The sequence below is a fragment of the Pithys albifrons genome, chromosome 12, assembly GCF_047495875.1.
Source record: "Pithys albifrons albifrons isolate INPA30051 chromosome 12, PitAlb_v1, whole genome shotgun sequence".
Lineage (NCBI taxonomy): Eukaryota > Metazoa > Chordata > Aves > Passeriformes > Thamnophilidae > Pithys > Pithys albifrons.
Genome location: NC_092469.1, coordinates 3,574,549 through 3,718,727, shown reverse-complemented (window position 1 = coordinate 3,718,727; position 144,179 = coordinate 3,574,549). Strand labels below are relative to the sequence as shown.

Sequence of the window (144,179 nt, the reverse complement as noted above, 5' to 3'; positions counted from 1 at the left end):
CTTTAAGTCTGACACCCAGCTCCTGGCCTCTGTCCTTCTGGGTTCTGCTGATCTGAGCCACTGTCCTTCGACAAGCAAATACAAAGAGTTCTTAGCTTTGCTGATGCTATGCCTACTTCATCCCCAGCAGAGTGAGGGTGAGAAGTTTTGCTCAGTCACAAAGAGGAAGATGAGATTGGAGAGGAGAAAAGAAAAAGAAAGTAGGAGGCAGAAGGCTGGTTTATATTTGCTAATTAGAATAGTAGACTGTTCCCATTTTAAAAGAACTACTTTACAAGACCATGTTTTTGTTGTGTTTAGACTCTGTAGGATGGGGCATGGGCTTCCTCAGGCTTTTTGAATTAAAGTGTTTGTATGTTGACTGAAGCTTTAGAAGTTCCTCTTCATCTTCACTTTCAGGTCATACTTGTTGATCACACTAGTACCAAGGCTCCTTGCTCAAAATAGAGCACAAAATCCGTGCCGTTTTCTCTCACCCTAAAAAGTACCTGAATATACAGAAACTGAGTCCTGAATCAATGCTCTGCTGGAGCCTGGCATCATACCAAAAGAATTCCTCTGCCAACCGCTGGCTACAGTTTCCAACCATCCCCCCACTGCCTTTTATTTTTTTCTTTTCATGTGTCTCTGCTTTCTTAGATAATAACACAAGCCTTAGCCTGTGCTCTAAGAATAGTCTGATATTCAAGATCTTCCTCTGTTGCAGGACCTGCTGGTTTCTGCCATTTCTGTCACACACTTATCTAGGTCATCTGAATTTCTTTTGGCTTTTCAAAGAGCAGGTGCTTCTGAGACTACAGCCTGAAGCTCTGATGGAGCAGGTGAGTCAGAAGTTGGCTTCCTATTTACTCTGTGGGGAAAGGATGCTAAAGGTTTCATTACAGATTTGCTGTAGTTTTTTTCTGAATTTTCTCATAGAGGCATGACTCAAAAAAAATTTTTATGCCATCAGCTTCTGTTAACCTAAAATTCTGCTGCTCCCAAACTTGCAGTTCACAGGGCACCCAACAACTGCCTGGTGTTGAGTACTTGTGGTGGTGGATGCCTTCCCAGTAGTCTTTTTATATATCTACTTCTGTCTGTTTCTGAACATGTATTAAATAATGCTCCATCATCAGAAATGCATTAAATGTTCCCTGACTGACCATCCACAAATCATTTAAATAGGGTTCTCCTGATTTATTGAATGTCTTTTGAGATCTGTTATTCTCTGCTTAATAAACCATGCAGGATCTTAAATTGTGGCAAATCTGCTTGATCTCCAAGGATGGCACGTATTTTAAAATTATATTTACCCATGGACTCATTAAATCATGAGACATTTTCTGCTTCACTGCTAGGAAATAAATAGAAGTTTGTGTCAGGTAATAAAAAACCCAACAGACCAAAAATGGGGCTCTTGAAAGACACAATAGATCAACAGGATCCCCTCATGTGAACCAAATGCCTGCAAACTGGAAGCCATCTGAAAAAAAATGTGCACAATGGTTTAAATCTCTGGACACAGCTGTGAAATCCCTGCAGGCGTATTGTTCCCTGTTCTCAGTAATTCAGGTGACTTCTGTAAGGCTAATGCTTGGAGAGCTCCCATGGAAACAAAAATAATGACGGGTAGAGGAAGAGCTGGGGAGAAGCATTTTACAAAGACTTCATAAAAACTCATAATCCATGAAATCTGGCATATACTATTGAGGATATTGAATAGTGGATTTGCTCACTGTACAAATAGAAAGATTGTTACAGGCTCCTTTCATTAACTGGTGCTCAAAAACTGCTCATCCAGGCTCCAATGTCCACCCTTTTTGGTACTGAGTTATGGTACTAGGATATATTATGAAACTGAAATACTGACTGCTTCACTCTTTCTGTTTCTGTGGTTTGTCAGAGCTTCTGCATTTCTGAAAAGAAGTGTACTTTTAAGGGAAGAAAACGATAGCTTTGAACTGGGTGTTTACCCACAGGGTAGCCGTTCATGGTCCTTTTGTTTATGTGAGTAATCAGTCTGGTCCTGGGCACTCAGTATCTAACATTTTGCATGCAGTGAGTGGCTGAACAACTTATATCCATGACAGTGATGCCCGCGGGATGATAGAAAAACTGGGAAATTCGGTTCTTATAAATCTATAAAAATAGCTGAGAGGTGTAATGTACTGTAAAGCTGCCACATTAACACACACTGGGCTGTCTTTACATTGTTTTGATATGCAGCAACAGTTTTATGGCTGTTTCAGAAGGTATTGTAAAGCTTTCTTTCAACAGGGATAATATTCCAAATCCAAATTTTGTTTCATTTTTATGTGGTTTCAAAAAACTAAAATTACCTGGAGTATATTTGCATTTACCCTGCTTGTCACAATTACAAGGCAGGTGCAGAAATAATGAGAGTTGGTTTCATTTAATAGGAAAGATTCAGCAATGTTTGCCCCATCCAACTGTCTTTTCTTTTTTCCTTGTATATGAATTAAGAAGCAGAACTTGTGATGCACAATCACTGTCTGTAGTTGCCCGGCCTTTCTTCCCTCTGTTTCCCCGTGTCTCCACAGGGTCTCTCAGAAGAGCTAGTGTGAGTCAGCTAACACTGAGTGCACACATGCAACAGGGAGCCAATGCCTGAAGCAAGGTGGTCAGCTGTGTGTTGAAAGGTGACATTGACTCTGGAGACAGCATCTCAGGAGGCATTTGATGGTCAGTGGTGTCTTGGCTCTGACTCTTCCCATTTAAGATAGCCCTTCTTCCCTGCAAACAAGCCCTGGACTGCTCCTTCCAACCCCAGGCTGTCCTCCCTCCTCCTCCACCCCTTTCAATGGAAAAGCCTCTCTTGTTGTCTTTGTGACTTACATTTATTATTCTTTTCTTCCTGGTTTCCATCCTCTTCCTGACAAGGAAAGGAGGATGAGTTGGAAAAATCCTGAGGGAACTAAAGCCATGATAAACCAGGTTCTATGTGAAAACACACACAGCATTTCCCCTCTTAACGGTGACAGTCAGACAACTGTCAGGGCCTCTCTTGTGTTACTCCACCATCCTCTTGTAAAGCAACAAGCACAGTTTTGCAACAGTTCCCAGGGAAGAGGTAGCTCAGAACCCAGTGGAGAAGCCCTGTGGTGTGATAGGCTCTTACTCAAACCTGTTCCCTGTGTGCATGATGCCTCAACGAGGGGGAAAAGCAGTTCTAAAGGGGGGCAAGAGCAGAACAGTGTCTAACATTCTCTAATAATATTTTATTTTCAGTGATAAACTTACTCCATTTTGTTTCCCTGAGAAAGCACTGTGAGCTCTCCTCCTGTGGAGGAGAGAAAAGCGAATTTCTGTTCTGTGACCCAGAAAGCTTGACTAGAGCAGCAGTGCCTGTCTGGCTTTTGTGCCAGTGTGTGAAGTTGCTCAGCTTAGGCCGATGTCTCTCCCATCTCCATGCTAGCACCTACCTGCCATCCTCAGCGTATCACAAGTGCTGTCACTTAGAGGGATGGGATTTCCAGGGTGGGATGTCAGTCCTGTCTTGATTTTTCAGTTGCTTAGTTCACATCAGCAAAGAGGAGGTTTGGTTTGTTTTAGTCTCTGTAACTGGAAGCTGGTGAGGAGATCCATCTCATGCTCTTTACGAAGCAGTCAAGGGAGGGCAGCTAGAATAGATGTTTCCACTTACAATTGCTGCTATGCATTCTGGAGGTATCATATACATCTCTTTCCTTAGTGGTTTAGGCTTGTGTCTGCCCAGCTGATACTGCCTGATCCTATCCTGGGGCTCAGACCTGCAAAGCTATGAATGGTCAGGTTATTGTGGAGAGCTCAAACTCCCTAACATAGAGATGAAGAAAATAAAGGTGACAACAGACAGTTGACTTAATGTTGTGCATATATTTTCTGTCTTCATGTCCTCTGTTTGCTGTGAAACATATTTCTGGTGTTTAAAATAATCTTAAGTTTACTTTCCAGGTAAGAAATCCCTATTGACCGTGGAGTTTTCTTGTGACTGAGGTTGTATGAGAACCAAACAATTTCAATGTCCGAAGCAAATCATGCTTAGTGCTTTAGTTCCAAAGATGGAAGATACTTACATGCATTTAGCCTGTACTTCACCTTCTTGGAGAAATAAAATTGAGGAGGTTTAGATCTACATTTGGAACTGTTTTAGTCATAGTAATGGAGTCCAGGAACTTGGCCCAATTTCTGTTTGTTCTCTTTGTCATCACTGGAAATCTGTTCAGGTCTTTCTCAGAATTAAAATGGGGATCAAGTATTGTTATTTTCTTGTGGGGAATATGATGTCTCTGTCAAGGTGATTCTGGAAAGGCAGCTGAAAAATGAGCAAGCCACCTTGGAAATGATGACCTGCAGGAGATGCAGGCTGCTGTGGTGTCAGTAATGGCTATTTTGTTACATTAGAAATATCAAAATACTTCTGAGGTTGACAGAGGAGACAGAGGATCTTCTAACTGACTCTGCTCTGTGTTGGTACAGTGTATATATAGCTGATAATTTTTCTTTTACATTATAACAGCAGACAGCAACTCTAGCTGAGAAGTATTATCAAAACAGTTTTGATGAGGAGTAAAGGTATGAGTTCTGAACAGAAATTTTAAGTGATGGGCATTAGAAATTAGTCTTAAGTTCTTTACAGTATGGGTAGTCCTAATTAATATCCATGTTTCAATTTTAGTAGATAACAACAAGTAGATCACTCTGATTATCTTGCATAAGTAATAACAAATAGATCACTCTCATTATCTCACATAAGAATGCACAAATTGGAGTTTTTTGCCAGAACTCTGAAATTGTGATGGTAGGAACCATCAAAGATGGGGTGATTTTGAGCTGTATGTTGGGTTCTAGTGCTCACAATGTTTCTGCGTGTCTCCTCCTGTGCTGGTAAGAGAAGGGCTGGCCAATTCCTCTCTTCTGACAGAGAGACATTGCACACATTCTTTTCTCTCTACTCAGAAGTGAGCTGGGGTCAGTGCTTTGCTGTGTCAGACAGCTTACATTCTTTTCCTGAACTCTTCCATGCATGTCTTTCAAACAAACCAACCAACCCAAAACAAGAATCCATCCCTTCCCCCAGCAAACCCCCACATTTGCCTAAAGCAGGGTTATTTCTGTGTTCTTTCTGCATGAAACAGTGATTTCACTGTTGATAATGCAGCTGACTAAAGTTTACCTTCTTCCCATTATGGTAATAAAGTATTTATTCCTTCCTGGTAACCCAGACTCCTAGTGGGATTTCATCTGCTCTTGCACCACTCTTCACCAGAATCAACTTCTGTCCTGTATTTTCCTTGGAAAGGGGATAATATGGGGAAATCACATTTAAGGTTAGTATTTTCTCTTTTTATTTTTCTTCAAACATTGTTTTTAATCTGATTCTCATACAGGAGCACACAGTAGTCAGGAAATCTGCTTTATGTAGAGGCAAATTTAAATAAAGTTTGCTTATAGGAGAGCCATTTGAACTTTCCCAGCACTGGCTCCATTGCGCCTTAATTTTTCAAAGTTTTAGTGTTGTAAGAGTTGCAAAAGTTTTCACCTCAGTTTGTTTGAATTTACTTTCAGTTTTGGGATTCCTCAGTTACTGTGAATCACGTGTACTGAGGAAGGTTTTTGGGTTTGTCCTTTCCTTGTCAGAATCACCTCTGAAGGAAAGTTCAACACATAATAAGTTTTAAATATTAGAAGAAGTACCAATGGAGAATTGAAAGGGGAATGTAAACATGAATGGAAAAGTTATTGTCAAGAATTTTGGAGTATAATCCCTTCCCTGATGTGATTAACTTGAAACTTTTTTGAGACCAACGGATGCCACTGAAGGACCTAATTCAGTAAACGGTGCTTAATGCCATGCCATGCTGGCAAACCAAGTGTTAAACTCCATAAGATGCATTTGAAGGATTAGGCCCCAAATGTGGTTCTCTGGTTTCATCTTGAGCTGTGGGTGAGTAGGTGTGTGCTGTAAGACAGCAAGGTTGCTGTAGTAATTATTCATTAGCTTTAAATAACAGGGTAATTATGAAGTTAAAATTCATATACCCCAACACACCCTTTTTTTGCTAACTTTTCAGTTTCTGAAGAATGCCTACAGCTGTCTGCTTTTTGTTGTAGAACAGGGCACTGCCCCTAGTTGTACATGGTTGTTTCTTTGATTTTTGCATGCTCCTTGCAAGAATGTTAACTGGGGTGAAAAGGTAACATGAATCAGGGAGGCAGACACTGGGAGGGAATAAAAACTCCATTTCTCCTTTGCCTCCAAGGACAAAGAGCATCACTCTGGTGCTCATAAACACACGTATACCACACACAGGACTGATATCTCCCCCAAAATTTTCAAATTATCTGCTTTTTAATTTCAGTTCTCTTCTATTCTGGGGCAAAAAACAACTACCAGAACAGAGATGAAGAAGACAAGTGGCAGTATTTTGGAATGACAGGACCCTGCCTGGTAGTCTATATATTAGATATTTAGCCTTCAGCTGCTTTTGGGTGGCAAGGCCTGACCAATGAACTTATGTTACCAGGCAGAACAGGCAGAGTTGGAGTGCTTCTGAACAGAAGTCAAGATCCAGGAATCAGTTTATCTCACATGGACTGAACCTAATTCACTGTAATCAGAATCATGGAATGAAGTCCACAAGAATGACCCTGTCCTTCTGTGTGTAACTGGGCGCTGTTGCCCATGACATGCTGTGGTCCTGCTCCACAGGTTCTGGGGGACCTGCCCACCAGTGCTCTCCTAGTTACCTTGTCAAGGAAAGGCTGCCACTGCCAGGTTCTTTAGGTCTCTTAAGCTGTTCAGTTTTACTGTCCTTGACAGCTGAGTGCTGCAACCACTGGCCAAGGGTTCATTCTGTTTGTTGCACTATGAGCATCATGTGGTGAATGCCCAGTGGAATGTAATGGACCTTATGCCTTGAATGTTATACATAGTTCAGGCCCTCACACAACCTATGGTGCACATGCCAGATGTCTTACATTGCAGATAGAGTTTCAGTGCACTGGACTGGTGGGATAAAAGGGTCACCAACACCCCTGTATTTGTCTTCAGATGTGCCTTCTCCAAGGTCAACCGGTAGGTCTGCTGTAGGATCTGAGAATGATCTTTCTGAAAGAGATCAACAAGAGGTTTCTGAGTTTGATTCGAGATACATCTTAAATGTGAGACTAACCTAATGCTTAATGCTCTTGTAATTTTGCTTTTTGGCCACTTGATAACGTTCACAATTTGGTAGCAGTTAAGTGCCAATAAATTTTGAGTGAGTCTTCTGATGAGTTGGGCAAGGACTTATGATCTTGTGTGGAAATTGCTTATAATATTTTTCTCGTCTAGTGAAGAGGATGTAAGCAAAGGTTGTTGTCTGAAAAGACCCACGTGGACCAGGACTTGAACTCCAGAGCTGGAATAGTTCTAGTGTGGTAACAATCTGGTGCATTTTCTGAGATGAAATGCTGGTGAGACTCCAGAGGTGGACAGACTTGTGGTAAGGGAAGAAATAAATTGTCAGAAACTTGAACTTTTGGAAGAAAACTGTTGCTATGTTGTGAAGTATGGAGAGCAGATCTGTGAGACCAACCATTTGAACACAAAATGGTAATATTAGATGACTAATTCTGTGAGTCTAATGGATGCTTTTCAACCACGAGTGTTTTGTTGCTGAAGTGTCCGAGTGCTCTAGACCAGATCTAGGAGTCACTTTATTCATTCTGAGATATCACATTATGTTCCAAAATCTGGTTTTAAGAAAAGTTGAAACAAGTGATAGGTAAACTGTTGGATATCTTCATGGGCAACCAATAGTTTTTGTGTTAAAAAACTCCAAAACAAATCTACCCCTGCTAAATCAACCTCAGCAAAAAGTCCTTTTGCATTGTCACTGAATTAAAAAATTAATAGTAAGAGTCTAGGCTTGAAAAGAAAGGAAGAGCTCTGATCTAAGCAGCCTGGTCAGGGTGACTTTTTTCAAATCCTGAGGATTTTGTTAGTGGAGCTTTGTCCTTGCCTGCCCATTTATGCCCTTGTTTTTTGCCCTCGAATCAGCACTGTTATTTTCAAACACTCTGTCAGCTTGGAAAAAAAATCTTATGAGACTCTTCCAGTAACTTTCCCACTCCAACAACCTGCTCAGCTGTGTCCTCCAGCAGAAATGGGGCACGCTTGACCCTGCAGTGGGAGGTGCAGCTCTGTGGAGGGAGCGCTGGGCAACAACTCAGGGTTTGGTACTGCAAGTGTGTTGGAGACCTTATTGAAAAAAAGTATCTCTGTAAGAAATACACTAAATAAAGTGTTTTACTCAATAGGAAAATGGAAATGGACACAGAAGCAATTATTAACAGATAATCCGCGGTAGTATAGTTGTTTACATTAGACCAAATACAGTAGCTAAGCTGTATACAAAATGCCATGAGGAAAAATAGAAGGTTGTCAGGGTCTAGCCTCAGCCAGCAACCAAACCCCTCAGTCATTCACTCACTCCCCCATGAGCAGGATCTGAGAAATGGGAACAGCAGAAGCTGGAAAACTCATGGGTTGGGATAAGGGCAGTATAACAGGGAAAGCAAAATCTGCCCACAAAACCAAAGGAAAACAAGGAATTAACTCCCTGCTTCCCATGGGCAGCAGGTGTTCAGCCATCTCCAGGTGAGCAGGGCCTCACCACACACAATGGTGACTTGGGAAAACAAGAACCAGCATTCCAAACATCCCTCCCTTCTCTTTCTTCCTCCCACTTTAGATACTCAGCATGATGCCATGTGGTCTGGAATATCCCTGTGATCAGTTTGGGATCACCTGTCCCAGCCATGTCTCCTCCCCACCTCCCATGCACCCCCAGCTTCCTTCTGAATGTGGCAGTAGGTGAAGCAGAAACAGACTTGGCTCTGTACAAGCCCCACTCAGCAGCAACAAAAGCATGTCTGTATTATCAACCCTGTGTTCAGCACAAATCTAAGACATAGCCCATACTGGCCACTGTGAAGAAAATTAACTCTACCCCAGCCAAAACCACCACAAAGATCAAAACCACAGATACCCTTTTCTTGCACAATATTGTAAGTTGCACTTGTGTGATATATATATATATATATATATATATAAAAATATATACCTTGCTCTCTTGTGTGTATTCCTTGGACCTCACACTGTATGGTTTCATAAACAGAATCTGCAAGTGCCTCTTGCAGTAAACCTTTGCTTCTTTTAATTTCAAAATACTATCACAGGTCTTTTTGAACAGTTTTCATCTGAAAGCATCTGAGAGACAGATCTTCATGGGAAGCAGGTTATCTGTGTTAGTGGATTACTTATCCAATGGCCTGGGATCCCATCACAGCTTCTGCATCCCAGTATCACAGAAACAGTAAATCAAGAGGCCTGTGAATGTGTCAAACACAACTTCTGAGTCCTGAAGACTGAGGCCTTTACACTTGCACAGTAAATCTTGAAAATTTGGATGCCTGGTTTTGGATGATGATGATGACAAAGTGGGCAACTAAGAACACAGTCTTTTGCACAGGAACTATTAGTGCTCTGAAAGACTGAGAGTTTAGGTGTCTTGGGCAGGATACCATGAACCAACCCTCCTGTGGATCACTGGTCAATTTTAGCCCTGATTCACACAGAGTGTTGATGTGTCAGGCACGAACAGGAACCTGTTCTCGTTGCCTTTCAGTGCTCTGTGCTAACCACAGAGTCATTCTTCTTCTTGTGCTCTAATGAAATGGTTGACATGCCAATCCATTACCTCAGAGGTTAATGGCTACATGGAGAGTAATATAGCAGGCCCTTGTGGCAAAACACAAACCCTATCACACTACTTCCTTTCTGATCCCCTCAGTTTTGACAGCTGCTATTGAGAAGGCAAAAAAAGCTTTTTGCATCTTGATTTCTCTCAGTGACATTGGTCAGCAAAACTAGGATTTCTCCAGTGGAATGAATCCTATTTTTATGCTCTTTTTTCCTTGTCTCTTCATTAAAAACCAAAAAAAACCCCAAACAAAAACCCCCCCAGTGTATGGAATTTTCCATTATTTTGTAGATGGAAGTGAATAAAATTGGATTATAGACTCTGTGAAACTGAGGGTTGTAAAAGCAGAACTCTCATAAAACGAGTGTTTGCTTATTAAAGAGGATTAGCTCTGTCATGCAAGTGTTCAGGTGTAGCAAGCACAAGTAGAAAACAAGCAATTTGCTCACCTTTGAAGAATGGTATCCTGTTCTTATGATGCCCTGTACCAGCATAACACTTCAGTTTCAGGTAAAATCTCTATACTTAAAAATAAAAAAATACCCCTCCCCTGTGAAGGTCAAAAAACTACATGATCCCAGTATGGGGAACAAAGCTGGAATACTTCATTGAACACTTGACCACTTTTTAAGGTTTCAGGGAGACATATGCTAATAGGTAGGAAGGGTTATGGTAATTTCAGGAATTTATGGAGGGAAGACTGCAGGGGATTACAACACAATCTGATAACATTCATTCTAGACTCTTTTCTTATGTTAAGGCAGGAGACAGCTTATCTTCAAGTTTAGCATTACCAAGCCTCCTCTGTTCTTGGTGGTGGAATTTCTCTCACCCTTTGTTGACCAAGGCTTGCTGTTTAAGATTTCTAGCTCTTTTTTGCTCTAAGCTGGATTTCAGATTCCTACACTCCCCCACTTAATGTAAAGACTGGACAAAATTGCAAAATGTATTTTAAATAGCTGCTGCTAGAGTTAAAAAAAAAAAGAGGAAGGTTTTATTGCTAAATTAGGAAGTAGAAGTTCATATGAAAGACGTTTTCCTCAGGAAAAGGTTGGTAAATGTGAGGCAAGGTGATGTGCTATTGCAATATTGCAGCTTTCACCTCTCACCTCCTCCCCAGCCCCCAACCCAACACAGAGTTCTTCCAGAATCACAGTTTTTCTGTGTACCTTGTGGGCCCAAACGATAACAGGAAAAAATGACATTCTGTATGATGGTCTGGGTAGTAAGTGAGGGTTCTGTAGCAGGAACGTCTTTGCCATTAGTGACAGCTTATTGTTACAGTAGTTTTTCATCTGGTTTGGGGTTTTTGTTTTTGTTTTTGTTTTGTGCATTAGTTTACTTGTTGGTTCTGGAATGCATGCTAGGGTTTTTCTGTTGATGGTTCCAGCTACTTGGTTTAATTAATTACAGTTTGCTCATAAGCCACATGAAATAGCAGGTCTTCAGCTCAAAAAAACTAGGAAGAAAGAAAAAACCAAACATCCTTATGCTTGTGGGTTGTGTGGGCAAGATCCAGGAGTTCAGATACCAAACACCAGTCATTTCTCTGTGGAAAAGGAGGCTCAGTAAGGAACTATTTAAGGTCTCTTCCAGCCTCAGCTCTTCTGTCATCTATATCTGGTTCTGCATATCTTAGTTCCATAAATGACTTATTATAGATCAGATTTTTCAATACTGTGACACAAAATTAGGTGATGTTTTTCTACTCACTAGGATAAGTAATTTTTCTATGAAAAACTGGGTGATTTCAGCATACACACTTATAAATAGACTTAATCCTGTGTTGTGTATTTTAATTATTTTATGCACAAAGACTTGTCCTGTCTATTGTTGCTCCCTTGATCTTGTCCTTTTATGGATGGTTTCCCTCAAATTTGTAATTTTCTGTCCTGCTTTCCTTCATATAGAATGGACAAAAAGTGTTAAGCTGCATGTAAACTGCCCCTTGGCCAGTAAGATTTATACAGGGTATGGGACTGTGAAACTGGAATTTTCTTGGTGAATTAGTAATAATTTTCTCCCCATTTCCCAAATGTCCATGTTATGTATCACATTTTTAATGAAAATCAATTACATTTTGAACGACAGTTTTGAAACTTAGGTTTCAGCATTAAGAATGCTTTGTTCTTTTACATGAGGTCTTTTTCTTGATGAACTAAAAATAATTGCTGTGATTATTAAGTTTGTTGATATTTTTCAAATAATAGATCTGAGGGACATTTAACAAGTTTCACTCCTTGAAAAAGGCTTTTCTTCTACATTATAGTTTAAATAACTAAGGTAAGAAACAAGACTGGAAAAAAATCTGCTCTTTTACAGATGTTTCATCTCTTGTAATGTGAAACTTTAGAAAGTGTTTATCTTTAGTCTTAGCAATTATCTGATCGGCACCTTCTTTCTTTTTCATCCCCCACTATCTTTTCTCTTGTCTGGATTCCTCAATTTCTGTCTTTTTTTTTCTCTCCTGAGAAATGAACAATAATTAAAAGGCCTCATTAAAATGCAGTTAGTTAAATATGTATGTTTTAGCAATTATTTGTAATGGAAAACACTGCTTGTGATGGCTGCTGCTTTTGTATGTGTTTTGAAATCATTCTAGATTTGGAAAATGCATCTTGTGTGGACAGACAAAACCTTTCCCTTTCAGAGGTAATTTCGATCCTCTTGGTGCTTGATTCAACATGCTTAGACTACATATGAGATGAAAAACTGGGGAATGGAGAAGCGTATGCAGAGCCTGAAGAAAACAGTCAGTCATTAAAACAATTTAGCTCGTTATTAAATCTCACAGTTTTTGAATATAAATAGGTTGCTCTTTCCTTTGCCTCATCTGTCATTTTATTACAGCTGGACCAAAGGAGCAGGGGAGCCCAGCAGTTAAACAGAAGTGGAACCAGGATGCTGATTTTTGCTCTGCCTCCACCAGTGACAAGCTGTATCACCCTGTGCCACTTACCAAACTCTGAGTCTCACTTACCGTTCTCTATATGTCATATAACTACATAGGATGCTGAGAGGTTTAATTAGAATTAATTTTAGTCTTTCAAGTACCTTGTGTTTCTCAGATGAAACGTGCTGTGCAAGTGCGAAGGATAATTATTATGTTGCGTCTGTGTTTTTCTGATACATTATTACTATTCTTTTATTAACCGTGTTTTGAAAAAAAAAAACCAAACCACGGTACTTGCTGCTTTTCAGTTTTGTTTGTGTGGTTTAAAGTTGGTCCCTCTGAGCACAGTAACTAATTAAACTAATATTGGCGTTCAGATGTGAGTTTAATTTGCAAGTGTTAATGGGTATTAGCAGATTGTCACAAAATGTGTGGCTGTTTTGATACTTTGAGCACTTTGAATGATGCACTTAGGTGTCAGGTGGTCCTATTGCTTCGAAATGTAGTGAAGTGGCCCAGCAATATCAGCCTGCAAAGTCTCTGCTGCTGGTTTCCTGGTCAGGCCTGACCCAGACAGCATTATGGAGAAATCGCTCAGAAAATTGTCCTGGCAATCAGTGCCTGGTGCCTCCTTAACTGTTTGCCAGTCCTGTCGGGAGCTGAGCACACCTTATGCAACAGGCCACTCCCTGTTACCCCGTTTGTCTTCAGCTGAAGCACTGAAGCCCGGGGACTGCTGAGGTCCCGGGGATGACACGTAGCACATGGAAGCACACTGGTTGGAGAGCAGATAACTGTCTTGTTTCCAGATGGAATCACTGCTACACGAGAAATAAAAATAACTGACTGTAGCAGTAACTCCATATCCCAAGGACAGCATAATTCAGAAAGTGTTGAGTTATAAACTGTGCTAGTACTTTAACATGGATTTGAGCATGTGATTGGGCTTTTCTTGTAGCTGAGCGTTCAGGAGCCTGAAATAGAAAGGCAGTATTAACAAATAAGATCAGATCATTTTGGGATAATGAACTTCTTTCAATAAGGTTATTGTTTTATAGGCAGGTCACACTTTTTGTCCTCACTTGCCATGTACTGTAAAGTGTGACTGTACAATTACCCTAACACACTGGACTCCTGTGTTAATTGCAGTGAGATAAATGAGTCAGGAGACACAGGCTCTTCCACTCAAGGCCACAGATGTAATGAAACCAACTTACCTTGCTGTTAGACATACTTCTTTGGTAAACTGCTTGGGTTGCTTTGGTGCCATCCTATTCTAAAGCAGGCTAGAACATAAAAATACAAAGGACATGACCATGTTTATGCTATTCTTACATTTTCTAGGTACAGCATGCAGATGCATTCCACAATGCTACCTAAGTAAAACACAGACCCAGCTCATCCACTGAGGCAGAGTTTTTGTCCTACTCTCATAAAACCACTCTTAAATAAAACCCTTTGGAGTGCCAGTCTTACTGGTGTAGTTGTCCCCACTGTCTCTGTCCTAAGTATAAAGTACTATATGATAATCCTGACAGATGTAGGAAAGGGTTGGCCAAAGTGAACTTGAGTTCTTTGCCAGCATAGACTAGATAGTAACTTTAGGCTTCCAAACTTACACAAAAAGTGTTTCTTAAATGCTAATCCAGCCCTGCTTGAGGTCTGTTAGCATGGGAACTCCAGGCTGATAGCTAAGTGCCACATCTAGCTGGCTGTTCTTCTGCAAGTAGGCTTCTTGTCTTTGGCTTACTTGGCAACTTGCATATTTGTAGGATAGGATACCACAGGAAAAGGCAAATGCATTTCGTAAGACTTGTTAGGCAAAAAAATGTTACTTGATGTACTTTGCTGTTCTCAGGAGTGCTGTGGTACTGGGGCATTCTCAGAACAGGGATTAGGCACAGAAACGTGATGACCCTGTGATAACCATGTTAACATGTAGGATTTGAAACCTGAAGTCACGTCACAACCCAAATGGTGTAATGCCCAATGCCCATTTGGATGCCTGGGCTCTGATGGGTCTGGCACCACACTGGGCAGACAGCAGTTGGCTACATGGCACATCTCTGCTGTCCTTTGTGGAATAACTGATCATGGACATGAATTTAGCTGAGCCACTAGCAAAGAGACTACCAGCTCTGTGAAGAGACTGACAGACTGAAAGGAAATGCAGATGAGTATTACACATTTGCAAGAGTTTATTACTCAGTCTGTTACTAGGAAATACATACAATGAAAGGGTCAGAGTAAGACATTGTGACTTGTTGGCTTTGCCTTTTAGATCTTAGGATCAAAAAGAAAAAAAGGAGGAATATGTCACATTGCAGGTAATTAAGGATTCATCAGGAAATAGGGAACACTTGGTCTCTCTCATAGCTTTGAGGACAAAAGGTGAAGGGTATCTGGTATAATATCTTCCATATGTGGCATGCTAATTGGAGGAATAGAAATGAGGTATTTGGAAAGCTGAATCTAAGCTCTTATAAATGGAAATTGCTTTTGCTTAATGAGTTCACTATTAGGCTCAGTGCTTTACACTTGGAAAATAAGAAAAGATTTTCGATTATATGTTTGCGAATCAGGGCTGGTCTACTTGTTGAGCAAAGATTTAATAACCTATAAATGAAAAATTACGGGTTTTCTTTCTCTATAAATATTTGAGATTTGATGATCATTCCTAAGCATTGCAGTATCTTCTTCTTACCAATCCTTATGAGTTGCTGTAAATTTAGTTCAGCCTCTTGGCATTTTATTTTAAGTCTTTCCAGAGTTTTGAAACCCTCACACTGGGAATGGCATCCAGGAATAATTTGTTTCTCAGACCTCAAAACAGTGTGAGACTGATTCTTATTAGGTATAGCTTTGTCTTTGAGGTCAAAAGGACATTACCAGGTCTTCGTTTTGATAGACATTCCCTGTCCCAGAAAATTTGAGTCACTGTCCGGGTGAGTTGAGCCACTAAAAACACCTTCTGGGTAGTTACGTCCTGCAAATATACAAGTTCTCCTGGGGTGGAGAGGACAGGACTTCTCTGGGAAGGGCTGGAACGTGAGAAAGGTCGAGAGACGGAGTTGCGCGTTATTCCCGCTAGATGGCAATTAAAACCCATCAGATAAACCGGCTGGCAATGCTCGCCAGTGCCTTCGACTCTTGTAGTTTACTTCCAAGTGTTAAAAGCTGGACTTCGGAGTAAGATTTTGGGATATCTGTGTTTTCCTTGGAGTGGAGCGTGCAATAATTTCCATATGACAAAGGAAATATTGTTAAAACTGAACCTAGTTTTGGATTGCACGTTTGGATTCGTGCATGTTTTGGCAGTTTAGTAAAGGATGTATTTGGTTTCTGTGCTGGAGAACCCCCACCTCCTTGGGGAGGGGGAGTAGTAGAGTCAGCAGCAAGTAGGAGAGCTCTTGGCAGGGTGGCCAATTGGAAATGCACTGCCAGGAAGTCAGGAGAGCCCTAATTAGGGAGGCAAGTAGAGCCTGATTCAAAGCCTGCTGAAGTTAATGGGAGTATCCTGGATTAGTGCATTTTTTCCTATTTCCAGGTAAACCTACCAAATGAGTCTGCCCTCTTCAGCAGTCTGCTTAATATGCATTACATCATCTACTGCAATTGCTAGTGTGCTAGGAATAAATGTGTGTCTGTATTATTTGTAACGAAGATACAGCATTCACCTGCTCTCTATGAGTAACTTACAGGAACACATGTGAGGTAATTGAATTGTTTTTCTATTTTTTTCCTAATTAGAGTTTGCAACAATATAATTTTCTCCCATGTGTGTTGGAGAGTATAATTTCTTTTGAATTAAGGGAATGGGCACCTTTTATCCTGACTATTGTCTCAATATATTTCAGCTAAAGTTCTAATTAAATGCAGAATGTCAAAAGTTAGGCTGCCCTAGAATACACCCAGGGACCCTAATGACAGCTGGTTCTGCACTCATAAAATGTCCTAGCTAGCAGAATTCAGGCAAGAGCTACTATGGAGTTAGTCCTGCTTCTCTGTTTAAAGTTGTTCCAGTACTGGCAATACTCATCTCAGAGATAACCAATATAAAGTACTGGAAATGACTGTGCTCTATAATCAGGAAAAAATTCCCCGTAGATTGAGTGGGAATTCTGCCTGGGTAAACCCACAGGTATTGTGAACATTGTGAGATTGCGTGCAAAGAAAGATCATCCCTATAAACTAACTTTATGGTCTGATTAAAAAAAATCTAAATAAAGATTAATGGAAATAGCTTCTCTGATTACACCACTGCTTTATGCTTATTTGAGCAACTTTAAATAGATAAGAAAATATGAGTTTCAATCTGTGCCTGGTGCCCCAGAGTAATTGAAACTCCCCTTTGTTGCAGAAGTGCTGGCTATAACCACTGTAAAGCAGTACAACGTCTGTCAGATATTCTTGCAGAATTCTGGTTTTGTCTGTCAAAGTTTATTCTCCCTGTTCACAGAGTGTTACTGTAAATTTTTATACTTATTTTAAAAGATAGACTTAATCTTTTCATTACAGAAGCACAGCATATGAAAAAATGAAAGAGAGAACTGTCAGGTTTTCATATTTGGTAAGTCACAATTGGATTCAGGTAGCTTTGCACTGGGTTTTATACAGAGTTGAGACACCTGTGATTGCAAAAGGACACTGGTTTCCTAATGGCTGACAGTGGCTGCCCCACAACGTACATGGAGAAAGGTTTTCGTGTTTTTCAGTTTGAGTTGATGTTGCCTCCCTGAAAGGCTCAGTTTACTTCTACAAGATGTTGCACTGCAACTCTGGAGAAGTCAAGAAGTTCCCTGTTTGTATGGACTGGTTGTTGTAGCTGTCTTTTACCTTAAAGAAGGATGAGTTTTTCTGTCCCCATCTCCTCTCAGCCAACTCTTGATATGCTCCAGGAAGACAATTTCATACTCTGGGCTCAGAGTTCCTTCTCATCCTCTCACTGAAATTCTGCCATGACAGCTTATTAAGTATAGAGAACAGGATCAAGGAATGGATCAGTTCACAAAGGATCATAGGTGGACCAGTTTGGAGGGAAAATGCAAGATTTGGTGTTCATGTGGGTACTAGTGAGATGGGAGAAACTTTTGATTGGAGTCCTTTGTGTAGAGCTTTCAGACTTGGAGGGTAGATCCAGGTATGAATGTAGTTCTTAGGCAGTTTTGGCTTAATGTCCTGTGTGGAGCAGTGCAGGGCTGTACAGAGGTACCCAGACAACTGCTGCACAGGCTGGTTTGGATGGGCAACAGCATAATTGTGTTGGTGCATTGCTCCTCTGGGGCAACCTGCCCTTCTTTTGATGAGGACAAACCAGCCTGTGCAGAGCATGAAGTGAACACATTTGTATTGTGTCTGGTACCTAAAATCAGTCACTGAGAGCTCATTTCTGTCTCTCCAAATGGCCTTACACTGTACCTTGTAGAGCTATCATCCAGTACATGACCCACAGAGAGAGTGGAGGGCACTGGTTCTACAGCAGGGATAGACAGGCAAGTGGCTCAGTGGACACATGTAGAGCAGGAGCTGTGGATTCATAGCTCAAACCACCTTCCCAAGGACAGATGCTGGTTCCCATTCTTCCAAAGAATGGAAATAATTTGGTTTCAAGGATAATTTTAGCCACTTTTGTATATGATACTCCAGCAGTTTAATGAGGAAGCTAATATTCAGAGCCTCCTCAGGTAGGAGAATCTTCAGCCTGCACCTTTCTCCTCCCAGGAGAGCCGAGTCAGCTGCCTCTAAGAGGGAATACAAGACAGTATGACAGTGCAAGGAAGGGAACGGATCTCTCACTTAGTAACTACAGAATTCACCAGAAATCAGGGTCCAGTCCCAATTCAAAGCAGTTCCCAGGTGAGCTCTCTGAGCATCCGCCTAGGGAGGTAAGTTTCTGTTGGCTTCTCTCTCTTCTCTGGTCCAGTGAATTCTGAATTCCTTCTTGCAGATGGGCACTTCAACAGAGAGGGTTGCTCTCTGTCTGTATTTTGAAAGAATGAAGTCTTCTGGTGGCTGCAAAATTCCTGCGTCTTTCATGAGAGTTAATCCTCAGATCCCTACATATTTCTATGAACTAAAGTGACATGTTATTCAGAATGCTTGTACCTAGTGCTTTAATTTACTTCAGTTACAGTAGAATATGCCCAGGACACAAAATACCCACTTTCAACTTAGTTACTGCAAAGCCTTGAGTGACAGGCCCTTGGTAATGCTGTACTGTGTCAAAAAGGAAGTGTGAAAAATTACAAGACGATGACAGTGCAGTCCCTGAACATTGGCTGTCAGACGCTGAGAGAAGCGTGTGTTCAATTATGGTACATGACAGCATGTTAACTTTGTTCCACTGGTGCTTAAGGATAAATTTTATAGGGTTTCTTGTAGTGTCTGAACTAATTTGAGACTCTACAGAACTGAAATATGTAGAATAAGTTAATATGAGACTTCTTTACCCTCAATGAGGTGCTATGACAGATCCTACAAATAAAACACGGAAGGTTTCATTTTGCTGGCAGTGGGAGATCTGAGCAGAGCAAAGGCCTTAGAGAATAGTGTGATAACTGCTGGAGAATCCTTGGGCAGAGGGGACCAATGTGCTGATTCATGCTCTGGCACTCGGAGTGATTGTGCTGCTTGTTGGGAATCACTTCATTGTATCAGTGGAACTGAGGTGGAAAAAGACTAGGAATTCGTTCTGGCTCTTCATTAGACTTCATGGCTCCTGGCTGTATTTTGCATTTCAGTATCTTTCTGCTGCCAGAGAAGGTTTGAAAGAACCGTGTGGCAACATTCCCTGCCAGGAGTGAGCCTGATATTAGATTGCTGGTGGGCTTCTAGCCCATCTCCTCAAAAACACAGATGACCTTCGGTTCCCCTTTCTTTAGTAATTCCGGCCAAGTTAATGGTTGCTACTGGAGGTTAATGAGAAGGTGGAAAGATGCCCAGAGAATGGAAGGAATGTAATCCCAGTGAGTAAGTCATGGAACAGGAAATGTGAGAAGGCCTGGGTTTCAGTACCAGCTCTTCTGCAGAGTTGGTACCTGTCTGCTGCCTTGTCCCTTGGCTGTGAAATAAAGCTAAAAGATTTGCCCCTGCTTTGGAGTATTTGATGTTTGTGGATGAAAAGGTCTATGTAACTGCTCTTTATATAGTGGGACCAGCTCACTTCAGATATAAGCTCTGAAAATAGATAAAAAATAACTTCACAATTCAGATGAATTTATTTCAGATGCAATGGAGTTACAACAATATTTCAGTGCTGCAGTATTTCAGTTTCTCAATCATGGTATGAAGAGAGGACCTAATTTTGAAAATTGCCAGAGGTTGCCAGACAGCAGAAACAAATGAAAACATTATTACAAATAATGGAGGTTAAATTATTAAAAGTAATGGGCAATATGATTGTACAACTAGTACTTATGTATTTATCCTAAATTGAGTTGCTTTTTTGCTGAGGGGTGGTAAGGGAAGGTGTAATGGCTGGGCAACTAGTTAGAGAGGTGCTTCTCAGAGTGTTTGGTCTGATAGTGGAAGGTAAAAACACATTCTGTGTGTGAGAGAATGTGTTCCAAGCTGCTCTGCTGTATTGCTGTGTTCCAGCAGCAGTTTCAATGGTTATCTGCTGTAGTTCCGATAGGAAAAGGTTCCATCCCTGTTCAAATTATATATATAGCATGGAGATGTATTTCACTAAGCTCATCTGTTGATTTAACCACAAAATATGGGTTGCTTGTGTTTGACACTCAGCTGTTAGCTATCTTTGCTAACATGGATTATCCCATTTGAGATGTTTCAGGTTTTTTATGGCTTAGTTTGTTAGCTTTGCTATCTTTTATTCCCCAGTTACCTTAAGGAAGCCTTAAGACAGCAAGCAAATAAATCCCAAGTGATATGAATTCTGTGATGTATCCTCCAAATCCCAGATGGGTATGTGTGAGGAGCAAAGAGTTCAGCCACGAGTGTCTGAGCATTCAAACACAGAAATTCATGTCTTCTTCCTGTCAACTGTTTTGTCTTTCAGTTACAGTTTTTCTGGTTCATATGCTGGAGAAGATGAAGGGCTAAGTATGCCAAGGAGAGCAGGTAATCCTTTCTCAGCAGCTTGGAGCTGCTGTGTCACATCAGTCCTGTGGCTGCTGGGATCAGGGAGGTTCTTCAGCTTTGGTGTTGGCATGTCTGATACCATCGGAGTGCTGTTTTATCTTCCTCTGTCCATGATGATTTTCCATCACATCCAGCAGGGCATGGGCCTGTTGGAGTTACAGCTGAGGACTAATGGAGACAAGTGTCCTTTGAAAACCAAGCTACTAGACCCCTATTTATCTCAACCTGTACTGCTGATTATCCTTTGCTGCACTGAAAAGAATCCACACCAAATCAGTCTGACTTGTCTTGAACAGTTTCCTAGAGCAGCTGCAATGGGTACTACTTTTTTGCATCCTTCAACTTGAAGAGTGTTTCAGTGTGTAGAGTTGGGGTTTTTATTTGTTTGTTGTTGGTTTTAGGTTTTTTGGTTTTGTTTGTTTTTACTTTTGTTTTAAGCTTTCCATACTTGCCTAGGTTGAACAATGATAATCAGTAAGTGTTGTTAAGGCAATTTCCATGGTTTTAAATGCTCATTTTCCTCACAACAGATCCCTGGAAGTTCAGTTTAATATCAGAGTGAAGGAACACATTCAAAATTCAGTAGTTTAATATGGGATTCAATAAATAAATAAATTAAAGGAGACATACCTCTGAATTTCTTGTGAGAACATTATGTGACAGAATGTGAATTGGATACTTTATATATCTTTGTATGCTTGTCTATGCAAGTACGTTTATGGTACCTGTCCCTGCAAGTAATCTTATCCATACAGAGTATTTGCATATGCCAGTTTGTTCTGTGCACAGAAAGCATTCTTCACTGTCTGGAAATTTTGCCCACATTGTGCTCTCATTTTTAATGCTTTCATTGAAGATTGTAGAAGAATGAAAGGTAAAGAAATGCTCCAGGAATTCATATTCATAAAAGGCATTAAGATACAGACAAAACTTGACTTTCTGTGCATGTGTGAGGAGAAAAGAAAATCTCAGCAAAGTCTGAAGGCAAGAAGCATGTGTGTTCAGGAAGATAATGCTGGTTTGTTGGGGAAGATACACATCTAGCCAGCTGGAGAGTGAAACTGCAGCCAGTGCCAGCAGTGTGAGGACAGGGGACAGATCTCAGCTAGCAGAGCTGTGCTGTTCCAACATGTTCAGCATGTCTGCAGCTCCTCCAGTAACACAGCACTTGCCTTTGCTGGCTTCCCTCTCAGCTTGTCCGATACCCTCCAGGCCAGGCCCTGACAGACATGCAGCCAGGCTGGACTGGACTCTCAGCTGCAAAAAGCACCAACAAAAAGGCTCTGATTCTGCAGAGCACACAACAGCAGTTGTTATGTTGCAGAAGGTGACCCACATGTGTTTCATGACTTCAGTGCTCCTGAGATTTATCTACCGTAGCAATAAGATCTCAAAAGGGAGCATGACAGAAGTCAGAGGACTGGTGTTCCTGCAGAGGTGATGGATGGCCTGACCTACTTGTATAGAACAAGTATTGCTTATGCCAGCATGATGACTGATTTCAGTGGTACAGGCAAGAAGGGTTAGAATGTCACCCTTTGACCATAGTGTGATTCTAAAATCCCACATAAGGTCCATTTAGAGTTTCAGTGAGGCTTCAGGAGTGTGTGAGACCTGCCAAAATTTTTGTGCTGGAGGAGTACGGGTTGGCAGGATCAGCCCTAACACGTTAAGTGCTGTTTATGATATTATTATTGCTCTGTGAATTCATTTCCCATAGAGACAGACTGAAGATGCAATGTTCAGATTCAAACCTCTTTTCTGCTCTGGGGTATCAGCTTCATGGTTTAGATTTGGGCCCATGTCAAACTTGTAGTTATTAACAGCAGTACTCAGCATTGTGATTACAGCCTATAAACTGTATGAAGAATGCAAACAATAGATTTTCATGAAAAGGCTAGGAAGATATTATTTTCAAGAATAAAGGGAACATAATCACCCTTCATAGGTAAGATATGTTATTTACACTATGGGGATTCATGTCAGTACATTTTAAGTGAGTTGCTTGGCTGAACTTGTTATCTTACTGCCAAGAACGGAAGTGAGAGAGAAGAGCCAGTGAGAATTATTGGACTCTCTGCTCCAAACTTACATCATGTAAACATTTATAACATGACTTTTATTTTCAGCATTGGCCATTCCGGTGGGGGCCTCTTTGTTGCTTTATTGCTGGCAGGCTGCTTTTGATGGCACTTTTTGGCTTATTTGTGAGGCTGCAGCAAGCCAAAGACCTGGAACTGCATGATATTTGCAATATGTGCAGTGAAAGCTTCTAGTCATCCCTTTCTCTCTCCAGGTTCCCAGCCACAGTCAGCTGCTTGGGTTAAGCATTTCCTTATGCCCCTGCTGTTAATGCTCCCTTGCAGTGACCAAGGGTCCCACCCTGCTTTCTCAGCTCACACTGGTGAAATCAATAATCATGCATGGGAGAGAGAGAGAAAGCGGCTGACTTATCCATTTTGCCTCATTCTCAGAATTACAAAAATAAAAAGGATATAAATTTGAAATATGTTCTTTTCCACTGAAAAATATCCAGTGTACCTGGTGGCATTTACCTTGGCACAGGAAACAACCTTTCATTGCAGTCCAGTCTTCCTGCTAGTACCAATAGTGCTTTTTTCTTTCATGGTATCAAGGTACGTTCTTCACTTCAGTTCATGTTAAGAATGAAGTGCATGAGTGCATGAGTCAGGCATGTTACTTGTGTTTTTTGAGATGTATCTTGTCTGTAAAACAACACAGAGCAGAACAGTGGGGAAGAGGAGTAGATTTCCTTCATGTAGGTTTTTCCTTCATGCAGATTTCAGATTTCTGATGATGCTACAAGTATCTGACCCAGTGCAATTATGAGAGTGAACTCCTTAAGTTTTTCTTAGCATTTATTGCAGTTCATCAGTTTGTACCATTTAGCTGCAAGCACAGCTCAGTTTATACATGAGTTTTGTTTGTTGTTGTTGTTTTCAGAACCCCTTAATGCTCCTCACTGACCCTTTTATAAGCTATAACTTTTGCTCACACTCCATAAGTCAGGGAGTCTTTAGTAAAAGCCTATCAAGAAAAAAATCTGGGATTCTTTCCAGGGAAATGCATGTATAATAGAGACTTCTGGCAGTTTTTCATCTGGCACTAATTTATTATTTCAAGCTGGCTTGCTTTTTAGACTATAATAAACAGTATTTTACATCTAACAAATCACTTTTAATATCCCTGACCTTGACAATGGGTATCTAGTGTGGGTTTAAAAGAAAAAAAATCTAACCAGAAATGCAGTGTATCACAAACTGATGTAATCGTGGTTCTTCATGAAGTTTCAGAGTTTATGGTGAAATGGAAGATAAATGCAAGAATAGGTTGTTTTAAGAGAGACATCTACTATTTCCAGCTATGCCATATATGCTAAATTTTGGACAGTACAGTCTTTATGTTTAGTCTAAAAGGATTTAAATGATGTAATCATGGAAGAAAATATTGGATGCAATGAAGTAAAGGCAGTGTTTTGCTGAAGTCAGGAGGCTGCTCTTCATCTACTCTTAGGAATTCAAAGAAATACAGCATCAATACACATGTTGCTATGTTTAGATGGAAGTTGCATTCATTCATAAGTTCTTATTATCTCAAAGAGAAAAGGATTGCTTTTACTTTTATTAAAAATTGCATGTGAACTCCCAAAAGAGAACAGTGTCAAAAGGTTCTCTGCACCACCAGGACATGCTTTCTCCTTTGAGACAACTGGTAGTTTGAGAGTTGCTTGTCAAGTCCCCAGATGAGACAATTAATGAGAAATTGAGAAATGCCTTGACTAAAGAGCAGCAGAAGGCTCCTTGCTTCCTGATCCCAGCAAGAGTTTGACTCTTTCCTGTTCCTCAGTAGTAAGTGTACCCCTTGAATATAAACATTTATTGAAATACTGATCAGTAGGTAGGGGTTTTTCATCTTTTCCCACCTCATCTGCATTTTTAAGTTCTAAACCAATTAGGGTAAATGTAACACAAGCATAAGCAGTTGCTACCCATGCACAGACACACATACAGAGTCACTCACAAAGTGTGTCCTTTGTGTTGTGGTTGGGATTGTCTTAACCACTTTATTGATAAAAGAAAGCTGTAAACCCTAGTTGGTTATGACCATTCAAGATGTAAAAAGATTGCTTCTCAATTTGTGTAATACTATTAGTAAATCTGCTTCCAGGAATGCTAACCCACTGTTTTTCTTAATAGCCTGCATCTGACTTCAAAGCTCACTGAAATTAAGCTTGTTAGTTCTAGTCATGTTGTTATTATGCAGACACCTGTTCAATGATAGCTCTTGTATTCTGCTCTCTCACACCCTGTTTTTTTTTTTCCCTTCCTTCTCTTCTTCAACTCTTAAGGTGAAACTTGGCTCTGGTGTGCACTTTTTCATTTCAAAAGTTAGGAATTGCTAGTTCTCTTTCTGTCTTGATTTGCTCTTTCTCTTTCTGTCCTGAATTGCTATTATTTTTCTAGGGCATGCAAATGGGAATTGGCTCCCATAATAAATAGTAAATGTTTCAATGCAAAATATTAGGCAGTCCTTTTTATGATGTTAATGTTTTAGTGATGAGATTAGTTTGGTATTGCTTCTCCTTAGCATTTCCTTCCAACAAATTAAATGTGTGTGTGTGTTTATTTAAAGTATATGTTTGCAAGATGGTTTTGATGCAAAATCTGAATGACATAAAGTATCCTGAGTTTGTTATTCTGGAGGTTAAATAGAGCTTTCTAACAGTGTAAATTTAAGGTTTTCTGGATATGCTAATATGAGTTTTTAAGAAGACAAGAAAAATAAGTTGTGGCAGTTGGTAAAAGCTTTCCAGCTATTAACCATTTTCTATTTAACCTGTGTAATAGAGGGAACTAGCTGGTTTTTCCAAGACCTGATCACAGGGGCCCCAAAAGTTTTTCTCTACCAACTCTGTGGCTGGAGATGTTTGCACAATGGGAACACTCAAAGAATTTAAAGAGCAATCTATTATGATTTTTAAAGGGGTTATTGGATAAATCCTGTGTATCTTATTCGAGCCCACACCCCTTTGAAGCCAGGAGATTGATTGTATGAGCAGAAAATGGTTGAATATATACAAAATGTCACGTAAATGTACAGTACTAAATAGAGGAATTAGAATAACTGTAAAATATGCAGACCTCCAGCCATTTTGGGGAGCCCCTCTCTGGTCATGGCAGCACAGAAATTAGCTTTCATCTCAAATGTTGAGCTAAAGTTAGTGAAACCCTTGTAGTGTGTAAATGCACAGAAAAAAAAGGAATAAAGTAGCTTTTTAAAGAAACAGTTTAGCTAAAAATATGCCAGATGTTCAGGCTAAAATACCAGTTATCCAATTTTCTTGTGAAAAGTTAATCTCCTCTTACATTCAAACCATGCTGTGTTATGTGATTCATACTGGAATGCAAGATGAAGGGATGGAGAATGCCATATTGTCAGCAACACAATGGAATAACTTATATTGGAATGGAGAAACCCATCTTCAGATTTGTGCCAGGAAGATTTGCACATTTTATATTCCATTGGGAAAGTCAACCAGATTTCACAAGCCACGCTGTTGAAGAACAAATTAACACTGACTGGGGCCAATGCCATAATATCTTTCCTCAAAGTACAGCCTACATATTAATTAACACTTGTGAAGCACTTTGAGGTGCTGGATGAAAGGTAGCACAGAGTACAAAGTTGTTGCTATGATTAATTAGTTATCACATTGGACATATGAAGGGCTATATTAGAGTGTTGCAAACTATTATTTATTAATTGTTGCTGTTGCCTGTGGCCGCCTTTGTACCATCCTGTGCTACTGCCCTTATTAATCATATTCTTTGGGCTGGAAGGGAATGCTTTGACCTGTATGGCAAAGGTCAAGACTTTCATCAAGCAATACCTGCAGGAAACCAGTATCCTCTAGTTAGGTGCTAAGACATCTGACCTCGATGTAAGGAATTCAGCACCACATCCCTAACGACTTGGTTAATCACCCATGCTATTAAAAATGCATGGCATGTATTTTGCCTGCCTAAAACTTCTGCTTCCTCTGGGTCCATTTATGTGTTTGTCTGTAGTGCTTACTATAATATCCAGTTAAAATATAAGGACCAAATTTTTAAAGTGGATCCCCATGTGACTTGACTGGTCATCGAGGGCGTAATAATCTACTTTGTGTGTAGAGGTTGGACCTCATTGCTAACAGGGAGCATATTCATTGAAATATGGCCCATTCCCATGACCTTTCATCTCCATACCAGAAAACATCTCAGTAGCTCAGTTCAGCATGTTTTTTTTTAGCTTTTCAGGAAACCAGATTATAGTGAGAAAAGCCCAGTCTATGCTCCCATTAGGCCTATAGCTTTTCTGAAATGAGCTTTGGCAGAAACCAAATCCAGAGTGTGCCTTGGTGCTTTCAGGGCTAGGAAGCAAATAGTGCTACTTGTTTTGTCCAGGGTCATTGGAAGCTGAGAGTGGGTCCTTTCTCACTTATTTCTGCTGTATGAACAAATGTAGAAAACTTTGTGTACTACCAAAGATCATTAAGACACAGGGAGGGGGGAAAGGGGTCTGGAAAGGGCCTTTTGTTACTATTTCTCCTCCTTTCAGACAGACACTTCTGTAGATTGTTCCAAAAGAGTTCCAGAGCCTGCAGATTACTCCATTCCTCTCCTATTCTGTGTTAAAAAGTACTGTCTAATAGTGAACTGCAGCAGTGCTAGATACTTCTCCAAGCAGAAACTTTTTATGGTCCTGAAAATTCCTTACCTAATGCTTGATTTTCTGTTGTTCAGAGACTTTAGTTCTTTGATATGGTCTGCACAAATCACAATTCCCAGCTCCCTGAATATTATGGTTTCTGAATTCTCTGTTGCTCCACATCTGCACAGAGAGCTCTAGCACAGGGTACAGTAGCCCAGGGGGAGGAGGTAGCTCTCTATTCTTTGCTAATGTTTCTCACTTCTCAACCTGAGGATTGCTCACTTTACAACAATAGACCAATGTTCAGACCCTCCTTCAGCCTGCCACTCACCAGGCTTTCCCTTCTGTGTCTGACAGTCACAGTCACATGTCACCCAGCTTGTCCTTCTGGAGCTCATGCCAATTGCAAAATAATAATTAAAGATGCTGTGTGGCAGTAAGACTCTCTTTTCAATAACAGCTTCATTTTTTAATGTATTTGTCCAACAGAAACCTAGATACAAAGAATTTTCTTGTGGTAGTGAGTGTTTGGCAGACTGTGGTAGCAAAGGGGCTAAAAAATTTACACAACATTTTTTGTCTTAAGCAATGAATTATTGCTATTACTTACTTGGCTCATTTGACTTCTGCATTTATTTAGACTTTAAAAGAGCAATTTTAACAGTATTATTTCTATAAGAAGGGGATTCATAAACTAGATTTCTGTAAGAATGGCCATCTCATTACCTTTGACTGTGCCAGTTGCTGATAGTTGACAGAAAAGATATCGTTTTTATTTTCTTCCATTGATAAATTAATGTTACCAGTTTGCCTGGGAGACTGAAAACTTCAGAGGTTTTTTACATGGCACTAACCTTTGCCTAACTGCTGAAAGAACCTTTTCTGATCCATTCTGGAAGTACAGTTGTCTCTTTAATTTTGGCATTGTGTTATTGCTCCAAAGTCATTCCATGGGCCAGGTCTAATCTTTGTTGTTCCAAACTGATGAGCTTATAATTTATTGCAGTTCTTTGTTTGGTAACCCATGGGCTGGTAACCATGGCTGGCCCTTCTTTGACTTCCAGACACAGAATTTTTAGAGAAGCTGTTCTGTGACTTGAGGAAGTAAAATGGAAAAATGGATTCTACCAGCTCCCAATGTGACTTGTCTGAGGCATGAATGCCCTGTCACTTCTTATGCTCCATGTTCCTAGACATGACCAGAATACACCTTTTTGTCTTACATGTGCCAAGCAGAAAATACACCATGCTGAATATTTGACAATATTTCTTTAAAAATGATTTTTTTCTTATTGTTTCCAGATTACTGTGGCCTCTTTTGAATACATTGATCTTCATAGGTGAAAGCTATTTATCTAACCTGTAAGTCCTGGACAAACCATGCCCATGCCTTGTGTGTGTATAGGGGAGAGCCACATGGAATACACATTTATGCACAGAGTATCAGTAGGGAGAGTGGAGGGGAGGGGTGGAGGGGAGTACTACAAAGATTGTGATTGGCATCTCCTTGAGACCACTGGTATTTCTCACCACCATTTCTGAGACTGTGTGGGTCCCCCAGCCTCATGCTGATAAAGCAGTCACATGTCTACACCAGATATTATAAATACAGACAGAGGAGAGAAGAGACAAAAACAAGGCAGTGCTAAAAGATTAAACAATGGTATAATTCATTAGTTGCAATTGATGAATTTGATCATGCCTACAAACACCTTTAATTCCCTAGAAGCTGTTACAGAGACAGATGTAAAAGCTCAACCTGTGGAAAGGGAGAAAATTCTTGGATGGCCTCACCCTTGCATGTATCTTCAAAAGCTATTTCTAATCTTGCACAGGCTGTTAATGTGGAGATAGTAGCAGTTATGAAACCTGGGCTAGATTCCAGATATGTAGTATCAAAGTGTAGAATGAAAAGGAAATCAATAGTCACTCCTCAAGGAAAGTTATGCCAGAATTGCCCAGTACGGTCTAAATGAATCAAATCCATAACAGCTTTTTTTCATTAGTAGAGCATTAACAAGTAAACAACATTCCTGTTTTGTTATTTAGTTATACTAACCTTTTTCAACAGCTAGGCCTAGTGATAAGTTTGGATTTTCTCTGTTTATAGAAAATTGGTACATCAGCAGATTATAGTACAACTCAATATTTATGGAGTGCTGCCTTGCTGGAAATGGAGGAAACTGTTATTGCTAGAAGAGTTCATTAAAATGTAAACAAGAGTGAGGAGACAGCACGGACAATATTTATTTATGTATATATGTTTATTTTTGCTATTGTCTGATTAACTACAATGTCATGGCTATGGCATGAAAGTGGGAGCTGTTTGGGGCAGAAGCTTTTCTGCTGACTGCCCGAAAGGCGGTGAATGCCAACAGTGTAATATCTCTGATTCACAGACACATCAGTGTACAGAAGTGCTTGAGCATGACCTATTTTCTGGTTAGGATATATCTCTGTATTAAAATTAGAACTGTTCTATTCTTGTGGTATCTATTGTGGTATTTTAAAGAAGTTATTACAATGGAGAGGCTGAAGGATGTGTTTTGTAAATGACTGGAAGAGTCCCTACCAAGTCGAGTGCTTGATTTAATTGACTAATCGCTGATGTTTTCTGAATATCAAATAGATATGTATATTTTAGATGTTACATAAGCCTAAAAACACATATATGAGAATATGACAAAGTACTTGGCCCATTGCAGTAAAAAAAAAAAAAAAGGAAGACAACTTGTTCTACAGAATTTATCATCTGGATAAGTGAGCGAGTTCTTATTCATAATTAGATAGTGAGCCACATGTGTTTTGTCTATTGTTTTTAGTGTTGCTCAAGCCTTTGTGAGGAAGGATTTGAACAAGTAGAAGTTGGCAGAACAGCACAGATAAGCAAGGCGTGGAAAGTGAAGCTGCTCCTGGCAAGAGGGGGCAGCATGGAAGTGACATGGCAAAGACTGGAAAAGGTGTGCAAGTAATTTAGTTGATTCAGAAGTTTGTGTGTTCTTAAACTCAACTGAGGCATGAAATATCTGTTGTTCTGTATGAAAATACCAGTAAGATATCTCAATATTACATTCTTCCAAGTAAGATAAATGCAAAAGTTTCAGCTTTCCTGACGGTGAAGTAGAGCTCCCCTCCACTTCTGCAAGAATTTCAGAAGTCCTGTGGTACTTTCCTTCTGTGTCAGGGTTTGTCTCGGTGCAAGAGGCTGAGGGCTTTTATCCCCATGTGCTGCCTGGGACAGGGAGCTCCTGCCTCAGGATTCTAGAACTTTCAGCACTTCTTTGGATTTCTTTGTGTATAGCTTTCAAAGTGCTTATGGCTGAAAAGTACTGTGCAAGTACAGAAGATTAATAATTAAGATCGTGTTAATGGGTTGTAATTGTGCATAATGCTGTGGACCACAGGAATCCCTCTTTTCAGCTGTCTGACTGGTCTATCTGTTTTTTAAAATTACAGGTTAATTACGCGATCCGTGAGCATAACTGTGCAATTATTACAGGCCAGGCGATCTTATTGACGTGCATAATGGATTTAATTTCATTTTTTAATTTAGTCAGGATGACTTTTGGCGTATTTAACCTATCCTTGGAACTCAACACAAATCCCAGGGATCACCATGAATATGGTGTAGTGCAGAGGGCTCAAAGCGGCCCTGAGTGTGTGCTTGTTACTGATCATGCCAATAATGTGCTGTTAGACCATTTTGTGTTATGTTTCAAGAGGGGACGTTAAAACACATTAAGGATTAACTAGAAAAGTCCTGATTTTCTACTGGTGATGTCAAAGAAGCAAGAGATGACTTAAAGCAATACATGAGCTATACAGTTTGTATTTGCTGTATTCTGTAACAGCACTATCTTTAAGGCCTGAAGACATTTTATGTTGCACACAGAAGCTTCTCTGTGGATCTTTGGATCCACACTCTCACACATCTGGACCTCTTGAATTACCTGGGCTGCTCACGTGCTGAATGGATTTGGGTCCTCAGCATGTTCTTCTGTCCTTTATCTGACGTGGTCTTGATTATTAGACACAGGACTGTACTTTGGCACTGAGAGTCCTGACTGACTCAACAGAATCTTTGAGTACTTTCCAGGTAAACTAAAGTGTATTAAAAAATACTCAACAGAACTCCTGTAAGTCAGTGTGGCTCAAGATTGAACTATGCTTAGAAACAGTAGTGTTTTTCTTATCCACAACAGGAGCTGAAATATTATGGAGTTAACAACTAGAGTATTTTCTCAGAGATATTTCACTGCAAAGTCTCTGAATAGTTTACTATTACAGTTACTTAGACTGAATGATTTTGAGCTTATGTACGGGTGAAGAATGAGATGGATGAATGAAATCATGCTTGCATCTGCCTGGCTAGTTTTGTTTTATTTTGTAAGAGAAGTACAGATTTTTATACATGGTTGTGAGGGAATAACTGCGTAGTGCTGCAGAACCTGTTTAACCTCAGGGCATGCTCACAGCTGGAACAGGCCTTGTGCAGGTATCTTCAGGTCTGGTTTGGGATCAAAGCAAGCCCTGGTAGCCCCGGCACATTCAGAATGAAATGAGGGAGGCACTAGAGAATGTTGCCAAAAGAGAAAATCTGAATCCTGGCAGTTTTGAATCCTAAATGTAGGTGGAAGGTGGTAGATAAGAAGCAGGCGTGGTAGAAATCCAGCGAGTCCTCCTACTCCCGTAACAGAGGGGAAGAAATCATGTGTCATGTCCTTTGGATGCCTGTGGTGCCAGAAAGAAGAGGGCAGGGTGAGCTCTTCCTCTTGGCATCATTTTTCCTTTTTTTTTCAACTTTCTTGCCTTTGTTTTTGGCTGTTCTTTGCAGCTTCCCCACTGCTGATGCCCCAATTCTTCTGGAACTTCCTGACTCTCACAGCTGAAAGACCACTGTTTCTGTCACTGCCTCTTTTTTGGATCTGTACAAGGATTTTATTTTTGGCTTGTTCACCAATCTAAACAATAATAATTATAATGATGGTAATAATAATAAAACATCCTGCAAAACATTAAATTAGTTTTCCTTTATCAACATGAATTGTTGCTGTTTGCCAGGTGAAATTCTCCTTTTGTTTCAAACATTTTAAGCAGTTTTTCTGTAATCTTGTTTTATCCAGTGACCCCATAATTAAATGAGTTGCTCTGGATTACAGATATTTCTTTCCCATTCTGCCTAATTGGAAACATCATCTTCTCAGAGAGCATTCTGCTGCCATCACTGGGATGGAGTCTGGGCTGCCTTGATTGTTCTCCATCTACCCTTTTGTTGCTGTGTCATTTTGCAGAAATTCTTCAATATCTACTATTCAGCAACTTTAATATCCATCTTGTCAACAACCAGTTAATGGAGTAATTTTCTCCTTGCTCCCTTATCCTTCACACATGCTGGATGAAAGTATTTCACACAGAGTGAAACAGCACTAACGTGAGACTGCTCCATGCCTGTCTCCCTCCCTGCTCAGTGCACCTCTCTGAATGCTCCAGGGCAAGGCACTTCCAGAAATGTTGGTTCAGGATGTCATCAGCCAGGAAAGCCAACTGATCCCACACAGCCTGGGTGAGTTTGCTGACAGCCAGGCTTTGAGCCATGGGGCACTGACACTGCCACTTCCTCAGGCAGTTTTGTGAATCTGCTCCCCCTCTGCCTCCGCTGATTCTCTCCGGATGAAACCAGTTGACCACTTAACAGTTTCGGGATGACTAAAGCAGCATTTCCCAGTAAATTCACCCTCCTCCACTCTATTGCTGAGCTTGCTCCTTTGTGCATTTTTGTTTCTTTATCATGTCTCTCCATTCTTTCTTCCTTCCCTTCATATTCCCTTTTCTTCCCCATTTATGTGCTCTTTTGAGTTGCCTGTTCACCCCTTCTTTCCAATGTGACTCTTTTCTTTGAAGTTCCCATTTCTAAAGCCCAAGTCACTAGGGACACACAGCTCTTCAGGCCATTGTACCTGAGAGGTCTCCAAATAAATGTCTTTAGTGATAGGAAACATTCTCTGTAAGCCACATAAGTAAATTCAGCTGGAAGAGCATTTTCCTGTCAAGACTGCACTGTGTTGCATTTAACTAACATCACATCTGCATTTAACAAGCATCTACCTGGCTCTGTGATGGTAGTGTAGTAATTGTACCCTCAGTGGCTCTGTGGTGTTGTATTTAGACCTGGAGCCTGTGAAAAAGATGCATCTTGGCATCTAATTCCTTCCCTTGTCTTCTCGAGGGTGATTCATGGGGAATGCAGCCAAACAATTTCAGTACTAGTAAGAACAAACCAAAGGCACCCCAAGGTCATCTCTTCCTGTTGAGCTCTGGGTGTTCAGGTTGTCCAGATCTCTCTGCCGCAGGTGGGGTTACAGTGTAGGCTGACCTTACACTGGTGTGTGCAGAGCACCTTGTGACAGTGCAGGGAGTGAGGGATGTACACATGGGACCCAGATAGCTTTAAAAGGTATGTTTTCCCTCTTCTCCCTGCTCATTCCCTGCACACACCCTGAGAAACATTCAGCTTGGCAGTCACTCTGCCTTTCAGGGTGTTCAGTTCAGCTTCAGCGTGTTCAGGTGCCGCACTCATGAATGATGAGATACTTAATACCAGTTGGCAATACAAATTTGGCATCAAAATGATCTGAGACTTTCCAATTATTTACTGAATTGTCTTTAAAATGTTTTAAAATTTGGTCTAAATTTGGGCTTTGGAGATCAAGGATAAAACAACATCTATTTTGAGCTCACGGTTACTACGTGGTTTCAGCAAAGCAAAACAAAGGATCTGTTTGAAAATATTCTCCTTTAATCTGTGCCAGCAGTAAGGGATCAATACCAAGTTGTACAGTGCAAGAAGAACCATTATCTTGCTGTTGATGTATAAACTGATCTTGAAATGATATTCTCCCATATACAGTGTATGTTGAGGATGTTAAAGGTGAGTAGGCAGAGCTCAAAGCTACACTTTGTCTATTCATTTCATTAACTACCTCCTGTAGGCTGAAAATCTTTTTCTTTTGTATTTGAACAGAGACAAAATGATGGGGTCTCTTTCATAAATATGTACAGTAAGAGTGAATTAATCAAACTAAGAATTTGTTTCACTTTCTTAGCTTTCTAGGTACCCTAACCACCAATCTATTTTAAAAGAGATTACCCCGCCTGAGGTGAGAATTGTACTGAGTAATACAGACTTCCTTTTCCCCCTTGCTGTTAAGTGTCCAGGATTTCTCAGTCTGAAAGTTTAAGTTTTACTGGATAGCAGAATACATTTAGATTTAAAGGGTTTCAAACAGCCTCACTTCTATATGGCATCGAGAGGACTGGACTCTTAAATGTTAAAATGAGCACAATTTCTGAGCTTTTCTTCTGAAGAATATTTGAGATGCACTTTTGTTCTGGCAAAAGTTTGCCTGTCTGCTTTTGACATGCCTCCTGCATAAATTGTGAATTTGTCTTAAACGGGTTTTTAAAAAGGGCAGTTCTTAAATTCAAGAACAAAACACACAGAAGGAGCTTTAAATGTCATTTGCTATTTCCCTTATTTGTTGCGCAACTAAAAGAATGACATGAAATTCTTTAACAGTCTGTGATTACTACAAACAATGGAAAGAGATTGTTTATCTCCTTGTTTCCACGATGAAATGTGAATTCTATGCAATTGACTCCTCTGATGTTAATAGCCATGTAATCCCTTCTCCCTTAGTCTGCTCATTTACTGACTAAGTGAAATTTTTCTGGTTTAAAATTTCAGCTTTCTCCCTCAGTTTAAAATTCATAAATACTTCTAATCAAATCTATGACCAGTTAATAGTTTTTGATTCAATAGGAACAAAAGCAACAGAAGTAATTTGCATGATATTTAGTGGTTGCTGCTGTGCCTGAAGATTCTGCCTCAGTCCCTTTCCTCATTTCCCTCTTCCCTGTGCCCTTTCTCTGTCATGGGCCAGAAGCAGATGCTGGGGAAGAGAGAAAATGCAGGCAAGGAGAGGTGTTACCCCACAGATCCCCCCTGCCTCTCACTGTTTGCTGTTTGCCCTTGGAGCATCCCTGCAGAATTAATGCTGCACACTGCAGTCTCTACCCCTCTCTTCCAAAACTCAGCACCTTTGAATTCTCCTCCATAACTGGGCAATTTTAATGCATTAGTGACACCAAATGAGACAAGTGTGGTTTTAATGAGCTCCATCTGGTTAGCCCTCCTGGAATTACTCCTGGGCCATTTCTAGCATTGTGAGATAATCTGACCACCATTGAGAGAAGAGTTTGATGCATGGACAGCTTACCAGCTGTGCTAAAGACACAGGTACTGGCCAGATGCTCAAGATGCAACCTTTTTGCAACTATTTCATCAACTCAATTCTGCCACTGAAGCAAAGTGCAAATGCACCAACTCCCTGTCATCAAATGAAGATGAATGCATTTGCTTGTCACAAGGCAAACAAACTTCAGGCAGGGTGTTTCCATAAGGCATTGCTGGTTGCAGATCATATGAGAGTCTTCTTCCTCTATCGTTTTTCTCTCCTTCTCTGTGTTAGTTCCACTTACCAGTGACAAAAAATGGGGATGGGAGAGGTGGCAGTGGGTATGTCAATAGATGCACCACAGGTCTTGCAGTAGGAAGACAGTCAAGCCACGTGTGTGGTACTTCAGAGCAGGAGTTGCACTCTGGGCAAAAGGTGCATCAGGGTGAGTGGAGCCCCTTGTAAGACTACTGCATGAAGACTTAATGCTCCTGCCCCAGTCTGAATGTCATGTTGGCAGATCTGAGACACACTTGAGGGCCAGAACCTGCACAGAGACTTGTAACTTGCAGATATGATCTCCAGTTCACTGCCATGGAATTCACAAGGGAAGTAGCAAAGGGTGGCTTAGTCCCAACCTGAACTAAGTGTGTGCTGCCAAGGGAGGAATGGAGGACAAGCATGTCTCTCTCGGAGCCAAGAGATTATGTCCTGGCTATCTGCATTTCATCAAAGTTCAGCATTGCTTGAAATGGAAAAAAACCTCTCTGTGCCAGGGAGATGGTATCGTATCTCCTGGTACATATCTCATCCTACTGCTGCGTCCCATGGATTTTGTTTCAATTGGTAATGAAATCAAAGCATATGCTGGGCCTATCCAGGGAGTGGCTTAGTTTGTGTGGCTGAAGAACAATCACAAGACAATTTTCTAAAAACAATAGGAGATGAAAGAGGAAGTTTAAACCACTTCCCAGTTGAGAAAACACAATTCTGCTGATTCACATCTGTGCAGAATGATAGGGTTTTTTCTTTCCCAGTCGTTCTCAGATTGCCAAGATTATATTAATATGAGAGTGCAATAAGACACTCCCAGATGTAAACCCAGTAATCAAACACAAATTCTTCAACTATAATTATCTCTTCAAATTTCATCTTGGGTTTCAGTTTTTAGCTTCCCTTCCTGCCATGTACTTTATACAAATACTCTGGTGTTATTCAACAGTATTTGGGCAGAAATACCCCATTTGCTGCTGCCCCACAAATTCTGGAAAGGTGTATCAACAATAGCATGGATACCATTCATAGTTCAGAAATTCACCCTGTGCAAGATGGGAAGGTTTAACTGCAGTCACCTGCTAGCTGGGTAAATGGAAAACTGCCACTGTGAACACAAAGGGGGTCATCTTGGCCTTTCTAAGTTAGCTCTTGAGTCCTTCATGAAAACTACTGCTGGCCAACCCTTGCCCTTTTAACCTAAGGAGACATGGCACAAAAAGAGAGTTCAAGATGCAACGAAAGTAGCACTTTCTGTACGGGATATACCCACCATAAAAGAGGAACTTCAGACATCTTCCCCCTCCAATTTCATAATATTGAAGAAGATGAAAAAAAATTCAAATACATCTGACCTATATAAAGGAACTGAGAGATATGTAAGCTTATAAGTAGCATTAATTGACCACTTAGGATTCAACGTGTGTAGTTTGAAAGGAAATGCAATCACCTACATTGTGATTTGCCTTTGAAATCAGAAGTAAAACTCCTGTTCACTCTCCAGGGCACTGTTATTTAGTTTGAATGAAGCCCTTGCTCAGCTCCTGCTATTGCTGGTGCAGTACCAAGAGACAATACAAAGCAAAAATGCACAGTGTGTGTCCTGTTTGCCAGAAATGGCAAGACTCTGACAGGAGTCCTGGGGACCAGCTGAGTAACTTCAGCAATGGTGGTGGTCTCCAGGCAGGACAAAGCACCTCTGGAATATTCTCTGAGGGAGTAAGAGACCCTATTCTTGTATAGATACTCTCTTGATCATGCCCCATGTTTTGCACACTCATTTAAGTAGGAGTTTAGCCACTCATCCATAGCTGACAGAACATAAGCTCATAATAATGACTGTTATTTTGCACAGGTCTCATAAATAGAACCTAGGCTTAACAACATAGTGCAGTTTCACTGGAGAGTGCTTGGACTTTTCCACAACGATTTTTTTGATGTAAGAATAGGCACAGACCTTCATCCTGTCCCTGAAGGAGTCTCCTCTGTCTCTTATGTGCTGCCACAACAGGACAGGTGTATTTGGCTTTCTGTCAGTACAGGGGGAATGTGGGAAGAAGGGTGGCAGGTCAGACTCTCACTCTGTTGTGCAGGACACCATGAAGGGAATCTGCTTCCAGTCAAAAACACCCAGAAAAACAGGCTTACATCCAAACAGGTATAAAAGCTTCAAAGTGATCACTGGCTGTCATTAATATTCTAATTTTAGCTTAATGATTCCTCATTTTTCACTGAAACTCACATTTTCACATTTTGGAATTTTTTCCGGGTTTTATTCAAATTATCAGTCTTTGGTCACCTCTTTCTGAAAAAATCCCATTTTATAGCTTACTATACTGTTTCTACAGCAGTGAGCTGTTAAATAGCCCTACATCACCTCTTTGCATGTGCTAGCAATCTGTTTGGATGCTAATTAAAGGAAATACAGACTGTCACCTATCTATTTAGATCTTTGTTTGCATGTGTGTATATGCCTCTCTTGTTTTTTGTTGGTTTTTATATATATATATATTGTTGCAAATTATTTGAAATAGGTTAAAAATTAAAATTTCTTCATGTGAAAAGTGGTCTTTCATCTCCTACTTTCTGTTTTCTTTTCCATTATTCCATGCCTGCAGAGATGTGGAATCGACAGGAAGCGAAAGGAAGGAGGAGAACTCAGAAATCAAGCAATGAAAAAGTCTAGAACATCAAAATGACTGGTTGACTTTAAATATTTAAGTTGTAAATAATTATATTGTAGCTTTAATTAACATACTCTATTTAAATTATTTACATTAAATTATAATTTTTGTAATTTTTTACAAGTTCATGATAGTGTGCATATAGTATGCAAAAGGATTATTTTAACATAACACTGTTATCAAATTTGACACTTGCTTGGATTACATCAATGAACGTCAGAACAGCTCAGCAATTAATGGAAATCTACAGAGACTGGAAGATGGACTGAAATAGTCCTTTCTGAGAAACAGATTTGAAAGTCATTGTGTTGGTTTCCATGGGGACTAGCAACAAAAATAATTGCAATGAACCTATCAGGGGAGTTTATAAAAAACATAAACTCCTTTTCTATTTTTTAATTATTTTTTTTAGATTAATTTTAAAGTAATCACAAAAGCCAGGCATAAAAATACACATTCAATGAATGAAAAATAAAAGAAAGAGTTTGCATTTATTTTGAGCTAACTAAAAAGGGTTCAAACAGTCATTCCAGGAAACTGAGAGTCTGTAAAGCTACTACTTTTCTTGCAAGCATTTCTTAATATAGCTGTCACAGCTAATATTAATTTTGAGGGTAAGCATGAATCAGATCATGCAGCAGAGAATAAAAGTCTTTGCTAACTTGCAATGTTTCATTCAGAAAGAATTTTTTTGGTTCATATCAATAGGAATTACAGTAAATCTCCAAGATGTGTAATATTACAACCCTGCAATATTTTACAAGCTTGTAAATTCTTATATGAAATACTCAGAATAAAAGACCAGTTGTATTTTTAGTTACTACTGTTCACTTAGCACAAACTACTTGTGTTTAAATGCTGCCAGATTGTACAGTATTGTGAAATCAATAACATCAAGTTTAAGGTACGGATTTCACAAAATTAAGATTTGGGAATATTTCATTTTCCAGGAATTTGAGGGAGGCAAAATAATTTCTGGCATCTTAGATTCATTCTGACATAGAAATGGTGTCATTATCTTGAGTCCTCAGAGAGGTTCTGTGTTCCATGCTCACTACTCCTGGGATTCCTTTACAGATATCACTTGTGCAGGGCCAGGAAAACACAGTCTAGAACATCTTGAGTCCTTCTTTTGTCTGAAAATACATGTCCCTCTGGGAGGATACATACATGTTAGAGATCTTACTCTCGATTTTTAATGGTATTTGCAGGACCCTTTGAAGGTTTCCAGCATGTGTGTCTCTTTTCTGGATCTCTGTGCTTTGTTACGTGGTCATTATTCTTTCTTTCTTGACTGAATTTCTCCAAAATGGACAGAACTGTCACCAGCCTTCCTGTCCCTCTTCCTCCCCAGTGTTTATTCAAGCTAAGGAGTCCTGTGCAGTTTGAGTTGAAAGTTGAGAAGTGTTCTTGTGACTCACTTGTCTCCAGCTACAGCCAAACTCCATCCAGAGCTCGGGAGTGAAAATCAACAGCTGTTGATCTTCTCAGGGGGCAGAAACTGCTGCACCTTCTCCTGGCTGAGATGGCTGTTCTGTGTGTGATGTTTTGCTTTTTCAAACAGAGCATGTTTTTATAAACTCATTCAATGTATTGGCCAACTAGATCTAATCTAGCTCTTATTGTGTGGCATTAGTGTAGAATATTTTGTTTTATGAGGGTCTTTCAATGTGATATCCTGAAAATAATACCTGAAATGGATTTTATGTTGTATTGTCTAAAATTTTATGGGTTTGTGTGTTGTGTGCTTCTTGTAGAAAAATTACTGTTATTAAAACTGGTTGGATATGTCTTGGCTCTTATGATGATCTTCCAGACTGACAGATCTGTAGAGCAGGACAGAGCAGGCACTGCCCACAGCACTACCCACCCTATTTGCACCTCACCTGTGCTGGGAAAGGCTGACAGTCAGTAAGGGATTCTCATAAACCTTGAAACCTCAGAGTAACGGAATTTATTCAAACTGTCCCCAAAATTTGCAACTGAACAGTAGCTTTGTGAGAGATGCTCAGGAGGATCCAAGCTCAGAAACAGAGAGAGGTTCACAATTTTCAAGGAGTGCATCCTATCTAAGCAACTGATCTCGAGTAACTTTAGCTCATTCAGCACCAATACCCCTGGAGACAACTCTGTGTGTCTATGAACACGCACTTACAACAGTCATAGAAACTCCAAAGCTTTTGAGTTTGGATAGCAAGGTTGTTTTTCTTACCCAGCTAGTGAGAAACAGTAGTGAATAGTCTCTCCTATGATGGCATGGATTCCCATGCTTGCTCTAAAACTCCTTGCAATGCTTCTCTTAAAAGGCTCTGACTACCTAATTGGAGTGTCTGAGCTGGAAGGCAGTTGGCTCCTCAGCAGAAAGAGCAAGACTTGCAGAGGTGATTCCAGCTTAGAGGAGGTTGGATTGTCCATGGATATATCTCTCTCTTGTCACTGTTTTTTAAAAACTCTCCAGTTTAGAATGGCTTTTTTTGTAGTGAAAGCAGAAATAGTGTAGATGAGAAGTCTGGGCTTTAATCCTAATGGTTTCCTGTTTGGACAAGTCACTTCTGTGTGCTTTTCATATTACTTTTTTTGTTTTCTGCCTTGTTTTCTAATTTCTAAGTGGTCATGTTCATCTCCAAAGGGTACTGTTCAAAGTGTGGAGAAATTTTGGTTTCTCACATGAAACATCCTATATATTCATACAGCATTGTATTTAGCAGTTCATAAAATCTACAGTTATTCAGGAAAACAACTTCATTTAAACTTTTGTATGTGCAGTTTCATATGGCTGTTGTAAGCTCTACTTTTGAAGGGAACTCCTTCCCCATTGATTTTAACTGAATCTGATCAAATCCCAAATGGTGAGCAAGCTGTGAACATCTCTGTTTTCATTTTTTTCCTACTTGCATCTCAGCTTTCCAAGCCTGTGTGATCTGAAAGCTGAAGCTGTAATTCTCCAAATGGGAGGACTTTTTGTTCCCATGTTGTCTGGAAACTGTGTGAAAACTGTGCAATATTTCAGTCTTTTTGCAAAGACACTTAGAAAAACACTCAAAACCCTTGTAAAATTTCTTCTTGTGATCTGCTCTCTGTCTCCACCTCAGCCTTGGTTCTCCAGTTCTCAGCTGGGGCAGTAAGTTCTGCTGTCCTTCTGTTCACTCTGTCCAGACCAAATTGCTCCTCACAGCAATGGTCCTTTTGCTTGCAGAAGGGCTGAGGGACAGAGTGTCAAGGCCATCAGAGAGGTCTGGTTTGCAATGATATTTTTATGGATTGTGGTACTTTGTGACAGTAAGACTTATTTCTTGGGCTCTCCAGATGTGTGCAGATTTGTATTCTGCGTCCTATAGTTGTATGGGAATTTAATTAGGTCCCAGTAAGTTTGGTAGTGAGTTTGTTGTTGTTGCTTAGGTGATATGCTGTATCTCTCTGCATACCTCAGTTCTTCAGGAAGCACAGATTTCTCCTGACTGAGTTTCTAATACTAGAGGGGGAAAAAAGAATAAAAATTATGCCTGAGCCCTGGTTCAGATCAATACAATGTACATTGACTTTCTGGTCTAATCCAGGAGAGGGAGCTAACTTTCTAGCCATCACATCTGGCACACTGCTCTGGAGGAGGAGTTTTTTCACAGCTGATACCCCATGTCTGAGTGATTATTCACATATGCTGTCCCCAAAGGAGAGTCATCTTGGGAGTGCAAAACCACCCTCTCAAAACATTGGTTACCTCTGTTCAGTGCAGTAAATATAATTACATGACATATTCTTGACAGGGGAGTATTTATTGTTAATGTACTTTACTATAATTTAAACATTGTTGCTCATTGTTTGCTCTTTTCCCCCACTCTTCTGCCTTTCGCCTATTAAGGAATATTAAGAGGATCTGAATTTCATGTTCTCCACTGCAGCAAACGCTGCTCTCTGTGGCACTGTGGGAAAGCACTCCCAGGAGCAGGAGTGTCTGTGAGCTTCTCTGCTCAGAGCCTGCTGCCACTCTGGGTTGGTGTCCCAGGCACTGGGGGAATTGTGTGGGAAGCAAAGCACACTCAGAGCAGCCCCTTCCCGTGCAGGAAGCCTGGAAGCATCTTGAGGAGGTCAGCTAAAGGAGCATGTCTGTGCTCCTGGGCTCTCCTGTCAGCTCCTGGGCTCTCCTGCCTGTTCCTGGGCTCTCCTGCCTGTTCCTGGGCTCTCCTGCCTGCTGATGGGCACTCCTGCCTATTCCTGGGCTCTCCTGCCTGTTCCTCGGCTTTCCTGCCTGCAAAGCTGCTGCCCTGCTCGGCTGTCACCACAGCACAGCCTGGGCTGACACAGGACAAAAGCAATTCCTGTTTGTTGAAATAAGTTAATGAGTTAGAGAGGAGCACAAAAGAAAGAAGGGAGACAGGACTGGGTGTTTTATGGGTCCACAGAGGGGAAATGTGCAGGCAATTGTGCGGAACATCTGCCTATGGGCTGTCCTGGGGTTTGTTGGCCCCAGGCATCTGCGTGTGCTCATGCACCCCCCACAGCCACATGTTCCCAGAAAATGGGAAAGCAAGAGGCTGACCTCGCTGCCTGGCTGTGTGGGGGCACTCTGCCAGGTGCTGGCCCAGGCACCTACCTCTGGCCTTGGTACCCCAGCCACCTCTGGGCAAAGAATACCTGCTGAGTCAACAGTCCCATGCCTGTCTCTCTCTCTCTCTCTCTCTCTCTCTCTCTCTCTCTCTCTCTTTCTTCCCTCCTGCTCTATTTTTGTTTCCCCTGTTTCTTGTCTCTCTCACACACCAGTTTTAAGATGTAATTGTTAAACAGAAGAGTTTGAAAACCTGCCATGTGTATGATAGTAAAGTTCAGACCCTAGAAAGAAAATGGAAAGAAAACCAAAGCACTGGGCTTTTTTTTCCCCCTGGTGTCTGGATTACTTGATGGGTTTTATAACTGTGATTTTGTGTGCTTGAGGTTGGAGAAAATTTGGATTGAGAAGAGTAGCTCTGAAACACTCTATTGCCCTCTGCACAGAGCTCAGCATCTCTGAAGGCATAAACAACTGAGTGCAGAGCAGATGGAAGCACTTTTCTGTGTTAGTTATTTTAATACAAAGGGACGTGAGGAAATTAATATGGAAAATTTAAAAAGTCAATTTGCCACATATTTAAATCGAAGGGAACATGAAAGTTCCAGAGAAAGAACTTTTTATGCCTTTGAACATTTGTGGTATTTGTTTCATAATAGGCTGATGTTAGTAAACAAGTAATACCAAAGATGAGAAGTTCTCCAGGTCATGTTATCTAGCAACAAATTTGATCCCATTTAACGAGGAGCAAGTAGCACTGAGGACCTGAATACAGCAGTGTGGTAGATTAGCACAGACATGTGAGTAATTTAAATTGATGGCATAAACTTGAACTACCTGTGGTGAGAAAACAAAAAGGAGAACCATTAGTGCCCTCGATGTCTTGAAATGATTCAACTTGTGACATCAATCAGCTCGAAAACACATCCATGTCACTGGAAAATACTCAGTAATATTGTAGGAGTCCTCTTGGAAAGTCTAGCCATGAAGAATGGCCCTTTGAAGCTTAGTGGAATTAATTGCAACCAATAGTTTATTGAGCTAATTAGACCACTTTCTATTATCCTTGAAGATTGAGCATTTTTCTGAATTGTTTATGTGGACTTATTTGATGACTACGATGTACAAACATATTTCAAACAAGAGACGATCTGCCAGGACTATTACTTTAGAATTCACTGTTCACACTCTGTAATGAGCTGAATAATTTATGTGGGTTTGTTGCCCCGTGACTGGGTATCTCCTCAATTTATGGTTTTCCAGAAAGCTGCACATACACTGAAGTGAATACATTTTGCCTGAGTGATCATGGAAATTTCAGAGTAGCACATTTAAATTAGGAGAGCAGAACAAGGAAAGCAGCCTCTCATGTTCACTGCTGTGGCTTTTCAGGTACAGCTGTAGATGGGGGACGTTTGCTAACCACCAGTGAAGATGTCCCTTTGGTACAAGATCAGAACAATTCTCTCCCAGTTAGAATGTTATACTTTCCAAATATTTCATCCCTTGCATCTTTTCCATGAAGCCAGTATTTTTGCCCTGTTAATTATCATGTTGTGTTGGAGTTTGTGATAGACATCCTTTGCTGTGGAGCTTTTTCCTAGTGGTGAATAGTAACAAAACCTGTTTATTATAAGAGCATGAGTGTCAGAACTGCCTGACACTGGAAATCCATGACCACCAGTGCCCGTGCACGTCACACTGACAGGTCTGAGCCAGGTAGCAGAGCCTGGCCCAGGTTTGTGAGTGTCACTGCCTCGGTATTCTGCCCACTGCATTCAGCTGTGAGGCTAAAGGGATATTTTCTCAACTATTCACAGTCATATAACTGGCCCTTTTAATTAGGCAATAGGATTCCAGACACCAGTTATGGCAAAAACGCACGATGTTCATCTCCATTATCTCTGTTATTTAAGGCTTTCAGAAAACCACTAACCCTCACTCCTACACTCAAACAAGCACACACTAGCACACAGAGCTAAGCCAACTATTTAACTCCCAGTCATTAAGGATGTCAAAACATTCTGATATATGATATAAACTTATTATGACTGGATTTTGTTTTTATTAATGTAAGGGTTAGGTTGTGAAGAACAGAAGATTTTTTTAAAGCCTCTTACTCCTTAGAGACAATGTGATTTGGTGGTTTAACATTGTAACATTTTAAAGGGCTTGTTAAGCCCTAATCGGAGCACATTAAGTGCTAACATTTTTAAAGTGCATAATAAGACCTAAACATTTTAATAACATATTAACCTGTAACATAAACCAAACTCAGTCACAATATTGTCTTTTTCCTTGTGTTTTTCCTATAACAAGTTCAAACTAGTAACCAATACTTTTAACAACTAGAATAAGAACGTTGGGGTTTATTCTTTCATTTTTCATGTTAAAAAAAAAAAGAAAAATGAAAGCCAGGGAGTTTCTGTATAGGAAATTTTATTTGGAGTGAAATTTTAAAATTATTGCAGAAAAATTTGCTTTGAGAGCTCCCATTGCTAAATATTACCAAATAAAGTATGCTGCTAGAGAAAAGGCTTGGGTTTGGTGAAACAATGTTTTTTTACTGGGAAAATGACTGTGCCTGAGAAGTTTTACTTAGATCTGATAAATCTGGAATCTTTTGAGAGCAAGAACTATAGAACGGGGTCTTGCCAGTAATGAAGATTCATGGAAAATTGGGAGAGGATTGAATCAATCAATTAATTAATTTATTCATTTGTTTATTTATTAATTTATTTCTTTTCCTGGACAATCTTCTGCATGCAATGCCCAAAAAGAGCTACGAGTACTTTGATACTGTGGCCCCGAAATTTTCTTTGAGAAAAGTGGAAAAAGGCAAATACAATGTATCCTGTGAGCGTCTCTTGTTAATTGGTGTGATACCTCCTGCTGAGTGATCCCAGGCGCACCTTCCCCCCGGGGGGTTGAGCACACCACCTCTGCAACTATCCCAGCCCCTCCCAGGTTATGGCAAGGCGCCTGAGCCACCCTTTGGACCAACATCTTCCCCGGAGTATTTTGAGGGGAAGTTGTGGCTCAGCTGTTTCGTCTCAGGTTTGATTGCAGCTGCTCCTGCTTTCCTGTGGTGCCTGTGACCCCAACACCTTCCACAGTGGTGGCAGCAGGAGTGCCTTTGGGAAACAGCTAATAAAAGGAGTTTGGAGGCAGTGAGTGAAGCTGAGTCAGAGCTGTCGTGTAGCACTTGACTGAAGGTGGGCTGTAGCTTTCCTTGCTGTGGACAGTCACAGTAACAGGGAAACACATTTGGGTATCTGGTCCAGAAGCTGTTGTATCCTTGCAATTGCCTCTGCATCACAGTTCTGTTACCAGGAGATGCCCAGGCACCCGAACTCAGTGGCCTGAAGCTGGACACTCTTACAAGCTGTGCATTGCTGCTGCAGCAGCTACAGCACAGGCAGTGCCTCTCTTTGGCTCCATGTCTGGTGGGCAGAGAGCAGGCTCTGCACATCAGTTTGAGTGTGGGCAGGCAAAGGCTCCCACAGTAGCTGCATCTGGAGAACTGGCTTATGTTTACTCTTTATTGTAACTCTGACAGGGCAGCTCCTGGAGTAAAATGTTCTGTGATGTGAGGAGGGCTGCTGTGGGGACCTCCAAAGTGAGCACAGGGCCCCGTGGGGTGTGCACAGCAGGGCCTTGACTTCATGGGGATTTGTCTCCAGCAGCTGGGGAAAAGCTGTGCAATGCAAGAGCTGGAAGGTGCTTGCCTGCAAGGCAGCCACGTTCAGAATGAATTTAGTGTGAAAAGAATCTAAGGGAGCAATGTGGATTTTGTCTTGTGTCTGGGCAGTGTTACTCTGATATAAGAATGACTTTGTGTTTTTTTGCTTGTCTGTTTGTTTATTTATCCTACATTGTAGTTGGAAGTAGTTAAAACAAAGCCTAAACCCCCATGCTTATTCTGGAATAGGAGTGATTACAGGGAGGAAGAAGTAATTCTAATGTAACCACAGAGGTTTAACTACATCAGTGTAATTGTACTGTGTAACTAGGAAAGCATTTCTGTGAAGACAAGCTCCAGTCAGAAAGAAAATCCTAAAACACCATAGACACCATGGAAATAACTCTGTAGTCTCAGGCCAATTATTCTTTATTTTGGCTAAATGACTTGAGTCAGTAAAACAACAGGGCTCCATATTTGCATGAACTGTATTGTGGCATCAGTATGACTGTTGTCCTGCAAAATGTGGGACATCTGAGGTGCATGAAGCAGGACTGAGCATGTGTTGCTGTCCCAATGCTCTTGCAGTTCATGATTTGGAGAATGATGCACAGGAAGTTGTTCAGGTCTTTATCTCTTTGACAAGCAGAAGGACAGAGGGGAAAACCAGTACAAGACATCTGCATAGAGAGTTAAACCTTGAGCTACTTCTAGGGAGGTCTGACTCTCCATTCTTTTTCTCCACAAATATTTTCCTCAAACCTGTCAGTTTTGTCTGTATTTTAAAAAAAACAAACCAACAAAAAACCAACAAAAAAACCAAACAACAAAACAAACCAGAAACAAACAAACAAAAACCCCAACAGGTTTTAGTCTCCCTTTTTCTGTGGCTCCCTTTTGAGATTCAAATATTGAAGTTTAGAATAATGTGGCTGGGAACTACCAGCCTTGAGTTCCCTGGTATAAGGTAGGTCTTTGATTGCACAGATTAGTCTCTGTATCTATTCTGCTGCTCATGCTGTCCTGCCAGGGGAAAAGAAGGATGAGTTGATGTGCCATAAGAGACTCTGCTCTCCACTGATCTTGTTTGGCAATGTCATTTATGTTAGTGGCATCACAAGAAAGTGCCAGATAGGCAACTTGGCTCAACGAGGATCAGCACTGAGTGATGTCTAAAGGGAACTGATAGAGCACTGATGAGGGACTGGCGTGCTGACTTCCTGAGTGCCACTTCTAAAATGTGATAAAATCTGCACACTGCAAGTTCATCCTTAATAATTGCCAGTTTATGTGTTGAGGTAGTGTCAGAGTGCACCAGTGGATATTATCTTCACGTATCTGGAAAGGAGCCATTCCACAGTCACAGAATGGCTGCAGTAGGAAGGGACCTGTGAAGGTCACCCCATACAAACACTCTGCTCAAACAGCATCATCTAGAGTAGGTTTCCCGGGTATGTGTCCAGACACCTTTTGAATATCTCCAAAGATGGAGATTCCTCAGCCTCACTGGGCAGCCTGTTACCTCAGAAGAACAGCTGAGCCTACCCTGTCTTCTGGCAGCAGCTCAGTAACAATATGTTGTTATATCAGCAGCCTCAGTTCATCTCATTGCTGTGACCTGTGGCCAGCATGGCACTCTTCATATTGGCATTAACAAATGGCAGCATTCCATTGCTGCTGCCCAGCTTTCCTCATGTGAGTAGTTTTTTGAAGTGGGTGTGTTTTTCCCAACTACTTTTTTGTTTTAAAGGAAAATGTCTGTTCTATGCTAGGGTGGCATTTGTAGACTCATTCTTGAGATCATCAAATACTTGTAGGTCATATTTGTGTGGTGGTAGGATTGCTTTGGTGAATTACTCTGTAGCCCAAACCTGGAAGCATGAAGCACACAGATCCTAGATTCTCTGGCATCTTAATTTAGCATATTATGCATGTGAACACCAAACAATTTACTTTACATCACAGTTCCTGAGAAATTGTGGGTTTGGTTTAGAAGAAGACTTGGTGCAGTCAGTGCAAAGACAGTGATCTATAGATTATGTGAAGCCTATTTATTATAAAGATGGGAGATGTGGCTGCCTGCAATGTGCCTGTTGTGAAGAAGAATTTGAGAGTTCCTGGGAAAGAAGGCTTAAGAAGGGAGAATGTGAAAGATTATGAGAATCTGTTTGAACCCCCAGCTGCTTTCTATATGGTGTATGTCACACTGATATAATAAAATTTCTAAGTTGAGGGGAGTGCCTGGAGCTCTTACAAAGTCCATAAAACTCATCTGAGTGAACTCTGTAGGGACTGTGAAATAGCATTGCACATGGTGTGTGTACCTGGATTAACTGTACCCTTGAGGGTGAGCCAATCCTGCCTGCTTCTGGCCCTTCTTATTTCAATAGGAGTATCTGTGGATGCCCACGGTTCAGTCTGTGTTTTGACAGGTATCTCATTGCATAGTTGCCTGCAGGTGACAGGCACTGTTTTTATGGAAGGCCATGGATATGTCTGCCAGGGAAAAAAGGCTCAGAACTCCTGTGCTCATACACAGCTGACTGGTGTGAGCACAAACACATCAGCACACCAGTCAGCTTGGCACAGGCTTGAAAACTTGCAGCGGTGGAAATAAAATTGAAATATGACTACTTTTAAACAACATATATATTTTTCATTTATTAGGATAGACAAAAATCCCCCTTGGATAGTTCTTAAATTTGGCAAGTGAATGGAACTTCTACAGACATCATGTACAGAGATGAAAGCATGGGATAAAAAGCAAGGAGAGTGTGGCATGACATTAATGCTGAACCTTCCATACTAACTTAGAAATGTATTTGACACCAGGTTAAAGGGCAGGTTTGAATCTCTTCCAGTGTGCTTGAATATATAAAGCCTTTAGACAGGCAGAATGGATGGGTGGAGATGGAAGAGCATCATAGCCCCCAGTATTGTCATTACATTGCTTCTTTTATAAAATGTGAGGAGTTTAGGTGAAGTACACTCTTTTTCAGGGAGTGCATAGAATTGTAGCAGCTTTTAAGTAGAGTGCAAATTCTCTTTTTTTCTTGGAAAAAAAATTTTGATGTGACATTAAAAACTCCTTTCAGATGCTTGCTGGTCTGGCAGGACCTCAAGCTGTTTGGCTTGACTGTCTCTCTCACTCCCTTCACATTGTTTACAGACAACACACTCAGTTCCAACTGACTGGATTTAAACATCAGCTAATTGTAGGCAAGAGGATTTGGGAAAGGGCACCACACTGAAGAGCCTCCATGTCTTAGGCTGGTCAGGGATATACCTTTGCTGCAGGCAAATCACAAAGTGCTGTGCTGAGCAAAGCGTGTGGGATGAGAGAGGGAGGAGGTAGGAAGAGACCAGAAATGCTTTCAGCCAGTGCTTCCTGCCATCTGATTAGAACTGAAAAAGTAGTTGACTCCCAGCTTTTGCCTCAGGTTGTACATGCTGGTGTGAAAGGTCTCCTAGATACAGCACATTGGCCAAACTCAAGGAGGAGGGGGCACGTCCCATGGGGTGCATTTTAGTCAGAGTACATCAAAACTGCACTGCCAGAGTGGCTTTCAGCTATCCATGACTTTGGAATCTCTCTCTGAGTTTCTTGTTTTAGGTATCAGAGTGGTTTAAATAGAAATTTGGCTAAAGTGAGTGCCTATGTTAGCCCAGATTCTCCTGTACTGTGTGCTGGAACTCATGCACCTTACAGTGAGACTAAGTCATTCCACAGCTGTTAGTCCTGCGATGTCATGGCCATGGTGTTCTTGGAACACACAAGCAAGTCCTCCAGCAGCTGGACCAGCTGTCTGGAAAGGAGTCCTAAAGTCTTCCAGCCCAACATGCTGTAAGGCATGATCTCAGGCACAGGTAACTGGAATTGAAAGGGTGGCATGTATGATTTTGGAGAGGAGGGGCTCACGTTCTAAGCTTGTGGGAAATTGTTGGCCACTTACAGGTTAAGAATAATTGTATAAAATCGAGGCTGGACTCCATGATCTGCAGAGGTCCCTTTCAGCCCTAACAATTCTGGGATTCTGTGAAATTTGGTGGTGCAGCCAGCACAGAGGAGGCAAAGCTAGGCAGAAGTTTTGTTTTGCTGCTCACCAAAGAACTTTTGGTATTGCTGATTTTTTAAAAATAGATGAAGCTTTCTCTTATTTAAATACTTCCCTTTGTTTTGGTTATATACCCTTTCCTGTCAAATGTAGTTGAAATAAATAATGTGATACAAAAGGTAAGTAACTGGGAGTCTGTCAGGCTTTTATCTTCTCTTATCTATGTGATGTGGACTTTTGCATATACAAAGATGATTAGTGACTGAGTGTGACCTGGATTTTAATGCTTTATACAGAAAATTCACTCAGCTTTGCACAGATTCATATCAGATTCTCTAATTTTTTGGAAAAAAAAAAACAAAGCAGGAAAATATTAAAAATATAAGTCTAATTTATGTCATCTGCTTAAAGAAATTATGTGATAGGGGAGGGAAAATAGAAGAGTTGGATCCTGTTATGACTAAGGAAATTTTCTTTGAGAGCCTCATGTACCAAGTGTGCTTATCTGTTCTCAGGAATTACAATGTGGTTAGTTTACAGTCTATTATGCAAAGTTGCATGCAATGTGTTAATGATATTGGTAATTCACTAACTATGTTCTGCACTAATTGGTAAAACTGAATATCATATTGCTCATCCTGGATCACTTTCAATGCTACTGCATATTTTTCAGTGTGTTTTAGCTCTTGTCATTAAAGCATGTATGTGCAAGCCAACATACCTTGTGAACTCTGGAAGGAAACTCAAAGCCCCTAGTGTTTTATTGTGCCTGTCATATTAAACAAGAAAACAATCTGGTGGTTTGATGAAGAGATTATTGTGGAAGGACAGCTTCTGTGGTTTAGGGAATAGAACTGCCTAGAATCCTTTTCCATCACTTGTGTTAAATGCAGGGTAAAGGACAAGGCTGTGTTTTGGGAATCTAGCTGAGAGAGAAGGATTTGACACAGTGAATCTAATTACAACCTCACATTTAAGTGTTTTGCTCAGAGGTGGGTTAAATTGAAGGTTACATATTGTAAGATCCCTGTCAAGCCTATTCCTGGTGTTACCATCTGCAACAATTCTTTAAAAATTAAGCGTATTTGTCTTTTGTGAAGTGACTGAATGGGAAAGTATGGAAAAGGGTTTGTATTACAGTAAGAAAAAGCAGCTATTTGGAAATGGTCTTACCTCAATATTAGATGTATAAATGTGTGTTAAATTTGTATTGTGCTGAGTTCTCTCAAGACCACTGTGAAATGCAGATGTGTTAGCAGTTAAACATCTTTTGGGAGAAGGATGGATGCTTCACTTAAAGAGCTAAGAAGAACCTGTTGCTTGTTCCAACAGCTTGAATATTAATCTAGACTCCCCAGCCTTTTATAAAGTACATAGGACAATCTAGTGTAGGGATTGAACAATCCTCTGGGAAGAACCATAGAAGCTGAGAGAAGACTTGAATTGACATTTGAGAATAGCAAACCAAACTGGATCACACAGAGACCTTAAAATGCACAGCATCTGATGCCAGATCTTCATGTGATACATTCTGCACTCCAGTGTAGCAGCATTGCCTATTTGACCTCAGTGCAGGGGAAAAGGCATCAGCTTCATTGGTTCTGAGCTGGTTACCAGCACTCAGGTAGAGATTTGAAGTTTTAATGACTATTTCTGTAACAGCAACTGTAATGACTTCAGGGTTCAGCAGCAGTTAAAAAAGTAAATTAAATACTCAAATTTAGTGGAGAAAAAAATCCCAAACCTATGGAACAGCTAAGAGACCCATCAGGAAAAGGAAATAACAAACAGAACAAGGTCACAGAGTATTTGGTGTGGCTGAGCCCTAAGCAAAGCCATTCAGTCACCCAAGGGACAGCTGGGCTGGTCTCTGGTGAAATCTGTGGCAGTTTCAGACAATTTGGCTATTCCCTTCCCCCCAAAAAGCCTGATATAACTTAGTTATGTTTCACACCCTGAAGAGAAAAGCAAGCAGCTTTGCTGGAACTGATGCTGTTTTCACAGCAGCCTTCTCATTGAGCTTTCATGGTACAAAATATAGGAGTGGGACCATACTCAGCAGGCTCAACCTCTCCCCTAAAAGTAACAGGATCTAGCTGTTGTGGAGCATGAGAGCTCTGGGTTAAATCTGGGTTAGTTCTGGGTAAATTCCCCAGCTGAAATGCTTGGCATCCTCATCTGAAAAGCCCTCAGCCTACCCCCCAGTGCCCAGTTGGTACTGCCCTCGAGGAGCTGGCCTGGAAGAAGGAGATACAGTTTACCCTTTGCCCTGCTCTTCATGACTCAGTAATGCTCAAGGGAGCCTCCATATGTATCTCCTTGGTCCTACAGTGTCTTTTCCATGATTGGAAGAGTGTTAGGATGGTGTGTATTCTGTTTAAACCTTTGGCATCACCTCTTTGTCCTCTTGCACTGGCTGCTGCTCAGTAAGTCCTTCAGAGCACTTCAAAATGTGAAACTGGTGTATTTCCCTCTTTCAGTTGACAAATTCTGCTCCCCTACTGAAGAATAATCCTAACTTGTATTTGCTAATGGAGTCTTTCAAAAAGGATAAGCGTGATGTTTTTACCCATTTTCAAAATGGGTGAATAAATGCAGCTTCTGGTGGATTCTAAATAACCAAAAGTGATTTTTTGTATCAGAGTTGTTCCTGAGTTTTGGGCTTTTTTGTTTTTCTTCTTCACACAAATATATCTGTTCCTGTAAAAGTGTCATCAGATCCAGGGTGGGGTAAGGCAAGAGGAAGAGCTCCACCCAAGCTTAGTGGTTGGGACACTCATCTGAGATGTGGGAGATCCAGATTCAAGGCAGTGTTTTCCTGGTTCAGAGTAGGGACTTGAACCTGCTGACTATTGAGTTGGGGATGCAGGGCTTGGTCTCCCAGGGCATTTGAGAGATTTTGTTTTTATTTTGTATTGTGTTGAAGACAAATTTCGAACATTAAAATTATTTTGCTTGAAATGGAATATGTCTTTTGCAGCCAGCCCTAATTCCCTACATGGCAAACTCAGCCAGGGTTTAGAGAAGCAGATTTTGCCACAGCTTTGGAAATGAACATCTGGAGGCAGAGCCATAACTCAGAGAATCACAGAATCACACAATATGCTGAGTTGGAAGGGACCCACAAGGATCATCGAGTCCAACTCCAATCGAGCCATTGTGTGTTAGAAGAATGTCCTTTGCTCTGTGTGGATGGGTGTGCAGCAGTTTGTTGTGTGCTGCTGCACATGGACATCCCTCCAACAAACACAAACCTTCATGGACCAGAGGCTGCCACCAGAGCTCTTCATGTGTGGATAAATGTAGAAGAACAAAGGCAATTTTTCTACACTGTAAATAGTTTTAAGATACTGTTTCTTGTGTCTTCCTGCCTGTCATCTTGAAACCACTGCATTGGTTTCATTCACAGGGATTGAGACTATCTGCAGAACATTGAGCCACACTTAAATAGCCATTTAAATAGCTGTGCTTGAAGCTTTCAGGCCAGCCAAGACATAAAGGAAGGAGCTGACTGAGAGGCTGGCTTAGCACAGAAAGTAAAAGGGAGCTCATTGAACAAATACTGCCACTTCTGTGAAAAATTGACTAAGCCTGTTTAATGTCTGACCATGTAATTCTGGTTCATTCTGTTGTATAACCAGGCGTTTTGCTGTATCTAGGTGACCTATCATCACTTCAGGCAAGCCTTCTCCCAGCAAGTGGCTACTGATTTTTTTGCTCAATGAGGGGAAATGAGCCTGTAATTGCACCTGGAATATTTTCTAAGGAAAAACTTTCTGGTTTGGAGCTCAGTTAGATTTTGTTGAGCTAACACTCCATGGTTTAATGCATGTATTTTCATTACTTGGCTAGCATTTAGTTAGAGAAACTGTTTTGGTTTCTGAAAAATTATAAGGGGTTCCAGGTAAAGAGAAATTATAATGTGATGAGAGACGTTGAGAAAGAACATATACCTTTATGTTTATAAAGCTGAACTATAGAAATTGAGTGACTACTTACGTAATATATCCAGACTCAACTGGGAAATGGTAATTCATGCCCATTTATCTTGAAGATCTATCACTTTTAATGAAGAATAATAGCACTCACAACAGCCACATACATGCCTGGAAAAAGCCCACGTGTGTAGGTGCAAAAATTTGCCTTGCCTCAGGCACATACACTTGAAAAATTGAATACTGTGGTTATAGGTTGGTTTTGGCAGAATCACGAAGGAAAAAAACCACACCAAACAATATTAATATCTTGTCAGTTGTAATGCTGTATCTCTTTAACCCTCTGATTTGTTTTTTCCTATTTTTCATTGTGCACACCACAGTAACTTCAGAGCGATGTGTTGGACAGAGAGAAAATTTGAACTGAAACCACCTCCTTGTACTGTTTTGGTTCTGTGCTGCTGAGATTGAGTCTGTGCTTGTGCCAGAAGCTGTTTGTCATTGGCACTGTTGGAGGTGGCACCTGTCCCTCCTGCACTAGGCTGTCTCCCACCCCTTGCAGTGTTCCTGATTCACCAGCAGGACGTGGGCAGCTCTGCAAGGCAGTGCCCTGAGCTGCAAGGCCACTGCCCTGCAGTGGTGCCAGGGCTCCAGAGGGTGGGCATTGCAGGGTTCTGCCCTGTCCTGTGCCAGTCTCCGCTGTCCCATCACACACACAGGACACAAGACCTGCTGCTCTGGGCTGGAGGGTGTTTGGGTGCCTGACATTTGTTTGCCATTTATGTGATAGTTGTCTTTCTCAGGGATTTCCTCTGGCTTTAGCCAGGTTGATGCTCAAATATCCAGAAAAGTTTCTTCTTTTTCCAGAACTACTCTACTCTAATCCATCTGAAATGCAAGTGGGGTTTTGGCCCTAAATCCCCCAAATTGCTAAAACCCCAGACCAAGAGTGAGTTTTCAGAGCAGGATTTGAGGAGCAGGTTCTTGTGAGTGCCTTTGCCTCAAGAGGACAATGTGCCCAGCTGGGTTTTTTAACATCTGGTGCTGCAATGAGGGTTTCCTGGGACAGCATTTTCATCCTTGCAGAGGGGACAGACCAAGACACATGATGGGAGATGTAGCCTACCCAGGACATTTGCCTACATGTGGGACATGGTTAAGCAGCTTCCAGATTTCCAGATTAACTTTCTCATTTTCAGTTGAACATATCTTGCTTTTCAACCTTTTTCTTGTCTCAATTATTGTACTTTTCTGTGGATAGACCAAATAGAGACATCATACTTGTTCTTAATATACCCTTTTCAAGACCAAAACCAAAAGAAAATAAACGAAACTTTTTATGATGATTCCTTCCTTTTGCTTCTGTTAGAAGCATCTCTGGAATCATCCAGAGCCTATTCCTTTCAGTAAGGACAGCTCAACTGATAATCACTCCAACATACTGCCTCTGTCAGTGAGAGGTTTGTGTTGATGTGTTCTTCATTTTCTTTTTTGCATATCTCTATTAAGGACAGCTAATCAATAATAAGAAGAAAATTACTAGCTAATAATTTTTGCAGGGCAATATGAGAACAAAAATGCATTTGATATTATGTGGTTTTAGAGAGAAGAATTTGTCTTGTGTGTGCTGCTTCTACAAGCCAGAACAGTAGAAATCTTTTCCACTCAAGAGCCTCTCTAAGTACATTGTTTTTAAGAAGGTTTTACTTTGATAAGATGGTTAATTATTTTTATTTTAAAAATACATAAACAATTTAGCAGAGTTATTTAAAATCCATTTGCTTTCATTACAGTAGATATTTAGTTCCCTGCCACTCACAATGTATTTCTCAAAGATGTTTTCTCCTTTCTATCTTCTTGCCAGCTGGATCTTTATTCTGCCATTGCTAGCTGCCTTTTTTTCCTGCCAAAATCAGAAACATTTTTAAATTACATTAAAATGGTTTAAAATTAGACTATATGACTATAATTTGGAAAAATGTGTTAGATTGATTCAGTCTAATGAGTCAGGCCTCTTCTCTTGATGCATTGAGTATATTGTAAATTTTTGTCTGAGTGTCAATAACTCAATAAAGTAAAGAAAAGGGGAATGAAAACAAAAAGAAGTCTCCAGTGAAGCAGAAAAAAAAAGAATACTGTAAGCATAGGAACATTTAGGAGCTGGTTCTGCATCATTTTTGCCCCTAAACTCCCTTTTATTTTGCAAAGATTTTTCCAGATAAAGCTTTACCCAGGTAGTGTTCTCCTTTCCACCTAAAGACACAGAATTTTGCTCATTAGGACTTCAGCTCAGAGTGGTGCCTTCCCTTCCCTAGCACACCCCAAGGAGCTGTGCTCATGCCTTCAGTGCTGTTTACAATCATGGCCTCAGAGGAGAAAACAGCTCCATCACTGTGGTTTTCCTTGTGGTCAGCATCTGCACGGGTGAAGGAAGGGCATGAAGGAAGGGGAGTCACGTTTCAACAAAGAGACAACAAGCAAATGCTGCTCTGTTGGGTGGGGGTGAGGCCACAGCCAACTGCTGGGCTGGATCGAGGGGGCACAGAACCATACTGATGTGGAAAATGCATCCAGGAAGGAGGATCTGGTGCTGCATCTATGACACTATTCCAGGGAGGTGGGAAAAACCCCCACAATGTGCTGTTTCTGCTTGCATATTTAATCTGCTCTTGCAAGGCATATTCTGCAAGAGACAATCTTGGGGATGAATTTTCCCTTGTGGCTCTCTTTAAGGCCATTGAAGCAAGATTTACACCTCTGTAGATGATCCAAGGCTCCTGTTCCAACTGCCAAGCCCTGAGCAGCCTCCTCGTTGTTTCCCACCATGGTTTTATGCACCAGTTTGCCATTACTTGAGCAAAGATTATCAGATGCACGTTGCTCTGGTAACCTGAATCACAATATACATGTGGATAGGAATGATCCAGAATCATACAACTGCTTCCCTGGTCTCTCCTCAAAGGCTCCTCGGGTCAAAAAATGAGGAACTAAATACAAGAGTGGGGACTGAGACAATTCTGTGGCCTGTGACATATGAACTGTACAGGGTCCCACCCATTTCCAGCAAAGGGCATCACAGGATCTCTGTCTGGAATGCAGTCCTGCACCGAGCTGAAATCACCTCTGCTAACCAAAAAATCTGGCAGTTCCAGTGCTTGTGTGGCAGGTACTGGGGAGATGTGAGGCTTTTTGCAAGCTCCTGTTTGGATGAGTTTGTGCATAAGTGAAGCTCTGGGGTGCCCAGGGGGGCAGCCAGCAGATGCCACTGCCTCGTGTCACTCAGCATGGGTGTGCACATGTTACTGGGCCAGTGTCAGGGCACATCCTGAGTCTGGCAGTGGCAGGTTGGATAGGCTGGGCTCTTCCTTGCACACATTGTGATGGGCTTGCACAGTCACTACAGGAGCATCGATACGTGTGAAATACCTGCCATTGCAAAACATAAAATTGCATTGAACTAGATCCTTTGGATGAATAGTTTTGATACTGTTTTCCCCAAAGGGCCCTGTCTTGAGGTCTTTTACCTAGCTTAGATTCCCACTGAACATTGAATTAAGAGTTGAGGCAACTGTGTTTGGAAACTTTACAAAGAAAACATATGTATCCAGTTTGCTCAACATGGTGTCTGAAGAAATGTAAGAAGGTGTCCAAGATGCAAATGTTTGTTTATGAAACACTCAGGAGAATGTCACAATGGCATATAAGAGCAACCTAATTTTCCATCTGAACCCTTGTACATCAGATATATGCCATGTGGATATCCACTCAGCACCTGCCCTGTCATCTTATTCCCACTGGCTGCTGTGTCACGAGCTTAGCGTGACAGCAGAGTGTCTCAGCCTGCAGCAGCACGACTGCCTTGTGCTAATTCAGGTGTGGGTTCCTCCTGAGAAAGGTGTCTCACTGGTTGTGCTGCCCCAGCTTTGTTCAGCACCTGTGCTGATGGAGTGGTGTGGAGAACACTAATATATTGGGCTGATGTTGATGTGGCTCAGTTCCCAGCCCTGGCTGCCTGTGCAGTTCCACAGGGATTAGCACTTGCACAAGGGAAGAGATAACACAGTCAGACCTACCCCTTGCAGCAGAAGCCCTCACTTAGCACAGCTTGAAGCTCCATGATGGTGGTATGTTTTTTTTCTCTACACTGAATCACTGAATATTCTGAGTTGGAAGGGACCCACAAGGATCATTAAGTCCAGCTCTTAAGTGAATGGCCCATACAAAGATCAAACCCACAACCCTGGAATTATTAACACCACGCTCTAACCAACTGAGCTCATCCCAGGGTTGATGTTGACTCAGTGTGTTGCCTCAGTGCAGGTAACACTTCAGGACAGTATGTGGAACTGGAATATAGCACTGTGAATGCACACAGGCCTCCTGAGGAACCAAGAGGTGGAGTTCACTCCAATGATAAGAACTTCATCAGTGTGACCTACTACAAAGTGTCCAAAATTGGCTTTTCACTCCACCCCTTCTCCCTGTTGCTGAGCCCAGGGTAATGACTTAAGGCTGGGAAGAAGCTGTCCATGAACTCCGTATAAATTCTTGTAGTTCTTTGCCATACTGTAGTAGAACTACTTCTTTGTTTATCTCAGTTCTGTTTTAGATTGTGAATCTAAGAGCAAAACTATGATGCAGCACTTCAGCACGTATTGCAGAGTTTCCGGGGTCACGTGTAGCTGCAAACTTTCACTTCATGCCAATGTACTGCACTCCAGTGGGTGAACTTTCTAAACTCAATGTTCTGAAAGCATGGAGGTATTTTGTAACAAACCTCCAGTGGATAAAAATAATCCTCTAGTATTTTACTCCCAGTTAACCATTTGATGAGAGAAAGTGTGGAGTTGGGCAATAAAGCTGAAAGTCCAGTTAAGTCTCAGTGGTACTATTCATGAAATAGCTCCTCTTCTGTGTTAACGAGTCAGAATCTGTCCCTGAGTAAATAATCACTAAATTTAACATCCATGAACAGGGAATACACAGAAAAGAGCCATAATTACTACACAGTCAGAGATCAAGGGAGGTGGACATTTTGAAGTAGTGCACTTCATAAGTATTGAACCGTAGCTAAAGTGCTAAGCCTATGGATGCAGTTGAGGCAGGAGCTCACATAGCCTGTAGGTCACCTCACCTTTTTTAGCTTTAGACTGAGAAATAGTCCCTTTCCCTGTACCATCCCCCTTTTCTGGCTCAGTCACTGTTTAATGATTCAATGCACAGTTGAACAGTGGCTCCCAACAAAGCTCAGAAAGCCCTTCCTCTGCTGTTGGTGGGGTAGCAAGTCCTTCAGTTACAGGAGGGAATGAAACCTGTTTCCCTTCCACACTGCTGTTTTGAGGGGATGCTCTGTCCTCTGAGCTACTGGTGAAGGTGGGGCTGAAGGCAGCAAGAGGAAGGCGACCATGTTCTGTGAGGAGCCCACTCTGCCTGCAGGAAGCACTGAGGTTGCCTCCTTGGTGGAATGGTGCAGGAAGGTGGAGGCAGCTCCTGGGACTCTGCTGCAAGAGCTGGGGCCTGCCAGGCATCCAGCCTGGGGCATTCAGACCAAAATCAGCTGGCACTTGGGTGCTTTGTGGTCTTTTGTGTCTATGGGCAGTGAGTTCTATCAAACACATTGTTAGGTTAAGTTTTGTTGGATCAAACAGGATTTCCTGATCCTAATAAAATGACAACAATAAAAACATTAAATTCAGTCCTGATCCAGCTCCTAAGTGAATAGATTAATCACCAACTTAGTATGCAAATGTTTATCTCAGATAGTGGTAAAACAGTGTGGACATCTGAGAAATTGGTTCAAATGGTGGAATTTCAGTTCTAGATCTTGTTTTAGACAGAAGGCTGAGCTCTCTTCTTTTTGACTTGATTCATTTTTGCTAAGAATGGTTTAGAGGCTTGGTGGTCTTTCAGCATCATTTGAAAATTTATTTTTAAAATTCTTATACAAGATGCCAAAGACTCTTTTCTAGGGACATTCTGCTGTATTGTTGACTTAAGCTTAAACATGAAGACATTTTTGAAGGAGCAGATCCTGGACTGCCATGGTGAGTGCAGGTAGATGTTTCATTAAGCTTGCCAGTGCTTATCCACTGTGACCTCCAGTGAACTGGGAACCTGCGGGGGGGGGAACCTCCTGAGAGTGGGTTTTCCTGGGAGCATTTCTGTTCTCTTGGATTCCTGTGGAGTCTGAAAATGTCAGAAGCTGAGCTGATTCCCTTGTTCTGGAGCAACTTGGGGTTTCATTTTTATACACTGGTAGTAGGAGGTGAAGATGAAACAAGAATTACAAGGGACATGGTGAGAAATTAGTCCTATAAAGGCAGCTGAGTATTTTTTTCCTCCATCAGTTTTCTGCCCTTGTTACTTGTATAACTTATTGCAAAATCTTTCTGACAAGTCTTTTGTGTGCTGGGGAGGACAGAATGATGGAAGTGCTTTATTGGGCCCCCAGTTCCCCTGCCAGTCCTGGTGTTGATATCACACCAGATGTACCAGAGCAGCACAACAGCGAAGATCAACATTCACCAGCAGATAGTATCACTGAAGATTTTATTTCCTATCCTAATCAAATGGGCTATCACTTATGTCTGATGACAATTCTTGTCATTTTTAATAATCCCCTCTGTGTAAAGCCTTGACTACTCAGTTATAGTCGCACTCCTGCAATCATTTATTCTCTGCACAGAGATGCAATAAGATGTTTGGTCCAGTTAAGCCAAGAGTGAAGTGTGCCCCAAGGAATCAGCCAGCCAGCTACTGCATCTTTATCAAACTGACACAGACAACCTTCACCCCTGGTAGGGAGATCGAATACCTCTCACAGGAAAATGATCTTCTTTCAGCCTTTTAAGCACCACAATCTAAAGTGGAGCACCCACTGGTTTGCTGGCTGGGCACGGAGGGAGAGGAGCCTGCAGCCCATCCATCACCTCTGCCCCCACCAGCTGTGGCAGAGAGACTGTGCTGCAGGTTCCAGGGAGTGTGGGGATGTCTTTGGACAGCTGAGAAACATGAGCAAGGGGAAGAAAAAGGGCTGTCTCCAGGCAAACATGTCCTGATTTATAACAGAACTATATTTATGTTAGTCGTAACCACATTATTCAGTATAATTGGGGTCAAGAATTGAATGAGTCTAAAAGAATGCAAAAAATAGTTTCAAAATTCTATTATAAATAAAGACCTGGTTTAGAGGTTTTGTGAGAACTCCAGAAGCAGAAAGGGTAGCAAACCCCCAGTGTTTTCCAAAAGACAATGCCAGAAAAACCACATGAAGATTCCTCTCAGTGGAGACAGACTGTATTAAACTTATTTTTTTATTCTTGTCAGTCTCTCTTGCTGCCCTCACTGTCCTTTTATTTTCAGGCTATTTCTGTACAAGCTGACCAGTTCAGTACTGGTGCATTTTAATACCAGTCAAGAGCAGGGACTTGCTGTTTGTAGGTGCCAGGGATTCATTTCCCTCCCCTCAGCACTTGTCAGTCAAATAAAACCATTGCAGTTCCCTCCAGTCTTCTGCATTTGTTAGTTTTTCAGCTGGGAAACATAGGTGTTTCCTCCCAGCTACATTTTGGAAGGCTAGTCCCTGGGCTGAGGCACTATGCTCTGCTCTCCTTAATATTTTTGTGCTACCTGAGAGCAACATTTGTTTGAAGAGTTCCTACTATTTGCCTAATATTTTGCATCTTGCTTCTTTGCTTATGATCTGCCTGGTAGCATAATACCTAGGCCAGAGTGCCTTGTCACAACTTTTAAGACATGAGTTTTATTATGTTTAGCTCTGTCTAAAAGGATATTACTCCCATCAATGGGAGCTGTCCTGACTATTACTTATCTTTCATAGTTATCAAGTGAATACGATGTTTCCTCCCTCCTCCAAATCTCTTTCTTTCTGCTCCTGTCTTCTTCCATGGTGCTCTGCAGAAACATTGAAAATAGTTCTCTGCAACTGACTTTTTATGCCTGTGTTGTCACAGTTAAAGACATTGTTTCATTTTGAAAAAAAAAATCAGAATGTGACTCGTAAGCCATAGTAATACAGACATTTTCTATTACAGTTAACCTTTGCTCTTCAGTTAAAACTGTTATCTCAGACCCAAGCCAAGGGTCATAGATAAAACCTCCCTAGTTTTTTTCCTCCTCTTAAGCTGAGTTGCCTCAGTGAACCATTAACTTAGTAGATTATTTACTGTTACTTTTATGGAAGAAATGCATACTGTACTTTTTCTGCATTGCTTAGGTCTGATTTATGTATGGCTCCAGTTCTATAGGTTCCTCACTGAGGCAGGGCCTTCATACCATAGCAAAGTAAACAGGCAACACAAACCTGCCTGAACAGTAGTCAAAACTTGGAAAAATTCACATACTTCTGTCCTCATATCTCTTCTACTTAACATGCACCACTAACAGTCTTGATTTGCACTTGGGAAAAACTAATTACATCGATGTTAGACTCAGATAAATGTTAGCCTCAAGTTAAACTGCAAAGGCCAGGATCAGAGTGTTCCTGGGTGCTATGGGGAGCTGCAACCAATTAATGATAACTCCCTGATCTGAGGACAGGTTATGAGCTGGCCCCAGCACTGATTAGAGCAATATTAGAGAAGAGATTACAGCACCTTGGGGGCTGCTCTGTCAGAATCGGTGGCTTGTGTTGCCCTACCCCTCTGTGCCCCTGCTGTGCTCTGGCAGGGGGCTGCAGGAACCAGCTGCACCAACTCTCTGACAGGAGAAAATATCCAGGCTGAAAACAAGTGAGTTCTTTCAAAGAGGGCAGCATATGGAAGTGGGGAGGCCTTGGGCTGACTAAATCTTCATCCTCCCATTGGGCAGCTCAACAGGAAGAGATAACACAACAGGAGACATCTGCCAGCAGTCACCAGCTTTTCTGCTCCCCAGCTAGCACATGGAGCCTTCCTGGCATGATGACTTTCTACTTCCTCCCAATCTCACCAGCCTATCTTGGAGAGTCAGATTTTACAGCAATTTTGGAGAGGTGGACTTCCCTATTTCTTCTCCTGCACACTTGTCTTTGCTGTTGCCAAATGTTATCTCCCCTCCAGGCATGTTGGAGCTCTGCAGAGCAAAGGGAGTGGAGTGTGAGGAAACCAAGGGATTTGTCTGACTCAGTTTCATTTGGTCGTTTAATCAATTGAGAAATAAATGTGATGTCCCCTTCCACTCCCTATCGACTGGGCCTGTGCATTTAGGTCAGGCATCTGGAACTGGATTTTCCCATGGTTGGGAAAGAGCTTAATCCTTAAGAGGAGATTTGCAGGGAGGTGTGGAATAAAAAGGATAGGTTCCCCAAAACCCTTACAGTGGGAGCCAGAGACGGTGATTCACTCAGCTCTACTAGTAGCCTTTTACAGACACCTATTAGAGGAGGCCAGAGCATCTAGAGAAGGACAGCACAAGCCAACTATAGACATTTTCTGATGTTTACATTGACTTCAGCTGATTTTTTGATGAAGCAGGGCTTACTGCTACTTTTTTTTTATTGTGGAGAGTGATAGTCTTAATCTATTAACAAGCAGGTTTAGTTCTGCACAGCATTGCTGCTTTACTAATGGGGATAGCTGGGTCTGACAGTGGTGGGAGGAGAGGAGAGCAGGAGCTTGACTCAGCTGCTCTGTAGCACATAGTTTGATAGAATCATAGAATCATAGAATCATAGAATGGATTGGGTTGGAAAAGACCTCCAAGATCATCGAGTCCAACCCTTGGTTCAACTCCAGTCCATTTACCAGATCATGGCACTCAGCGCCACATCCAATCTGCATTTAAAGATCTCTAGGGATGGTGAATTCACCACCTCTCTGGGCAGCCCATTCCAATGCCTGAGCACTCTCTCTGCAAAGAATTTTTTTCTGATATCCAGCTTAAATTTCCCCTGGCAGAGCTTAAGCCCATCGTGCCCCCTTGTCCTATTGCTGAGTGCCTGGGAGAAGAGACCAGCCCCCACCTGGCCAGAACTTCCCTTCAGGTAGTTCCAGACAGTGCTGAGGTCACCTCTGAGCCTCCTCTTCTCCAGGCTGAACACCCCCAGCTCCCTCAGCCTCTCCCCACAGCACTTGTGCTCCAGTCCCTTCTCCAGCCTTGTTGCTCTTCTCTGGACTCGCTCCCGCATCTCAATATCCTTTCTGAACTGAGGGGCCCAGAACTGAACACAACACTCAAGGTGTGGCCTCCCCAAGGCAGAGTCCAAGGGAAGGATCACTGCCCTGGTCCTGCTGGCCACGCTATTTTTGATACAGGACAGGATCCCATTGGCCTTCTTGGCCACCTGGGCACACTGTTGACTCATGTTGAGCTTCCTGTCAATTAGTACTCCAAGGTCCCTTTCTGCCTGGCTGCTCTCCAGCCACTCTGTGCCCAGCCTGGAGCGCTGCAGGGGGTTGTTGTGGCCAAAGTGCAGGACCCGGCACTTGGCCTTGTTGAACTTCATCCCATTGGAATCAGCCCATCTCTCCAGTCTATCCAGATCCCTCTGCAGAGCCCTCCTGCCTTCCAGCAGGTCGACACTCCCTCCCAGCTTGGTGTCATCAGCAAATTTGCTGATGATGGACTCAATCCCCTCATCTAAATCATCAATAAAGATGTTAAACAGGACTGGTTTCAATACAGACCCCTGGGGAACACCACTGGTGACCAGCTGGATGCAGCTCCGTTCACCAGCACTCTCTGGGCCCAACCCTCCAGCCAGCTCTTAATCCAGGAGAGGGTACACTTGTCCAGGCCATGGGCTACCAGCTTTTCCAGAAGTATATTATGGGAGACAGTATCAAAGGCCTTGCTGAAGTCCAGATAGACACATCCACAGCCTTCCCCTCATCCACCAGGTGGGTCACCTGATCGTAAAAAGAGATCAGGTTGGTCAGACAGGACCTGTCCCTCCTAAACCCCTACTGGCTGGGTCTAATCCCTTGTCCACCCTGAAGGTGCTGTGTGATTGCACTCAGGATGAACTGCTCCATAACTCTGCCAGGCACGGAGGTCAGGCTGACAGGCCTATAGTTGCCAGGGTCCTGCTTGCAGCCCTTTTTGTGGATTGGGGTGACATTGGCCAACCTCCAATCATCTGGGACCTCCCCAGAGAGCCAGGACTGTTGGAAGATGATGGAGAGCGGTTTGGCAAGCTCTTCTGCCAGCTCCTTCATCACCCTGGGATGGATCCCATCTGGTCCCATAGACTTGTTAGGATCCAGCTGGCTCAGTAAGTCAGTAACTATATCCTCCTGGAATACAGGAGGGGTATTCAGCTCTGATGATGATACTGCAGAGGCTTTTCATGCTCTGAGCACCCACAAAGGGCTTCTGACTGCTTTTAGAAGCAGATTCCCTGTGGCAGCAGACAAGTCTGGGAACAAAACTGCTAGCTACTATCTCAATAAATCTATCAAGCCAAAAGAGGCTCAATTTCTTGGAGGTGGAGTAGAGAGGACAAACAGAGAATATGTTGGGATCTCACCATTTTTCTCCCACACAGAACTGCCTAAAGCACATGGCTGCTGTGCATTGTGCAGCACTGTTCAGCTTGAGGCTGAGTTGTCCAACCATGTCAGGGCTGCCACTGCTCTGTCTTTAAACACCAGATTAACCCACAGAGCCCAGAGGCTGGTGGCAACATAAAGTGAGGCTGCCTTCCTTCCAACACCCAAGGGTACTCCACCCTCTTGGATACAGGTGCAAGGTTTCACATCTTTTGACTACATGATGCTACCCAGACTACTCAGCACCTTAGTAGCTCATGCCCTTACACCCTCTGAACATTCTGGTACTTATTGAGCTCGGGACACACAGTACCCCCCTTGAAGAGCCCATCTCCCTCATCCTGTGCTTTCAGGACATGGGCAAACACAGGTAAGGCACCCCTTTCTGTGTCCTGTAACTTGTGTCACCATTTCCAGGCCTCCTGCCAGCAGCCCCCATCATCCCTACATACTCTGCCACATCTCCCACTTTTGACACTGTCCAAATGCAGTGCAGCCCTTGATGCTCTTTACAGACAGCCCAAGAAACTGGAATGGGAGTTCAATCTGAGGCTATCTCATAGTACTGTGTAAATTCGTTTTCCTCACTTCCTCCAAAGGAGTGTATCAGTATCTGTATGGGAGGAGATGTTGTGCTCCTAAATCAGAGTCCCCTTTTGTGCACTCTTAGTTTTGCACGGACATGTTGTAGTAGGTGAGGCAGAGGAACTGGGCTGAGAAGGGAATCAAAACCTCTTTGAGTGCATAAGACCCTCATTCAAGTAAAATTCAAAAGTCCCATTTATTGCATGGCTATAACACCTTTCTCTTTTCTCTTTCCCAGCCTACATACCCTTCACTCAAAACAGCCCATATCAGTGAACCTGGATCTAGTTTGATGTCACAGTAGATTATGTTGGGTGAATTTTAAGTAGCTTTAAATACAGTCACTGAACCATCTTTAAACTCATTTTTATTTGGCCAGTGTGTCTTTGTGAGTGGTTGAAGCTTCTTGGTCTGAGCTGTAATTGGTTCTGTGCTTCAGTCCATTTTAACACACTCCTTTAGGTGTAGGACTGTGCAGTGCAGCACGGCTTGCAGTGAGGAATCAGTGCAGTCCTATCCTTCATGCTTATGGTGTTGTTCATTATCAGTGTCAAGATAACAATCTGTTAGTGTTTTTCCAAAGGAATGAAGCTCTAATTTCCCCCTGCATGACTGTAGCTCTGAAGAGGAGTTTGTTTTGTTCCTTATTACAATAGACGATTGCAGAGTTGAGCAAGATGATGAAAGCATTAAGGTTAAGTAAGGTCAGGAAGAGAAAGCCTGTGTGGCCTTAAGTGTCCTTAACAGGTGGATTTTAAGTACCTTTTTCCTTCTCTGGAAGACCCAAATAATTCAATTCTGATTTTCTCATGGCTTAAAACTTCCTTTATTATTGCTTCATATTTTCTTTTATTCTGTGCCTCAATGTGTCCATTATTTTTATCTGCCTGTTGCTCTCTCCTGTAAATGTACAACTACATGAAAAGATCTTCAGCTGCAGAACAGGACTGAGAGATGTAGAAAAGTAACATCTTTATTTCTGGCTCTGTTCATGATGGTACTGTCCTCTGGTAGCTCAGTTCCCTGGAGTGCATGTGTCAGAAGTCCTATTTCAGGGTATGTCTTTGGAAGAAGGCAAACTAGTCTTTGGGCCATTCTTCCCATGCAGGATTTGTCGCATGGCTGAGATTTTTTTTCATAACTATTCTTTCAGAATTTTATAAAGGCAAAACATTGTTTTTCAGGAAATTAGATATTTCATGTTGACCCTTACCTCCCACAGAAGATTTGGCTGATTGTATTAATTGCTCAAACTCTGCAGGAAGGGAACTTCAGCTATTTAGAATGAACAAGCAAACTCATGTTCTTTCAAGCTCCTCCTCATTATATTCATTGGTATTCAAAAGAGTGAGAATGTAAATCTGCATTGAAAATGTAGAGAATAAAATTCTGAACACAGTATTTTTCTTCTCTGTGTTTAGATCTACTCTCTTTCATAATGTAGCAGTTCCAATGAAGTCAGTGGCTTTTACCCTATAGGAAAAAACACACTGAGATTCAGGATTTCCAAGAATCCAGTCCTCTGTAGTGTTTGCTTTAGGGACCACAGTGATCTCTCTCCTTGTCAAAGCTGGGAGCAGTGCACATCACCCTTCAAATCCGTAGTCATCCGAAACAAGTGTTGTTCTAACTCTTGAAGGTGAGGGTTACCAGTGGTTCTAAGAGTTCCTCCTCTGCTGCAGTTTCTGTAGGATTTCCTCTGTGAAAACTTTATAATTCCTGAGTTCACTGCTTCTCTTGATCCCACATCGTCTGTATTTAAAAACAGTTTCACTTATGCATTGCTCAGTCATTGCTGTTCTTACATTCTTTTATTTTTGGAGCTGGAACTTTGGACCTGTAAGATGGCTCTGAGTAGTGCCCATTGCTGAGAAGCAGTGAGCTCCAAGGTCCCTGGAAATGGAGAGTGATTGGGGTGACTCCTCTTCTCTTTGCTCTCCCTGCCAGACCTTGCAGTGAGCAAGCTCACTCAAGCCCAAAACCAGGCTTAGATCAGGTGTTAAAGCTGAGCACCAGCACTAGAGCTGTGACAGCTCATCTGAAAAAGCTGGACTTTTCAGCATATGTTTTGCAAACAGCTTCTGTTTTTCCTATGTTTGGAAGTGTTAATATGGCAGAGGTAGTAAGTGCATGTAAACAGGATGGTGGGGAGCCTCAGGCTGGCTGTGGAAAGGGCACCCAGTCCTGGGTGTGCGTGCAGCGCCAGGGCTGGAATGCAGAAGTGCCTTTGCGTGTGTGCGATGCCTGGCCAGCACACAGGATGGTCATGAATGGAGTGCATGCTCCTGAGTGCACGTCTGTTGGTCCTCCAGCCCTAGGAGTTAAATTCTAAAATGGCTAATGATGTTTTCTCTTTTATTTTGGCAGGAATAAGGAAGTGTGGTGCGCAGCCATCTTTGCAGTCAGCCGTTTTCAGTTCCCCTTTTCTTCCTGTCTGCCCCTGGACACGAGAACCCCTGTGAGTGCATGCAGCTCCGAGGCAATTCATGGGCACTTCAGAAGTCAGATGAGTCATTTAGTCTTTACTGGAAGGCTCTGATTTCAGTAACAGAAGTAAGCAAATAATATATATTTTAAAAATTAGCTTTTTAGTTTTACAGCAGGATCCATTTTTTGGTTGTTACTTTCAAATAATACTTTCAAGGAACTCTTTGCAGTTCCTTAATTTTCACATTTTACTGCAGATTTGTTGCTGTAGCTCTGATACTACATTTGAAATCAGTATCTTAGACAATGGTAGATTACATCAATTATAGTAGAGAAAAACCATGACTTTAGATGTGGTGATGAAGGGCAGAGTAGGAAATAGTGTTGAAAGATAAGCTCTACCACAGCTGGTGCTGCAAGAAAACTGCTGAGTTACAGAATGGCTGGAAATAATGGTTTGTAAAGATGTCTTCAGTGATTGAAGCCCCCTCACGGCTTGTGTGCTTTAGAGCTACAGACCCCCATATGGGGAATGCCTTTGCACAAGCAGGTTGTGCCCCATTTTAGTGACATCTACATAGCAGGTAGTCATTCTACAGTACTGATATTGAAGAGCAACCTGCCTTTAGGACACAGGGCAATGACCCTTCATTTAAAGTCAAAGGTCCTAGGCAGGAGAAGGGAATGGGACGTGAAGAAAAATGACTAATGTTTGACTTGAGTGCCAGTGAATTCAGCTCCATTAACATAATGCATCCTTTGAGGGAATGTGTGTAACATCTTTGCGATGTGTTGGACATTTTGGTATGATCCAGTTGCACAAGATGAGGTTATTCTCCTGCTTACCTCCTAGCAGCATTACTGTATTGCTAATAGCATGGATCCTTTGGTTCATTTACTAAGGTGGTAGATTTCCTTAAGCCCAAAATCAGGGATCCAAACTGAGTGACTAAACCCTCTGTCCTTCTTTCAGGAGACTGCATGAGTAATCAGTGATGCTAATCACGCTGAAGAACTACATTGCTTTGCTCCAGCGATATAAAGATTCCTTATTACCATAGCAAAGTGGTTTTATAATGTCTTTATCAGCACTCAGAATTATGTGAATCGTTCTTCCCATGCATGGTGAGTGTGCCTGCCCACTGTCTCAGTATTGTGACTACTGAGAATTCCATTGGCTTTTGTGTGTGGGGTAGTGTAGCGATGGTTCTCAGCTTCTGGTAGTTCTGGCCTGACTTCACTAGAGCTGAGCTAAATTGAGTCCTGGCTATTTTTTCCCTCTGTATGTGTTGTAATAATCTCTTCCTGCTCCTGCCTGTCATCTCTCCTCACACTGTGACTGCTGGGCTCAGCTGCTCCAGAGCCTGCCTGTCACTGTTTCGCTGCTCAGTAACTGGCTGGGTGCAGCAGCAGACTGAGGAAATAGGGCAAAACTGAGAAAACTGGTTTATTTGATGAGTTTCTCATTTTAAGGTAATTTACGTCAAATACAGTTAAGAAAATCCAAGTTGCTGGAGGGATAAATCACACAGAATATGCTTTCATCACCAAAAAAATTTACCAGGTTCTGGTGATTTTTTGGTAACAAAACTGGGCCTGCCAGCTTCTGACTAAACTGGCAATAACGAACAAATAACCCAAGCACTGAGCATGGCTGTGTGGTGTCTTTCACAGCGATGGAAAGTACAGTTTTTCTTAAAAATATTTTATTTTTGTTTTTGACATTTCATATTGACACTTGTCATCAATCTGGATTCAAAATTGTCTCTTAAGAGGGCTAAATAAATGGTGCACCAGAGAAAGGCACTCATCAACTTTTACGGGTTCTTAATATTCTCAAAGGAGTAGCACTGACAAATTGGACCCACACAAATTAAGTATAGACCAGTGTCTAAACCTGCACTGATTATGTTTCCACTGACTATGCAACCCTTTCAGATCTATAGAAGATCTACGTTCATTAACAATTGCTGACTGAAGTCAAACAACCCCAGCAGGCCGAACTTCAGATGCCAGAAGTCAAACCACAGTTAGACTTGTGAAAGTAAGTACAATACATAGAAAAGGATTTTGAAATGCTGTTTTAGTCAACTTTTCATAACAGTGAAAATTATGTAACCATTTAAGGAGTCTGAGGTACAGTATGTCAGTTGTTGAAATGCTGAAAAATAAACCACAGCACACTCGTTTTCAGGCTGGGAATGGAAGCGCAGAAAAGTGAAATGCCTTGGCTGGGGAGGCACAGTAGGCTCTAGCAGGTCAGACCATCTCCCAGTTGTCCAAGGCCCAGTGCTGGTGTCAATCAGCAAGTCCTGCTGGTTTCTGTGCATCATTATGAGTTGTACAAGAATTGCAGCCTGTTGTCATTCTGCTGCTTTTTCTCAGCTGGCAGTGCTGTAAGAACTTGCTGTTTTGCTCGCTAGGTGACAGTTTTCCTTGCTTCTCACTAGGAGAGATGAGTTACCAGAAATGCCCTACAGAGAGAACAGTCCTTGTTGCTGGGAAGTTACACATTCAAGTGTCCAAGCCCAAAACCACAATGTACTATTTGCTTTAGACAAGTCATGCGATAACGCATTTTTTTCTGTTGTAAGCTGTTAAAAATAAAACAAGGATGCAGAAAATAAATGTTAGAACAGAAGGAGTGCCCTGACTTTCCAGACAGCGAGAACAGCAGGGTGGTAGCCCTTGGAGCTGAACAAAAGTATAATTCAGAGATTGGATTTTTTTTTCTCGGATTTAAAGAAATCATCACACAACTTCACTACCTTTGGAAATTTAATTTTTAAATCAGCCCTGTTCTGATCACCTGTTCTTTGGGTGCTGACAGTGATTAGGAAGGAGCAATACAAAACTGTATCTACTTGGCTTGTGTCTCCTGTTTATCACTTAATTTTTGGTTGGGCTTGAAACTGAGCTTACAGTGGGAGTCATATAATTGGGCTTGATCTGCAAATTCTCTAAGGCTGGGGAGTTGAGTTCAGTGTAATTCAAAGGAATTCCAGTGGTTAAGGGCAGCTGATGGTGAGCCATGTCTTCATCTGTATTATGGCACATTTTATGTGGCAGTTACCACCCTGCACAATGATATGCTGAAAGCATTGCTTTCTTCAGCTAAAATTTGGTGATCCAAGCAGTTGCTGAGAAAGACTTATGTCATCTCTGTGCTAGAAATAAGGAAGGAGAGATAGGCAGTGGGAAGGGACTTAAAAGATACATTTTTTCCATGATTGAAACTGCTCCTCTTTGGCATTTTAAAATAAATCATGCCTAGTGCTGGTTCTCAATAATAATATAATACCATAAAAGGTTATCAGTAATTTGAACTAGGAAAGTTGTCACTAACTAAGTCCTGGCTCCAGCATAAAACCTGTCTCCTCAGAATAACAGCTGTAAGCAGTAGGTACTGCTTGCTTTGCACACTAGAATTGCACTTCCAGAGACAGACAGGCCACCTCCTCCTTGCAGGTTCGTATGAATGCACTTCCAAGGCAAGGGACTGACAAGCACCTAGCTCCAAAGCAGGGTCCTCAAGGGTTTCATGCTGTTGGAGCAGATGGAAACCGCCACAGCCACCACTTCTGCTCTGTGGGACGGAGTGTGTCGGTCTGCGCAGGGACAGAAAGGACTATCTCCTGTCCCCATAACTTGCACGTGACCCACAGGGCGGATGCTGCAGCCCAGCAGGTGCAGCAGATTCCACCATGTGTTATCTCTAGCCACGGGACTGTCCTGCTTCCAGGAACACTCTTCTGATGGAGGAGATAAGAGCCTGCCAGTAACTTCTCTTTGGGTGAAGGAGTTAACAATAGTGTCTCATCAAAATGGCTTTGTAATTGTATTAATTTCTAAGAAGTGCATGAGGAAATCTAGATACAACTGCATGCCATATTCTACTTCTTTGATGTATTCTTTTTTAGGTAATTGTATCATATTTGCCGTGTAGATGATAAATTAAATGTACTATGAAATGGTGTCCAACAGTCCTGCAAAAGCAAATGAACAAACCTGCTGAATCCAGTAACACACTAGCAGGTGTGGAAGTGGTCACTTTTTCTTGGGGCTGAAAGGATCAGCTTCCAACATTTCAATTAGTGCATCCTTTGAATCTTTTTTCCAGATGGATGGATGAAGGGACCTTAGGGTGTATAGCATGCATTATGAGTTCCCCATAATACAACCCAACTCAGCATAGATTTACAGAAACATCCATTTATACATTATTCTTAAAAATAATTGGAAAACAAGGTTTTAAAAATTTTTGGCCTGAATTTCAAACCTCTGTTTTGTTCTTAGCTCTAGATCTCTGATATGTTTCCAGACTGGGGCAATGGATGCCAGGACTTTACAAGCAGGTCAGTATGGAAACTAAGGGCTAAGGGCCTGATCCAGTTGGCCTGGAACATTTCCATGAGGCCAAAGTAACTCAGGCCATTGTGCCACCCTTCAGTGTTCAGGCAACGCTGAGATATCTAGTATGTAACTAAGTGCATTCAGCTCTTCCCAACAGCAACTCTTGCCCTGTGTCAGCCCCCAGAGCCCCCCTGGCGATGCTTTCATTGCTCTTGTCATTATCTGTAGAGTCCTCCTGGGAACTGCCGGTGCAGGCAGGCATTAAAGAATTAAAGAGAAGAAACACCATTTGTAAGTGAATTAAGATCTGAAAGTGAAAGGAAGGTCATTGTTTCTAGACCACACTCCTGAGCTCCTTCTAGGCAGCCTGTGCTGGGGGTTTCTGGGGTTCTGTGGTGAGGAAGGCAGAGGATTTGCTGGTGTGTGAGGGCAAGTAGCTGTGGGCTTGCGGAAAAATTCCAACGGGGGATTAGCGTTGCAAACTGGTGTTTAGGCTGCTCCAACTCTACTGTTGGTTATCACTCCTTATCACTCTCTTTCTCTCTCAGATTTAACTGCTCATATTGCCTGGGGAGCACATCTCCAAGATTCAGTCTGTCCATCACTTTGGCCCCTGGTTGGAGAAGGAATTTGTTACCCCCCTCTATGCTCAACTCTAACACATCAGGTGGGATCTGCACAGCTTCTGTTGCTTTTGAAAGCAGAAGTTCATCTTGGTTCTGGAAATACTGCACTCATGGGTGAGCTCTGGCAGTGGATTTTTGCTGTCATGTGGAGTAATGGGAAGGGCTGGAGAAGGAGATTTGCCAAAATGCCTGCCTGCTGTGGAGAGGCAGGCTGGTCCAGGCTTCCAATGGCTGAGAGATCCCAAATGCCCAGACACTCATCCCATCCCAGAGCTGCTGGAGGAGACCCTACAGTTACTACAGTCTTGACAGTCAGCTGGTTCTGCAGAGGGCAGCCACCACCCCCTGCTCAGGCTGCATACAAAAGTTCTGTGTGTTGCAAGAGGACTTCAGACCACCCTTGGGAACCCTTGATGGACAGCTTCCCAGCCTCCTGGCCCCACAGCATCACCCTGAACTCATCATTGCTGCTGGGCCAGAGGCCTTCCATGAATTAGCCTGAAACACGAATGCTTGTTTTCCTCTTGCACTGAATAAGACACTGACAATATTTAATTGTCAATACCCCTCCCCTGAGAGACATGCAACAGCATTGCTCCTCAGGGCATATTCCCCACTGCTGTATTTAGAACAGTTTGAAAAGACCAAATTTTAAAAATAATAATCTTTCCAAAAGTTCCTCACCCACCAGCACTCCTCTGCCAAAATGAAGTTTGAAGAAAGTGAAAGAGGGCAAGTTTATATAGTCCAGTGAATGGGAGTTTAAAATGGAACCTGACCATCATCATTCTTGCAAATGTTTGCAGTTAATGGGAAGCAGTGGTGATGATGGCATCATGCTCGGAGAGGTCCTGTGCTGTAGATGCTTGTGGTGTTGCCTCCTTTTGCAGGTTATATTAAAGATGAAAATGTCTGTTTTCTTCAGTGTTTAAGAATACTTTACTCCCTCTCACCTTATGGATGAAAATTTTAAATAAAGCTACACATCAGTAAGTCTGCAATGTTAACTGCAAATCCCTTGCACAAGGAGTTCAGTTATGTTTCTACTCATGAGACTCCGCCTTTATGAAGATATTAGTTCTTAGAGTTGTTTGTGAACATTCACCACTAAAGATCAAGGGGACTTTGCTGCTTCTATTTATTTACTTGATTTATTATCAAGTCATTTTTGCTGCTTCTATTCAGTATTTGTAAAGGAAGGGTCACCTAAGTAGATGGCATCAGCTCTGTTCTCAGATTTCATAGACAGTATTTGCCCTGTATGTGCACACTAAGTCTAAAGTGAATGATAATATTAATGAATTGCATTGACTTACAAACACTTCCTTTAGAAAATCCAAGGAGGCTGAAATGTCACGAGGGGATGTTTCTTTAAAATTTACACGAACGGTGTAACAGTGAGCACTCCGGACTCTGATCACAAGGTCGTGAGTTCGAGTCTCAGTGGAGTCCGTACCGGGCAGTTAAAGCCTTCCTGCCATCCGATCCCGTCAGATCTCGGATGCTCAGCAGGGTCAGCCCCGGTTAGTACCGGGGGCTGTGACAGTCCCGAGGACTTCACTGTCACCGTCCAAGCTCGCTCGGCCGTGGCAGATGGACCTTGGAACTGAAACGGTGGGGCCAGTTCTGTGCACGCTGAGCCTCATCTAAAAAATCCACTGCGCAGGCTGGAAGGGCACACCCCCCCCCACCCCGGGGAGAGCCCTTCCCAAATCCGTTCGCGAAGTTCGGCCATACATACATACATATACGAACAGAACTCTTTAGTGCTAGTTGTCTCAAATGCCCTGTCAGGGTCTTGAAACTGGGTGGAATAAGAGTGAAGCTGCATTTGTAAGTGCAGGGGTGGGTTCTGGGTTGCATAGGGCTTGCACTGATCAAATTCCATGATTTGAATTTCATGGCTTTCGTCTGTGTGTTTCTCTATGATTTGACATGAAATATTTTGCCTAATCCTGTGGGTAAACCATAATTGCAAGGAATTCTGGCATCATTGAATCCCCTTCATCATCAGTGATATCCATGTAATTAAAGGCAGAATTTAATATTTAGATTTTTATAAGGCTGTAATAATTACCTTTTACCCAAGCACACAAAATACTGCATCAGGCAAATCTATAATTAGTTAAAAGTAAAACAAAGTGCACTTCTATTATTAACAACATTGCATAAAATTCTTAGTGCCATAGCTAAAAAATCAAAGCCAAGTAACAGTTCAGAGGCAGTTGCTGCTATAAAACTTTTGACCTTAGTTACCGAATGTACATGCAAACAAATAAACTAAGCAGACAGAGATAGTCCCCTCGGAGCAATCATGATTTCCAAAATTCTGGGGGCTTTGAGCCAACCTGTAAAGATGGAATAAAAAGTTTGCCTGTGTATGCCAGCTCAATAATCAGTGCCCTTTTCACTAGCTGAAAGGCTGGTTTGCAGATTTACTTCTACTCGAGGTATCCGTTTCTGCATCCTCTCCAGCAAACATTGCTGACTTGAGGCTGCAGGAGTCAGGAGTGTTTTGCTGAAACATCATGGACAACACTGTGTATCTCACAGTGAGAGCTCTATGGAGGGCTCCAAGTCCCATCATGCCAGTTGTGTTCTTTAGTTACAGCTGTCCCTCTTGGATAGCTATTGCTTCATGATGGCTTAAAATACTGCTCTGCTGTATTGTCAAATCTGGCATCCCTTGGACAACTGGTTCAAAATAATTTTCTTCAGTAATGTTAGAGGTCTTTGGTGGTAAGAATTGCTTTTTCAGTGAGTCTCAGGTGTGCCAAGTGAGTTCTCAATATTCCTGTGTTGATTCTTCTGCTTATTGCTGGCCTCTGGCCTTTGCACATCTCACTCAGAGTCCTGAGGATTATCTGGATGAGGGTTTGTATTATTCTCCATCGTTCAAATCTTCTCACAGTCAGCTGCAATCATGCTCCACTGATAGCAGGAGTGGTCATTATTGAACCTTACATGTGTTTTCTATCTTCAGCATAAATTTTGTTTTGACAACATGCTCGGCCCCAAAGCCCCTAAAGTCCCCTTTTAAACACATATTGGAGGCTTAAACATACTGTCCTCCTTTAACATACTGGGGAATGTACTGGTACATACTGGGGATGCTTTGGGGTAGAGCTTTATAAAGGTGACCACTCCTTCCTAGTGTCTGTGAGGACAGATAGGACATGTTAAGCTTGTTTCTCAGAGCTTTGTTCCCAGCTGGCATTACCTACCAACTCTGGAAATGGTTGTATTTCTCAGCCTGAGACCTCTAATCTGGGGGAGAATCATAAATCTGACCCTCAGTTACCTGCCAGGCAGCACCAACGTGGTGCAGCTGAAATCAGAGCTGAGGTGCCTCAGCCATCCCTGCTCAGGACATCTGTTAGAATATGTGTTTGAATAGCTGTATAACATGCTGATCTTATCCATTTCAACACACACCTACTCACAGAATATTGCAATTTGCTTACATAAGTAGACAAAACATTGCCATTTAAAACTCATTCACACTGCTAAAGTATGAAGAGAATGATTCCTTTATGCAGGTTTTGGTTCAGATGCTGTGTCATTGTGAGGCACAGGCAGTAAAATAAACAAGAGAATGTTAGGAAACCAGCTCAGCAAAAATGTATTTAGGAGTTTACAGAAAGTCTTCCCACATTCAGGTGCATGGAGAACGGTGTGAGGGTGTACAGTGTGAAGCTGCCTCTGGCTCTAGACCCTGATAACTCAGAGTGGGAAAGCAGTGAAATTTGGAGGGACTGTGGCTACCTGCTGTGAGCCACAGAAAGGCTCTGGAACCCTAAGGGAGGTGCCAGCAGCAGAGCTAATACAACAGAAGAAAGCATACTACAACCTTTTTTTTCCTTTTTTCTCTTTTAAGTACAATGGCACTATTACTCTGTGTTTTGGGGCAAATCTTATGTTCCCTTTGCCCAACTTTTGGGACTACTCCTGGAAGAATAAAGGGATGAGAAAGCTTGGGAAAATAGTCCCAAAAGCTTGCATCTAGTTACTAAGTCCTGTAGGGAAAGCTGGAGAAACAGTCTTTGCTCTGGAGCAAGAGTAAAGGGCCACCTTCTGCCCTTTACCAAATGATGTTTATTTCCTCAGTGGTAATCTGCATTAAACCTTTTCACAAGCTATTTTTGAAGCCAGTCACCTCACCAAGCTTGGATGCAGGAGTCCTGCAAACTAAACTTTGAAACACTAGATTGCTGCAACTAAAGGTTAAAGTATTACTCATAAAAATTACCCTCTGCCTTCACAAAAAGGCCACACAGAGCAACCTACATTTTGTCCACCTAGTAAGATACACTTGGAGCTTACATCTCTAAGCCTTTAATCTTATGTGTGTCTCCACTAGCTGTGCTGAGACTTGTTTGGGCTGTATAAACTTTCCAGACCACTGTCCTTGTATATTTGTGTGAGATGTCTTGCACACCTACAGAGATGTATATAAAAAATAAATCCTATTCCTCATCAATAATCAAAGAAGGGAGCAGCTGCAGGCTGTACTTTGGCTGACCCTGGCCCAAGCAAGCTAAAGAGGAGGAAATAAAACCCCTGTATAGGACACTGCAGAGCAGAAGACAAGGGTCTCAGTTCCTCTCTTAAATGCCCTGTGTGCCTGAAATGCTACAAAAACTTGGAGGGTTTTTCACCCCATCAGTAACAGGGTGTTGCACCTCATTCTGCACATCCTGGTGGCTTGTGCAGCCTGTGAAGGGCTGCAGCAAAGTGTGTGTGGGGGTCAATTCCAAGCCAGGAGGGAGGCACTGGGACTGTCTCTGGCCCAAGAGGGGAGGAGGCAGGATGAGTCCAGGAGTGCACCCACAACCTGCCACAGCCCCAGGGGTGTGAGTGTCCCTTCTTTCATATGGGCATTACTTTGTTGAAGCCAAACTTCCCCCATGGCCATTTCCACAGGCAGCTCTCAGTGGTGCTGGAGTTCTCAGGATGACACAAGGTATGAATTTGCTCTACTTTGTCTTCACTGCCTGCCAGTCTTTGTTTTCAGTCCTTGCAGGGATAGTGGATATGCACAATTTCACATGTTCCACCACAGCTGAATTTCCCATGCAAATCCCCACTTTACAGCTCTCCTGTGCTCCCAAAGATGAGAAATTATGTTCTTGCCAGTTTAACCCCAGTTTAACTCCTCATAATCTGAGTTTTGGAGAGAATTAATAAATCCCAGTGCACGTTTCCTGGGAAGGAATTCTGGTCTGTTTTCAAGGCAATGATGCAATCTCACTGATGGAGTGAGAATAACTTTCCCTTCAGTCCACACCTTGGGTTCCACTTTAGTTATATAGAACAAGTGAAATATTCCCAAGACCAAAAGAAAGGCAGTAATTTTCTTTCTTTCCTTTTCCTATCATTCTTAAATCTTCCCTGTTCTCCCTTTCAGCTTTTAAAACAGCAAAACTGCTTCATTTTAAAACTTAAATCCTTCCATCAGACCTGGTCTGCCAGATACCTGCCTGTCTTCTTTCTTCCTGTGCAGTGACAGTAATGCTGTGTGTTCATGGCAGCAGCAGCTGATGGGGGACCAGCTGACAGGACTGGCTGAATGAGCAGCATGAGGAGCACAAATCAGCATTGTTACTTTGCAGCCTGACTCAAGCATCATTTTAAAATCTTTGCTTTGTCTCCAAGCAGGTGTGCAGTTAACATCTGTCCTGCAGCACGACCTTCCTGGCAAGGAGTGGCTAAATTGGAGAGAGTTTCAAAGTTTACCAAGTTTTCTTTCCCCCACTCTTTACCATTCTTCCCAGAGTTCTTGTTTTCCTTTTCCCCCTAGGTAGGGGTCAGTTCAACAATGGCCTCCTAAGGTTGCATCCGAAGTGCCACAGAGCTTTCAAAATCCGTGGACAATCCATTTTCAGACAAACTGATTTAATTTTTTAAAATTGAAATTCTTGCTCTGGAGCTGCTCCTCAAAGACTTCAGGCAGTGGTTATAGGAGAAAGCAGGTAATTTGTCACTTTGATTAGGGAAGCAGTTCACCAGTAGTGTTTTGCACTGTTTTGGTTTTTTTGGTTTTTTTTTTTTTTTTGGGGGGGGGAGGGTGTCTGAACATGCTTGTTAAATTTCTGTAATTTGCTATTAAATCTAGAAAACTATTTTGTAAATGCATAAACACTACATGAAATCTCTTCCCATGTGCTGAGGGTTGTTATTAGAGCCTTTGTAGGATGGCTTTGTTTTCTTTACTGTTTTTTAATCTAATCCGTGGACTAGCTCTGACTTCAGGTTAAGAATTCACAGTTGAAACTCATTTAGAAATTCAATGCAACTTTATTGTTAATTTTGTAGAAAATGTTATCCATGTCATCTTTTAGAGTAGAGTCTTCCAGACTTCTAGCCTAAACCAGCTTTTAAAGGGCCTAATCAGATTGTGCCCTAGCTAAGGCAAAAATTCTCCTCTTAAATTGAAGCTTTCGGTGTTTTAATTGACCTGGTACAGATTTGTGTGTAGTCTACAAAGTGAAAGTACAAGACAGGGTGTCTACTACTTCCATTGGGTTGCATGAGAATAAATCTTTAAAAGCATGTCTGATTTTTACTTTCAATCTTCTTACATTTTGCTTTTTCTCTTTACATGCCCATCCAAGCCAATAACTTTAAGAGAAAAAATTAAAAGGCCTTTGCATGAAGTAACAAAGCTGGACAGCCAGCACGCCTTGGAGAGGCCACTGGGTTGCACCCCAAAGATCATTAGAGTTCAAATAATAAGAAATTAATTAAAATGGCAAATACATTCCAAAAGGCTGAGGTGGAAGGAGTTATTTAGATTGAGTTATGGGGACAGCTTCATCTGGTGGGTGAGTGCTACCAATAAAAATGCTCACAACATATATTTCTACTGGGAGGAAATCCATGTTGTTGTATGTGCCCGTCCTGTCATTGCATTTTATGGTTAGGCTGGTGAATAAGTGCATTTTTGTGGCATTAGAGCTCATGAAAACCATAAATGAATGTTTGGTGATTTGCTAGAAGTAGGTTTCAAAGTGAGTGGAATGGAAATTAGGCTGGCAATGGGACTTGGAATCTCACATTGTGTGTCTCACTTTGGATGGGTCCCTGGGTCCCTGGGAATGTATAATTCTAAATGAATCAGTGACAGATGAGCACTAAATAATCAAATTAATTTGCCCAACCTCTAAAAGCTGAAATCTGCAAATCTAATTTCCTATAGAAGTTTTCACTACTGTTTACAGCTGCACTCTGAAGCATATATGGATGTACAACAAGAGAGTGATCTGGCCTTAAATGCAGTTGATTTTTTGGCTCAGGAGTGTAATAAAACTGTCAGCCAAACTCTGCCATTGAACACCAAGTTATCCACACTTATGACAGGAGCTTGTCAGTGATTTCTAGTAAAAAATCCTGGATGGCTAATAATTGTAAAATTGCTGAAAGAGAATTTTCACCCTCATTAGGAATCAGAAATGGGTTGTATGTTAGTGGGCTACAAACCATGTGTGCTTGAACTGCATAGAACAGCTCCTCTGCTGTGCATACTGTTGGCCTTGCCACTCCATCCCACCCCATGCCACCCCACCCCACCCCATCCCACTCCACCCCACCCCACCCCACCCCATCTCACCTCATCCCATACCATCCCACCCCACCCCACCCCACCCCACCCCACCCCACCCCACTCCACCCCACTCCACCCCATCCCATCCCACCCCATCCTATCACACCCCACCCCACCCCACCCCACTCCACCCCATCCCATCCCACCCCACCCCACCCCATCCCACCCCACCCCACCCCACCCCACCCCACTCCACCCCACTCCACCCCATCCCATCCCACCCCACCCCACCCCACCCCACCCCATCTCACCCCACCCCACCCCACCCCACCCCATCCCACCCCACCCCATCCCATCCCATCCCATCCCACCCCATCTGTCCCATCCCATCCCACCCCACCCCAGACTCCTTCAGGTACCTGGGAAATGGGTGATGGGTGCACCCACAGGGACAACTTTCCAGAGGAAAGAAGACACTGCAGCCTCCCACAGCTCAGACAAGTGTGGTGGACACTGAGCTAGTGAAGGAAAGAACAGATGCTGCCCATGCCTGCTCTGGGAGAAAGGGCTGATGCTGTTACAGCACCAGCCTGCAGACAAGGATGTGGGTAGTGGACACTGTGTCTTTGCAGTCCAGAGGAAAACATGTAGCAAGTTAGGGGTAAAGATATTATCTTTCTTCTTAGCTTTTACTATAAGTTATTTTAGATGTTTTGCTTTCCTGCACACTTGTCCTTTCTGCATCTCAAGAGGCATTTTACTGCAAGCTCTACTCAGGATTGCAGGTTTTCTTGGTTGCTTAAGCTCTTAAAAGTCAGCATTAATATTCTTTTGTGGATCTAATCCTTGGAGGTGTGAGTCTTGTTTGCAAAAGTGATTTAAATTGTCAGGTGCATAAGAGTACTCTAAACCACCAGAAGAAATATTTCTTGCTGTAAGACCTTATGAGTGCCTGTAGCAGAATTTCATCAGGAGAGGTACGAGTATCCCCTATGCCACAGAGCTTAGTCCCAGCAAAGAAGACAACAGAGACTCAAGATATCAGACAAGGAAATCTGAATTTATTTTATTTATCTGTACTTATTTTCTTTTGGTCTACATCTGACTGCCTCTCAAAAATCTAAGAGCATCATTTAGAAAGATTTTAGAAGTATCAGTGTTAGAAATACCAGTGTTAGAAATACCAGTTAACAGTCATAGCTATTTTCACATGCTTCTCAATGAATCCTCAAAACCTCTTCATACTATTCACTCAGCCAAAAGATTTTAAACTTGACCAAAGAGCTTATGAAGGAAGCAAATGCCTTCAGAAGAGGCTGAGCCCCAGAAGTGTCAGCTGTGATTCATTAGTATCGTAGAGACACATAATCGAGCTGATGAGGACAGGGAAAGTTTCCATAACAGCAACAGTACTAAAATGAGACTGGAAGAGTTGTCATCATTGTTTGAAATGATGTTTGTTTGAAACAGACACAACCCCTAAGCAGATCACTATTATTTTCTAGACCCAATGTAGTGCTCGAGGCATTGTGAGACTCACAAAGCCCCTCAGCCATCTCTTTCCCTTCAATTTTTCCATCATTGTGGAATTTAAATAGCTTGTTCTTCTCAGACAATAGATTTTTCTTTCTTCCACCAAAACTGTATTTATTATAAATTACATTTCTGCTTAAACAGAAGGGTCTTGATTCAAAAAGGGCAGCAGTCAAGTTTTCTTTACCAGATGTCGTGGTTTAGGAACGGTACTCCCCAATTTATTGCTCCCACTGAGACTCTCCAAACCATGCACCATTCACTGGCTTCCTCCTCTTCCCCTCCTCCTGCAGCAGGCTGGAGAGGACAACTGGAGACACAAGAAATGAAGATCACAATTTAGATAAGAACAATTTACTGGAAACAGCAATGAGATAAAAAAACAAACAACAACAATATTAATGACAGAGGGTACAAGCAAAGAGATATTATTGCTCACTGTGGAAACCCCTGGCAATAGACAATAACCTCCTGACTGCTCCCTCTGGCCAGGGACCAGTGTTACCCCACTGCTCCATCCACCTTGCTGGCTTGACTGGAAGGAACTTCTCCCCCAAAGAAACTTCCTTCCCTTGCCCCCAGCAATGATGTGAGTTGGTATAGAATAACCTCTGTGTCCTGGCCATGCCCTGTCCTGCCTAGTGTAAAAAATTAACCCTGTCCCAGCTGGAACCAGGACACCAGATGAAGTAGAATTTTTCTTCAAGAATTAAACTGACTAAATTTTGGATGTTTGCATAATAGCCAGAATTGCATTGCTTGCATTCAGAGGAAGTCCAGTAATTTCAGGAACAAAGGAGCTTAAATTTATTTGTGTATCTGTGTGTCTGTCTATCTATCTATCTATCTATCTATCTATCTATCTATCTATCTATCTATCTATCTTACAAAGGATTTTCCAGCCACGGCATAATGGCCACAGCCTTCAAGATTATCTTTGGCTGCAGAAACAAGGCACAGTTTAGTGGCAAGCTCATAAAGAACATACTCCTCAATCTGGAAGTGTTAATCTTAGTTGAGATACACTGGTGAGTCAGCTGGGAACTACTCAAAGTTTTTTTTAAAGTGCTAATTGCATACATTCTGTTGATGTTGTTTCCAACAAGGAAAAGGCTGGAAACACTTTGTTGAGTTGGGCATTGTGCTGAATTGAGTTAAAGTCAGGACAGTGGTCCAGTATCTCTGTGTTGGCTATTGTAGAGGGCTAGAGAACTGGCAGTGTGTGCTTTGCAGCCAGCAGCCTGTGGTTTATGCCCCACAAGCTGCAGATCACCCGTGTTTCTGTTTGAGGCAAGCCCCAGCAAATTCAGGCTTGCAGGATTTCTTTGTACGGTGTGCAGTTCCAACCTGCTGAGTCCTGTTTGGGTGTTCAGGCTCATGTGAACTAGGAAGTGTCCAACAGATGTCAAAACAAAAAAAAAAAAGATTTTGGAATCTGATCCAAAGTTTACTGAAGCCAAGCCTAGAGCCTCATGACTTCAACCCTTTTGGTCAGATGGGTCTTCTGTAGCATAACCAATAACACTCACCTCCCCTGTGTGCGTGTCTGAATGCATTTCTCTCACCTAAGATGAGTAGGAAAGGTCTTCCCAAGGCAGTCTCCTGAGCTGTGAAGGACTTCTGTAGATTTTCCCCTTTCTATTATTACTTTTGTGGTGACCACCATCCAAGAGGATCATGCCACAAACGATCCATTAAAACAGGCTGAGGGCACCTGAACACAGTGCTACCGGGAAGAGCACGTTGAGAGCAAGACCTTGAAGTCTCCAGAACTGGCAGCACAATGCTACCTAGACACAGGATGAACATAAAAGAAACAGACACTTTCACTAACAAGTGTAGAGTGAAGGTGCTGACTCCAGCTGCTCATTGTGAATTGGAGCAAATGATGTGTGTGACAACATGGAAGAGTGTTTGAAAAGTGGCTTAATGCTGCTCTTCTGAGGTGGCTGCTGTCAAAGTTTAGGTACTTGTGACTAATCTCTCATTTCTTAAGTCTTTTACTTTCAAGCATGCTTGTTGGTGAATGCTCTGAGTGAGTTATCTTGGGAGAGGTTGGTATCTGTGCCACCTTCCCCTCCAACAGCGCAGCTCTGCACTGCAGGCCTGTGGTTAAGTTCTGCAATCTGGTCCTGTATGAAATACTCTGCTCTTTAGGTTTGTGGTGCGGCAACTTGAGCAATCCCAGCTATGTGCCACTTGTCATGTGGCACTGCAAAGTAGGAGCACACTTTCCTGCAGTTATTCACTTTCTCCTGCATCATACAAAATGTGCCAGATCTGCCACTAGAATTTGGTGTTTTCAGGCTCGCTGATGCTGAGAGGCAATTCTTGAGGGGCAAATGTATCACATGAGGGAAAACGTTTTGTGCCTCCAGCAGTACTTCAAAGACATTCTTCATGTATTTAATATGCTGCCAGGATACATGGGAACACCTGTTATATATATTGAGTGGAGGAGTGTTCTCCAGAAATGGGACTTTTCTCTACTGCCTTTTTCATCAGTCTTTAAATAAAATAATTCTTTTTGTACCTGCATGTCTAATTTTGAGACACTGATTATGTTGCACTGTAGAAGAGATTTGAATGAAATTGTGTATTGATTTACTCCTTGCTGTTTAAAATTACAGGTTAATTCAACCAGATATGATTAGAAGAGATGAGTGAATATTTCTGTATAATCTTTGTCAGTTGATTATGAAGCGTTAATGTTTGTTGCTTTGCTCCTGTCCGATCTGCAAAGAGAAGGTTAGGAAATATCTTTGGTCTCATCTTTCCTGTTATGATAAATAACTGATCTGTGGTCAGAGCTGTAAAGTTCATAACCTACCCAGAAAAAACTTAGGAACAAACCACTGCTGCTGCAACATTATGTAAAGTGGAAAACCTATTTTCCTGGGGAGGGGTGCTGCTTAAAGATGATTTCACAAAAGAGGAAGTTCTTGCTGTTTATCCTGCTTGATCCAAATGTGCAACATTTCCTGTGGCCAGATCTGCAGCAAAATCAAAGGGGGTAGCCATTTGCTGTGGTCTATTGCTTCCTATAGCATACCCTTATGAGAGGGGAAGAAAACTACCATTTGTTATAAAACTATCCCAACCTTCCTTTCGTGATTAATCAATTTGAAAAAATGATGCATTGGTAATAACCCCACAATGTCCAACTGATAATCTGGTTTTCACATCTCTCTGCCAGAACCACTATCTATTTTAGGGTGACATAAAGCCATTTTACATATTTTGCAAGATGGAATTTATCCTCAAGACTTTGCAAACACAGAGGGTAGACAGCTGATAAAATCTCTGCTTGCAGGAGATCATCAAGTGTTTGATTGTACAAAATAGCTAAATCTTGGGGTTTAGAAAATCAACATGACAGTTTAGAAATTAGGACCCTTGTTAATAATCAACATGTATGAAGAATTCTTGCGGTTCTGACACAGGCATATCATCACTATTGAAAGTGGGAATTTTGTATGTTCAGGTATTGTGTTACCTTAATTCCTGTGTATTTTGATTATCCTGGAAGGAGCTTAGAGACTCTATAGTAGGCAGTTTATAAAAGCAGAGCACGAAGGAAAGAAGCCAGGCAGACTTCAGGCCTTCCATCACATGCAGACAGGCACGAATGCCAGCAAAGCCACTGGCAGAGGTTGTGTCATCCATGGCCAAAGGTTAGTGCATTGACTAACACTGAGAACATTCTCAGGCCCGAGAGTACACACATTCCTCATCCAAACTGCTGCAGGGACTTCATTTAGCTGCACACAAATATTTGCCAGTTACTTAGAGAAAGTCCATGGCAGATGGAGAAGGCTCTACAGTCTTTCAGGTGTGCACACAGTGCTGCCACACCCACACAAAATTATATTGAGAGAAAATTATTTAGGTTACAAGGTCAAACAAGGAGCAGATAGCAAATGCCATAATTCAGATTACCTGCACAACTTTGTTTCAAGTGCCCAGTGTATCTGAATAGAATTACAGTCTTTAATTGCAGCCTATGCAATTCTGTGATGGCTCCTACCTGGGCTAAGTAGTATTTGGCAAGCCTGGAAAACACAGAGTGCTCTCTAAGTGGACTTACTGAAATACCTCTACAGAGTTTTCCAAGGAAACAAACTGTTCAGTGCAGCAGGGAGGTGGCTTTCTCCTTTGTTTGGGAAAGAGGTAGGTGCCTGATGAGGAGGAGTTTCTTGAAAACGTCTGTGTGTGTGCACCCACAGCCACATGCAGGGAATGCAGTTCTTCCCGTTCTCTTAAGCACTGTGGTAACTATCCCTCCTGGATCCTTTGGCCTGGTAACTGGCACCCTTAAATATTGAAATGATTGATGGAATCAGTTGCCAGCTAGAATTCTAGGTGGGTAATGCAGGAGACAGAGGCAGGATTCCTGCATTCTACTAGTGTCTGACTCAGTGTGTGATCTTCAACAGCAAATGTAAGTCAGATCAGGGCATGCTCCGATCTGTCTTGGAAGGTTGTTATGAAATTAATGAATGTTTGTCAAAGCTGGCATAGTCAATACTGCAAAACACAGGCACAAGTAACCTCTGGACTTGAGTCGTATTTCACCAGGAACAGGCTGGCAGAATTAACAAGGATGCTGCAGTGCAAGGCAATGTTATTATTAGTCTACTGAGAATATTTGTTCTTTCTCAGTACAGAGTTTGTGTTGGTGTTTTCTGCCCTCCCTTTTACTTAATTGGCCAATGCCGTCCATAGTTTCCTGAAATCATTCATGGAACCCACATACCCTTTCAGCTGCATCCTTCAGAGTTCCCCTATCCTTGCCACTGGTTCCCTGCTCCACCTCACACAGCACAGGACAGACCCAAATCATCTAAGGACAGAAAGACATTCACATGCACCAGCTACTTTGCACTAGTTCCAATTCTTTTGGCACTGGTCAAATTTACTTTCCACGCTCTGAACAACTTACAGGACTCGAACCACATTTCTAACATTTCCTGGGGCATTAGACTGGCTGCCGCTGTGCAGAACAATGGGCTAATCAGCGCGGACACAGCGGGGCTGTCTGCTCCGCCTGCAAGGGTGTCTGCTGCCTGGGGTGGCTCTGATTCCTTGGGAGAGCCCCACACATGCAGCGCAGCCCAGCACAGGGAGCTGCCTCACAGCTCCCCATCAATGGGCCTGCAGCAGCCAAGGGATGGTAGCACTGCTGTTTTTGTCCTTGGATCCCCAACAGTTCCAAGGAGGAAAATAGAAGAAAATGCTCTGTATAGTATACTGTGAAGAGACTGAAAGATAGAATTTAGTCATGAAATGAGTGTGCAGAGCATCCTGTAGTTGGCTCATGTGCATCCTTGGCTCCTAAAATCCAGGTGCCAACTTCCTGCCCAGAAATCAATATTCTCATTCTGTAAATATCAGAATGCTGAGAGGAAGAATCCCAAACAGGAGTCAACTGAAAAGTGGTTATGTTTTGCAAATTATCAAAGAAAACTGCATCCGAGTTTCATTGAGATATTGATTCTTCACATTAAAATATTTCTTATATAACTATCTCCCCTGCCTCCTTTGGTAAAATGTTTTCAAATAAACCCAAAACATTAAATTCCCAAAATGTTAGCATGCAAGTTCTGAAATATTAAGACATTGAAATATATTAGAAGTCATGTAAAATTATGTAAAATATTCTTGTAATCAAAACTACTCCAGAACTTAGTCTGGTCTCCTTATGAATCACAGTAAAAATGAGATGTTTCTGAATGTTGTTTCTCTGTCTTCCTTCTGTTTTTGTTGAAAAGTTGTTCACCACAAGAACTTTGGTACCTATTTTACAGCAGCTAACTCATCAGTTGGAAGTTAGTCAGAGATTAGGAAACTTTGTGAAGTTATCAAAAAACTGGCATGTTAGGATGAAATCAGTTAATCTGTAGCCTCACAGGATAGAAAGAGGAAATGTAATTGCAAAACTGAACTGTGTTTTAAAGTCATTTTCACTAAGAAAGTCCTTCAGATAATTCTATAATTAACATGGGACATGGAGTGAACAATACCTGACACAAGAGGAACTTGGTGAATGTTTTCATTCACAAGAAGGATTTAGTTGCCACGGCAGAGCAATCTGTTGAAACAAAAACTCTTTGGAGCAACAAGCCATAGTTTACAGTGTCAGGGCATCAGACACCTGGCCCTTGGCTCAGTGGCACTGCCCAAACAGCTGCTTGTGCTCATCCCCACAGAGCACACGTGGTCAGGCAGGGGCAAAATGCAGTCACCACATGGTAGGCAAGGCTTGCTCCAGTCAGGCAGCTGAGTGCATTTGCCTCATTCTCAAAATACCTGTCAGCACAATTACTGCCTCAGTCAGATCACTGAATTAAAACCAATTCAGTTTATCGCACATGTTGATGTTTATATAGTACCTGTCATCACTCACTTAAATGGATAAGAATATGGATGGAGATTAATTCCTGCTCTGTATTTTGTCTTGAAATATAAACAGGGTTTTTTTAACTACTAATTCCTGAAGTGTGATGCTTTGTAAAAGATCTCCCTAAATCGTAACAACAGTTACTGGTGCTTAGTTAAGGATTGATTTTCTCCATCATTATTTATACAATGAGCATTGCTTCAGTGATTTCATCTCTGCTGAGGAAATTCAATTAAGAATCCAAGTGTTCAAAATCCATGTTCTAATGCTGAATTGTGTAAATAAAAGATTACAAAAGAAAAGATGGGATCACGATTCTTTAGCGAGGTAAGAAAACCACATTGGATTACTTTTCTCAGTTAGGAACAGTTCTTCAGAAATTGCCTGCCTATGGTTTTTGAGTACAAATCTGCAGCTCAGTTAAACTGCTGTGGGAAATTTTTTGTAGAAAATGTATTTTTGTTTGTTGGGTAAAAAATAAAAAAATAAAAATCTATAAATGGAAAGATGGAAAATAATTCTTTTGTCTGAAGGATGATAAAAATAATTTTCAATCTTAACACTCATAATACAAACTTAGAATAAAGGATGTGCTAATGGATATGAGATGAAGACTGAGCAGTTCTGGGAAGGGGACAGTGTAGTAGCACCTCCATGAGCAATTGATGATACATGAGGTTCTACCACACCAGTGTATGGGCTGAGATTTCTGAGCCAGATGCTTTTATAAAACCTTCTGATCCCTCAGCTGTGAAGAATGTGTATAAATGTCCAGTTCAGACTCCAGATCATGACCCTAAAGACACAGACCTGGGATTCAGAGCTGCAGTTGTAATCAGGCAGCCACAGAGCTAGAGCCATCCTTTTGAGCCATGTCTGAACAATACCTCTGTTTTCCATCTCCTGGCAGAGATGAAAAAATGTTGATGGGATAACCCTTCAAGTCTAGTTTCCAGCTTCTGCAGTCACCTGTGTCTTCTAATCCTACTCACAAGTGAGATGAATTTTTTGCTTCCCTCTTTTCTTACTAGCATCCTTTTTCAGCTCTCATCCTCTTGTGACCAGAAGTTTCCTTCAATTTCTAGCTCAAATGTATCAATGGATATGTCATACCTGGTTTTCTTTACCTCTCTTTTAGTTTTGACAGCTCTTGTAGTACTGTCCCCTTAGAGTACCAACAGGGAGCAGTAGCTTTAATTAAGCTAGGATCAAAAAAGAGGGAAAAGAGAATAATTCAGAATCAGGCCATTTTCTCCTCATCACCACTAAGCTTCAGCCATTTGCAAAATGCCATCAGCTCTGCCAGCTACACCATCTCCTGCTCTCCAGAAGAGGTGGGGATCCAGGTTTGCTGAGAGGGTGATATTTCCTGCTTGTGAAACATTCCAGGGGAGTACTCTCAAACAGTCTCCTCTTAAACGACTTGTATCAATAAATTCCAACCAGCAAATGCCAACTGTATCCCACTGTGACTGGATTTGCTCCTGCTCGAGTGCTCCACGTGCTGCCAGAGCTACCAGTGGAAAGGCAGTGTCTGCTGCTGTGTCAGCCATCCTTCCAGAGCTGTTCACCAGCACAGCCACTCATCAAACCTTGAGGAGGCGTGTTTCCAACTTAACAGAAACCAGATGTTGTGCATTCACTGTATAATTGCAAAGCTGAAAAGAGGTTAAAAACTGGCCAGATAGTGCTGAGCAGTAACCACAGGAAAGTGTTCTGTCTAATCTCTGCAGGTCAGGCTGGACACAGCCACTCAGTGCATGGCCATTTGGGAGAGGTTATCCCTCCTTCTGACTCACCTGTAAATCTCCTGAGGGATATGTACAGTACGGCCCTGCAAGACGTGACTTGACTCTCCAGGTGAACTGCAGAGGCCCCACACCTGTGTGCCCACCTGGCCACACCTGGCACTGCGCCCGGGCGGCACATGAACACCGGCAGTGCAGCACAGGTGTGAGCTTTGGGCACAACTAGTTCTGCCAAGAAAACCCCTCCCAGAGCTCTGGTCATCGTCTGACCTTCATATTTATGTTTTCAACTCATGCATCTGTGTGCATGTTCAGTGGGCCACATTTTATAAACACACAAATGGTATCAAGTCTCTATTTGGATGTGTGTGGCTGTGCAGCCAAAATAAGTTTGTCACCATTAGCCACTGCTGGCGGGATCATTACTGATCTAACATTATTGGGGAAACAGGATTTTTGATTACACGATTTTCAGTCTCTCAAAGATTAGAGTTTCAAGAACGGGAATAGTTATTCAGCATTTGATATTCAGCCAAGACCAGTTGAATTTTCACTACAACAATAAACCCAGCTAACACTAAGCAGGGATACTTTTAAAACATAGCCAGATAACTCAAAAACTTTACCACTCCCGAAGTGCAGATAATTTATGATTTGAAACCTCATGGTATCACCACAGGACCCAGGGAAGCAGTTCAAGGGATACATCATTTTTCTTGTTAGAAGCAGTATAAAGTTACTCTCTCTGCTAATGACGCTCTGATGTTTGTTACCCATCCAGATAATTCCATTAAATCTTTGCTTGAACTTGGCAAAGTAGCTTCAGAATCTTCCTGCAATACTGATGGGACAAAGTCAGGGTTTATGCTAGTGAATGGTCTTTGTTCACTGCTAGTAATTAACTATTTAATTCTTAACTGGAAGCCCGAGGGTTTCACACCCTCAAGGTATACACTCAGTGCAACTGCTAAATTTAAAGATTAGAATTCCCAGAATTATAAGGGAAGTGTCAGCAGATTGATTTACTTTAAATTTATCTTGGTAGGGGACACTGGCAACTAATAAGATCATGACTGTTCCAAAAAACAATTATATATTGAACATGCTGCCAGTTGCTATAAATTCTGGAACTTTTCAAGAGACTGCTCCATTACCAGCAATGTTTTTGTGGAAAAATGAGAACCACAGCACTGGCATTAGGAAAATCCTGGAAATTGATAAAAGCGAGCTTTTGTTTGGAGGCAGAGTATCCTTTTGGTTCTCACCTCCTGAAACTGAAAGGGGCCCTGTGTGGTTTTACCCAGAGGAAGCTCAAGCCCAGCCTTGTTTATTAAAAATTTGAGCTACAATGTTATCTCCCCTGAAGAATCAGGTTCCACACTGGCATGATTCACCCCAGATGGAGCCAAAGGGCTTGCTGCTGGCCTGACTGGGTGTAACTCTTGTTTTTGATGACATAGCAGGGAGTGAATCCGCCCCTGTCTTCCAGAGTTTCACATCTACAAGGATAGAACAGGTATGAATGTGTCCTGATGGCAGTGCAGTCTCCACTGGCAGCAGCAGCCCTGGCATCAGCCCTGACCCTCCATGGTGCCCCGTGGGCACAAGGGGAAGGACTGAGCAAAGGGCAGGGACAGCCCTGGCTCTTGCAGCTCACTCCCTGCCTCGCTTCTCTGCTGCTAAGCAGCCCCTCTTCCTGCCTGCGGGAGATGCAGAAATGCTTCCTAGAAAGGTATTTGGGGGGACATTCAGTAAGAGAAATTAGAGAAAAACTGGTTACGCTCCGAGACTACATAAACTGCATTCCCAGCCCTTGAACATGCCTGTGACATGACTGTCTTGGAAGCTGATGAACTATGAGAAGTCTCCTTATTTTCCCATTGCATCACATATGGATTTAGAGCATGTCCTCCCACAGGTGAAAACTGCCTTGTACTTCCATGTGTATAAGAATGCTTAGAATACAGGAAAATAAAAAACAATAAATATGTTAACAAGTTAGTTCTAACAATTGTTAGAACTGTGAGAAGAAATCCAAAATAGCAGAATAGTTACTTGATAAAATTCTTGGCATCTCTGGGATGACCTCATGCTTTCATGTGCTGGTTGTGCCTTTCATGGTAACCTGGTTTTCTCATAACCGGTTCCAGATCAGGGAAAAATCCTGGCTTCATTGAAGTGAATGGGAATTTTGTTGCACACAGAATCTTATCCCCAGATTTTCAAACAAGAGATGAAAATTTGGCTCTTAACTCTCCCTTGAGACTCTTTAATTAGTGGTTTAACTTCCAAAAGCTCTAACACCCACGGATTTCAATAGGAGCTGCTGGAGCTCTGTGAAAAAAAGGTTCTTCGTTTCCAACACTAAATATGGATGGCGGAATCTTAAAATTAGGCTCCTATTTCTGAATATCTTGGCCGAAACCATTATTAATACCACACTACCATGTGTCCTGCATCTATTAGAAAACATAACGGCATTCAGATCCACATCTGCTGTATTCTCTAAATGTGGGAAACAAAAATGGTTTTTAATCAGATTTAGATGAAAAGCTGTCTCTGAAATAATAATAGACAGTTAGGGATAGTCCATAACTGTCTTTTACCTAACTGACCAACTAATTTGCCTTTAGTTAAAATATTCCCACACAGCACATAGGACCAGTGGTGTGTGTATACACTGTGCCCAGAGAGCTCTGGTAACTGCAGTAATTTCAGAAATTTCCAATTTTAGAGGAAGTAACTGATCCTAAGTTGTCACCTAAACTAATTCTCACTGAGAGTGTTGTAGATTTGAAACATTTTCTACTATGCCAATACCACAGACTAGCTGTGCAGTTACAGATGTACCTGTCACTTCTGTATTTATGTTATTAACACCAGTAATTTTTAAAAGTGCATTATTTAGGGCAGTGTCTGCCTCCATCCAAAAAAAAAAAAAGAGTTTGATATGTTGTTAAAATCATCATTAAGTCACATCTTCTCTGATATAATATCACTACAACTAACCAGCAAAACAGGGCTGGTTCTGACCTGAATTTGAATGGGAAACCTGTTGGTGTACTGTAAATGCTGGGGGAAGTGATATTACTAGTTCCGTAAGTGACTTGAGTCAGTAGCCCCACACTGGTTTTCCATTGCATTGGGTTATTGAGAGTAGTGCCTGTATTTGTAATACAAATTCTATAGGACATTTTGTAGAAGAATTAATCCAGCTGGTTTCGGTGGATTTCCATTTGGCTATGCTCTGGTTATCTCTCTAGAAACAACAAGAGTTAGGGTTGCAAAATGTTTTCCATTACAATCCTTGCTTTTAGAAGGCTTCTAATTTCCTGAACTGTGTAATTCTGATTGCTGAAACTTCTTGAGTTCAGCTTCTGTTGTGCAGTGGGGTACAGCACTGTCTGTGCTATGGTTGAGCAAGATCTCTTCAGCCACTTCTGCATGTGGGAGAGGAACTTTTTACGCATTCCCCAGCATAAATTGAACCGTGAATTTGAATTGTTGTGAAGAGACCTCTGGTAAAAATGTTCCTCCCCCTAAAATGTCTGAAGTGTGAAGTTTAAAACCTGGCACAAACAAGGCAGTTGTGATAAATAATTATTAGAGCCTGCTCTTTATACCTCTCATTTCATATTTGCATGGACAGCAACCCTGTGGACATCACAGGACGTGTTGGTAATACAAGATGCCTCAGAATTTAAAAGGACTATTGGAGTCCAGAAAGGAAAAGGAGGCAGAAGCCACCTTGAGTTTCTGCTGCCTTGTAAGCATGTCCTCTTAATAGCAATACTGCAAAGTAGTACCAGGACTCTGTCTCCTACATCCCTAGGAAGCAAGAGACAGGGACAGTGAGAAGGAAACCACACAAAAGCCTTGTTGCATTGCTACATCAGCTTTCTGCATTTTATTGCTGTAGGCAGGGTCTGGCTCCTCATCTGCTTTTCGTCAAGGCTGAACCCTGTAGTACCCTTGTATGTTTGGGCCATTTAAGGCTACCATAATAAAAACAATAATAAATAACAAATAAGCAACTCGAGTCTAAAGCTGTAGGATGGATTCCTTCCAGATCCCAGTGGAGTGAGTGGTAAAGCCCCAGTGGAGCAGAAGAGCCCTGGTTGCTGGTCCAAAAGGCCAGACGTGTCTGCAGGACTGTTGTGGGGCACATTGAGCACATCACACTGCTGTGTGGGTCGTGCTCAGCAGCAGTGGCTCAAATCAGGATCAGACCACAGCTCAGAGCCAGCTGCCCCACCTCACTGTGTGCCCCCACTTCCTAGCCATATTCAAGAGATGTTATCCCCTTAAGCCTTCTTTCATAACACTCGAACTTCTGTCATTTTCTACCTTGTCCCTGGCTTGGAGGAAACTCCCAGTGTTACTGGGGGCATTCCTTTCTATATGCCTCAGTGGCTCCCACATATTTCCAACATTTAATTGTTGTGGTATGATGCAGAGAGGAAACATTTACAAGGCACTGAATTTCCCTGCTGTTTTGTTGTGAATTGCATTTCAGAGTAGTGTAGCACTGTTTGAAGATGACTGTGACAACAGTCTTTGCATTGAGGTGTTGCATTTGTCTGTCTTTAAGAAGAAATGGAGATCAGTTCATCTCATTTCCACCAGCACTGTAGCAAGGAGCAGCCAAGCATGGTCCAGTCCTTGCCCTGGTGCTGTGTTAGCCTGTCAAGCTGTGCTGCAAGTCAGGCAGATCTACAAGTGACCCAATGAAGAGAGACCTGAAGAATGCTTGACAGACTCTTCCCTTGCTGCTCAGCCATGGTGGACAGTGTATAGTCTCCAAAATCTGGAAGATATTTGACAGGTTGAAAAACTGAAAATCAGAGGCCACACCTTTAGTGCCAGTTCAGAAATGTGTGTCTGGTTCCCCCTGTCTGGGAAGCTAATTCACAGAGAGCTGAAAGTATTTGGCAAAGAGACATATTTTGCCTTGGGCTTGATTTGGGAAGGGAAAAAAGGTGATATTTCCAGTTTTTTAATCGGTTCTTGGCAGTCATCGAGCACTGCCTTACAGGATTACTATCATTATAGACTACAGCAGGCACTGCAAATGAGGACTTTTGAATACCTGCCCAGTGCCTGGCTGATGGGGCTGGTGAGGATGAGCACTGTGCTGAGCTCAGGAAGAAGTGAGTGCCACATTCATCTCCCAGTTTTTTCAGCTATAAAACAGATCTGTTCACATTACTTCACTATGTACCTTAGTAATGTGCTATCCATTACGTGACATTACCTTTTAGATCCTGTTACCAAATTTCCCATTGGTAACAGCAAGAGTGAATAAAGGAGATGAGGGGTTTTTTATATATCCAGATGAAAATAGACATGGCCTGTGTGAAAGATGGCTTTTCAATTTCTTCCTACTTTAGCAAAGCTGATTCCTTTTCTCAGCTTTTTCCTTTTAAAGGTATGTTAGTAATGGTTTTCTTCTGATAGAGTATTAATGTATTTGAAGATAATTCTATGAGGATTCTATTGCTTATGAACAGTTTCACACATACACACTTCTACAATTCCTTATTTAGTACTGTACTTCAATTATCTTAATTTAGGATTTCCAGAAAGTCAAAAGCAGGACATTCGTACTCATCCACTACCTTTTGAAAGAGGACTCCTGTTGACACAGCCCAACATGATTTGTATGCTCTGGCTGTATAATGCCTATAAAGAAATCTGGGAGGCTGGGCAGGCATTCTCACAGGGCTTTGAACTGGTTCCCTGTTGAAAAGAAATTGGGCACTCAGGCCCCATTGAACACTGTCTCCTTAACATGCTTTCAGTGAACAGTAAGTACCAGGGAAGAGCCCATTTTTCTTCTGCCCACACCAACAACTCCCAGAGACTCCCAAGGAGAACTTGTACAGGGGAAAATCCAAGTGAGTAAGATGAGCCTGACATGTAAAACCAGAAAAGGTTATGAAATGTAGTTTAGGGCCTCTGAAAGGTTTCCTCACCGAGAAACGCCGAAGCGCTCAGTGCAGTAGCGTAATCGTAACAGTTGATTGGCCGTAAGCCACAGCTCCGCGCTGTTGCAATGTGCATTTGCTGCTGTTGAGACATGCCATGATAGGAAGCTCTGACATGGCCACCAAGTAACAGCAGCAGACCCGTATCAGGGGCCTGTCTGTTTCTGAATGTAGGGGGAAAGTGGCTGGGAACAGAAGAGGGAAACAGAATTGCCGTAAGATGCAGAAGAACAGGGGCTCAGGGTGAGAGCAACCACGGCTTAGCAAAAGAGATTTTCCTTGCTGAAAAGAATAATAATGGGATATGAGTGAGATTCGCTTCAGAGACACACAGTGTGTCCACAAGGCACTCGCAGGCGAAATGCACATTCGTGTGCCACATGCCCAATTAATCATTATTTCAAAGCCATTTCACCATTGTTTCTGTTATAGCCCATTGAAATAGGCTCAGAAGAGAATTATGCATGGCATATTCATTCTTCAAATGACCTGGGGAAAGAAGAGCGTTGACACATGAAAGTGAGAATATAAAGAGTGCTATGAACTCTAGGTGAGTTGGAGGGCAGCATGGATTCCTCCTGCAATTCCTAAGCCCAACAGCAGTAGAAGCAGTGCCCAATCTCATTTTTAGTTTGGTTTTTTTTCCTGGGAAGATGATTGCTAAAGTTGGTATACTACTGAGGTAGGCAACATTTCACCTTTTGAGCAGCACATTCTGCTTGCATGTATTAACACTAAGGAATTAGCACTCAGTCCTAGTGTTTGTGGGCTGTCGTACCACGTGTTGATAGTTGCATCCAGCCTTTGATAAAAATATCAAAATGTTTCAAAAAGCACAGTTAACTTCTAGCTCACCACACCTTTATTACACTTGATGCAAGAGATCAATTAAATACCAATAGCCCATATCAGGAAAGATATAAGAGCTCAAATTTGCAGCCTAAATTTAGCCTGACTTCCATTTTGTGGTCACCCCAAATCCTGGGCCCAAAAGCTTTGCACCTAAGATGGAGATTAGTGTCAGTAAAGTTGCTGTAAAGATGCAGAAATGAATACTCATCTCTAGAAATAAGGACTGAAACATATTTAGGAACAATGCCTCTGTATGCCTTCTACATATTTGGTGAACACTGGGCTACCAGACTGTTAATCAGGGGTGGATCTGGAGCAGTTAATTTACTTAAAGCATGACACTTACTAATGCAATGCAGATCTCTTTTAAGGCATGTGATGTTTTCCAGAGCTGTTGAACTGCTGTAATTTCTCAATTAAATCAGAGAGATGCTGGACCTCGCATTAATTTCCAGCACTATATAGATGTATCTTAATACAGGATTTAATTAATGCTGAAATTAAGCACCAAGTGCTCTGTGTTTTCATTAACCTCTATGTACTACTCTTTGATAGTGGGACGGGAAGTGTTCCACTTTGTTTCTCAGCAATACTCTGTATTCAGTTTTTATTGTCTGTGATAAAAGCAGCTCAGAGTCTTTATTATCCCAGGATTTGGGTGACAGTAGAGAATGCATCACAGCAAAGCTAAAGCCTAGCTGAGAGCAATTTTACTATTACAGGCACAATTACTGTCCATTACAAATTCCAGGAATGAGCACAACCATAACTTTAATAGGTGACTATGTTGCAGCAGCATGAAAAGAAAAATGGCATCCCTCCCTCAGCGCAGAAGAACAAAGAAATAAATAAAAGACTTTTGGTTGCATGCTCTGTATTAAACCCAGGCAGTCCTGAAGGCATTTGGCTCTTCAGTGGAAAGCAGTCCTGGCTCCTCCATCTGTTGCAGTTTTACTTGATTAGAAGACGGTTTCAGGCCCTTGTCCTGCCCAGTTAGGCACCTGTACAGAATGCAGTCAGTTCCAGTGAGTCTGCCTGGGATCTCTGGGTCCTGTTCCCCACAGAAGGGCCAACAGACCAGGGTAGAGTCTGATCCTTTGCATCCACTCTTTTTGTACCAGAGGAAGGACAGGTGTTTGTGGTGAACAGTTGGACAGTTCTACACCAGAGATATAACTGAAGTAGAAAGGGATTGGGTTTTTGTATATATTGCTGTTTTAAAAGCTGCAACTCAAGCTTACCTGAAGTTGTTTGCATTTTCTCTTTTTAAAGAAAGCATTTTTTCAATAGAAGTGAAACTCGGACCAAGATCCCATTTCAAGAAAGCACTTCCTTATCCAGATAGCACTAAAGTAAATTCCTGATTATAAGCAACTCCCCAAATGCCATTGAGTCTCCATCTCCTAAGAGAGTTGTTTAGACAAGTGGATGAAACAGTTCAGAATGAAATAAGGAGCTGAAAAAGAAATCAATCAATTTACATTGTCTACAACCAGAGAACAGCACAAATACCAAGGAAGAAATCAAGTCCTGAAACTTAAACTGTTTTTCCCCCCTAGCATAACTATTTAATTTAAATAATCTCAAAGTTACAGTTAGTATAAAAAGTATGGATACAATACTGTTCCTGTTCCTTTTTTAGTATCTTTTCATAGCACACTCATGTGTATAAAGAATACTGAGAGTGAAGGCTCTCAAAAAGTGGAGACTTCAGTGAAGGCTCTTGAAGTCTCTAATACTTTACTTGATGAGAATTCTCATTTTCTTACAACTTCAGTAATTGATCCAGCTATCATAGGAAAAGGGAAACTGTCTATACAGGTTCTGGACAACATAATTTCCACACATACATTTTGTAACTTTTTAATTAATTTGTATTCTTGAAGTAACGATATTAACATAATTTGTTGCAGAGTTTTAATCATATCTGACAATTTAGCTACCCAGACATTTGTATTTGAATAACTGTACAAGGTTAACTTATTAGGGTAGGATCTGCAGACATAAGTGACTGATTTTCCTTCCCAGATGTCTGTCCTGTCCTTGAGTTCCCTCTGTGATTGTTCAGCTGTGTGGAGTTTATGGGATTATGACCATATGAAATACAACAGCATTTCTGAAGGAATATTGTCTTCTGTGCCTTGTTTTCCAATAGGAGCTCAGAAGCTGAAATATTTTTTCCCTAAGGCATTGTGGCTGTGAGTGACCCTGGGCAGCGTTGGGTGTGCAGCCTGGATGAGCTCAGGGACGTGGTGTGCTGGGGCATGGCATGGGCACCAGTGCTTCGTGCTTCATGCAAAGCTGTGCCCTGTCCAGATGTCACCACACACCTCTGGCCTGAAAAGTCGAGCCCATGGCTACCTGTGGCAGTGGATCTGCAGTATCAGGAATGGAAAAAGTCTTGTAAGAAATGGGCTTGTGAAAAAATGCAGAAGCTAGCCCAAATGCCTTAAAAACAGAAGCCTTCACTCTTGTGTAAATATATATTACAAAATGGATTCTTTTGTTCTTTTTCCCTTAGTCACTGTCTTGTTCCCAAAATCCCTTGAGAAAACCATTATCTCACTAGTCAGGACTGCATGTATTTGTCCTTGAAAAAGTTTCTATAAGTTTTCTTATTGGCCCTTATTTTTCCCTTTCCTATTGGTTGTTATCCGTGGTTTCTTATTGGCAGTAACTAGAATCCCTCCAAAACCTTTATACACCTCTACCCATGTTAATAAACTCGTGCTCTCTCGTTCCCCTCCTGTGGTCTCTGTGTGGCTCTTTTCAGGCACCCTGGGGACCATGTGGTGGGGACAAAGGGGGAGCACATCCCCTCTAGGTAACGGGTCAGCTCCCAGGACCTGGAACCCCCCTCAACTGTCGCAGCTACCAAATTCATGAACAATACAAGAGCAGAGAGCTGGTGGTTGAGACTCCTTAGTACTGCACAGTTCTGGCCAAGTTACCTGCTTTTATACAGCTCCATTTGTAAAAAAGAGGGTGACTGCAGCACAAAGAGTTGTACTGAGCTTGGCTGAGCTGTGGTGATGTGCTAACATTGGAAAACATGGTGTACAATGCAATGAAGAACACAGGGCAATGCCTGGATTTATTATGGTAGACTTTCTCTGATTAAATGACACAAAGACATAAGTGGTGAATTTTGATTTGGTTTTAATTTAAAGTATACCCATTCAATGAACTTTGCATGATTGTATTGCAGGCACTCTGGCTGTTGTCAGCATTTACATTTGTAAATGGGAATGTCCAAGGCATAATTCAGTGGTGTTAATTCTTATTTCACTTCATGGGAAAAAGAAATAGGACGAGAAGTTAAATTCTGCCTTTTATTTGTTTGGTTTGGTTTTTTACTCTGAGTCAATAATCCAACCATTTTAAATGTATATTTATTCTATGTTTGAAATAATGCAAACTATTTAGAATGCTATGAGAGCTATGAAAAACACAGGGCTTGGAAAACTGGCAGTTTTTGTGGTTTTGGGGTTTTGAGTAAAGTTTCACAACCAATCAGCCCAGAATAATGTCCGGTAAAGGCATTTCTGCTTGTTAGTCTATTTATTTATTTACTTTGGCTTTGTGAGCCAAAGCAAGACACATTTGGAGCAAGGTCAGTGAAAATACTCCAGCTCTGCCTAAGGATCTGATCCTGCAGATCACTGAGGACCTGTTGCCATTGAGGAGGTGCTCAGCACCCTTCAGAGGCAGTGGTGCTGCTCAGGAGCAGGCTGGAGCACAGCCTGCTTGCTCCAGCACTCACAGCCTTGCCAAGGAATTTGCACAGAAAGTAAAATCAATATTGGGTTCGTTTGACTCTGGTTTGGCAGCCACTGGTTTCTCTGTGTGTCTCTCTCTGCTGGTGGCCGTGATCTCATCTGCCTCACTGGAGATCTACCCTTTGCTTGATGCAGCCCTTCCACCCCAGCACCCAGCCTGCCCCAGTGGCGACACCTGAACTCTTTCCCGGGGGCTGGTACAGACTCTGAAGGCAGTGGCTGCAGTTTGTGCTTCCTTGCCCCCCTCCCGAAATGTACTAACATGTCACGCAGTATTTTGCTCATGGGTTTATGTCCCTGGAGTATTAGGATGACTCGAATTCAGGAGGGGAGATGTCCCAGGGTGAATATGTTTGCTCAATGGCTTCTTCAACTCATTTTGGGCCTTTCCAGCAGGAGACTCCCCCTGCTCAGCTGTCACGGCAGGGTTGCCCAAGGAGGACGGCTCAGAAAGGACTTAGGTGTTCCCTGTGGAGCACAGGCAGTCCTGGGGCTCAGGGTTAGTTGTCCCACTAGTTGTTACCCTGTCTTGTTCACAAGACAGCTGTGCCACCAGCACAGCCCACCCAGAGCCTCCTGACGAGCCTTTTGTGCAAGGTCCAAAACAGGGGGACTTTCCCCTGTGGCTTTTCTTTGTGTTCTTGGGTGTCACAGATAGGGCAAATATCCACCACCAGGAGGCCTCCAGAGGGGAATGAACAACTCAGAAAAGTAAAGGGTGCTTCCCCATCCAGCGCAGTCCCTCAACCCTGCCCCTCGGGTCAGGTCCCCCCAGGCCTCCCTTCAGCTGCAGTCCCAGGGAATATTGCATCCCAGGGAAGATTTGGCGTTTTGTGGTGCCAGCCACCAGCCCTGCCAGCAGGATTTGTGGCACAGCAGTGCCCCGAGGGGAACACGTGAGCACAGGGGCCTGCCCGTGCCAAGGTGCCAAGCAGCAGCAGACACCCTGGCTCTGGAAGAGCCCAGAGGAGAAGCTGCAGCAATTTCCTGAGAGCACTGCCACCTTGTGTCGGTCTGTCCTGCACTGTGGTGATGGCGTGTCCTGGCATGGACCAGCAGCGTGCTGCCTACGAGAGATCAAGAGATCGTTCCACAGCCTGAGGTAGCCGTGGTACACCGATGGCTGTCCCCTCCAGTGGCATCCCTCTCATGACAGCTGCAGAAGTAGAGCCTGCCTGTGCAGCACTGGGCACGACACTGCCTTGCGTGAGCCAAGGGCAGCAGGACATAGCACAGGCTGGATGGCCAGACAACAAAAGGAGCATGGAATCCCATCAGCAGCCCCACCTAATAGCTGATGGCTCTGTGCGATATGAGAAGGAAGGCTGGAGGTTTTGCTTTGCTTCTCTAACCTGAAAGGTCAATCCCAGTTCTCCCCATCCTTTCCACTCTGCCCAAACAGATTGTTCAGAGCTGCATGGCTCCATCACGCACATTCTGCACTACATTAGTTTAATGGCACTGTCACTGTGAATTGCAAACTTTCTCAGCTCCCCCCTGTGCTGGTGAAACATGGCAACATAAGGAACATCTGTTCTCTTACCCTTTGCTGGAAATGGGAAACATCATATTGCATTTTTGTTATTAGCCTTATTTGGATGCCAGTGGTTTTGTTTCTAAACACATCAAGGCAGCTGAATAACCTTAATTGAGTACTACAGAAAAAGCATGGTTTCATGCAAATGCAGCTGCCAGCATAATTATTAGGACAATACTGAACTTCTATTCCTGAGATCGGTTCCAGTTTCTTGGTTTTTATATTGCTCCCTTGCTGCTGAATTTCATTATAAACATCTCCACACAAACCGATCTATAGTTAGGCAGTAAACAAGTTAAGTCCTTAATTTTTGACATTAAGAAGCCAAACAAACCTAATGATTACAATGTACATTTGAGCCTTTATTTACACACAAAATTAATTACCCAGTTTTCACCAGGAATAACTACCACAGGTAATTCTCTGTCTTACATGACTTCAAACAAACTCCAAGATTTTTAGTACAATTTCATTAAAGAAAACAGATTCCTGCAGCTCTTATGGAAGATGACACTATGTATAAATGGAATCAATTAATAATTCCCAGATTTAATTCTAATGGATTCATTGTTATTGCATGATTAACCACAGCATGCAATGGGCAATTAAGCAGAATACATATATATAGTCCACCCATTATATAGAATCACTTCATTATTAAGCTGGAGGGCAAGGCAGAGACCAAGACTACAGCAAGGGTACAAAAAGGTGCAGAATCTTCTCTAACAACTTTGCTGGTATCTTTCTGTGCTTTGAGGCACACACATCCTTCATGACATGCACACTTTCAATGAGCCTTCGTGAAAATATTCCACTTTTATCTTATCTCCTTTCCCAGCTTACTGGAGCATTCCAGAAAACTGTTAGCCAGGTGTGGCTTGCTCTGGTTTAAGGAGGTTTGCCTAGATATGGAGAGGTCTTTGGTGAAACCTGAACATCATATTTCCCGTGTGAATGATGGGGAGGCTTTTCACTCTGCTGATTTAATTAGGTTTTATTTTCCTTTAGACCCACAGCAGAGTTCAAGGCTGCTTTGGGTTGCCCATGAAGTATGTTTGGTCTAATTCCTAGGAGAGATGGGCTCATTGTCACAGAACAATTGTATCTAGTGTCACGTTAGTAACAGTTTCTCTTTAAGAAAGGCAGACTGTAAAACCAGTAATCCTGACCAGGTCAGGATTGTGTTGTATCAGCAGAACTTTTGTGGGGAAGTTTGCACAGCACGTGCCTGCCCTGTCTGGCTCAGTCCGTCGTCTTCACAACTAATAACATTTACTCCAAATTTAAAGAGGTACAAAGTTCAGCAAGCCAGATTTAGACTGGGGATATTTTACTGAAGTCAGTGGAGCTGATAAACTTGGCCTGATATTTTCTGTTGAAGAGTGAATATAAGAACAATTCTTCAAGTGTTTATTTTCATTTTTAGAATCATAGAACAAGGCAATTTGCAGCAAAGTGTTGCATGCAACTGCTCGAAGAGCACAAGTCACAAAGGATGCTGGAATCGGGTTTTGATTTAATACTAGAAGTTTCCACCAGGTTTGTGCTTGTTTCTGTCTCCCTCAGTGCCTCCTCCTGGAGAACCAGACTCCTTGGGTACTGTAATTGGTATGGCCATTTGAAGTTGGAAATCTATACTGGAGGTACTCCATAGTATTGGGGAATGTACTTAGATTTGCTTCGTAAAACTCATATTCCCCTAAAGCTTTATCCACTGGTATTGTTGTACATAGAGCAATAGTGCAGTGTAATTCTCAGCTAATCAATGAAACACATGCCTTGACCCCAAGGCAGTCTTGCCTATGCCTCTAGCAATTAAAAAAAAAAAAAAAAGGCAAAACTGCCTGTGAAATTTAGTATGAGTTGATAGTAACCAGTTGTGCATGCTAGAGCCAAAGACTGTGAACATGAAGAGTGAGAGACATCCTGAAGGGAAAACTGGTGTGGCAGAGTTTGTTAATTGCATTGCTTGATTTATTTTATTCTATTTTAACAAATCTGCATTAATAATATTACAGTGGTTTGTAGTTTGAGTACAGTGTGTGCTATGCAATATTTGTGATTTGCCAGTAGTCAACAGTCCTGAATGCAGAGCCTAAGTTGAGCATTTGTCTTCCATGCAGTTCTGCATGGTGTGTTCCCCATCATTACATTTCGAGATCTGATGAAGAGAGCACAGAACCAAATTCTCTTGGAGCTGAAGTCTGTGGCTGCCTGTTTTATGAATCAGAGAAGGAAACTTCAATGCAAGCAAATGAACCCAGTATCCTGAGAGGCCAAGTTGTTGAAGACTCACACTTTTTAAATCTTTCTGGGAGATTACAGTCTTGGGAATGGACCTGAAGCCCTTCCTCTTTCTTGACCAACCCATTTCTTGGGAATTTGCCCAGGGTTTGACCCATGTGCTTCCAGGCCAGCATCACCACTTGCTGTACGTGCCATCCGGGGCACCCTTGACTTCCCCAAGCCAAGCAGGGGTGACGAGAATCTCAAGAGCAGTTCCCCCGCAGTGTGTCAGGGTGGTGCCATGTCCTCCCTTCCCCTTTGCAGGCCAGGGCAGGGGTGCCAGGCTGAGGCACGGAATGCCCCAGCAGAGTAGCTGGCACCTCCAGCACAAGTTGCTCCATCGCAGAGTGGGGTGAGAACAGGAAACAAGTGGTGACTAACAGTCCACATTCTTTGCTTTTGAGGCAGCAGAGCCATGCACAGCCCCTAACTCAGGGCAAGCTGCTCAGGCACAGGCTAGTCCCTGGTGAAACTCATTGCATCTGGTGCTGTTCATTTCCTTTCAGTTTTTATCTAGTCTTTCTGGCCTTCCTGTTAGCACCTAACGCCATTTGGGACAGCACAGGGCTTGCACTGTGAGTTTGCTGTGCAGAAACCAGTAGGAGCTACTGATTATAGTACTGGGATTCAGCTAGCAAGTGTTTTGGTGCATCCTGCCTGTGCTTTTTCATGGTCTTGTTCTTCCAGGAGGTGCAGTGCCAAGGATGAAGAACTGCAGCATTGAGGGACCTCTGTGAAGTATATGAAATGGATCCTGTGTATCTGTCAGAACAGGCTAAGGGAAACAAACAGCAAAGACAAGAAAGCCACGTGTAAAATGTTGATTTTACTTTTCCTTCTTATGTGTCTCCGCCTCTGGTTATCTTTTATTTGTACAGATATAACCATTCACTTGAATATTTTCAGCTTTTGTCAAGCCCGTGAACTTTTGTTTTTATAGGGGTAGCTTATTTGCCAGGCAGGTTTTCCTCAAACTCTCCTGGTGCCAGTAATTAAGGGATTATTGTAATTACCGCACTGGTGCAGATATTGAGTATTAGTGCTTAGTCTGAATGTGCCCACTTTGATTTCCCTGCAGTGACGCTAGGTAGGCTGTGCCTGAACTCTGCTCTAAATGAGCACAGTGTCATTAATGACAGTGCTCTTACAATGGGCACTTTTGTGCTTAAGAAGCTTTTTATACCTTAATCCAACCTGATGCAAGCTACAGATGCAAATGTATTACAGGTACAATTTACCTCATGGCATTAACTAAACATAAAGCGAGATTCGGACTGCACAGTGAAGTGTTTAATGAGCTGTGGGTCAGATCCTTCGAGCTGGCTGCGCTCCTCTGGCTGCAAGTCAGGGCAGAATGCTTTCCTTCCCTTGCCTTGTGCCTGGCACTAGCCTTAATGCTTTGGTCCTCTCAGGCTTGGAAGTTCTTCTCATTTACACTGGCCTTCAGGGATCGTAAGGAGTTGAAGAACATTGTGGACTCCTTGTGGATCCCTTTTGTCCATGCTGTTGCAGCAGGGATGGTGTGGCATGCTGCTGGCAGCCACTGTGGCATCGTCCAGGTGCAAGAGAGGCCACCGCCAAACAACACACATCTGCCACCTCAAGTGGGCACAGCACACCAGGACACGCTCCTGAGAGCCCCGAGCAGAGGCCTCCCATTGGAGCACGTGCTGGGAGGGAGCGGAGCAGCCGTGCTGGAAGGGCTGCTCTTGTGGTCCAGCGCACCCAGCACGGCTGCCTTTCCAGGCCTCCTCTCAGCCACTGCTGTGCCTCACCACATCTGGTCCTTTCATGTTTGGCCTGAAATAGCCTTTCTCCTAATGGCAGTTTTTCCACTGCACAGAGGCTCCTGAGGCGAGGATAACATTGTGTTCCCCTAAAGCTGTGTATGCGAAGCTGAGTTTTGTTTAGTATTTCATCTGCTATAATTAAACTGGTGATGAAACTATCCAGGACCTGAGTACCCTTGCACTGTGGTCAGTACTGAGTTCTGATATTCACGAGAACAAAGGCCGATTCTGAAGTTCCCTTGCAGATCATTATTTTTCATTCTGTGCTTTGCCCTGCTCCCTTTCTAGACCAGCTATAAAAGCGTTTGTGCTGTAAGTCAAACCTTCCCTCATCTGCACTGTGAGACAGTCCATGCTCTGAGTGCCTCCTACTCATTCACGGATGACCAGCCTGAAGCAATAAGAATGCCACAGAGAAATAATCTCTATGATTTCTACTACCCTTAATTTTTGTTTGTCTCTCTGCCATAGAGGTTGTATGTTATGTATGCCATCCTCTCTTGCTTCCTGTTCCTGGCCAGCTGTGGATTGATGATAGCATCTTCAAGTTGTTGGACTTCCTCTTCTTGTCTTTAATCTCTTTTGGTTTCAAAATGGCCCCCCACATTTACAGTTACCAACCACAGCAGGAGATACCAGCAGCTGGTAGCCAAGCAGACAAAACTGAGTACATTTTAAAAACAAAAAGAGATCTGTTCTTTAGGTTATATAAGAGGATTTACTGCTAAGATTTAGTGAAACTCAGAGTAATTTCCGAAATGTTTGGTAGTTAATATCTAAATGTGCTAATTCTTGACATTTTCAAATTCACCGTAGCAGCAGTGATAGCCAGTACCACATTTGTGCCACATAGTGTATAAATTCACAATGTAGCAACTAAAAGAGAATTTTATGCTGCACAATCTTTCTTGACTTGATTGGAACAGACTCCTTCCTATCAGACCATGCATTCCTTGCCCTATTAGTATAGACTGCAGTTCAGGAAAGCAACACGTAGTCTTTAGTTAACACCTGTGCTCAAAGCCAGGCTAAAGCAAGCCTAATGTAACCATCCAGTTCTTCAGAAGCAAAGCCACAGGTTATTTTGCTTCCTCTTCCTTTCCCTCTTCATTAAAATCTGGTTTCACAGGGCACAGAGCCTGAAGGAGCAGAAGAGCAGATGTTTTGAAGAAAGTCTTAGCTTTAAGCCACTTTTTGTCTGTTTCTTCTTGGTTTTCCTTAAAGATTAAGAGGGAAATATACTTTATTATATATAGGTGTTTCTTCCACAATGTATGAAAAGTAGGAACAAGTCAGGAAATGCAGAATTTCTTCAGTCAGGTGCTACAGATCTCCCCAGCTGAGAGCGCAGCCCATGTGCAACCTGCAGTGCTGGGGGATCCCCAAGTCAAGATCATGAAGATGAGAGGATTCCATTAGTTTTCTATTAATAGCATTATTCATTTCAAACTGCTTTTTGAACTTATTTTTATGGTACAATCATGCAGTTCTAATGATGCAGTTATAATTCTAGGTCATTAGCATCAGAGTCTAAACCTGGGGTGGTGGTAGCAAGTTTTGCTTCTGAGATTTCTTCAACCATGGCCTATTGGTGTGCCTTCAAGATGCTGCAAGTTTTTGATTTCCTCACTCAAGTCACAATCCCAGTTGTCTATATTTCAGTATGAAATTTGAATATTTTATTGTGACAGTTTTATTTAAGGCCATTATCTACTCAGTGTTTCATTGTGAGGAAAGTTCTGCTTATTACTCTGGAAATGTGGCCATAAGCAGGAGATCTGTATTCAGTTCACAACGTTCTACCTTAGGACTCAACCCTGCAGGGTTGGAGGGCCATGGGCTAAAGCCAGTTGGAGATGGTATGATCAGTATCATAATCTGGTAGAGGACGGGTAGAATTTATCTTCTCTGATCTGTTATCTCCTTGTATCTCTTGCTTCATTTATAAAATGGGGCCCATGTCATGAAAGTTCCTTTATCAGCTTGTCTTTAGGGTCCTTTGAGTAGCTTTGGTCCCAGCCATCTTCTGTTGAACCTTCTGGGCTTGATCCAAAATCCCATCAGGACAAATCAGGCCAGACTCTCTCAGGCTTTGGTGAGAGTCTGAGAAAGATTATGCTGTGCAAGTCTGATGGCTGAAATGCCCTCAAACTGCCCCAGAATTAACTGGCAGCTCTAGCTGGACCTCCCACCCCAGTGTGTTCACAGCATAGCCAGGCTCCCAGGCTATGAGATTGATTCTGTACAGCTCTCACCTCTCTCCTCTTTTTTGCCTCCAAGACCCAGGATGCAGTTTTCACACCCTACATCACATTTTGCACCACCTGTCTGTTGTCTGATATCTTCTGATGAAATAGCTCCTACATCCATTTCATCTGGTTCTGCAGAGCAGCCCAGCCAGCAGGGAAGACTCTCAGCCAGGTCCACACCACTCACCTGAGGCAAGGTTGGCCACTCCAGTGCAATGGCACCCACCTCCCTATCAAGCTGCTGAGTGGCCTTTACCACTGTGATTTTTATGCTTGGACCTCTTGTGGAGTCTGACATGCAGATCTGATGCACAGACCTGTAGAGTGCATCAGGACAATAACCAGGATGCAAAAGGAGGCAAGAGAGCAATGTCATAGAATCATAGAATCATAGAATTGATTGGGTTGGAAAAGACCTCCAAGATCATCAAGTCCAACCCTTGGTCCAACTCCAGTCCCTTTACCAGATCATGGCACTCAGTGCCACGGGCAAGCTCAGTGGAAAAACCACCCCCTCTCTGGGCAGCCCATTCCAATGCCTGAGCACTCTCTCTGCAAAGAATTTTTTTCTGATCTGCAACTTCAATTTCCCCTGGCAGAGCTTGAGCCCATCGTGCCCCCTTGTCCTATTGCTGAGTGCCTGGGAGAAGAGACCAAGCCCCACCTGGCCAGAACTTCCCTTCAGGCAGTTCCAGACAGTGCTGAGGTCACCTCTGAGCCTCCTCTTCTCCAGGCTAAACACCCCCAGCTCCCTCAGCCTCTCCCCACAGCACTTGTGCTCCAGTCCCTTCTCCAGCCTCGTTGCTCTTCTCTGGACCTGCTCCAGCCCCTCAATCTCTTGCCTGAACTGAGGGGCCCAGAACTGAACACAACACTCAAGCTGCTGAGCCCTACAGTGGCAGCAAGGAGACCAATGTGAAATTGTTAGCACAGGTATCACGGCCACTGTCTCATCTGTCCAGCTTTTAGTAAACATAGTGCATTTTACACAGGAATTTCATTTCCTGGCTTTAGAGAATCCCTTGACTGTCCAGGCAGCACCACAGCTACCTGCCAGAGATGGCCAGCAGCTGCCTTAGAGTACAACTGGGTTATGTTTTTCAAAGGGTTACAACCCACACCCCCACTCTCAGGACAGGGAGTCACCAACCAAAGGGGAAGGAGTCAGTTGACAGAGAGCTCAGCCTTGTCTCATTGGGCTGATACACGCACTCCCTCTGCCCCCACCTGACCTCTGTGACCTGATGATGCAGAAGTCAAATTGTCATTGGCAACAACCCATGCTGGCCTGAGAGCCACAGATTAACTTCTGAGAAAACCTGATGTAACTTTTAACTCTCTTTACCAAGCCTAGAGGGAAGACACCCCCCACACGCCTCCTCCCTCCCCTTGGTTCAAGGATTTCAATTTCCACTTAGTAGGTGGTGGTGGATGTGATACACGTGCTTGAGTGGACACTTTTCAATGTGAGCCAGGGAAGAAATGGTCTCCCCTCCAGGATATTTCATCCTTGTTTTCCCATTGAGACTGTGCATATGCACAGCACTGACTTCAGAGGTGCTGAACCAATGGGAGCCATAAAACCTCAGCTTGTGTCTCAGCCCATATGTACTTTGATCTCCACTGAAAATTGCATCATAAAAATATTTCATGGTGGAGAAAGAAATATCCCTTCTCTGATGTAAGCCGAGCTCAAATCTGCTATCTTCACTTAAACTAAACAGTGTTATGTTATGTTATGTTATGTTATGTTATGTTATGTTATGTTATGTTGTGTTATGTTATGTTGTGTTATGTTATATGTTATGTTACCAAAAGCTGAATATTGAGTTTTGCCAAACTGGTTTAAGCCCATCCTTTCTCTACTGACTTCAGGGGAAGGCAATCTGGATTTATCCCATAGATTTAGAGTTTCAAAGTAATCAAGCCTTCACACTTCCAAAGTCATTACATTTAATCTCATCAATATCAGCAGAGCATGCCAGCAATGTAGGAACATGAAGAAATGGGGAAAGCCCAGCAAGACCTGCCCTTATCAGCCCAGGACATATAAATCATTTTCTTTTCCAACTCATTTAACCTTGGCCAGTGAATTTATGCCTCAGTTTGCTCTGCTTCCAAAAATGTATCCAGTTCCTCTCTTGATGCATGACTAAGGCTCTCTTCTATTGCTGACTCTGTCAACTGAGTAGTGTCCCAGCCCCTCCTCATTGTGTAATTCTGCCTCAGTTTAAATATATTATTCCCCTTTTGCTTTCAAATGAGTTATCTCAGAAACAGCACTGGCACCATGAAGTCCCTTTAGCTTTCTGGTTTCTGTGTGCCTTTCCTAACTGACCTCTAACTTCTTGCTAATTTATATCTCCCTTACACTCCCCACCATCCCATGTGCAGATGTTGCTAGAGGCCACGAGACACGCAGGCAAGAGGGAAGGAGACACCCAGTTGTTCTTTAGTGTGAAAAACTCGGAACTCAGTTCAGTGGATTGGTGCCAACACTGAGGGAAGCTGCAGAACTACAGCTACAGCTCAGCCTCACAGGTCAGTGTGTGCTATGGGAGTGAGGCTTCCATGGGCTCCTGCAGCTGATACACCTGCCATGGCTGAGATTTGGAACTGAAACGTGGCATAGGCTCTGTCACTGATGTTGTGTTTGTCCTGTGGTGGCAGCTGAGAGCTCTGAGCTGAAGCTCAGAAGTGTCCTAAGTACATTTGATGGAATAGCAGGAGGATGAACAACCAGAAGAAAGCAGTTGTGACCAAAGGGTCTTCTGAGAGAGGCTGCTGGCATTGGCCCTGTAACAACAGCTTGCCTGAGCTAGGCTCTTCTAGGGGTGTTCATGTTTCAGTATAAAGCTCTTAAAGGGACTAATTACCATTAAAGCAGCCAGATTGTTGAAAATTAAATCCATGGGCTGTGTATAGTGATGTTACCTCCATAAAGAGATAACCTCTGTCATGCTGAGTCTCAGGTCTGCTGTGAGCAGGACACGATGCACTGTATAGTCTCTTCATGTGCATGTAGGGGAGGGCACAGCAATTAAATCCTTCTGCTGTTTATTCTTGCATAGGAAATGTGAGAAGATGCTCTGATTAGTGCTAATATGTTTTAAATGGAGCCCAGTGTACCTTAGGGGATCAGTGCATGTATTCCAGCACAGTGGGCCGTGTGGATTAGATGGCATCATGTAGAGCGCAATTACACAGATGTGTGGTGTTTCCATAATGTATTGCTGTTCTAAAAGACATTGTATAAATCTCTGGGTTTGCTGCAAAAATGTCCATTTTTGCTGTCACTGCCAGCTTGCCAGGCTGTTTTGTCATCTGCTCAAAGCTTGTTAGACCTTTGGAGTGCTGCGCAGGAAAATCTCTTGGTGAGATGTGCGTTGTGAATTACAGTCCTGACAACTATCAGAGGGTGCATGCTGAGGTGTAGCATTAATATTTATTTGGGAGCAGATGTCTTGGCTATTATCCAGGGCACAACCGTGATGTGTTAGATGTGTTAGGGAAAAAAATTCTGCCCCTAACAATTCAGCCTCTATATAGTAACTATTAAAAGTACTTAATATTATTTTAAATGCATGAATGATTTAAAAGAATAGGTAGAATAAAAGTGTGGGTGGAGATAATGCATAACATCTTTTCCCTGGACTGAGTGAAACATTTCCAACCAAAGGCTGGTTTACATATTTACAGTAGCTGAGGTTTAAGTATCCTTTTTTTATCCCAACATTTTTACACATATAAACCTTAGCTGTAAGAGCACCTTATTTTGCCTACACACTCATAAAGATGCTAAGTAAAAATTCTTAAAATATTTTCCTGTTTTGTGGGGTCATGGGAATGTAGCAACACCATATTTAAAAATACTCTTTCCTCCCTCTGGCAAGATTTCTAATTCCAGTGGAGAATGACAACATCTCCTTCTGCTTTGATACTGTCATGAATGCATGTGCCTGCTGTTAGTTGCAGGACAATGACTTCACACCAGACACAAATGGGCAACAAAGGCAAAGCCAAATAAGACTCTGTTTATGTTTGTAATAGCTTTCTTCTGTGCTTTGTGTGCTCCTTCTAGAGCAGGAGCTAATTCCAGTTTTGGACCAGTTTGCAGCTGATAATCTGCTCAGATGGCTTTTGAAGTCATGCAGAGTAAGAATATATAGGGATTCTCCCTGTGGCATTTGCAGAGGTGACCAATAGCTGACTTGGCAGAGGTTTGACACTCCAGAAGTGCTTCAATGGCTCCTGTGCCAAGTTCTTGTGTTGAGTATCCAAGGGTTAAGTTACACACACTTTTCTATATCCTCTCCATTATTGCATGTGCAGCAAGATGAAGCTTGCCTCACTATTTGCTTTTCTTCAGGCAGGGCACCACTGAGGAGCTCCCAAGAACACTGCTTGGAATGATGGACTCACTGGCTGGGAGAAGCCTAAGGCTGATGGGCATTCAAACCTGCTCCCGGCAGATATGTAGGCATGGTCTCTGCACCTTGGTGTCAGCGCAGGCAATGTGGAGATGCTCACAAGAATTCTGCCCACAGTGTACCAATTCTATGAGCAATGGACTTTAACCTTCAAAATTAGAGGTAAAACAAGAAAGTAACTCTTTATAATTAGTATCTGTGAATCATGGGGTAAACATTGCCCAGAGCCCATGAGGCTCAATCTTTCACTCTGATTATCGATGAGGAAGGAGTAAAAAACTCATATGACCTTATGTGACCTTCTTCCCTTCACCAAGGAAGGAGGGGTGAGAAGAATAGCAGCCTTCCTTTGTTTCACCAGACTAGTTCATCTTCCCCAGATGAAAGAATGTGCCATTTCATAGCTTGTAGCCCTAGTGAGGAAGCTCCCGTAAATTTTTCCCCATGAAAAGCAACAGTGGGCTGTGCATGTCAGTGTTGATGGCAATCCAACAGAAGCATAGAGAGCAGAGAATTGACTCATCACCATAAGTGCAAGAGTTGTTCTTTGAACCCACTGCCCTCATGGGAATAGCTTTCTTGGAGAGGTGATTCATCAGTTGGAAGTCCAGGATGAAGTGTGGGCACCGCCTTCCCAAAAGGGACAGCTGTGATCTCTTACACTGACTCCTCCCCTGACTGTAGGAGCACTAAAACTGACTTGCTGCTTCTGGGAATGAGCCACATGGTGCAGACCTCAGGGACTTGTCTCCTCACTGTCAGTTCTCAATTACTAGGGCCAAATCACTACGTGCAGTGTCCCCTCAGAATGGAGTCTCTGTTGATAAGGCTTGCAGGCAGTTTAATGGGTCTTTCTCAGGAGCCAAAAGAGATGGCGTGGGGATTTCTGGAAAGACCTAAGCTTTTGTCTTTTTCACGATTTGCAGAAATCTGATGTGTGTTTCATCCATCCAGACCAGGAGTGTCACACATTCCATGGCACAGGCTTGGTTCCAACAAGGTGACAGCACCACAAAATTTGTCCATCACTTCTAATCAACAGTTCTGCTACCAATAAGCCGAACATTTTTTGAGAAATTCTGATAATCCACAGAGATTTGGGGAGAGAGGGGGAGCACAGGTAAACATCAAAGAGGGACACCAGCCCTTGGCAGAGAACTGCAAAAATGAAAGGTCAGAAAGAAACAGTGTGGATGAGGAAACATGAGACAATATGTATACCCTGCGACCTAATATTTTGAGAGTTCCTAGCATGGAAGAGCCAATTTTCAAGTGATGGACAGTCCCAGTAGGTGCCTTTGAGCTTTAGGCATATTCTTCATAAGTTGTGGTGAAGTTTGAAGGACAGGGGAAGAAAGGAGGAGCATGTATGACTAAGGGTGGAAAACTCAGATGAATTATATAGAGGGGGATACATCCAGCATGAAGACAGTGAAGAGTATCTGGAGGGCATGTAAATAAGAGAGCAGAAAGAATAAGTCTTGAGAGAGCTTAGGGATTAGGGAAAGCACAAAGGACTGTTGAAGGATGCAACCCAGGGCAGTTTACAGGGCTCTAAGTACAGAAAAACATACTTGGCTCCAAAATTTTCTGATCTGGAGATGGTTGGTGGCTGGGAGAGCTCTCAGGGGAAATATTGTATGTGCTTACCCTGTGTCCATAGTTTTCCCCAGGCATTTTGCTTTTGCCCACTGCTGGAGACAGGAGCTAGATGGACCTTTGGCCTGGCCCAGTGTGGCTGCTCTTCTGTTCTTGTGCTCTGGTGTTGTGAAACAGTTGGAGTCCTTGTGGTAAGTGTTGCGTTCTTAGGCACAAGCTGCAGGACAAACCGTGCTTATCGCGGCGCCATTGCTGAGTCACACACAGAGGATCTTGCTGACATTCCGCATTGCTCTGCACACAACATGCTGAACAGATTGGGAGGAGAAGACTTGTGTTTCCCAAAAACAACCAGGCTCTTCACCAAGCCTGTCTCCTTCAGCTCCAGCTCCAGGCTATGGAAGGGTGGCAGTGGCAACTTTCCGTCTAACAGACCATGTTTTGGTTTAGGATCCAAGCTGTTGGCTTCCTGGGACTGCAGGGTATTCCAGAGTATTCCTCTCATCTCTGCCCCACTTGAGCCCAGTAGCCTCCACACTTCAGTCTGTTGCCTACAACGTGTTTGTGAGGCTGCACTTCTCTGAGGGATGAAGGTGTTGGTGATCTCCCTGTTTCTCTCTTTGTTAGCATCTCAGCAGCTGGTGACAGGAGAGTTTTCTGAGCCTTTTTTTTCTGGATGTTTTGGCTGCCTTGCTCCTCCCTCACTTCTTTGGCTTGCTAGTCCCGACTTTCTTGTTGTTGTAATTATCTCCCTGAGTAGTGCTATCCTGTATTGCCTATGAGGGCTGGCATTACCAAGGGGGGTCTCCATTATTCCAAGAATACTGTGGCCCTTTAAAAGAATAAGTATCTCCCAAGGACATGAAGGGACTGTTTTAATCTCCTGATACCTGCACTCACCTTTTTCCTTTCTGCTTTTCCTTGTTTATTCATTCCCATGGTGAAAATGACAATAATTTTTTTTTGCATTATTTTTTTCCACAATATTTTGTCATTCTCAGGTAGGAAAACAGGGGGAATCTTTAGGTTGAAAGAAGGGGAATTTGCTTCCAGAGTAAATAAGAGGAGGGTCAGAGGGTCAGAGCAGTGTTTACACACATACACAGTAATTTCTTGCTCAGTGAATGTATACACATGCAAGTGAACTAGGTATGTTAGCAGTGCATTTTTTCTAAGGTCTGTGTTTTTCTCTGCAAAGCCCAGACCCCACTTAGGGGAGAAACAAGCCTTGCCAATAACTGGATTCAATTTATAAGAAACTAGGTGGAAATAATGATGAGGAAATGAGAAAAATAAGCTTTTGATGAAATAATTAATGACTAGTTGTGACACAATCTCACAGCAGCAATCCAAGGCTCAGGGAGATCAGAGGAGCCCATCCTCTGCCAGACAATGCTTACTATGCAAAGCCAAGTAGCCTCCTGTTTGCAATTTAAAATCATAACCATATACATGGACTGCAGTTGGTGGCGGCTTGTTTGTTTTAAGCTCTCTCCTAACAAAGTAACAGCCCTCCCCTCTCATTGCATCTGAAAGGAGAGTGGACCAGCGGGTTCCAAGCAGTTCTGCAGCATGTCCAGCTCTGAGGCAGCCAGAGCCAGGAAATGAACATTTCAACATGTGCGCATTATTCTACTGCCATCAAACTGAACAGAGCTCTGCTGCTCACAGATCTGGTCCAAAAGACTGAAACTGGTGATATTTAGCTGGGGGTGTCTGGGAAAGGACAGAGTTCTGAAGACTCTACAAAAGGTGCAAAGGAAAAGCAAACCTTTTGTCAGCAGGCTTGCATCTGCTGTCACCAAGTCCTCACCCCCGTTGGCATTTTTTTTATGAACTGACAAGTGGACAAAGGAGAAAAACACTTGGCTCAAAATACTTTTTGTAGAAAACTCAATTCTGCCCTCAGAGATGACGCTCCTTATGCCAACCATGCTGTGGCAGCCTGGTCTCAGTGGTGCAAACTGGATTGCTCTGCCTAAAAGCAAACGGGCAGAGGCACTTCAGGAGTGCACCAAATGTGCTCCAACTGCTAGTGGGGTGTTCAGTCCATGCAGCCAAGCTACAGATAGTCAGAAACCACCACAATCACTGCAATACAGACACAAGGATGGCCACACCATCTATTTTGCAGCACAATCTGCTTCTTTGCAATACATTACCTGTTGTGCCAGTGGAGCCACTGCCACCATTCCTCACTCTGCTCCTAAGACAGGAGGTTGTAGAGGACAGAGCCACCTTCTCCCTGCTGAGCTCAGGGCTTGGCTTCTCTCACTGGGCTGCTCTGCAGATCTCCCATCCTGAGCAGATTACTGGGAGAAGGCATGTTGGGAGACAGTCCACTCCTAATCACTTCCAGAGGTCCTGTTTCCAGCTTGGTCAAGGCACTGCTGAGTCATTTTCATGCAGAATGAGTTATGGCTGTGTTTAAAACCTCTTTATTACCCTTCAGTAATCCAGAGCTCAATCTTGCGTTTTTAATGTTGCTCTTCTAAAGGGCAGATTTATATGTAAAACACTTTACACTTTGGTTTCCTCCTAAATAATAACTAACGTTGTTCTTCTGAGTGCTTTATGACATTAGCTAACTAGTCCTGACAACACCCTGGTTTTGCATATGCACAGCAGAAAGCTTGGATGAGCTTTTTAAGTCTGGTGTTTTCAATTCTCATGATTTTATTGTGAGTCCGGGGTGGGCTTTTTCTTCAAGTCTCAGATCCTGGAAGCACGTAGTCACATGACTTTCTCATTTTTTTTTTCTTTTTATAATAATTTTCTAATTCTTCCAGTTGCAGGGAAAAGTCTGGAAATGTGATCCAAATGCATTGCAAGGCTCACAAACCAGATGGCAAAGAAGAAGCCAAACCGTGCTGCCATTTTTAAATATCTGAAGTTTTAAGGCAATCTAAGTATACTGCAGGTCTTTACCTGTGTTTTATGAGCATGGAAAGGCTCAGCAGACCATAAAGCCTCACATTCCATAGAGGCAAAGGCAAATAAAGTCTTCAGGGGTGCTAATATTCTCCATCTCCACTCTCTTACTTGCTTTCGTCTGATTCTCATTCTGCATGGGCTTTGCTTTACACATTGTTACAAGTCACATTCCTCACAGTGGTAAAGAAAAGCACACAAATAAGTATTTGCTGCATCAGAGCAAATTTTAAATCAAATCAAAATTTTATGAACAAGTGAGATCAAGTTTTTAAACTCATCCATCTGTTACTGTGTGCTTGTAGAGTATAGGCCAGAGGACACAAATCGTGACTCTCAGGGCTACTGTAACACAACAACCTTTACTGCTGCTGATGCTTCTACTACTACTAAAACAGAATGTTTGATTGTTAAGTAGACTTTGTGACTGTGTTCCTCTGTTAGAAAGTTGCAAGAAAGCCTACAGTAAACTTTTAGTGTGCTGTGGCACTGCAAAACAGCTACTTCCATGTGGTAAAAGCAGCTTCACAACAAAAAAGTCAACGAGACATTGATTTTATGTCACAGATTTTGTGTTTCTTCTACTTTGTTACTGATTTTGTACTGGGCTATTTAATTTCTCCCGTTATTTCCTGCTGGCACAGTTACAGATTGGAAATTGTAGCTGGCTGACTCTGGGGCAGTAGTTGAGATTTCTCTCACTGGTTTTCAGTCCTGTGTAATGCTTGCTGCTCTGAAAGTACTATACATTCTGCATGGGAATCTAATTTATTTCACCTACTCTATGCATGTATTTATCCTTTCGCTATTAGAAATTTTCCGTTAGACTTTGAAGTCCAGGACTTTCCCCAAGAAAATATTTCCTAGCCTGTCAGATCTTAGTGAATCAAGATTGTCGTGCTATTTATTATAAAGCATATTTTACTTCATTTTCCCCCATGGCTTCCAGACAAATATTTCTGTGACTCCCTGAATACATCTCTTGTCACGCCGACTGGGATAGCTGTTTTCCTCTCTCTTTGCTCAGCTGAACAATATGTTCTTCTCCTTTAAGCATTTTAATAATGCTTGCTTCTTTTTAAACCATTCTCCCTGTTTGCCCACATGTTTACACTCCAAGCAGGAAACAAGCATCCCAGGTGGAGTCAAAAGAAGCGGTGGTTTCCATGCTGTGGTGCACAGTTAATGTGTTAGCGCACCTTTCTGTGTCAGAGCGCCAGCAGAAGCCACAGAGGAGCTCCCGTGCCAGCCACAGGGAGCTGTGCCATAATCTCTGCTGTTAGAGCTGATGGGAAGGTCAATTGCTTTCTTAAGTGCTGACCACAAACTCATTTAGACAGGTTTTGTAAATCCAGGGATTCCTGTACTGAGATCTTCCTGGGACCAACCCCCTGCCCACTTCCCTTCGAATAAATCTGCATGAGTAAGGTTGCTTTAATTTGCCAAATCTCTGGTTTTGTTCCAGTTTGGGGTGTTCAAAGCCAGGCAACTCTGGTTTACATTTACTCTGCCATGGGCAGAGCAGAGCCAAACCAACACAGTGTTTCTGACAGTCCCCTTCAGAAATACTGACAGGTAGCAAAATTGTAGGAAAACAACCACAGCACTGAAGGAAACTTCAAAACACAGGAGCAGAGGCATACTGGAAAGGGGAGAGCCTTAATATGCAAGTAAAATGTAATGACTGCTTCTAAAATGACTGTGAAATGTTGACCCTGAGATAAACTCAGTTGGTTAGAGTATGCTGCTAATTAATGTCAAGATTGTGAGTTTGATCCCCTGTATGGCCCATCTCTTTCACTTAAGAGTTGAACTTGGTGATTCCTGTGAGTGTCTTCCAACTCAGAATACTCTGTGATTCTATATTGAAATTTGACACTGAGGAAAGTGACCAAGACTCCAGTTGATGAATTTGCTGATAGCAAACAAGTGAAATACTATCAACCACATGAGAACAACAGGTCCTTCCCAGCGAGGAGCTGACCCCTTGCTAGACCCTTTCCTCTTGACTTCCAGCTGTAACAGCTCGCCTTCCAAGAGGAAAGAGCTGCTGTTGGGCTGAGCTGCAGTGTTGGCACTGCTACCTGTGTCAGTGTGACAAGGTGCCATGGCAGTGCTTTTGCAAAGTCAGGCCCCGAGCAGGGAGCAGGCTAAGGTGTTTCTTGGACAATACATGGCAGGGAGGGAGGGAATTTATATAGGAATTGTATAACTACATTAAGGGGTATAAGATGCATGGGCAGACTAGCAAAGTAGGTGGTTTGTGTACACGAGGGCAACAACTAACTCAGTAGGGTAACCATTCCAGAAAATACCTTGCTGTACTCAGGCACGTGGAAAGGGCACACACAGCACTGATTCAACTGGCTGTGCTCCTGTGTGTCACTCCTTGGTAGGTTTATCATGCAGTTTTGGTTTGGTTTCCCTCTTCAGTCCTCAGAGACTGATTCCTGTTGTGATGATTTAACACACACCTTACAATATAACAGCTCAAGAGAGTGGATTGAAAGATTTATGTTGCTGATCCTGCAACAAATGCATCAAGTGCCAAATGTGCTTTCAATAACTTCCTGCGTCATGCTGAGATAGTTGTTGAAAGACGAGGACAGCTCAGAGTCCTACCTGGGCATGAGTTTAATCCACTGTCTTTCAGTGGCAGCCTGTTTCCATTTTGCAGCTTTGCTCCTCCACAGCTGTTGAAGCAGTTTAAATAAGCCCCACTCCAGTATTTGGACATTGACCTGTTTTGCTTGTTTGTTTAGGGAAACTGCAGCGTAACTGAGCCACAGTCAGGAGCTATAAACAAACTTTGACTGCAGAGTGTGTGTTGAGTTCAGATTTCACCTTCACTAAAGTCTCTGCTTTCTGGAGGAGCACAGACACTCTGCAGAGTATCTTAGCACAGTGCACACCAAATTGTCTTCAGTAAAACACAACTAGAAGACCCCATATAATATGTAGGGTCTTTTTTTTCTTTTTCCTTTTTTTTTTTTTTGCTTTGTTTTGGGTTTCTGTTTGGCTTTTATTACAGTTGGTTTGTTTTGGGTTTTTTTATTGTTGTTGTTTTATTTTTTTTTCTTAAAAATTATGTGATTAACTTACAATCATGTTATATTAATGCACTTCAATATTAGGATGCTTCATACCTCTATAATACATAAAGCTGACGTGAACAGATTGGCCTATGGTCTCATTTATTACTACAAATCCAAAGCAACTCACTTGTAAACAGCACTCCATCAATGTCCCTAATAATTAATTTGTCCTATGGCAGGTTTCTGTTCTTTACACATGAAAGTGCAAGTCATCTGCTTTATTTGGAATTCTTTGCTAAGGCTGTAAATATTTAAATTTATCTAAATATTGTAGGATATAAGTTCTGTTCTATTGATATTTTAGTCTGAACAGAAGGACCTGAGCTGAAAATGTAATATAAAGTTTATAATCTCTAGTTTAAACTATTAAAGGGAGTCCAATCAAAGTTGGCCAAGAAAATATGATGATATCAATTCTGTGGTCTGTTGCAAATAAGTGGCAAATGTAACTGACTGGGTAACATCAATGCCAGGAAATGACCACCACCAATTGTACAAAGTTAGCAATAACTTTCAGACATAAGTCTTTCAGGAACTTGTGGAGGCTTCTTATGACTTGGAGGAGCTTTCAACGGGGAGATGCCTGCTTGGACAAATTGACAAATCTTTAAAACTATATGTTTGCACCAGTAAATTCATTAAGAGACATTTTTCCTAAAGAGCTTCCCTGCAGGGGGCTATTATACATGCTCCAGCCTGAAACTTGATCTGGCCAGAGAATGGAAATTGTGTTTCACAGACAATTTTGAGATTTTGAAATTTGTTTTCATTCCAATTCAAAACAAAACCTCAAAATGTTGAAATTCTCCACAAAGGAAAATTCCATAAAAATAAATAGTTTTGGCTTATTTAGATCATTATAATTTTTAAAAATGCATGTATGATAAAAAATAAAAACCCCAAACCTAAAATTTTTATTTAAATAATTATTGGCATTTTTTTCTCAGAATTGGTAAAATAATAGTTTCAAAAAGCATTTTGTTTGTGACAGAATGACATTTTTGGAGGAAAGCTGCTCCATTAGTTAATTCTCCATCTGAAGTTCATTACTGTTCCTATTGCCACATCATCCAGACCTTTTGCTGTAATAGAAAAACTCTACAAATACTCTGGTGCTAGAACCACGGTCTGTAATGCTGCTGAATTTGGGCTTCTTGTTGCACATTTGTGCTATGGCAAGACCTAGAAGGTCCACATGGATGTCTGTGTTTCTTTGGCAAGTTGCGAGCAGGAAGGAAAGAGAATAGGGCTCTCAAGGCTTGCAGTTTCTCTTGCTACCATTGGTCACCCAAACACAAGAAATCCTCTCCCTGGAAGGGGAACCAGCAAAGAAACCAGCACTTGGCATCAACACTGGCTCATTCCATTGGAAGGAAGTGATCCATGGAAAGAAATGTACCCCTTCTCTGTCACTAGTAGGGCAAAGTCCTTCGTGAACAGATTTTAGAACACTTTGACAAATATCAGTGTCAACAGCCTGTATCCCACAGCTCAAAAGAGGCAGTGGTGACATCCTTTCAATGCCTCTGCTGGATTTTAGACTTGTACTGTTCCAGGGTTATCTGAACAGAAGAGAATCTTGTTTTTCATCCATGTCCAAGAATGAACTATTTGACACCATGAACAGGTGGAGGATGTATCACTAACTGAAAACTACCCAAAGAGGAGCTTTAGACAATACCATAAATGTTGGCCATACTGCATTGCATCAGTACAGCAGCACATGAGAGAGGGACAATAAGGCTTGCTCTGTATTCAGGGCAAAGGCAGTAAGAGCAAGTGCACACCTACCTATACTGGCTGTCCTTTCACCTCTCCTAAGGGAACCTGGATGAAAAGGATGAGACTAAAAGACTTCCACCACTTTACTTCTGATAAGCAAAACATATGTGGTATGTGTTGCTAGCAATGGCAGTGGCAGGTGAAGAGGTTACTGGATGGCAAACCTGGTCACACAGGTCTGGTGAGATTCTTGCCCTGCGTGCTGTGCCCAATGAGAAGGAGCAGTGTTTGAGTCCCTACTGTATGTACACAAAGCCAGGATGTTGTCTGCAAGTGGGACATTTGGGCTTGGAGTATAATTCTGGGCTATGTTTTTCTCCTTGGGGTATTTCTGAGCTGCAGTCAGTGTGCTTTCCACTAGAAAGTGACATGTAGGAGCCTCCCTCTCTTGTTGAAAACTTGGTAGAATGTCTGTACAATAGTATGGTCACCAAGCTATGTCTAAACCTAATTGATTGCATGTGGGGGTTGATTGCTTTAATATAAAGAACTGAATGCAATGAAGACCTGACAGAGGTTGTGGAGAAGATCAAAGAAGGTCAGATAAAGGCCCAAATGTAGCTTTAGTGAGAGCAATTGTAAATTCTAATTCCTTCAGTGAAGGGGCTCTTGCCAGCTCCAAGTTGGAGCTGTGATCCTTCATTGGGAGTGTGGATATAGACCTCAACAAGGACCCATGTGTGACAGCCATGTCCATCCTCTCCTGGAAGCATGATGGTCCAGGCAGCTGCATTTTTTCATCTTCATCTGGGACCAATAACTCAGTGTGAAGAGCTCAAAAGGCTTCAGTCCTCTGGGAAACAAAAATCTCTCTTGAGAAATTTATAAATTAAATGTCTTAAATAATTGTCAGAAACTCCATAAAAGCGTCAGGAAAGAGGCATCAACCTTCCTGGTAACACTGCCACCCTCCCATCTCCCAAAAAGTCATAACCACTGCAGAGCTGTTACCGTCACGTTGTGCCCACACGCAACAGCCCCCTTGAAGGCCAGAAATCCACTCTATTGTAAACAGGAACCATTACAGTTAAATACCAAAACCCTCAGTGCCTTGCACAGGATCTCTCTTATCTTCAGAGCCCACCAGCACAAAGCTGCAGGGCACAGCTGCACCAGTTCTGGTCCATCAGGCATAGACCTTTTTGGGGAATAGGCTCAATGGGATTTTGGGAGAATATTTTCATTAAGGTGAGATAGGTTTCTAGGCAAAAAGAAATGCCATGAATTGATTTAACCATTAGCTATTTGTATCAGCTGTTCTTTGTCGGTTTACTGCTGTCTCAAAGCATATAAAACATCTCTGCTTAGTGTTCAGAAGCAGTGAGTGTTGCTGAGTCTGGAACAAGGATGGGTTTGGTGTTTCAGTGCAGACCTTCAGCAATCATCATGAAGCAGAGCAAAACCTCAGCCTTTGCTGGGAGCACAGCCAGGAGAGGCTGCACTTACCTGGCCAAGGGCTTCTACAAGATCCAAGAAGGTTTCACAAGGCTCAGTCTGTGCAATGAGAGATACAAGACAGAGCTTCTTAGACATTCCCATTAAGCACTCACAAGGCAAAGGATGAATTCCAATACTTAGGTTTGGTCTTCAATTAAATTTTTGCCACCATAGCTACAATGGTCAGGAAGAGAAAGGTAGTGCACCTCTAAGCAACACAGCTATGCTGGCAGGAAGTCTTGTGTGTATAGCCAAGTCTCCTTCTTTGTGTTGTGCACCCCTCTAGCAGACTGGGGATGGCACAGGAGCCCTCTCCATCATGGTTGGCTGAAGCTGTTCTTTCCAGATTGGCATCTTCAAGCTTCCAGGATCTCCCTAACCAAGACAAGGCAAGGAGAAGGTACTGAACTGAAAACTGGAATTGCACTGGGCACCCTCAGAAGGGAACTTGCTTGCAACTCTGCTCCAACCTTGCCAGCAGTCCCCAGTGAGGCTGTAAAGAAGTAAGGGCAAGAATCTTACCAGACATCAGGTTCTATCTCCACCAGATTTCCAAATGCTTTTGGAGCTCTTGCCATCCATACAAAGGGCTCTGTGACTTGGCCGGACAGCTTAAAATTCATCTTCCCTGATGAGCTCTGGATGAATTATCCTATTCTATTACATGTACAAGGAGTTCCTGAGATATGCCTAAACACAAGCCCTGTAATTATGGTGCACGTGGTAGCAAATTAGAGCAAACTGAGCTGAAGTGCCATACCAAGGTATTAGATGACACTGCATTGCATGCTTGCTTTCTGCTGCTGCCTGGTCAGAGAGGGCGCTGCCACAAAGTGAAAAGCTTGGCAGCACATGGGGAGGGCAGCTGGCTGGTCAGAGTGTCTACAACCCTGCCCAAAGCCCCTCAAGGTTCAGGGAGATAAAGTTTGGATGGACTGGGGTCATTTAAGCACAAGCAGCCCTGACTGAAATCATGAGCACATTCTAAAGCCTTTAATTTCCTTATAAAACAGAGTGTATTTAGGCACCTGTAAAAGGGCTATGCCCACTTGGCACTCACCAGCCTGCCACGGCTCATTAAGGGCCTACCTGGACTCCTGGCAGAGGCCAGGACTGGTATCAAGCACTCCAGAAATTCCTCTCTAGCTCCAATTCTGTTTGTTTTATCATCTTTGCAGAACAAGTCATCCAAAAGTCACTTTCTGAAGGGCCCCATATTAAAAAACACCAAACACTCCATGGCGCTAAGTAGTGACTCAAATCAGAACTAATTTCCCCCAGGATGCTTGGGGAAGTTGAGGTGCTGTGGCTGGAGTGTCCCTGTGACCCGTGCTTGTGACTTTGAATAGCTTTGACCTTCTCAGCACAGAGATGCCAGTGCCTCCTAAGTGCTGAGAGAGAAGTCCATTCTGAACAGAATCCATGGATTTGTGAGCCATTTTTTCAATTAGCGTTTCATTAAATAGCCAATGAGTGCTGTGATTAGCTTGATTAGGACTAGAATGGAGGGGAAGGTGTGGGATATTGAGGAATCTGCTCTGGTTTAAGTGGGGGCTGTTGTCCTGCAGGGACGGAAGCTGCAGTTCAGGACTCCCTTGGGGCTGGCCAGGATGAATGCACTAGTTGCTGCTGTCTCTGCACAAGGTACAGACTCTCTCATCACATCCCCAAAGGCAGCCCTTTGCTACAAGCAGGCAGGTCATGACGGACTGATGTTCATATAGAGCATATGGAAGAGGCTGGAAGAAACCTGGTGAGAACAGGAGATTCTTGCTTTTTATAGTGGGGCTAGAGGAGCCTGAGCCACTACCATAGAGCTTTTGGCTGTGGTGTCCCCTTGCAAATGAGCAGGGACAGGCACCTTCCGATCAGTCACAGGAACTGCAAAGTGTCCCAGTGATACTCATCCTCCCCAGCTTCTACCTGCTGCCATCAAACCCCTGCATCCATCCTGCCTGTGTCCTTGGCACACCCACAAGGCTGCCTCCAACTCCCAGGGGAGAAATTGAAGTCCCAGTTGTCATGCTGCCTGATGAGGAAAGAGGGTGAAATCTCCACCCGGGAGCTTGGACAAATGCCTTCCAAAGTGTGGCCATGGAAACCTGCCCTGTGTGCTGGGGTGCTCCGGGCACCGAGCAAGGGAGCTGAGCACTCAGCTGGCACCTCGGTGCTGCTGCCCCTGGGGTGGCCCAGGTCTCTGCAAGAGATACAGCTCCTCCAGAGCCACTGAATCAAGTCAGTTCCCATTGAGCAAATTTTACTTCTTTCATCACAAAATATTACCGTAACGAAAAGCTGTTCAGCTGATGCTTCATGTACCCCATGGACTGCTGCAAAGTCCAGTTAAATTAAGAAATTGTGAGCTCAAGTCCTGGTCCAGAGGAAGCAGCAATTACATATCCATTGTCTGATTGCTGCTTTTTTGCAGCAGGCATGACTCCTTGACATTAGGCCTATGGAGTCTGCCCGTTAATAGTAGTTTTACATGGTCAAGAGGTTACAGCAGTAAGGAATGTTAGTAAAAATGTCTCTGTGGAGTTTAAACAACCAGTATTTTAGGCAGGGCTTGGTGGGTTACTGCCCCTGCACAAACAACTAGAATGTGAGAGTCTGGGCTGGGAAATACTTAAACTGTTTGGAAAAACTTGTTTTGTGCAGCTTGAGAGTGTCCCTGGAGGCTGTGGCCCGATGCCATGACTCCTGGTAAAGGCTGGGCTGCAGTAACAATGAAGCTTTTATGGGGAAGCTGGAGTACAATCAGAAACTTTTCAGTCCCAAGGGATTATGGGGAGGGGAGTTCCTGGGTTCAAGATGTCTGGCACAGTATGCACATTTCCACCAGGATTTGGGGGTGTTCTATGGCATGCAAGGTATGCAAATTGCTAAATGTGTTTTCAATTTTGCTGTGTCGTGCTGTCTTTGTTGGGTGATCATTTTGTCTTCAGTGTGGCCAGAAGACAAGATGGGTTCATAGCATGAGAGAAGTGCATTTGTCTCCCAAGCAATATTGACCCATGAAGAGCTTGTCTCTCTGATTGCCAAGCATGCTCCTGTCTTGGGTGGCTGCAGGCTATTCACTGGTTAACATTCTGCACCACAAAGTGTCCTGAACTGAAAGGTGCCATTGATGGGCCCCCTTGCCAGAGTGCTCAGGAGACTGCACATAGAAAGTGGATCCTTATTGCTATGGCTTAACCCTCATCCTCTGCATGCAGTTGTCAGCAAGAGCTCTGGCAAGTCACCGAAGGATCCTCTCCATCAGTGCTAGAGCATCAATTCAGATTTTCTTTGAAGGCATCACACTGCTGCTGATTAGTTTAAGGACTTTGTTACAGAACAGAAGGCAGATCCTGTTTGATACAGACCTTCATTACTACTGGTGTTAGCTGCTAGAAAAGAAAGAGCAGGATGGACCCTAAAATGAAAGGAGAAGATAAGGGGCTGCTCCTGAGGGCTCAACTAACACAGCTACCATACATCCATTCCAGCACTGGGTTTGGGAACATTAAATCTGATCCAATGCCCATTGAAATCAGTTAAAAGATTCCCATAGACTTCAGTAGACCTTGGAAAGGACCATCCAGAGGCTGAGGTAGCCCAGCACGCATGAGCAGTGAGGTAGGTCCCTGTGAGCAGTGTGGGGGTTGGCTGTGCCCTGTGCCCAGCACATGCTCCACACTTGCCAGGGCAGCCCAGGGCTGGGCAAACTCTTGTTCCCCTGGGCAGAGGAAACAAGCCTGGGAGTGGAAAGCTATGTAGTAAATATCTTTTTTTTTTTTTTTAGATTACAGAAATGTAGGTACTAAGCTGAGACTGCCCAAAGATTACAGGATGCAATGTTTTTATTGCTGCTGTCTTTCCTTTCTCTGGACTCTGAAGGAAGGGAACCAGTGACAAGGGGCTGGCTTGCTGATGGAGTTCCTCTTCCAAGGCCCCTTTATCTCCATTTTATGCATCTTCCCCCATCACTTGCTGAGGTTTAACCTCAGGCTTGCCTCCAGTTTGGAAACACAGAATGGCCTTTAATGACAGCAGCACAAACAAAACCCTGTAAAGGCAGGATTTGCGATTTACATGGGGTTAATTACCACAACAAGCATGTTTATTCACTTCTCTAATAAATTCTTAAGACAGGAACAAGTACTAGCTTGACCAGATTCATCAGTGCATACGTTCTTCTTGTAGCCATTTTTGCAAATCTGTATGTGCAGGATAGAAAGATACAAAGTGTCTCCCTTTATTCGGGCAGTAACTCACGAGCTGTGTGTTCTTTTCTGCCTGAAATGGCATTTACTTCGGATCTGTTATAAAATAAACTTTATCATTACTTTTGATGACCTTTTCTTTTTTTCTAAAGGAAATGAGTAGAACATAAATCTGTATTAACTATGGCAGTGTGATCTACTTGCCACAGGAGGAGTGTGAGGTCTGTGTTTGCTACTCCTAAACCAGTAAGACCTGATCATTATATTCATGAGGTTCAAAACCTGCAGTGACAGGTGCTGGTATGAAGCTGTGTATCTGTGAGGGTCCTACAAAGTCCATCATTTGCTTAAATATTACTGATGATGACAAGCAAGATTCAAATTGAATTAGTGGCTTGGTTTCACCATTCTGATTTACGGAAGAGGCAACTGAAGCAGAGAGGTGACCAGCAGCCTCTGGTTTTAGGTGATGGATCACTTGAATGTCTCTATGGTGACCAATATTGTCAAATACTGCCTCCAATTCAATTGCATTCTGAGATACACAGGTGGCAAATAAGTTTTGTTCAACTGTTGATTCAGCTCAGCTTCAGCCACCTTCTAGGTTTTCAGTGGCCACACGTGTGCAGTTGAGTGTGGTGTCCCTGGTTTCCTGGAAAAGTATTTGCAATGGCTCAGCACTGCCCCAGATGGGCCCCGTCCACCATTCCTTAGGAATTTGTTTCAGACAGAACATTTCATACAATGCTGAAGATTCCATCACCTTGGCTGGGAGGAAGCTGTTTGTGTTAGTGAGCAGAGGTAATGTGAGACAAGGCAAGCTCTACTTTAGAACACACATTGTGCCATTGATGTACACAGTACAGTAAATAGAAAAAACAAAGAATCCACTGTGGTATTCACCCTCACCACAAATGCATTAGCAAAATAGGATTATTTGCAATCCAATAAAATAGCACTGCTTTTAGGCAGAAACCCTGGGTGTTCAGTGAAGTGTGCTCCTCAACTTTTCTTACCATTTATCGACCCAACACATTCCTCCCCAATTTTTTTTAATGCCTTCCATTAATAGTTAAGAAAAACCTAGGGAAAACAAACACTCTATTCCTGATTGTTTATTCACCAGTCTCTTAGGAACCATAATTACATCTCCCAGGAATTGTGTGTTTTATCATACTGTATATCTTAAAGAGCCACTTTAGGTAAAATAACAAGGAGTGCCTTATGAAGGAAAATTGGATTCATTTTAAGACTTTTTTAACCCTCCAAAGAATGGCTCTTTGTTTACTTCTTTAGTGCATGTGGCAACTTGCCCAAGTAAATACTATGCTGCATAAATACCAGAGATTGGTATTTATGATATTACATAAACATACTCTGAATAATGACTCATTGTAGCACTGAAGAAGAACACGAGCAACATACATTGCAGTCAGTGCACTATTCCTCATCACAGCATGAAGTGGCACTGAGGCCTTGTAGGAAAAACTGCCACTGAGAATGCAGAGGAGAAGTCCAATAAATTGTTTAGCACATCTGAGTTTACTAAACAGAAGAGAAAACAGCCAAAACAGGGACATGCTGAGGGTAAGAAATGCAGGGGGTTAGTCATCAATTTGCAGGGGTGAGGAATCGCTGATTAGGTGTATTTTGGGGTTGATTGGCAAAAGTTTTATCGTTCTTTAAACTAAAAACTCATCCAGTGCCTTCATACTGTTACAGCAAGGGCTGAGCCCTCAGTTCATGCTCCTGACCCACAGTAATACAGCTCTACTTATGGCAATAAGATGGCAATACGATACCAGTTTTTCACTCATGGAGCCATGTTTTTAGATGACTTTATTTCTCAGAATCTTAGTTTATCCAGCTACAGTTTTATTAAACATTTACCTGCACTTCAGCAAAATTCTGTGCATGCAAGGAGTTGTGTGAACAAACATGCCCCCATGCCACATTTTGCATTACTGCCAAATGACGTGGCTCCCCTGCTGCATGGGCTTCAGACCTGAGAAATTAAAACCCTAAAGGGAAGATGTCTATGCCAAACCAGTGGGTTACTAACAAACTTTATTTTTCAAATCCATGGTTGCAGCCTGTCTCATCCAAACAGCAAAAAGACCCACCTCGAATCCTCAAATCTAAGTATTTGATCCCCCTCTTTGAAAAGGATGATAAAATTGCTACCTATAATAATGCACTAGCCTAAAAACATGATTTTTTCCTCCTTCCCTGAAGCAGTCACAGCCCTTTAGAAACAGCAGAGAAATCCCAAAGGCAGAGCATATCCACAAAGTGGGTGGTTGATGCTCCTAAAACGCAGAAGTTTGGGGGTGTGCTATGCTAGAACCACCCTACTCCATGAATGCAGGTTGGCATGTTGTGACAGGGGGGTGGCTCCTTGTGTTTGCTGTGGTTTATCCTCAGCAATAGACATTTCCTCCCTAGGTGTGAATAAAAGGATGAATTGAGGAACACCCCTGCTCCCCCTGCTCTCTCACCTGAGGAGATGCCATTGGATGTTCCCACTGGCCTAAGAAAGTTCATGGGCTTATGGAAACTACTGCATTACTACATAGTTAGTAGCTGTTTATTGTGATTATTAAACTGTACCTAATTACTTTAATATCTTTCTTGGTTTTCCTTCTTTAGTCAAACACACTGGGTTTAAGTAAAGGTGTGTTTTGATGTTGGCCTGGGTGCCATGTGCTGTTCCATCACATACATAAGGTGAGTGGAACAGTAATTGATTTTTTTTCCCTTGTGCTTCACAGTTTTTGTACAAAATAGGAGGTGACAGAGGAGATGGAGAATAGAAGGCTGCTGATCTGCAAGGAGCAATGTTTAGAGGATGTGTCCTGGGCCAGGACCTGAATGCCTGGCAATAGTTTGCTGAGGCTGTGCTAGTAAGTCTGGGAATGGCTGTGAAGGCTCTCTGTGCCATTGTGGAGGACAGAGGATTTATGCCAGGGCCACTTGCAGACAGCTGCCTGAAGCACTGCAGGTCCAGGCAGAAAGCTACACTTTCAAGGTTTGTTCTTATTTTCTGTTTTCCCAGAAGAAAATGGAGCAGTAATGTATACCAGCAAAGTTGAGAGAAAAGAAATATGGGCAAATTTCAATCACAGTTTTATCCTTAAATCAGCAGCATTGCCCAAAGCCTCCAGTTTTATGGTGTTCATGCTCTTCAAATATGTACCTGGATATCATGCTAAGACTTCCCTCCTTTATTTGGATTTTGAAGCCATGTCTCACTACCAGGTATCTCAAGAACATATTGAGACCTGTCCCAGGAAACTTTAATCTGAATTCTTTCCTCATAGTGTTTGGGGTCTTCTCTTCTCAGTTCCTGGGAGATGAGATGGCAGACTGAGGTCAGCACCAGATCTCCATAACAAGCAAACACCATCCAAGCCCCACAGAAGTCAGTGGTTTTGACTCAGGCCCAGAGATACTAGAAAATAACAAAGAGGACAGAAAGAAATAGCTTGGTCAGCTTTGAGGGGTTATTCCTCCTGTCTTTTAAAAGGAATAAATATATGGGGTTTGTTATGAATTTGTCTGAGAAGTTGCTTGCACTGCCAGTCAGCCATGCCATAGCAATGTGCCCGTGTGGTGAAGGCAGAGTTTACAGGCTGAAACGTCCTTTTTCAGTGTAGTTCATGGAAGGCACTATGAGTCACCAGTCTTGTCTCTAATGCCCTGGTCTGCTCAGCATAAAAGCATTAACACACTTAGCATAAGCAGGAGGATCACACTAACAAAGAGCGATAGCACTGCTTAAGTAGTTAAGTAGGTTATTTATTCATTTAAATGTATGCGGATCAAGATGTGATCTCAAGCAGCTGCCAAACCTCTGATTAGTTTGTAACTTTTATTCTGTCCTGTCTCGTTCTTTTGTTCTGCACAAAAGATGCAGACACCACTTCACTGATGATTGCCTTGGAAATGCAGCCTCTGTAGCACCTACCAAAGAGCAAAACAGGCAAGAGGCTGCATTCCATTATTTCTGCATGAGTAAACTGCACACTCATGATCTCAGAGCTCACTGTACCTGTAGAAATGCACAACAAAAATACTGTTCTAGTCAAAATGCACATATGTGGGCCTAGTCCACAGGCACAACTTAGAATTCAGAATTTAGAATTTCTGACCCTTTTCAGAAGTTCAGCTGCCTAAACAAGGCCATTATGTTTTGGCTCCTTGCCCTAATTATTGCTGCACAAATGAGTGTCCATGTGATGGCAGAACGTAGAGGATGAGGCAAAGTCAGCACACAACATTCAGAGAAATGGCTTGGACGAGGGTTTTATAACTTGAAGATGGTTTGGTGGCCTCTCAGTGGTGTTCCTTCCTTTACCACTCCTCCCACATACAAACAAAGCAAATTCTATTTCCCGATTTCACCTCTTGTTGTTTATACAACAACTGGCATATTTTCAGCTATTTTTTCAAAGAATTTTGTATTATTTTATTTTGAAAGCAAAACAATAAATAAATCTGTAAACCAGACAAAGTCAAGTGTTAAATGAAGTTGTCTGACAGGCAGAGAGTTTACATTCAGTTACCAAAGCAAGAGACTCCTCTCTTTCTTGGTCAGTTCAGTATCAGATTTTTGGGGTCTTGAAAAATATAACCTCTGTGCACAAAAAGATATATGTCCCTTGCATCTCAGCTATCTGAGGAGTAAGAATGGTTCATGTTAAGGATTTTCCACTCCATAGTTCATGTTTGTTCAAAAAATGTTTAAAGATTCTCATGTCAAAGGGATGTATGGAGCACATTCACAAATGTATTATATGAAGACACATAGCTATCTTCACATAGCTATAGATGTATACAGACAGAAAAAAATCCAAAATTATTTATTTAAATTTTATACAGTTCTACATGGATTTAAGTCACATTAAAATTAAAAATTGCATTTTAATTCTACAGTTCAGTAAATAACCAGTAAGGCATATTCTGCCAGCACTGCAGTGTTACCTGAGGAGCTGAGAGTCACCCCAGACAAAAGTGGTGGCTACAGAGGAAGCACTGATAAGTGACATGGCACAGAGGTGGAAACTCTGCACATATGAACACGGATCCTTCCCCAAACACATGGGAACTCCTCTTTCTTGCCTTCTGTCTCTGGAGCCAGAGGGCAGGAGTGTCACCACTCCTGCCACCCACTGCCTGAAAGCAAGGAGGGGCAGGGAGGGCACAGGTCAACATTCAGGTTTTGCAGTGGCATCACCAGCTGTCACCTGCCCTATTCCAGCTGGCACAGGAGCCACAAACCACAAGTGCTTTCATGCTCAGCATACCCCTGTTCTGGCTGGCCCCTTGCATTCAGCAGTCCAAGGAGCCTCATCCACCTCATCCCCCACAGCTCACTTAGAACACTTGGCCCTGGCTTTTCACCTCTTGGCTTCTTTTCTTTCAGCAGATATCTGCATGGATGTAGGGATCAGAGTGTCTCAGACTGGCTGCAGGTGAATAAAAAATGCACAAGAAAAGCTCACTGAGAAAACACAGACTGGTGACTGTGTTGTCTGTTTTATGTACATACATCACTTTTCCTGGCATTTCTCCTAACTGCTGGGCTGTGGTAGGATTGTGGTCTTGAATTTCTAAATAGAAATAGGCTGAAAAAATTACTTTTCAACTCAAGGCTGTGCAGCCTGTCCTTTCATATGCAGATATCTGTGAAATGACATATGTACATTTTAGCATAAGCCCTCTACCCTAAAGGCATATGAATGTGTATTTTCCCACTCCACAGAAGCTTCTGTTTCTTTGCACCATTAAGGATTTGCCCCACGTCTATCATGCAGCTGACCTGTCCAACTTCAATCCATGGTAAGCAATTTACTGCAGAGTATCTGAAGAAAAGCTCAGTGCAAAAAGTACTTGGCTACTCAGGAGCTCTACAAGAGATGTGGTGTCAGAGAAGTCTAACAGCAGTCACAGGTAATAAACTGGATAGTAAGCTGGATAATAAACTACAGTGACATGCTGAATAGTTGATACAGTTGATGTTGCTGAAAATACCAGAACATACAGCCTTTGCACAGCTGTCCTCAGTAGTTAGGTGCTACATCATGAAATGCCACAAATATCAGTGCATTTAAGGGCAACATATTTAGTGTACTTATGTGTATTATCCACAGAATATTTTCTATAAAATCAACAGTATAGCAGAGTTTATCTTAGGAAAAAACCCAACAAACCTCAGTATTCGTGTCAGATACCTTCAAGTGAATCACTAGTCATTCCTGCTCACTGAAAAGGTTAACTGATTTTTCCCTATCACCAAAGGCTCTAAACTGAACCTATCATCTGAAGAAAACATGCAGTGCACTCTCTTCATTTGCATCAGTGTGCTAAGAAGGATTCTGCAATTGGATCTTATCTAATTAGATGATTAATTACATTGCTGCATGAATGTAAATAGAATTCAAATCCATCTTCCATCCCTGCATTTGGCTCTGAAGGAGTTTTTACTACTTTACTCCTGTAACCTTAACTATCTCTTTTAAAGAAAACTGAGATCAGCCTCATTGATGATACTGTGTGAGTCAGAGACATGTCAGAGACTAGAAGGGTGATAGCTCTGCTCCTGGAACCACAGGCATCCAACTAGTATTATTTATGTACCAGCGACAGAGGAACATGCTCAGACTTGAAGGACTAGTGCTGACCTTCTCTTGCTAATCATTTATACACTCCTTGTTTTGAGGGCTCCACCTTAAGGTTTCTCATGACTCACTTTCTCTCAGCAGTGAACAAATAAATCCTGAAGGACACTGTACACTTCCAAGTGTGTAACCTGCCCCTACAGACTCGCCTTGTTCTCCACAGCAGAAGCTCTCCAGGCAGCAGTGCTATTTACTGTGGTGTGACCTCAGAGCCACAGGACTTAGAGAGCTGAGAGGATGGTGGTGCTCACGTTGGTTTAGGCTTCTCCTGATAAATGACAACCCAACACTCTCACGAGTGCTATGAGGAAGGGATAAGGTTCCTCTCCTTTCTGGGGACAGGGAAGTTGGACATTTATAGTTCACACTCCAAAGAGGGAACAAATGCTCAGATAGATACCTTGACCATAATCAAAGGCTTATTGAAGTGAGGTGAAACCTGATTATATGTCATAAGCCTGTGTATATATTATAATATGACATATATGGCATATATAATATCTGCAATATAATATACATGATGTTATTGTATATTCACAGTTCTACCTTGACTATAGAGTATACATTCAGTTGGTATTATGTATGTATGTATACCCATATATACATGTGCAGATACATATGTGTGTGTATTTATAAACACACATATTTAAAACAATTTTTGTTCATTGTACATGGCTGAAAGCTCTTAAGGTAACTCACTGAGTGGGCACTGGCAGACATTTTTTGTATCTGAAGGAAATAATAAATTGAGGAGACCTACTTCTGGGTTGTTCAGACCAAAACACCTCATGCAGGACACTCAGCTGCCAAGGATGCTGCTGGTTACTCTTATCCTCTCTATAGTGACTGGTTCATCTGCTGAGTGGGGCTGCTAGTCCTGACACCCCCACTTCCCTGGCACTGTTTTTGGAAGAAATGAGGAGCAAGTACTTGCAAATGCTGTGGACATACAGAGTGTACGAGGGTGAATATTAATGAATAGCATATCATGGAATATAGCAAAATGGAAAAGCACCAATATTGCCATTAATGAGACATGCAGCAATTCACAAACGTGACAATGAGCTTGAGAAACTTAGTGGAAGCAGAGATGAGAGGAGAGGACAAAGGTACAAGAGGGTGCATGGAGATTCTGTCTTGCCTTTGTCCTTCCCTCGTGTAGCTCTTCCTCAGGAGGCACTGCAGGGAAGCAGGGTGGGTGGGGAGGAACTCCCTGCTGAAGGCTCTCTCCAAAGAGAAAGCTTATCTGCCTGGAGCAGGGTTGGCTTGGCTATGAGGTCAGAGGTAGAAGGAAGGAAGGAACATCTTTTGGCTTATGTTCAGCAGAGGCTGAGGGACTGGAGCCTAATTGTAGGGGCTTGCAATAGGCCAGAATGGGTGGGGGACACATCAAAATGTCAATTGAAAGAAAGAGGGAGACGTGATCTAACATACTAAGAGCATTGCCACCCTCATGGTCCCTGGCTGAGGCACATCTAATGGGATGGAGCTTCACCACAGCAGTCACAAGGGAGCAATGATAAAAACAGGGCACTATGGGTTGGTCCAGCATGAGGAAGTAACTTAAACTGCAGGGCTGTGATGCAGAGAAGGATGTGGTTCTTCTAATTCCTTCCCTGTGTCCCATTGTTTCCTTTCCAGGCACACACAAAATCTTCTTCTGCCCCTCCCAGCTCAGCTTTTCTCCTCTCTTTGGCTTTTTGTCCCACCCTTATTGTAGAGCCCAGCTCACCAGTACCCATCCCCAGTGCAAGTAGGGACTTGCCCATATTGAGTTAAATTGGCTTTCTTTTGGCTATTTCTCCCTATCTGGGACCCATATGCTGAGTAAAACAATTGTAAATGGGGTTAGTTCAGAACTTTGGCATGGGGCAGAGGGAGGCAGGGCCAGGAATGGATTCTTCAGGAAAGGTTGTATCTCACAGCTGTGCCCATTAGTTGAGCTGGGCAGACTCATTTTCATGAATTTACAGAGCCTAGTCACACCAAAAGCTGCACATTGGACCCCAGGCTGTGAGTCTGCTCCCTATCAGCCAGGAAGGTGCTAGAAAGATCTGGGAGTCAGGAGCACACAGTCAGATCTTGCCAGCATGGGATATAAAGGACATGACCTGTCCAGCCTCTGGCTTTTAGAGCCAAACTCTTCCTGGCTTCAGAGGATGGTTTATGTGTGTGTAAGGAACCATGGCAAGGTCAGGGCTAGATTGCTTCACTTCATCAAAACATGAATTCATACGTTCATCCTAGAGCAAGGCTTGTGCAACAAAATTTAATGGACTAACATAAAAGCTGGGAAGCAGAATGCACTGCAGTGTCACTGGAAAAATGCACCAACAGCCTCACAGGGAAGAAATACACAGATGAATGTAGTCAGATTAATCAGAGATTTTTCTTCTTGTCACAGACATGACCTAAAGTCTTTCCTTTGCATGCTGAAGATACCACCTTTGACATTGAGATGTAGTAGAACTGCATCTTTAAATGGAAGTTCCCAGCCGATCTGCCAGGCTCTGCAAACAGGTAAATTTATGGTTTTTCAGGTACAAACACGTATGATTTGTGGTCCAGAGGAGGATGTGATTCTTTCCATTTGTTCTCCCTGTCCTCTTCTAAGCCTTCCAAAGCACACATGAACATGGCCCAGCAAAGTAATCTTCCCAGGTCTGGTAAACAATATTGTACTTGAGTACCAGCACCAAAAATTAGTAAAACCCCCAAAAGCACAGGCCATTAATCATTCTGCAAAATACCAGGTTAGCTTCACTGGTATAACTCAAGTCTCCCAGCTGTAAGCCTTATTCTCATTTCTGCTGCTGAATCTTTTGTTGCTCACACTAGTTTAAAACTCTGTAAACATTGAACAGTGTGTAAGCTGGGAAAATTCCTCTCTCCAAGTTGGAAATGCATTTTCCCCTAATGATTCTTGCACCAAAAAAAGGCAGTGTTCTCCCTGGAAATGGACCTGATTTTAAGTACTTGTTCACAGTATTATTGCTCAGGGGCTGTAAACAGGGTGAATTTGGCTACTATCTAGGGTTTTTACCTGTAGGAATAGTATAAAACATCTGTGTGCCAGGTGTGAGAGGGAGATGCAGAAACTGCTGCATGCACAATAATATTTATGAAATCACGTGCTTAGTTATTTCAATACCTGCCTGGGAATATGATATGGTTTTGTTTGTTTCCTCCATTCAAGGGTCCTAAGATCCCTTGTAGACCAAACTGGTGTGGGGGAGTAATGTTTCTATTAGATTAACTGATAGATTAACAAACATATATAAATAAACAAACATATAGAAATAAACATATATAAATAAATAAACATATATAAATAAAAACACATATAAATAAACAAACATATATAAATAAACAAACATATATGGGGTCACAAAGATCTGTTTCTATTCTAAAGAAATCTGCAACAGAAGCAGCAATTGGGCTAAGTGGTGCTGTGGGTTCAGGTAACCTGTGCCATGTGCTTTGCTTCTCCAAGGGTACAGAGGAGGCAGCCAGTGTCCCATTGCTGCTCCAGCGAGGAAGGCTGAAGCTCTGAGAGGTGGTTTGGCTTTCTGAAGGTTATGTGCCAGTTTTGAGAGACTGAGCAAGCCCTGATCCAGGAGTCCCAGTCTTTGCTAAGTCCATAAAATCGCATTTTCCTTCTTGCAGTCAGTATTGTCTCAGCAATAGTTTTGATTGCTCTTGTATAAAGCCTTTTTTTTTTTTATTTAGAGATGCTAATGTTGGCATATAGGTATTTTTGACCTTCTCCAGAAAATTTAAATTTCTCTGAAAAGGGAATTAAGCAAGGAAGATTTACTACAGTTTTAAAAATCCATCACTTCAACGCCCAGCCCCAAAGGAATGCTTTGTGATCCAAGATATCATTGCCTGTCATTGCATTGGCAATTGTTCCTCAGTCAAAGTTTCCCCATATTTCTTCCTAGGATATTAACACAGATATAATCATCAGTTAAAACATCTAGAGTGATAAAACTTGCTTCTAAAAATGGATTGACTGGAAGGGACATCAAGTTATTTATCTTGCATTTTTTGCAGTGCTTTTTTTAAGCATTAATAATTAACTGTGTTATTGGATTTGCCTCCCCTCAACTAACAGGGACAAAATTTGGAACTGTTTCACATTGGTCTTGGGAGAACAAGAATGGGATATCTTGTTCATTCATTCACTGTAAACACATTTTTATTTCCAGGTAACCTCTTCATCTGGCTGTTTGCCCTTCTGCCTCCCTGGCTGTGTGTTGTTAACCTAGAGATCATTGGAGATAGTTGCAAGGTGGCTCAAACTTTACCAACCTCAAGCTGAGTTAATGGAAGCAAATGACACTTTTCCCAGCTTTCTCAACAGGATTGCTGCTCACCATTACCACGGCTGTGACATTAAACCACAAACCAAAACACTTCCATGCTCTGGAGTTCTCCAAGGTCTCCAGAGCCATGGCTGTGATGGCCGAGGCCATTGCTTGGTGGCACCAAGCTGATGAAAAGCCACCAGTCATTATTGCTGTGTCCAGATGCACCAGAAGTCAGATGTGAACATGTGTGACTGTCTCCATGGGCCCAACAAGAAATATGAATGAGTTTCGTGCAGTTGTGTGGCTTGGCAACAGCCACACATCAGAGGTCTGTGGCCCTCCTTCTAGCAAAGCATGGGATGCCCCTTAAATTCACTGGACAGTTGCAATCCCAGCCAAGACAAGACTTTTGAGCGCCAGATGTATTTTAGAAATATGGGTTTCACATTATTAGTTATCCCAAACTTATGGCGTGCTATGGACAGTCCTAAAGGACAGGTAGAGCCTCCTCTGTCACTGCCCTCTCTGAGTACACAAAGCTTTAACGTGTCAGGATCAGGCCCTGGCACTGCCCCTGTCACAGTATCCAAAGTTCTCCCAAGCAGCAGAGCAGGGCTCCTTTGCACAGGCTTGCACTGAAGTCATGGAGCAGGATGATCCTTCATGTCATTTCAAGGGCCATTTTTATTTCTAAGGAACCTGATGTGGCAGTGGCTGTTCCTTAGAAAACAAGCTTTTTCTTTGCAGTTTAGTTGAAGTAATTCTGGATGTAGGTGCACAGCTGACTTCTGTATCAAAGAACACACATGATCTGCTGCAAGCAGGAGGCTGCCCTGTCAGTGCTGCTGCCCAGTGCAGCTAGGGCTGGATCACTTGCATTCTGGCACATCCCCATCCTCAGCCTCACAGCAGCAGGTCTGTCCTGGGGTACTTTGTGTCAACCCAGCTTCCTTCAGCCACTTCCGAACCGTTTGCAGGCCCAGTGTTTTCCTGGGGAAGATGGTCTCACAGCACCTCGGCAGTGTCCCCCCTGAGTCAGGCATCCCCTGGCCACTCACCTGGGCCGCTGGGCGATTCCTGGCAGAGGTGACTCAGGGCAGGGAACCCTGCAAGGGCCCTGGCACATGCCTGCACTGAACCACTGCCTACAGACTCTGCCCAGCTCGCCCTTCCTGCCGCCTTTCCCCCAGGGTCCTAACTCCCAACTTTGTTGCTCTATAAACATAATAACAATAATTATTCTCTCATTGGATGCATAGCCATCTTCTTTGTTTGCAGGCTTAGATAAATATCATTCAAATCATGGAGTCTGATTCATGAGTCAAGACAGTGGCAGCCCTCCAAAACCTCCTTGCCCGTGGAGAGTGTGTTTGTGTGAGAGGGAAAAAGAGTTTCACTGTGTGAAGAGTAAGAAACTGGAAGCCAAGTGAATTAAATACAAAGAAGATAATTATGTGTAATTCATTTACTGACTAATGATTGCACCTGGTCCAGAGGTTTGTGAATTCATTTGACTCTGCAAGGTTCTCAAAAACAATCTCACTGCTACAAGATAAAAGCTAGGCTGACTTCTTAACAGACCAGTGTTTACATTGGTGTTATTGTAAGATTCTGCCTTTTGGGCTCATTTTGCATTTTATCTCATGATGATTCACTTTTCCTGGGTTCATCTGGTGTCTCTTTGACAGTTCAGTTGGTCAGTGCAGGTCGAGGTTGGGTGTCACCACAGACTGAAACAATCACTCTGCTCCTGAAAGCCTCACAGTGTCACTGGACATGGTACTTTTCTCCTATCTGCTGCAGTCAAACATTGCCACAGAGATCGTGACTTTGGCAGGGGACCAGCAGGTCACAAACCCCCCTTTTCCCAGTTCTGGGGTCTTCAGCAAATGGGCACTCTCCATGGTGTCACCCAGTTGTCACCACAGCCTGATGCCATCAGCACCTTCTAGACAGACACCAGCAGGCAGTACCAACCTGTTAATGCCTGGGTGGATTTCAGGTTGAAGCCCCAAAGACAAAGCCTATAATGGGGTGGCAAAGCTTGTGCTAACCCAGTGAAACCCATCAGCAGTGTCTCAGTGTTGATGTCACCCTCAAGACCACAGCCTGTGTGACACCCCTCCTGCCTGGCCCTCCCTGACCCCAGTGCTCTGGGCATGCAGGGCCTGGGCACTGCACTGTCCCAGAGTGGAGGTGTGAGCCATGCTGGACAAAGCTGCCCAAGGCCTTGCTCAGTGCTGCCAAGAAGCAGAAGTGCTACCCAAGGTGATGTTTCACCAAGTGGCGGAAACAGAAGAGCTTTTGCAGTTGTGTTCCCCATACAATTGCTAGACATAAGCTGGATCCCCTCTTCCACTCACCCCCCTCCAAATGGAACTATACACTCAGTTAATTGCTCAGGTCCTCTGTGATGTTGTTTTGTCGAATCCACACACTGGGCCATCATGTAACTGGTAAACCATTTTTAAAATCAGTCAGCTGAAGCACAGGGTGCATGAAAAGCAAATGCACAGCATCTGAGCACAGTGCAGGCACTGGATGAGTGTACTTTTTTATGAGGTGCAGTTTAAGACTGACTTTGGGAAGGGAACAAAACAACAGGATCATGTTTTTAAAGGAATAACAAGCAAAAGGAGAAGATATTTTATAGTTTGAATAATAAATGATGAGATGATCATCAATAAGCTGATCACACTAACATACACTTTCTAGCATTACTTGTCACTGAGTGTTTGCTCAAGTGTCACAGGGCGAAGCTGATCTCGTGGCTGCCAGTGAAACAGCTGCAGTGTTGCTGTAACTCCCACTGCTGCAAGAACACCTGCTCACAGGTGTCTGCTTGGAGCTGCACCAGCCTCATGCCTGGTGATGGAGGGAACCACCTGAGCTCACCCCCACCCAGGGGTCCCTCTGCATGGCACCCAATCCCTGTGGGCCACTCACAGCAGCAGAGGTGTCACTTTCTGCAGCCGTGGCAGCCAGACAGTGAAAACAGCAGCAACAAAAACCAGTAACCCTCTGCTCTGCTGTTTCTGATTTGAGCAATTTGTAATGAGAAAAGCCCAAACCAGCTCATCTCGTTCATTGACTAAAATGCAGTCAGCATGCATTTTAATGTTGAGCCTGTGCAATCCTTTTCCGATGAAGATCTGGCAAGCCAGGACAGATTGCAGGCCGTGAGATACTTGCAGTGTGATAGTGTTTTACCTGTAGGTGGATCCTCATTTTAGATAGCGAGATGCAGAGCCAATGAGCCTGATTCACTGCTGCATTACTCCAGTTTTTCAGTGGAATAACACCACTGAATCATCAGCAAAGTTGAAATAACAAATGATAAAGTGGGAGCATTGTGTTGAAGTTTGCATGAGTGCGTGGAAATTACTAACTCCTTCTTGCAGAACCATCAACCCATATGGATATTTTTCAGTTCAAAATGTAACAAATATATGACAATGTGCCTAGACTAAAGTTTTACATGTTAAAAAATAATTAAAATCTAATGTAACAGCTAGCATTGGACACCCTCAGTATGTCTATGTGGTAATTAATTTTTTTCATTCAGAAAAAGAGGACTTCTGAGAAAAGACCTTCAACATCTCAGGAAAATTACAATTTTTTTTTATGCACTTCAGTTCTGTGCACCAGCTGGGCCCTGTGTAAAGGTTAGAAATACAAC

At 42.5% G+C, this 144,179-nt stretch overlaps 2 long non-coding RNA genes across 3 annotated transcripts; both read left to right on the top strand.

The window, feature by feature from the left end:
* The first annotated feature begins 50,413 nt into the window (after nucleotides 1-50,413).
* LOC139677523 (uncharacterized) lies at nucleotides 50,414-75,331 on the top strand. Its single transcript, XR_011698880.1, has 6 exons — nucleotides 50,414-50,721; nucleotides 69,286-69,471; nucleotides 70,319-70,470; nucleotides 71,284-71,389; nucleotides 73,642-73,700; nucleotides 74,247-75,331. It is a non-coding gene; the product is annotated as an uncharacterized lncRNA (long non-coding RNA).
* Nucleotides 75,332-79,202: 3,871 nt separating this feature from the next.
* Nucleotides 79,203-142,597, top strand: LOC139677648 (uncharacterized). 2 transcript variants are annotated; one of them, XR_011698889.1, is made up of 7 exons: nucleotides 79,203-79,287; nucleotides 112,423-112,569; nucleotides 114,398-114,620; nucleotides 116,122-116,248; nucleotides 135,272-135,348; nucleotides 138,592-138,707; nucleotides 140,399-142,597. It is a non-coding gene; the product is annotated as an uncharacterized lncRNA (long non-coding RNA). The 2 variants fall into 2 exon arrangements; XR_011698890.1 differs by lacking the exon at nucleotides 112,423-112,569.
* The last annotated feature ends 1,582 nt before the right edge of the window (nucleotides 142,598-144,179 follow it).